Source organism: Cupressus sempervirens, chromosome 11 (assembly GCF_028749045.1).
Source record: "Cupressus sempervirens isolate cs-2001-9-10 chromosome 11, ASM2874904v1, whole genome shotgun sequence".
NCBI lineage: Eukaryota > Viridiplantae > Streptophyta > Pinopsida > Cupressales > Cupressaceae > Cupressus > Cupressus sempervirens.
The window spans coordinates 704,490,487-704,634,665 of record NC_143128.1 but is presented as its reverse complement, the minus strand read 5'-3'; the positions used below and the strand labels follow the sequence as shown (position 1 = coordinate 704,634,665).

The 144,179-nt window shown below is 34.3% G+C and overlaps 2 protein-coding genes across 4 annotated transcripts; one reads left to right on the top strand and one right to left on the bottom strand.

Annotated features, from left to right (window-relative positions):
- Positions 1 to 7,631: 7,631 nt before the first annotated feature.
- On the top strand, positions 7,632 to 14,292 carry LOC149531645 (uncharacterized). Of its 3 annotated transcripts, none has more exons than XM_089808884.1 (6): positions 7,632 to 7,871; positions 8,140 to 8,794; positions 9,129 to 9,406; positions 10,524 to 10,907; positions 11,799 to 13,455; positions 13,558 to 14,292. In XM_089808884.1, exons 3-6 carry the CDS (start codon positions 9,290 to 9,292, stop codon positions 14,106 to 14,108), a joined length of 2,709 nt encoding a protein of 902 aa, XP_089665010.1. In that variant the 5' UTR covers positions 7,632 to 7,871; positions 8,140 to 8,794; positions 9,129 to 9,289; the 3' UTR covers positions 14,109 to 14,292. The 3 variants fall into 3 exon arrangements, with proteins under 3 accessions (XP_089665010.1, XP_089665009.1, XP_089665008.1); XM_089808883.1 differs by having other exon boundaries at positions 8,140 to 8,817; XM_089808882.1 differs by having other exon boundaries at positions 7,710 to 7,871; positions 8,140 to 8,817; positions 9,129 to 9,424.
- A 14,705-nt stretch (positions 14,293 to 28,997) lies between these two features.
- Positions 28,998 to 104,743, bottom strand: LOC149531644 (vacuolar-sorting receptor 1-like; the record flags this gene model as incomplete). The annotated part of the gene is made up of 4 exons (XM_089808381.1): positions 28,998 to 29,273; positions 103,123 to 103,218; positions 103,538 to 103,708; positions 103,883 to 104,743. Coding segments are annotated over 4 exons (1,404 nt in total), but the record flags the coding sequence as incomplete, so codon positions are not given.
- Between the last annotated feature and the right edge of the window lie 39,436 nt (positions 104,744 to 144,179).

The following is a 144,179-nucleotide window of genomic DNA, read 5'->3' as shown; positions in this document are numbered from 1 at the left end:
AGAGCTATGCCCTTGGTGGTAGCCCTTGGGCAGAGTGTGATCAACTGAGATGTTAGGAGGCACTCTAGAAACCATAAAGGGAGCATTACCCCAATGATTGAGTAGCTCCTAGAGGTGGGCCACCTCTAGAGCCATCTTATTGGCCTAGACCTGAATCTGCATCATTACATTGTTACCAATGCAACTTTAGTGTACATAGCAGCATTTATGTCAAGAAAATTGTGAGTGAAAAGAACAACATTTCTATCTTTCCACAAAGTAAACAAAATCTCCATCCTAAAGGTATGCCAGATCTGGGTGAATTGCTTAGGGAATCTGTGAGAGCCACTCAACAAAATCATATACTAGGAAAAAGGTTTTGGCCTAAATGGCTTAAAGAAATCATGAATTCAATGCCAATAATTTTGGGCATGTCTACAAAACAAAAAAATATGCAAAAAAGACTCTGGCTACCCACAAAAAGGACCGAGGATCCAGAACCCCAATATGCTTGATTTGAGGCCCAAGAGGAAGACCTTGAAACATCAAGAACCAAGAAAAATGTGCAATTTTGGGCTTAGTAATGACACTCTACATGGTGTCGAAACACTTTCTCCACTGAGAAAGGGAAGACTATAGATGCCAGTGTTGGTTGAGGATATCCACCATCGAAAAATGGGGAGAAAGCCATTGATACCCCAAACTTGGTTTGTAACTGGTGAAGGGAGTGACAGGATACCACTTCCAATCTATCCACTAAGGTCGAACAGACTGAATACCCACCTTGTGAATTGAGTGATCTGGAATTGTAGAAAGCAATAGATCAAAAGTTTGTCAATTTGAATGGGTAAGACGAAACTAGACTTGCATATCTTCCCAAAATCTGATGCTCATAGAAACCTTGGAAAAGAGGTCCTTAGGTGTCTTGATGCCATGTTTGAAAAAACACAGAGGACTAGCACCTTGAGTCTTGGCCAGAGGAACACCCTAGATGGAAAATGTTGGAGACCACCAAATGTTCTATTGATTCAAAGAGTGCCCATCATGGAACCCATCACTAGACCAGTGAAGCCAAGGCTTCATAGCTTCCCAAGATTTCCATATGCTCTTGATAACAAAAGAGTCTTGTATGTGTATAGGTTCTCACATGATAATAAGGGTTTGAAGGCCAATCCCCTTCCATGTAGGCCTATTAATAGGAAACCCAAAAGAAATGCAATGTCAAACCAAAACATTCCAAGCTTCATCTCTAGTAATGGCACATATAATCCATTTGCACAAAGAGCGAGACCTTGCTTCTATGTGGAAAGAAGGCCAAGGGCTCTAGACTCTTTGGAGAGACAACAAAAATCCTAAGCCACTTTGTGAAAGCCATGATGGTCAGAACCAAAAGCCTAAAGAAAATCATAGAACAATCTCTCTAATTTCAAATAAGAGGCTTTGGAAAGAGCCCAATAGGAAGACTTGTTGGTGTAAATAAGTATTTACTTATTACACTTACTTAAGTTTACTTAGGTTAATGCAGTATATTAATATTTAAACATAAATGTTTCATAGTTATGCTTCATGGTCCATAAAAATGTGGTATCACTTAATGCATAATGGAGTTTCACAATATGTAGATGGTACTCTTCCTAAACCGAAAGGTGATAAAGTTTCAGATAGTGATATTTCAGCTTGAGTAACAATGGATAGGAAAGCTCTAGGTGATATATGTTTGAGGGTAGATGATAAGATCATGTATCAAATCAAGAAGTGTTCTACATCCATGGAAGCTTGGGATACCCTCAAAAGCCTTTATGGTAAAGTGTCTTAAGAGGATGTGTTCAAAATTGAAGATGAGCCTGTTTCCTTAGATCCTAAGTCATATGACTCAATACAAGATTTCATCATCAACATGAATGAATTAAGGATGAAGCTTATTGATTGAAGATTGATGAGTTGACCAACATCATGAAGAAACATAATGTTCCATTGCCTATCTGGAACTTTACAATGTGCTACAATTTTGAAGCATTACAAAGAAAAAAAGGTCATATTGCTGAAAGTGACACTTTTGTCCACACAACCCTACAATCTGATAGTAGATCTGGAAAGTAGACGAAAAATAACACACTTTCAAAAAAAATGAAACCTATTTTCGACTCCAAATGTGTCTGTTCAGAGCGTTTGAAGTTGTAAAATGTAGGATTATGTAGGTATAGTCACCAATCTTAGGTCAGAATTCACCCAAGAACTAAAGAACTCAACACAAGCACACAATAGACTAAAATAGATAGAGTATGATCAGAATGACGATATTCATTCAATATGCCAGCTTAAGAGTACACTAGGAGTGCCTGTATATAAAGGCATCTTAGGAAGCACCTAGAATGTCTCTAGAAACAACTAGGAGATAAGACAACTAAGCACCTTATCCAACATTCTAGATGAATGGATAAGAATGACAAAGTGTCATATGTGTGTAGAAGATGACTGTGTTGTAGACAACATGTTCTTAAAAGACATAGCAAGGCAAGGCAAGAGAATCCCTAAAGGAGATGTCCTAGCCCCCAACAATAACCACATAGTGGAAACACAACACGAGATAACAATAATGCAAGATTTGATACCAAATCATAACTTTTTATTTATAAAATAACCATTTACATGGAATATGCCTGGCTATAAGGCCTTTTGGGTTAGGGCCAAATACAATAACAATTCTATGAGATCCCACAAGATCCAACTCACAACACTAATCCCATCTAGTCGAGATCTACACTCTAGTAGAAACCTCCAAGGAAGATCTCAACTTGTGCTTACAAACCCACCAAGCAATCTCCTTGTTTTCCAAGCCATAGTTAATAACTCTTCAAAGTTCCCTCCACTTCATCTCCTTCTCCAAGTTGGATGATCATATCTAAAAACTCTGCAAGACTCCTTACTTATACCCTTCTAAGCCATAGATCGACCTAGCAATTACAAATTAAATAAAACCACTTGCATTAAATACATATTTAAGCCACAAGTCAGCTTAGAACAAACATTAAATATAAAATGTTAACCCATAGTTAACACACGATAATCGCATGAAAAAACTTAGGGCAAGCCCCAAGTTTACAACATAGATTTAATGTACATAGAAGAGATAACCAAGGCCGCTCATAGGTCCACACAAAATCTCAAATCGATCCACGTCACAATCACATGCTAAATGCACCAAGAACTCTAGTCGACACCAACACATTGTTGAGTGTCAGCAAACTTCCAAGCATTGTTGAGTAACCAACACATGCCAAGCACAACAATGAGTGTTGAGCAATAGTATCTGCCGAGCTCTTCAGTGATCGAGCCCCTTCAATGACCAAGTACCCCAGCTAACAATGCTTTTAACAACAACTAGGCACCACTCCTTTGATGACCGAGTCCACAACTTTAAAGCCAAATAACCCCAACATGCAGGATCACAAGAAAGTCTAGGATACTCCTGCATTACACATATAATCCATTTGGCACAAATAGTGAGGCCTTGCTTCTGTGTGGAAAGAAGGCCAAGGCCTCCAGACTCTTTGGGGAGACAAAAAAAATCCCAAGCTACTTTGCGAAAGCCATGATGGTCATAACTAGAAGCCCAAAGAAAATCATAGAGCAATCTCTCTAATTTTAGATAAGAGGCTTTAGAAGGAGCCCAACAAGAAGAATAATAAACATGCGTAGCCGCTAGGACCTTTGAACAGATCTAAAATTTCCCCGCCAGAGAAAGGGGTTTAGTAAACCAATAGTCAAGCTTCTTTTAATCTTGACAAGCACAATGTTCCACAACTCGACTAGCGAAACTTAAAAGGCAAAGGGAATGCCTAGAAAGTGAAAGATCTCCCTATGACCGACCCATTTCCATTCAAACTAATTAAGCTAGGGTAGAGTTGGAAGAAAAGATTTCCTATAACAGAGCATTTTGTGCCATTGAATAGTAGAATCAGAGGCTTGACAAAAGGTGTCTAGGCATTGCAAGGCATTAATGATGTTTTCCTCATCCTCCAAAAGAACAAGAAAGGAATCATCAGCAAAGTGACCATTACCTAACTGAGAAGAGGAATCTGGTAAGGAGATGCCACAAACCAAACCAGAAGAAATGAAGTGGGCTAGCAAATAACCAAACCCTTTAGTAGCAAGAACATATAAAGTTAGAGCTAGAGGGCAACCTTGCCAGATGGAGTGAAAAAGCCTAAAGGCTTCAGATTGAGAGCTATTGATAGTAATACAAGCATTAACATCTCCAAAAATCATCTCCACAGACTAAAGAAATTTGGGACTAAAACCAAGAGCTTGAAGCATAGCCAAGATGAAAGGCCATTCAATCTGATCATAAGCTTTAGCAAAATCAATTTTCAAAAACACAGACAGTTGATTGGAATTGTGAGCCCACTCCATGCCTTCCCAGACAGTAATGATGTTCTCAAGAATATACCTGGACTTAATAAAGCCATTTTTCTCTGGCCGCACAATTAAAGACAGGAGATGGCAAATTTTAAGAGATATTGCCTTAGCAATAATCTTATAAAACACATTAAGCAAGGTAATGGGCCGCTAGTTACAGATATCCTTAGGATTACCAGCTTTAGATATGAATTTGATATTTCCTTTGTTGATAATAGCTCCTAGACTCTTAGAATGATAGGCTTCAAGATAAACTCTGTGCAGGTCAGGATCAACATACTCCTAAAGGTGTTTGTAAAATTCATAGGGAAACCCATCACACCCAAGGGATTTGTCATCAACCATGGAAAAGATCGCCTCCTTGAGGTCTTAGATGGTGAGAAATTACTCATAGAAAGCACGTTACTCGATCACTAGGCAATTTGGAGTAGCAGAAATACACTTTCTAAGGGCTTTCTCCTGAGCAATCGAATTTCTTTGCGAAGCAAAAACATTTTCATAGTGGTGAACAAAAGCTTGCAAAATGTTAGGGAGACTAGAGAGAATAGAATTTCCCTATTTGATCTTTTTAATCCAAAATTGGTATGACAGGCTCCAAGAGCTTGGAAGAATTCTTTAGAAGCCTTATTGCCAACCTCTAACCAATGGAGGCAAGCTTTGATTTGGGCCCCTCGAGTAGCATAGTTATCCACAACTTGCTTGTCATAATGAAGCTTAGCAAGCTGAATTTGCAAATCAACATCAAAAGGGTTAAGGGTGAGAGCTTCAGAGGCTTTCTTGAGATTTGTGGTAGTGGATTCATAAAACCGTCATCTAAAAATCACCATCACCCATAGATGCGCAAAAATCTAGCAGTTTTCATAATAGCATCATTCCACCATTGAATCCAATCTATCCGAGAATGTGAAAGTGGCTCCAAATTCCAAACACATAGGATATGAGCAATAGTGGAAGCATGCGTCAACATCGACATATTGAGGAAAAACTGTGTCCAGACAACTCGTTGGATAACTGTGTGCCAATAAATGGAAAAGTAAATAGGACAATAGTTTGATAACATCACATCTAGCAGGGGAATGATAGGTAAATCTCAATCCTCAGAATAGGAGGAAAAAGATTGTGCACTAATCATGGCACGATCGAGACATTTTAAAATGTGGTCAAAGCTAGCTCGAAAGTTGGACCAAGTGTGCCAGACCCCACTATGTTAGCGATAGCTAGTATTGGGATAAAAAGGCCAAATTTATTGCACATGTAGTACTAGGCTTCCCTTTCCCCAATTGTCCAATGAAAAGGCAAAATGTCATTTTTGTCAGAGGGCAACTCAACCATATTAAAATCACCACACATAACCCAAGTAGCCGAAGGCAAGTTGTCAGCCATCTAGCCCCACAATTGAGATCTTTCCACAACATCATTGGAAGCATAAACATTAACTACTCCAAAGAAATGATTGTTGATAGAAAGCAAAAGCAAAATTATTTTGTGCATGGGATTAGAACCATGTGAAATAATAGCAAAATGAAGATGAGGTGACAGAAGAGAAACTACACCACCTCTACCAATTTCATGCTGAGAGGAAAATATAATGCCATTTGACTAAATGATGCGAAATGTAGATGAAAGCTTGAAACTAGAAATTCTAACCTCTTACATGCAAAGAAAATCTAAATTACCAAGTCTATGATGGGTGTCCCTGACATAGTACTTTCTGGAGAGGTCTGTAAGACCTTGCACGCTCCATGATAAAAAAATTCATGAAAAATCTTCCATATCTTCCTTGTCCTCGAGAGAGGAGTAACTATTTTGCAAGAAAGTTGAAACTTGGTTGAAGCCAGAAGGAAACTCCTTTGGACTGATAGCCCTCTTTTCTCCTCTGGTTTCTTAGCACGTCCCAAAGGATTGCGAGAATGCCACACATTCTGAGTCGTAATGGAGGATGTAGCAAGTGAAGTGTGAACCACAACATAAGTGGTAGCCTTGGCGGCCGCCTTGATCCCCTGTGAACTTCCAGGGTTTGAATCTAGAAAAATCGTTGTTGATCGTACAATGGCTGGGGTTTGCACTCCTATGGAAATAGGAGGATCCGAAATGACAACCCCATATGATTGTTTAGGAGCCGAGGGAGTCTTGCCCTTATGTCCAACAATAGTCCATTCTTCTTTTTATTTCCCTTCTGCTGGTTTGGCAAGGGCCTCCTTAGGCATAGGTTTAACCCTGGGCACAGCTAAAGGGCAATCCCTAATTTTGTGTTCCGTTGATTGACACCTATAATAGGTGTTGGGCACGTTCAAATAGAGCACCTTGTGAGAGAAAGTTTGAGAACCAATCTGAATCTCCATAGAATCCTTGAGATCATTAAAGATACCTCAATGCACATGCATTTCTGAGGATGAGCATTGAAAAACTTTTCATGTTCCTGGGAGCTCGACCCACATAGGAAACCTACGCTTTTTGTTGTCAAAGACAATGAAGTCTCTTGATCATCTTTGAAAAACTAGCAGGGAAGAACACATTGACCAAGGACCATTGTTAAAAATTGCGTTTGCTTGAGATGGGTTGGCAAAACGAAATAAAAAAAAACTTTTGGTAAGGTTTTGCAGAGTGTCAAGTCGAACTCTATGAGGAGTCCAACTCTTGTTTACCCATTCTTGGAGCATAGTTTCAGGAGGAGTCCTACCTACAAAATACATTATCAAGGTATGTTGTTCTAACCAATCACAAGCAACATCAAATTCTTGCAAATGAAGGATGATATCAGGATTACCTCGTGAAAGACCTTTAGGACAAATTTGTGAAGACGTTTGTTCAATGGAGGCGCCATGACTTTTCAAAGTAGCAGTGTGAACACCAGTATCAACAACTGGGTCACCATTGGCTAGGGCCATTATAAACTAGCCTGAAAAACTCTCGCACTAAATACGGCTTGACAAGTGGTAAACACAAAAGGAGAGCTCAGACAGAGCGCTGTACACAAGGAAATTCAAAAAATGCATATAACCCTAACAAAGCAAAAGAAACCAATACTAATAAATTTTAAAATGGATGATTCATATGATAAAAAACAAGACTGAAATAAATTTTGATAAAGATGAATACTTACACATTTTCAAATTGATTATTCATACAATTAAATTGGGACCGATACTAATTAAAACCTAAAATTTCTTTCCCTTCAACTCGTGCAGTTCAATGGATGCAAGGCTTAAGAGCATCCCCAACTGGGCCAACTCAAGATAAGCATTTCTATGTTAGGTCCCCACAATTTTGACAAGGGTGATCAGCGCAAAGATGACTGAAATTGTAAATTTGACGTTTCCTTGAATGCTACTGAATCGTACGATTGATTTTGCTTCCGTTAATCATACTCAACTGGATCACTTAAAAATACAGAGATAACAAACAGGGTAAGGCAGGGACGAGTGTACCTGAACTTTTCGCAGATTTATCAAAAGGAATATCATTTTTTGAAGGTACTCTTCTCAGTCCATCATTTTTCAACTTTTCATCATGTCGGTCGGTGGCGAAATTGGATTTTGCTTGTTCTTTACGGCATTTCCCTGTAGATTTTGGTGTGCTGTGGTTGAAACGCATTTGTAGCGCTTGATGACAATTTCTAGTTTACACTAGGATCTAGTCTTATTGGTTTTATCCACCAGGAGATTCTTTTCATAGGGTTTTTGTAGAAGATTTTTGTCGAAGTTGGACAAGTCGTTTTGATGTTTCTGCGTATAATGGCAGGAATTTGAAAGAGGCATACGGTGGAGGAAACAGAGAGGTGAATACACGAGGCTCTGATTAATGAGCAGAGATGTGTTTTACTTTTCTGGTCGGAAGGCTTGGTGTAGGGCAGTTAACACGTTGTAGAAAGAACCGGAAATGATACCTCCACGAGGGAATATGTTTTATTTAGCTGTGTAAACTATTGGACTTTTAACATTTGAAGAGCTGGGGTGATTCCTCCCATTATTAGGTTAAGTCCCCCGAACATGAGCTTGCCGGTTTTTGGAAGCTGATGCCTTCTGCATTATTATCAACAGTCAAGCTTTGAGCTCGGGGAGGCTAATTATCATCTTTCAATGTTTCAGGCTCGAGCCTGAGCATCTCAAAATATCCAGTTTGCAGAACTGTCTGAGCCACAGTATTTTGTTATACTGCTAATTTTTACTTATTAGCTCTAGCGTAGTTGCCACTTCATTGAAAGACTTGGGAAACTGACTTTGAATTGCTAGACGAGTGGAGGTTTTGAAGGATTTACTTGAATGGGTAGAATTTCATTACCTCACGGTTTCCGATTTCACCCAACTGATGAAGAGCTTGTTAGCTACTACTTGAAGAGAAAAGTGTGCGGAAAAAGACTACGGTTCGATGTGATCTCAGAGATCGATCTATACAAGTATGAGCCTTGGGATTTACCAGGCAAGACATTGATGTTTCATTGTAATTGAACTATAATTTGTAACCCAGGAAAACTTTTAACAGTTATTGTGTTTAAGAGACAATAATATCTTACTATTTGTATGCTGGTGATTGATAAGAATTGGTTGATTAAAGTTGAAAATGGAATTAACTATATATGCTGAAGTGCAGTTCAGAAATATATTTTCTCTGTTTGGACGTTATTTACTGAAAAATCTTATAGTCATTTTTCTTTCTGCGAGTTATTTGGACTTATAATAACCAGTTTAAACATTGTTGGCTTGGACTTACTCTTATAATGTTGGATGCAGGCAAGTCTTGCCTACAGAGTAGAGATTTGCAATGGTACTTTTTCAGCTCTAGGGATAAAAAATATCCCAATGGATCTCAAACAAATCGAGCCACAGAAGCTGGTTACTGGAAAGCCACTGGAAAGGAAAAGCCAGTATGTTCAGCATCTCGAACCGTTGGGATGAAAAAGACCTTAGTATATCATGCTGGACGAGCTCCCCGTGGAGAACGGACCAATTGGGTGATGCATGAATATAGACTCGAAGACAAGGAATTGAATGTCTCAAATAATGTCCAAGTAATTGGGATTAATGAGGTTTTAAATTTCGAAAATGGATGTGAAATTAGACCACAGCTTTTACTTTTCTGACCTTAATTGACTTCTAATTTTATGTGTTAGCTTTTATCTTCAAGCTAATGAGCTTTCATATCCTATTTGACCTCCTCATGTTGTTAGGGTCTGCTGAGCACACAATCAATAGCATCTTGCCTTTGACTTTTCTGATAAATCTTAATTTTGAGTCTGAGAAACATAATTCTTCTGTGTTTCCACTGGTGTCTAAGCAGCATAATCTGTTAAAAAAATTGTATCTTTCAAATATCATTAGCATATTTGCAACTTTGATCAACAACTTTGTGAGTCGTTCATCCAGGTCACGAGTCTAACCAGTATGGTTCTGTTCAGAATTTGGGGCATCAATATTGATAGCATCTAGGACCTATGTATGGTTGTTTATTGTTTGGTCAAGGATTAGGATTGCAATGCTGCCAAGATATTGATCTCTCTAAGATTGAAATAGATTGCAACTTTGTAAAGATGTTGGTGCCTGTGATACTTCTATGGTCAACCGTAAAGGATTTAAATAGAAATTTATAGAATTGAGATGAAAAAAGCTCAGAGTCTTTGCTGCAGTCATGCAGAGACTTCAAGGATGGCTGACCGAAGTATCACATGCAGTTAGAAGGTTGATAGGGATCTCAGAATCAGCCTCAACTAAAAAGTCCATGATGAAATATTCAGGGAAAATCTTTTGGTAGATTGGTTTGCCCCTCCCTTCTGCCACATCTTTGGTACTTCTTCCCAAAGTTTGTATTGTTTTAGTTTTCTGATTACCGATGGTTGCTACTTTTCCCCAGCTATCCATAAGGTCCCAGTTTTATATTCAATTGGATGCATGACGAAGAAATAGTCTCATCTCTCCATGCTCCGTATGGGAGCTGTAGTACATATTGTTAGCTGGCTGTGCATTGAGTTTCAAATGCTAAGCATTCATGCCCCAAAAGTGCATAATTTAACCCAGGAAACATGCAATTTTTCTATTGTGTATTGTCAATGCTGATGCTTCAATTTTGCCATCAAACAGTAGTGACTATATCAATTAAATAGCTAATTTTTACCCTTTTTATTGCTGTAGGATTCCTGTGTAATTTGCCGGGTCTTTCAAAAAAGTGGTCCTGGTCCCAAAAATGGGGAACACTATGGTGCTCCTTTTAAGGAAGAGGATTGGAACGAAGATGCCTCTGCAGAAGCCGGGGTACGATCTTCTTTAGAAAGAGTTGATACTCCACCTGATCCGAGCAATTCTACCTTGAGTAATGCCAATGGGGAGGTTATTGCACGCCCTAGAGCAGCTCTGGCATTGGACAATGTGGTTCTTACCCTAGATGAAGAATATGTTTCTTCAGAAGACGAACATGATGAAACAGATAGCTTCCGAACAGAAAACATTTGTTACCCATCTAATTTGGAGCCAAAGGCTGACAAAAAGGAAGTGCAGATGGGAGCCAATGATATGCAGGTAAATAAGTTACAAGGGAAGGTTGTGTCTTTGTTTGTATCTGTTTTAATTTTCTAGAACTGATGTTATGTGATTTGTATCCATGCCTAACTGACAATCTTATGCTAATCCATATAACACCTGAGAGATAAGTTTTGAATGAGTTGCAAGGGAAACAGTTTATTTGGAGTGTTCATGCGTTTTTGATAATTTTCTAGTTAGTCTTCAACTCATTTGCAAATCTCATTTTTTATCTGAATTCTTATGTTCCAACATATTGCTTGTGGGCCATTCTTTATAATTTTCATAGATGGTTGCACCATATTTTAAAAGCTAAACTTATTATTTTCCCACTACAAGCACCATCTCTATTAGTTTAGCATTTTAGAAGCTTGATAAAGGACAGTCATGGTAATTGAAATGACTGTTATAATGGCCACATTACCTACACGGCTGAATTCTTTTGGTTACATAAGTCTTGATATAGATGAGATTTTCTTTGAGGACTCGAGATTTTTCAGATTATTTTTTTCACTTTGTCAATAGTGTCATGTTCATGTTTTGAGTGATTTAGAATGCTGGACTGAGTTTTATCTGGTCTATACCAACTAACATAGCAAAAATGACTGAAATTGCATAACATCGATACAAATTGCTGTAAGAGTTAACGATTCGTGTCTTGTAACTTTTGATTGGAAATCTGATATAAATGTAGATCCACGGAGCAGATTTTTTTTAAAAACTAGCAGTGGTGGTGTTGTTTTATTAGGGCTTGAATTTAAAGATGACTGTAGTTTTGAGCTAGAGAAGAATTTAGGGATCAAATTATACTGTACATATTAATGAAAAATTGCAAATAGGCCTTTTTTTAGTATTCTGAGTTTGAGATAAAGTGTGTGGGTGGTTTTGCAGGTGCAGGCTCAGAGAAGTGAAGTAGCACAATCCCCTTTACCTCCAGCCATGCATCTAAGATACATGGGAGGTTGTCAGTATGGTGAGCAAAGACGACAAGGCATGGGTGGCCAGCGGGCCCAGACAGATTTTCATGCCTGTTCAGATGACAGGCTTGGTCATGTGAATCAGTTGGACTGGTTGGATGGTGTGTTGGCACAGTTGACTGATGAGGACAAGACCCACTTAGACCGCATAGGGTTGAACCGGGTTGCACAAATGCCATTTATCCAGCCTCATACTGAGGGCTTGCGGGATGTGCTGGGGCTGTGGAACCCATACAGCAACACCTTCTGGTTCAGGACTGGGGAGATGACCATTACCCTGGAGGATGTATATCGTATCCTTGGGGTTCCTGTAACTGGGGCCAGGATTGTAGCAGGTCAATATACGCGGGATGATAAACCATGCATAGCAGAGTATCTATCAGGTCAGAGATCATTTGAGGCCGGCAAGAATGGAGTAAGTCTTTCAGTTGTGGGCACATCAAGAATTCCATTATTGAGGAAGGCAGTGATTGGGATTTTGGCAAGTAAGGTTCTAGTAGACAAGGGGACTAATATCTTTCCCTTTTCTGAGGCACACCTAGTTCATGATGCAGTTGACAATTGCAAGAAGTTCAACTGGGGTCAGGAAGTCCTGAATCGTTTGTATCGTGATCTATATGTCTTGGGGTTGTCCGAAGGTGCACAGATTGGTCACATTGCATTGTTGCAGGTATGGATATGGGAGAGACTTATCCCATACCGCCCATATGGAGGTCCAGTGAATGTCACATCAGATTGCCCTCGGATTATGAGGTGGGCTGCAAGTAGACTACCGTTCCCTCAGGCCCGAGCGGAGGAGCGAGGTAGAAACACCTTGGTGGAGGTAGATGTGGTATGGGAGCCATATCGAGATCTCACGTGGCCTGGTGATGCACAACTTACAGAAGCGTTACAGGTTTCTGAGTTGCTAGGACGCCGGCCATCGTACACAGAGAGGCATCCCCTAGACAGAGTTCGACGTCAGTTTGGGCAGGAGCAGCCTTGTGTTTTAATGCCAAAACGGAGGTGGCGTGATGATAGAGAACGGTCAGCCTGCGTGCAGGGTTTGTCAAGACCTCCAAAATGGAGGCGACTTGAGGATGGTAGGTGGGATGTAGACTCTGGAGATGGGGAGATGGATGAGGATGTGAATATAGGGGTTAAAGATGAGGAGGATGAGAGCCCACAGGATGAGGGTATAGGTGGGAATGATTTCCCTGATGAGTTTGAGGGTAACAGAAGGCTTAGTCCTACCAGAAATCAGGTATATGCACAGACAGTGTCTAAAGTGAAACAGTTAGGATCAACTAAAAAGCAGAGGGTGTCTTCTACATCACAACATGATGAACCAAAGTCTTTGAGAGATCTGAAACCCCAAAAGGTTAGTGGAGGTGGTGATCAGGGAAAGGGGATAGGGGGTACATCCTCACTAGTGAGTACACTGGTGGAGGAAAAACGGACAGGGAGGAAGTTTAGGTCGGAGAGGTGTGGCAGTATTACTGCTGATCTAGGCACAGGAGATTTATCTGTTTGTAGTCTGGCCTTAGTCGGAGTTGTGCCAGTAGACCCCTCATGGGTGAGAGGAGATCCAGGTGTGACACAGATTAAGGTTTAGCATGTTTTCAGTTTAGGTGGAGGTATTTTAAGCTATTTTATGCTTAGGTTGCAAATGATTTTGTGTTTTGTGCATGCAGATACAGTGGATGGATGGAGGGATCTCATTTGTAGGGTACTACGTGATACTGTGGGTCCCTACCTAGGGAGGTCAGTGGATAATCTCAGGGATCCTGGATTACCCGAGTCTGCAGGGCGGCATAGTGATGTGTTTGCAGCAGCACACCATGCAGGCATACTTTTGCAGACACACCAGGCAGCAGCAAACTTGGCCCATATCAAGGCCACTTTGGAGTGGCAACAAGAGAGAATGGACGAGAGGGCTGCATGGCAGAAGGAGAGGGATGCTGAGCAGGAGGCATGGCGAAAGGAGCGAGAGGCATGGCAAAGGGAGAGGTCAGGACTTGAGAAAGCTCTGGCCAAGGTTGAGGGGGAAATCAAAGGTATGCAGTGGAGATCATCATGTTCTGCATATACTACCCAGGTGCATACTACAGGTAGCTATGCTACAGGCAGGCCTCATAGACCTAGCCAGTGGCAGCAGCAAGACACACCGAAACGAGAGGGAGCTGGAGAAACCTCAGAGAGACAGCGGGGCAATCCTACAGCAGGGCATCATGGAGAGGCATAGATGACTAAGGTCATGATGGATGCCTTTGTTGAGGTAGACTGGCTATAATTGGGCCCATCTTTGTTTTTCTCATGGTACCACTGGTCAAAAGCATCAAAGATGCATTTGTATGCACCATTATGGCTTTTGTTAAATGTTTTGACACTTAATTGGCTTAATGTATAAATGAATGATTTGCTTTTAATCTATGGCACATGATTAGATTTTTAAAGTATAATTATACATATCTTGAAGCATGCTGGTCAGACCATATCTTTCATATTTATATGATGACCTAATTATATCCTCCAGGATTCTCCAAGGTAATAAATTAATAATACCTGTGGAGCTTCCGAAAGTAACTGTCAAGCATACCAACCATCTAGTTCCTTTAAGTCGCTATTGATTTTTGTTAACCTTGCAATTCATCCTATATTTTATGATTAGTTCTTGTTAATATTCACAGCAGTCCATACATTTAATTCTTATTCCTGGGTGCAGGTCTTAAAATAAATTAGCTCAGAAACTAAAGCAATTTTAATGGGTTAGGTGCTCTGAGAAATAAGACTAGCATTTTGGAAGGGTAATCTTATGCTTTTCAACTTATCAATCTTCCCTGTTGTTTATTGTAGCTAGAGAGGGCTCAGCATAGTTGACATTTAGGTCAGCAGAAGATTGATGCTAACCTAGCTGTCTCTGTCTGAAGCTTTTCCATATGTCGTCTCTGCATTCATTTTCTCCACCTTTCTGTGACCAACTCTCCTCGTCACTTAATTGTATATTTTGAAAGAGATACTGCTAGCACTTAAATAGTTACATCTATCCTTCCTATTTTGGGTGGTTTCCATCAGACGTCAAGTGGGCTCCAGATCAACTGCTGTATAACAGTAATTGAGTCTTCTATTATAGAGTTAGAATAAGTTGAATGCTTCTCCTCCTAAATTTCAATTCTGCAGCAATTTGTTCTTTCCCAAGATGGAAGTGTCACATCCCTTATATTATGTCCACATACATGCTAGACATCATGTGCACAAAACAAAAACTATTAATATAAAAATAAATGACAAAAATTTAAAGTAAAGGGGCAAAAGCAAATCTAGCAAACCATCATTTTAGAGTTGTGTGAGATTGTTTGCAGAATACTGTGGAAGAGACAGAGAGGCAAGGCACACACACGGGTGTTCGGTAAAAGAGAAAGACAGTTCTGTCATTCACACCAATATTAAAAATTGGGATTCCTCCTCTCTTCATTTAATTGTTGCTTCCAGGAAGGAGGAAAAGAAGATGCACAGCTGAGAGAGTAAGGGCTTAACTAATTGCACCTGATCCATCTTTTGGACAACCAAGAGAGGAGGGATGGAATGAAAAGGTTAGCAGGAAGTTGATGGCCATTTTGGGACCGATTCCTTCTGTGTAAGAGTCATGGTTGCAGTGTGAGGTGTGCAGAATACCAGAAGAGGGACATGCAAAACAGAAGAGGACATTCCGTGTGAGTTGAGTGGGGTGAACTAGAGGAGTTTGATGCATTAAAGGTAGATGGGCATGAAAACTTCTGTAGTGACCTCATCACATGCTATTCTTACCGACCTGTAATACAGTTTAAGTTACACTATACTTCAATGATTAATGCATATTTGTTATGCATAATAACTATTAAGCTTTTGTTAGCATAGGAGTTGTCATTCCAAGCTTGCTCTGGAACATGTAGGGAGAGTTTAACCAAAGTCAACTTAACTATTAAAATTATTGCATTGCATCTCTAGTCACATGTACAGTAAAGATGTATGTTAAGCATGAAAGCCTAAGATGGTGAATGAGCTGTTTGACAAGATAAATAAAAAATGCGACGTTTAATTTTATCATTGTGTTTCTACCGTATACAGAATTATAATTAGTAATAATCAATGTAGAAAGTTTTTAGTTTTGACCTTATAAGCTCTAGTTTCAGGCTAAGAAGTGAAATCATCATTTTAAAATCTAAACTTTTAATATATTTCTATATAAGTATGTGTATGTGAACATGGTTACATAGGGGTGTGATACTTAAATAGACAAAGAAATGTAAGTCTCATGCATACAGAATTCATCCCCCCTTAATCATTGTTAACTGGAGTTGAATAATGAGTGATTATGCTCTCCAAAGGGAGACATTTTATTCAACAGTTCATGCCGAGTACATGCATTCATAAGTAGGTATTTGATTTTATCAAGCCTCCATATTATATTGTGTGGGCTGATGAACGATAATGTTGGAGACGTGATTTGCAAAATGGATTAGGGTTTCTAAGGTTTCTTATCTATTTGATCTGGTATTTATAGTCTTACTGGAAGTGATTATTCATCCTCCTATATATATTAAGGGTGTGATATTGAGTTGAATAACTTTGTAAGATTGGGTTGAATATGTTACCGTGTTAGCATTTCCATATAGGTCAGACAGAATGATATTTCAATTCTTGTATATGTGTAAGATATATAGGGCATTCAAAGTGGTAATATTAACAAAATAATATTCTAGTGGTTAACATCTTTAGGCAATGCAATTGACGTTCACATTTGTGGGAAGTTAGTGCCTTCTAGTGGATTATAATATTTTAATTGATTTCAGGGGAATCAATTAATTGTTTGATATTATTATGAATTTCTATCATCCCATGCACTCCAAGGATATTAATAGTGTGATGATGCCACACTGCATTGTTATAATCATATTATTATAAGGATCCCTTGGCAGATAGATGACTTCTTCGGGTGTATGGTGATGTAGATGAATATAGGGGCCTAGAAATACTACTACTGTTTTCTCATGTGTCTGTTGTTATGCTTGTGACCTTTCTGATGATGGCAACATATATTATGGGTCCATGGGATGCTCGTCTTCTTGTCACATCTTCCATTGATTGTGGAAAAGGATGGGGCCCTTTGACGTAGTTAAAAGCCTAAAGGTTTTGTATTAGTGAACTAGATAAAGGGGACAATCCTTCGTAAGGTTGCTTCCACTACCCTTTTTGTCGCTTAGCATTTTGTGTTTGTGTGGTTTATGCCTGAGGTGGTCACATTATTTTTAGGGGATGTATGCATGGTAGGTGATACTGTGTACATATATTCCATAATCGAGTGTGTCACTGTGCATGTATGTGATGTATGTATAAGTTGGACCCTATGTGGCTTGTGTTAATGAAGTGTTTTTATTTTGATATGTAAACTATGATACCTCTGATTGCACAAAGGGATACATAGGCAATATTGTACATTTGTGCTATAAATCTATCACCCTCACCATGGTCGAGTAAAGTGGTGAAACTACCTCTTCAAATTGGAAATATGATGCTTGTTTGATAAAGAGGATATTGAAGTTTAAATAAAATACAAAAACAAATAGTAATAACCAAGGACGGTTATCTGCAGTAAGATTGAAATGGAATGACTTTTTGATGCTGCTACAATGAATCCAGAGAAGCTGACATGCAATGATCCATAGCCTTTTTGAGAATAGAATTAACATTTGGGATATTCCTTGCACATAATTGTTGGTGTAAATAGGTATTTACTATTTACACTTTACTTAAGTTTACTTAGGTTAGTGCATTATTTTATTATTTCTCTTTATGAGACACTTAGGAGTTTGTGCATCTTCTACAGTTGTCATGTAGACAAGATAGAAGTACGCAACTCTAATTATGCACATGATGTCTACACCACAGGAGTTTGCATCATTCACTGAGTTGTCATGTAGACAACATAGTTTTTCGCACTCCTAATTTTGCACATGTTGTCTACAACACTGATGTGCGTGTTTCACCTTCGTAGGCTTATCCTCACATCATTGCACTTACTTTCGTGCATAATGGAGGATAACCCATATCTGGTGGACATGTGCCTGGTTCTTGGACTTATCATGATGCTGATTCCGAGGCATTCTAGATGCATCTCCGAGGCCTTTATATTGAGGCACTCCTACTGTACTTGTACATAGAATTGAATATTATACAGTTATTTTGATCATACTCTGGTCTAATTTGTGCTTGTGTTTTGAGTTCCTTGGTCTTGGGTAAATTCTGCCCTAAGGCAGATTCTTACAATAATTGTTCTGCTAATGTAACTGTACTGGGCAAAGGATATGACCACTTGGAGATGAGTCATCCATCCTGAATTGCATAGCCACCTCAAGCTTTTATAGTTGATATTTCCATTCTGTACCTTGCAATGCCTATTGAATGAGTTGTGATTTACTTAAATTGCATTTATGGAATCATTCAAGCCTGTGTTAGAAAGATTGAGGTGTAGCTTATTGTTTTGAGTAGTGGAGCAAGAACATTCGAAAGAGTGCTTAGACTTGCCTGGGATTGTTGGGAAGATTTATTTAGAGGTATCATGATTTTTTGATTCCTTTTTTATCCGAGGGTGATGAACTACTAGCATTTTGGAAAAAACATTCCAGAGAGAACTTTCACTGGTTTGTGTTTGCAGCCATTGCTTTAGATTCCTGAGAAGGATCAGTTTGTCTGCTTTTGAAGGTTTTGTTGAGGCTTGATTTGCCACTGCATTGGATAACTTCTTTGAAGTTACCCATTGATGTTTAAAGCTATTTGTTCAAACCTTTGAAGTAGCTACTTGCAATTGTTCAGGATCCCATCCAAATGATGATTGTTCTTCGTTTGGTTAAGATTTGTAGCAGTTGTCCATTTTTTGAGAAATACTGAATGGGAGCCAATACATGCCTATGAAAATATTGATATAAGAGGATTTGTTTCACAGCGATGGCTTTTGGATGTAAATGTTTCTTACTTCCCATTATTCAGTTAAATTTCATCTGAAGGGTTGGAAAACCTAAAGGTGAAGCTCTTGGTTGCATGTTTTTATTTCAGGTGTTTTCAGCTGCAATAGGCATGCAAACTAAATTAAGGTGAAATAGTTTTTCTAGATCCTTTTTGTCAAACAAAAAAGTTACTGGGTAAAAGTCTGACATGTCCGACTTTCCACAGGATTTTGAGAAATCCCATAATTTTTGTTGTAACAGGTGGCATGCCTCTGAATTCTCGTCATCATTCATGATTAGTTGAATTCTGGATCTCATCATAAATTTATATTTCCGGAATCATACTTTGATGTATTGCTTTTAGTTTTAGGCACCATGAATAATAGAAGGGAACATTTGGCATCACCAAGGTAAATATTGAAGCGAATGGGGCCACAGCAAAGTTATGTGATATTGGAATTTGTCAGCTTTTTATTACTCTTGTTTACAAGTTAGCTCTTTAACTCAATTCTAATTTATTGAAAGAATTCCCATTCCTTGCAAAAGACCTTAAAGCCAAGTTGTGGGAGTTAATCTGCTCATTAAGGTACGGCTGGGATTGATGACATTAATAATTTGGTCGCAACTTTAACAAGAAGCTTCAATATAGGAAAAGGTATAGAAGAAAGCTGTTGACATAACCTTTTTTGACATTAATATTAACCACATTCGAGAACAAGAAGCACCCAAACCAGCTCTATAGGAATATCTACGTAAGGAATTTATAGTTAGGCCACAATTTTCAAAATCACTATAAGGGGGCAGTATGACCCTTTCTCTCTGTCCAAATGTTGATATGATTAAAGCCATACAAAATGAGCAGGCTAGACTAGAGAACATTACTGCATTTTTCATTTGCATGGATTCAAAGTTTTTGTTGGTATGTTTGCCGTTGTGCCAAAAGATCGAGCTCTCAACAAACATCACAAACACTAGACTTACATAGATGTACGAGAGGCCGTTAAGCCATGTTGCGAACTCTAAAGAAGGTGCTGACCACCAAGTCAACAATCTCCTCGTCAGCACCGACGGAATGAAGGAGACCTCCCGAGATTCGAACCTGTGACCCAAGGCTTTGATATCAATTGTTGGTATGTTCGCTGTTGCACCAAAAGCTTGAGCTCTCAACAAACGTCACAAACACCGGACTTACCTAGATCTACGAGAGGTAGTTAAGCCATGTCGCGAACCCCAAAGGAGGTGTTGACCACCAAGTCAACAATTTTTGCTTGCTAGGAAATTTTTTGATGACTGAATTAATAATTCTTGGGGAAAAAAACTTGGCATCTTTGTGAAATTCAGTAGAATGATACATAAGGGTTTATTTGTTATATTTTTCAAAACTCTTGAAATGCAGGAAAAAGTTTTAAAGAAGGGGTTGTGGAATGTAGGTCAAACTCTTTTCAAAGCAACTGCTTGGTCTCCAAAAAATGACTCAGATAAATACCTAACCCTGGCTTCTCCTTTTTGGATAGAAATAAAAATCCTATAGCATGAATTTTGGCTCTTCATTTCCTAGATGTTAAGTCCCATAGAGTCGGTCCTGCAAGTTGAAGGACCCATAATCGCCTTGCAACACTTGAATGATTGTATTCTCATTTTGTTGAACCTTGATGTAATTCTACCAGAAGATATTTCTATTAGTTGTGAGGGCAAATCCTATAGACGAGGTATTGAGAAACTTGGTGATTTGGGTGCTTATTTCATTGTAAAGTTAATGACCATAATAGAAAAGAATGTTCGGCCCTAAAAGACTTCTTCAAAGTGTTTATCAATGAAAGCCCTAATCCAGATCCTGGCCTAGCTAACAATACTAGTAAAAGTAATCTTGAAAAGAAGGATAGTAATGAAGGAATTGAAAATGTGAATAGGTCTGAATGTAAGGATAATGAAACTATGGTGGGGACAAGGGATAACAAATTGTATAAATTTGTGTTTCTTACTATTCCTTTGTTTGAAGAGGAGTTTTGTGTTAAACATGCTAACCAAGATGAAAACAATACTAGTAATAACCCATTTGCTAATCAACCAATATATATCCAAGTTGAAAGAGACAAAGTGAATGAAGACAATGCCATTAGGTTAAATGCTCGACAAATAGTAGTTCAAAACCTTAATGAAAAAAGTCAAGCATTGAAAGCCAAGGAACAGCATACCAAAAAGCAGAATGTTACTAATAATGAAAACCACCTCCATATAGTTGAGAATCAATCAAAGGTTAAGATAACCCAAAATACTTCAAGTTGACAATGAAGGAAGAGAAGATGGGTTTACAAAAGTCATTGGTAAAAAGAAAAGGAAAAACTATGAAAGAACCAACAATGTCAAATTAAAAGAAAAGCAAAACAAGACTAAGACTTCATATTTGCCCCAACACACAAAATACCATTTCATCTCAATAATCATGATGAACATCCACAACTGGAATACTAGAGGACTAGAAATGCATGACAAAAAATACATTGTAAGGCAACGATACAATAAACTTTCAGAGAAAGATATTATTTGTCTTCAAGAGATTGAAGTTACAAATTGCCAAGCATTTAGTTGCCTTAAGTTTATCAAGGGAAAAGCCACATGTTTTTACTCTAGCCATACTAGGGGTGAAGGGAGAGTGGCTATGGTGATGGATACTCAATGGGTGGATCATATCATTAATAAGGGTATGTCTCCTTGTCAGAGGATTATTTGGGTGATCATCAAATTTCATGAGATTGATATGAGAATTTGCAATATCTATGCTCCTAATGACTCTATATATATATATATAGAGAGAGAGAGAGAGCCTCCTTGTAGGACTAGATCTCTACTAATCTTCCTAAAGCCTACTGGTCTTTTGTAGGGGATTTCAACATGATTAAAAATAGACAAGACAAATCAGGAGGTAATAAACATGAATGGAAGGGAAATGAGTTCTACTTTTAGAATAAATTAAAAAGAAAGCTTAATTTAAGAGATCCTCTTAAGGGATTTATAAAGAGTATGATAATATTTGGTACATTTGGTGCAATAACCAATCTAATAGGAGAAAAATTTATTACAGATTGGATAGGATTTATATAGATTCTTCTATGTTTAATCTTCACTACAACCTTGGTTGCAATCTAGTTAGTGTCTCCCTAGCAAGCATTTCTGATCATTCCCACATTCATGCTTGCATTAAACTGAAAAAATCCCCTGTATAGACCCATACTAGAAGATGAATGAATCTTTTCAAACTCAATATCTCCCTGCTTCATGTTGAAGATTCTAAAGAGGCAATTAAAACTACTTCTTGTCTTTCCAAATTCTCCATGTCAGGGAAATCTTAGAGAGCTATTTGGGATCATCTAGTGGGAGTTTGGAAGAATATGTTTTAAATTATTGGTACAAATGAAGCCTATAATAGAACAGAAGGAATTTTTTTATCAGAAAAAGCTATGTGAGATTGAGAATAAGTTGCAAGTTCAAAAATTTGATAACAAGCTTCAAACTGAGATGATTTTGTTATTTTTATAACCTGATAATCATCAAGTTTGAGAGTGCAGATTGCACTATCTCTAAAACTATCTACGAATGGCTTGGTATTTATATTCTCCTCTAGGCAGTGACTTTTAGATTTGTTAATGTTACAAAGAAACTAACGTATTTTATTAGTTATTATTTAATGTTAATTCATCTAGCAAATTGCTAGTTTTATGAGGAGATACAAAGCCGACCAAGTGAAGGGATATGCCCTTGAAGGGTGACATCCTTTGGTCTGATATTTAGAGGATTATGATGCAGTTTGAGGGACACACAAAAAATTTGTTAAGTTTGCTCCTTCAAGCATTTACATTCAGCAAATTATAAAGCAGAGATATTCTTATTCATTCGAGATCGAATATAGAGGATTGGACCTGCATTAAAGATAACTGATAACTTCTTCAAACAATCTGAATATTCATATTATTTAGAAGACCATTCTTAGCCATTCAAAATTGAACTTAAAGTCTAATTCAAAGAACACAAAAGTAGCAGAACTTTACATGGTATCAGAGCCAAGTTATCAGATCTAGGGCTCTGCAAAATTCAATTATCAAACTTCATATATATTTAGTAGTTTTCTCCTATCTTCAATGGCATACACAATCAGACCCAAGGATAGGTTCAATGGGAAAGAACACTTTGAAGCCTGAAAATTTAAAATCTTGATGATTCTTGAAGAGAACAATGTTAAACAATTTGTTGATGGAGCATCCAAACAACCCCTAGTTGAACCTCACAAATCTATATGGAGCAAAGGAAATAGAAGAGCTATTCAAATCATCTTGGATGGAGTTAAAAATGATATTATACCTATGCTTACAAAACATCAAACTACTTTTGATATGATGAATGCATTACAAAATGCATATGAAGTAAACAATGCAACCAAGGTTCTTGCATTAAAAAGGCAACTAAATCACATTCATATAAAGAAAGGAGAATCGATAAATTCTTATTTCCTAAGAGTTGCTAGTATTAGAGATGAACTATCAAGCATAAGGAACCATCATTAGTGACACAAAATTAACACTTATTGCTATAGATGGATTGCCAGATTCATGGGAGACATTTGGACAAGGAATAAGTGCCAGAGATCAGCTTCCAGACTTTAACAGACTCAAGAATGATTGTCTTCAAGAAGAACCCAAAAAACTAAAGAAAGGAGGGAAACCAAAAGTAGCAGATGAAGAACTTCATGTTCTTAATACAAACTCCTATAAGGGCAAGAAGAAGCACTTCAAGAAGAAAAAGGGAAATCAAAATAATGGAAAGCCCAAGAAAGATTTATCTAAGATAAAATGTTTCAAATGTGAAAAATTTGGACACTACAAATCTAATTGTCTTGAGAATTCTAAACAACAAACAAACTGTACTAATGTTACCAGAGAAGAAGATACATATGATCTTGAGAATTGAGTATTGTAATCATCACTATTGAATGAAATTTCAAGTAAAGCATGTGTAATTGCTAGTGGATCTTCTAGACATATAACATGATACAAAGAAACTCTAGATTCCTTATTAGAGAAGGTTAATGGTGAAGTTACCATTGGTGATAACTCAGCACACTCCGTTGAAGGAATTGGAAATTGTACTTTGAAACTAAAATTAGGAAATACTCTTCTTCTAAAAGGTGTACTCTATGTACCAAAGATTAAAAGAAACCTAATCTCAATTACAACACTTGAAGATGATGGACACAATGTTGCATTTGTGGATGACAAACTATTAACTTGGGCTAAGAACTCTTCCATCAAGAAAGCAAAGTTAATTGGTCAAAGAAAGGGATATTTGTATGAATTGAATACAAAATCTACTCGATCTATTCAAACCCTAGTTCACGAAGCTGAAGATTCAAATGAAATATGGCATAGAAGATTAGGGCATCTAAATTTTAAAACTTTATCAACTATGAAAAAGATGGTTACAGGATTACACAAATTAAATAAAGATCACCCTAGTATTTGCAAGGGGTGTGCTCTGGGTAAAAGCACTAGAAGTCCCTTTCATGATACTACTAGGAAAACAAATAATGTACTAGAATTAATTCACTCAGATTTACGTGGACCTATGTCCGTTCCTTCTCTTAGAGGATTCTGGTATTATATCTTGTTCATAGATGACTTCTCTAGGAAAACATGGATTTGTTTCTTAAAATGCAAGGAATGAGAAGAAATCCTTCAAAGATTTAAAGAATTCAAAGCGTTAACTAAAATTTTTTCAGCACATAAAATTAAAACCCTTAGAACAGATAACAGAGGAGAATATACCTCAAACTTGTTTAAAAGGTTTTGTAAAGAATCATGGATCAAGAGGGAGTACACCGTTCCTTATAACCCAAAACAAAACAAGGTAGCAGAAAGAAAGAATAAGACAATTATAGAAGTTGCTAGGGCTATGATTTTTGACCAAAATCTAGAATACTATCTTTGGGCATAAGCCTCTTGTACTGTTGTATATATTCAAAACCCCTGAAGAAGTATTTACTAAAGTAAAACCCAATATAAGTCATCTTAGAATTTTTGGATTTGTTGTGTATATTCATGTTCCAAAAGAAAAGAGAACAAAGTTAGAACCCTCTAGGAGGAAAGGTATCTTTGTAGGGTATAGTGAAACTTGTAAAGCATATAGAATTTTCATAACTGGATAGAAAACTATTGAACTTAGCAGAGATGTAATCTTTGAGGAAGATCTTGCATTCAAAAGAGCCATAAGTTCTAATGAACCTTCTCCTTTATCGAGTTCTAAAAGAAATAGTGAATCTGGATCCCAGAGGGAGAACTTAGAAGAGATTGAAGATGAAATTCAAAATATGAACCTTGAAGAAAATTCAAAGAAAATACCACTTTGGGCCATAAAAACCATTGAAGCAGCTCAAGACTTTGCTACACCTTCAGGAACAGTCAGAGAAAGTAAAAGACCTAAAAGATTCTCTGGTAATAGAACAAATATGAGTGATTTATCCAAAACAGAGCCAACCAATCCTTCTGATGCTATCAAACATTCAGCCTGAAAAGAAGCTATGATAGAAGAATATTAATCAATTATGAAAAATGATGTTTGGGAAATTGTTCCAAGACCTAAAGGAAAATCTATTGTTTCTTCCAAGTGGATATTTAAAATAAAGCATGTTGTTGACAGTAGTATTGAGAAATATAAAGCCAAATTTGTAGCCAGAGGATTTTTTCAGAAAGAAGGGATTGATTATGAAAAAACTTTTGCTTGTGTTGCCAAATACACCTCCGTACGAGCAGTTTTAGCAATTGTCGCATCAAAGGGATGGAAGGTACATCAGATGGATGTAAAAACAACATTCTTAAATTGAAAGATTTCAGAAGAAGTCTATCTGGAGCAATCATAAGGATTTGAAACCCATGATCCTAATGCATTTGTTTGCAGGCTCAAGAAAGCTCTCTATGGGCTTAAACAAGCTCCTAGGGCCTGGTATGAAATGATTGATAAATATCTCACTAGCTTAGGATTCTCCAAGAATGAAGCCAATCCAAACTTATATTATAAAAGAGATAAAGATGATATGGTAATTCTGATATTGTATGTTGATGATTTATTAATCATAGGTGATGATCATCTTATAGATTAGTGCAAGAAAGATCTAACTAGAGAATTTGAGATGAAAGACTTGGGGCTTCTCCATTACTTCCTGGGATTAAAAGTACGACATAATTCTGATAGTATCATACTTAATCAAGGAAAGTACATGTAGTGCCTGCTCTCGTTTACATCTTTCTAGATACATTGTTGCTATCATGGCCGAACTCTGTTAGACTAGTTTTATGTTGATGGTTAGTAGCATTGTTTTGAGACTATTAGATATTGTGCTAAGGATTCAGTTGATATGTGATGAGATTACTTAGACTCCACATTTCATGTATGCATGATGATTATTACATTATTCCTAGTTATTGATAATTAGTTAGACAGTTTATTATCACATGTGTTTTCTTATGGATACTTACCCCATACTTGCATGTGTATGGTGTGCGTGTTTGTTCTCTTTATGTATGACATTTCTGATGTGGTTAAGGAAGGGAGCCATAGTCACTTGCTAGTCGGAATCTACACGATGCACCACTTTCTGCCATTGCCTGTTTAGCTTAGCATATATATATATATATATATATATATATATATATATATATATATATATATATATTGTATGTACATGCATGGAATTTATGCAGGTTGCAGGTATTGGGTATCAACTTCTTTGAATTGCTAGGATGAGCGTACCTTATCGCACTATCTCAATGGTAAGAGAGGGGAGATAAATTCTCAAGTCCAAATCTTAAACCCTTAAACCATTTTTCCTAGAAGGTAGCACAAATATCCAAGATATTTTACCTTCCGAATGTGTCAGATGACATAATTTGTGATTTTTAACCCCTTAGACTGATTTTGTATGGATTGTTCTATGATGGGTTTTCATATTTTATCTTGGAGGTCTATGGTGAATTTTCTATTAATTAAGTCTAAAATTAAAATATTTAATTTATAATTTAATTATTTTTGGGGAAAATTAATATAATGTCATGATCTTTAGATATTTTGATTTTAATTAATTAAATGAGAATTAATTGAGAAAAAGAATTAAATAAAATAAATTAAAATTAATAATAAAAAATAAAAAATAATAATAATAATAAAAATAATAAAAGAATTAAAATAAAAGTTATAAGTCTACCTAGGAGTAAATGCACCTCTTGATTGCACATATGTCTACAACACAGGAGTTAGCACACAAATTAAGCACATGGTGTTTACAACCTTGTGACTCATCTAGAAGGTTGGAAAAAGCTCGTGCTTAGTTGTCAACGCTTATCTCATCTTCTGGTTGTTTTTAGAGGCATTCTAGGTGCTTCCTGAGAGTTCTTTATATTAGGCACTCCTAGAAGCTTGGGGAGCATGTTTGGGTGGATCCACGAGTGCTGGAGAAGGAAGGAGCTTGTAGAAGTTGTGAAAACCAACTTCATAGATTGCCAAGATCACCTGCATGCAAAAAACCTACTGAAGAGAAACTGAAAAAAGAAGGAAAAAGTGGAGCTTGAAAAAACTCAACAATATGAGAGAAACTATATTCCCAGATTGATTGAATGAATGGATGAAAAAAGAATTACAAGAGTTCAACCTTTAAAGGTGAATGAAAGCCCTAAAGCCTAAAAAAGATAGGTTGCACAATATAATTAATATAAAATATTAATTATATGCACCTAAAAGCAAGCTTAAGAACTAGAGTAATAAATCACTTAATCAACTAAATCAAGATAATCTAATTAATAAGTGAAACAAAATAATTACTCTAACACCCCCCCTTAAGTGAAGCTTGGGAGGAAGCTAACTTAGCAAAGCTATGAAAGCAGGAAAAGTGGGTCCCGGCAACAAGGCCTGATCAGGTACCCAATCACAACAAGGAAATCTCTGTAAACTGGAGACAAAGGAGAAAACTCAGTGGGAAAAACCCTTCTCCAAAAGGAGATAGCAAAGAATGTTCCAGAAGATAGAAACAAAGAGAAGATCATGAAGAAAACCACTGAAGCAGAAGAAGCCGCAAACTTTGTCAGAAAGAAACTGCTGATCTGAAGATCCTCTACGGAAATAGAAGGCATGAACCGAGAGTGTCTATATGGTAGGTGATCCATCTCACTGAAATGCATAGGTAGCCAGCCACTGCAATCGCCTAGTATGTAGGATCAGGTACTGAATACATAGCTCACACCAACGAACCATCAAACCAAGGAAGCATAGAACAACAATATAACCCCCTCTTAATGTAGACGGGGTGAGGTGACAGGCAACTAAAAAGATGGGCCAAAAATCTCCTACAACATAGGAACCAAACACATTAAGAGTGAGGTACAAACACCTATAAAGGCACGTGTCACCGACACTGCATGAGGCAAAAAGAGGAAGAGGGCACAAAACTGGCAAACAACTATCCCCCCCATGACACTTTATAAAATAGTGCGAGTACAACAAAACACAATGATGAAAAGGATCCCGAAACGCAAGAGTGACACTTTATCTCAGTGCGTTTGCAAAAATATGCTTACAATGAATATCAACAAGATCAAAAAGAGAAAAAAACTGATACAAAAGATAGTATAGCCCAAAAGAAGAGAGCCCATGCTAAAAAAATGATCCCCAAACCTAAAATACCCAAGATATCCATCATAGAGAAAAAATGCCAAAAATATGATAGAAAGAGCATGGGCCAGAATCTAGAAGAAATTACATCATTTCTAAAAAGTAGATAGAATTAGCTTTCTAAAAATATCACGTTTTCAAAAAACGGAGATGGGACGCACAAGAAATGCTTGTCGGAGTCAAAAATAAAATTTCAAAATTCAACTGCAAAAATAGGAAACTAAACTACATCAAAACTAGAAAAATCCTACACCACTGTCTCCGTCTCAAAACCAACTTTTCGGTGCTTCTTTCGAATCGGAAAAAGGCCTCCGTATGCTCAAGATATGGCCAAAAAATCGCGAGTAGGTCAAAAAGGACCTAGAAGGAGAGTGCAAGGAAGTGTGCTGATGTAGTACTGACATCAGCATTTCATGGCAAAAAATTTGACGGCCATGGGGCCGTCACAGCAAAAAAGAAGGCCACGTGGCCTGCCACATGGCATCCACGTGGTGGTGCTGATTGTACTTGCTAACGTGGCAGGGGCCATGTGGCAGATGCCAATGTGGCACCCATGCCACGTGTCTCCCAAAAATCACACCAACTACCACAAACTCCATGCTGGATGAGCTGAGATGGCGGAGCTGCAAGAGGGCAGTGGCCGCAGGTGCGGTGGGATCTAGAGCGTTGCTTGGAGGGTGGCGAGAGGGCGGCGCGGTGGGGCTGCGCGCGGGTGGCCGCTGGGCGGAGCAGGCCAAAACAATTTAAATTTTTTTTTTTTTTTGAAAAATCGCCATAAATGCATTTGTACGGCCTCCCGGGGGGCAAAAATTTTTTACCTGACGCTTACGGAAGCCAAAAAAGGAAAATTTTATATGTATCCTGACTATAAACAGCCTTCCGGATCCATTGGCAGCGTTCGTTTGGGCCTAAAGTGCTCTAAAAAATCGCTCTTCCTCCCGATTGAAGAAAAAAATCTCAAAAAAGCAGGGGTTTCTAACTCCGAATCGTGGCTTCAAAAATCATTCAACAGAGAAGTAGCAAGGAGTCTCTGATACCATGTAGAATTTGTGAAAACCAACTTCACAGATTGCCAAGATCACCTGCATGCAAATAACCTGCTAAAGAGAAATCGAAAAAAGAAGGAAAAAGCGGAGCTTGAAAAAACTCAACAATATGAGAGAAACTATATTCTTAGATTGATTGAATGAATGGATGAAAAAAGAATTACAAGAGTTCAACCTTTAAAGGTGAACAAAAGCCCTAAAGCCTAAAAAAGCTAGGTTGCACAATATAATTAATATAAAATATTAATTATATGCACCTAAAAGCAAGCTTAAGAACTAGAGTAATAAATCACTTAATCAACTAAATCAAGATGATCTAATTAATAAGTGAAACAAAATAATTACTCTAATAGAGCTTGCTCTGCAGATTCTGAGGAAAAGTGATTTAGCATCAGTGTCCAAGTAGACACTTGTGAATTTTGCATATGATATCTCGCTTCTTGCACTTCCTGTCTTCTTCGTGTCTTCTGATTGTTTTCTGAGGATTCCATCATTTAGCCATATTTAGTCTTGCTATGAGTATTAAATTTTCTATATGAGAAAACTGCACCATGCGTAGATCTGGGTAATTTAATGGACTAGATTTAAATGATGTGGGAATAAATAGTTAAAATAAGATAGACTGTATTTCTTCATCTGAATAAACTTTGTGCACAACATTTAGAATTATGCCTGAAAAAAAATTTAAAATTTTTTAAAAAAATAAAATAAAATATATATTTATTTATATATATATACATATATACATACGCAAATATATATATATATATATATATATATATATATATTTGTTTATATATATATACATATATACATACACACACATATATATATATATAAATGAAATTTTAATATTCAAGTTAATTAGATTTTAAATAAATAATATATAGTTTTAAATTAATCAATTTACTTAATTAGAATTTATTCTAATTAAGGTTAATGAGAATGTTATAAATGAAATATTTAAGTTATTATTTTGGGGTTCTCAAGAGAAGAAATTAAGTTATTTGAAAACAACAATTCATTACCAAAATAATGTACAACGTATAACCTATATTCCTAGAACATTGAATTCTAAGAGTTATAGGGGGAAACCTTTATCCATCAAAACAAATACATGGGTTTGAGAAAAATGTATAAACGTTTCCTCATTTGATATCTAAATCCGAAATGAAAAACTGGAACTTCATATTTCATTCAACTATGTAATTTTAGCAAACCAAAACATGTGTTTGCATTTTGTGTTTTCTCTATGCTTCTTGTTTTGGCTTTTTGGGTTGACTAGCTTGTTCACTAGTTATAGGACGTCTACCAGAGGCTCGAGGGTTATGATTGTGATGTCATGATGATGTCTTTTGATCTCGATCTTTTTAAACCCAACCATGGTTATTTGATGGCGTGCTCTATGGTGTGTGTGTGGTTAACTGATTCATATTGTTTTCAGTTTTCTTGTGCAAGCTGTGATATATGTAACTTTTTTATGAGTTATCGATCAGTTGTAATTGGATTACTTTCCAGTCACTTGAAGGAATTGAATTTTTTATCTGATCTTGATGATGCCATGTTGTGACATGTTTTGACTCGACCATTTTGGAGTATTCGATCAGTATTACTTTGAGATACTTTTTGGTCGCTTGTTGAGAACCAATAGATATTGTGATTATTAGTGATACCTTCAATTGCCAATAGAGAACTGTTGTGGTCATGATTATCTATGGATGCTTTTCAGTTGCTCATGGAGATTTGATGCTCTTATTTTGGATTATCTTTTGGTATTTTTCTAGTTGCTTGTAGATGACTGTGGTGATTTTGTGATTTATGATTCCATGAGCTTAGGGTAGGTTATCTACATATAGTGTCGGGAAGTAGCTTGCAATGAGGGCTGAGGCCCTAAGAGGCTGCTAGGGTAACTCATTGTAAGTTGTTTTAATAAGTGAAAACATTACACCTAATACTGACTTAAATGAACCTAATAAGACAATTGTTTGTTCTTGCCTATTCATTAAGTGCTAGTACAGACTAGGATGGGAGTAGAGAGAATGTTTAGTTGTGACCTTGCATTCCGTAGTATGCCTCGTCAGTACGAGAGGATACTAGTGACCACATAGGGATCACTAGGGGGTCGAGGTCTATTGAGAGACTACCAGGGTAGCTCTAGCATGATCCATGCGATGACACTTTCCCGCTTACATAGTAGTTTCCTACATGTCTTTGTGTGCCTCTAGGATTATATGTTAGTTTATGTTGGAACCTTTGAGTTAGTATACTTTTAGGATTCCTAGAATTAGAAAGTATTTGTGCTATGTGATTTGATAACCTGTTTGGGACTTGAGATTATCTCCTCAGCGCGGTGGGAGTGGACCATATAGGTTCCACGCGGTCGGGTGGTAGTGCTTTTTCACTCTTACCATTTGAGATCCGTCTAAGACACCGTGGCTGATGCATTCTTTGTTGGCATCTATCTTCATTCTGTTCATGGATTATGGTGGTGGACACGTATCCTTATATTGATGATTAGCATATGTTAGATGATGTTATCTTATGCTTTATTTTGCATGATTATATTTCTTATGCATATGTTGTAGTATGTTAGATTTCTTTCTGCATATGATGTATTATGTTTTAGGATTGACATTCCTACTATGATAATACCAATGATCTCTTTGGTGATTTGGAATGTTATGCATGGAGGGATGGCTAGGGCCCATGATGGTCTAATGATGCTATTTACGGTTGGGAGGAACTATGCACTTAGATAATTATGTTTGATGATATATGGTTATCTTTTATGATGGATGTTTATATTTTCTATGATGATGTTCATGTATTGTATTTGGTTTCATTTACTTTATTGCACTTGCATCATGTATTAAAATAGGATGATGTACTTTATTTAGTGCATGTATATTCTTTTAAGCCTTCATACCCTGTGACATGTATAGTGGATGATTGAGATTTCTGTAATGTAATTTACTAAAGGGACATTTGGAAACAAAGCATATTGTTTGAGAACGTTGGATTTATCATTATTATGAAGATGTGATGTTAGATGGAATTAATATTAGTTGATATAATTGTGATTCAACGTTAAGGGATCCTTTAAGAATGTAACCTGTTATGTATGTTTACTTTCAGTTGAATGTTGTTGTTGCTTCCGTTACTATGTGTATGTTGTGAATGGTTTAACTTTCATGTTTAAAAATAAAAATAAAAAAAATGCTACCAATCTTAGTGAAACTTTAGGTTAATTCTTTGGATCCCTTGGCAGGCCGTTACAATACATATCATATATCTTGAAGAGATTTGGAATGTGGAATTGCAAGTCTATGTATTCTCCAATGGAGACTAATTTACATAAACTTAAAGAAGAAGCTACAGAATCACCTTCCATATATTCTACTCTCTACAAACAGATGATTGGGTCCCTTATGTACTTATTAAATACAAGACCTGATATTTGCTATGCTGTTAATGTCTTAAATCAATTTATGTGTGAACCGAAGGAGATTCACCTAGTTGTTGTTAAACACGTTATGAGATACTTACAAGGAACTCTTAATTATGGACTCAAATATGAGAAAGTTGCTTTAGATTTGCATGGATTCACTGATTCAAATTGGGGTGGAAGTGTTAAAGATAGAAAAAACACTTTAGGATGCTATTTCAGTTTAGGATCAACTATGATATCATGGATATGCAGAAAGTAGTCTTCAATAGCTCAAAGCTCCACAGAAGCCGAATACATTGCAGCACCAATGGCCTCTCATGAAGTAGTTTGGCTGAGGAAGCTACTTGTAGGATTATCTAGGCAAGCCATGAATCCTACGATTATTCATTGTGATAATCAGAGTTCCATCAAGCTTTCAGCGAATCTAGTTTTCCATGACAGGTCCAAGCATATTGAAATTCCTTAGCATTATGTAAGAGATATGGTAGACATGAATTCTCTAAAATTGGAATACATTTGCACTACAGATCAGATAATAGACATACTCACCAAACCTCTATCTAGAGTGAAGATAGAATTTTTCAAGAGGAGACTTGGTATGGTTGAGTTGTAATCCTTTTGTACTCTCTTGATTATTAATAAAATAATTTATTTTGTTAGGCTATTGACTGTTATGGGCTCCACCATTTGTATTCATTATTTTAAGAGGTGACGATCTCTGAAAAATAATGAATACTTGTATGAAACATTATGAGAGGTGATGATCTCTTAGATACTGTGCTAAATAGTAGAGTTCTACTGTAAGATCTAGATGAGTTCAAGATCATATTGTGATGTTGACATTGCTATGTTCATGGGTCACAAATTAGATAAAGGAATAATTTTAGTATTCTCTGGGTTTATCTTGTATTCTGGTAGATCTTAAACTCAAGATCTTGTTGTGATATAGAAATACCAATTTCTATGAGTCACAACTTGGATAAATGAAGAAAGAAAAATTACTCTTCAGATTTGTCCTATAATTTATCACTAGTCAAAGTGATTTGTCATATCACAGATTGAGTAATATGACATTGTGTTATGTGTTCTATGATATCACATACTAAGAAAATTCAGATAGATATAGAGTATTAATTCTTGCTTATTCATTTGTATTGATGTTGCTAGATATGATATCTCTCTGTGTGATTATCAAGTTAAGAAGGAGTGTTAATTTTATAACTTGATAATCACCAGGTTTGAGAGTGTAGATTGCAGTATCTCTAAAACTATCTATGAATGGTTTGGTATTTATATTCTCCTCTAAGTAGCAACTTTTATATTTGTTAATGTTACAAAGAAACTAACACATTTTGTTAGTTATTATTTAATGTTAATTCATCTAGCAAATTGCCACTTTTATGAGGAGATACAAAGCCGACCAAGTGAAGGGATACACCCTTTAAGGGTGATGTCCTTTGGTATGATATTTAGAGGATTGTGATACAGTTTGAGGGACACAAATTTTTTTTTGTTAAGTCTACTCGTTCAAGAATTTACATTCAACAAATTATAAAGCAGAGATATTCTTATTCATTCAAGATCGAAAATAGAGGATTGGACCTACATTGAAGATAATTGATAACTTCTTCAAACAATCTAAGTATTTATATTATTTAGAAGGCCATTCTCAGCTATTCAAAAATGAACTAAAAGTCTGATTCAAAGAACACAAAACTAGCATAACTTTATCGATTTAAGTCAAAAACTAGTTGAGAAGAATTCAAAACATCAAGATTCAAGGCATAAAAGTTAGGTCCAAAGCTAAATGGATTAAAGAGGGGGAAACATGAACTGAATATTTCTTCAAACTAATCAAAGAAAAGTAGACCATAAAGGAAATTAGTGGTATTAGCGGCCAGATGGATATAGTACTAATAACTTTGAGATCATGTAGACCTTTGTTTTTAGATTAAGGTAAAAATAAGTTTTGAAGGGACCCGAAACCCTTAATAGAAAAAAAAAAGATATTCAAATAAGCACAACCAGGTTTTACAAGGACCTGAAACCTGTAGTATGAAAGTAGCAAAACTAGGTTTTGCAGGGACCTAAAACCACAAAAAAGAACTAGAAAATGAAACTAGGTTTTACAAGGACCTGGAACCTAGAGTTTAAACAAAAGGAAGAAAAACCAACCAAGAAACCTAAACTGGAGACCAGTTACCAAAACCACCACCAACAGCTATTGAGATCATGTAGACCTTTGTTAAATTCTATAAGAATTTTTTTACTACCAAAATAAAGGATAACAGCATCCATGCCATGGAACAATGTCTCAAAATGATCCCCAAAAAAGTTTCTAACGATTGATTCAGGGCTCTTCAAAAGAGCATAGCCATTGAAGAGATAGAGGGTGCTATTGGATCTCTAGCTAATGGAAGTCCCCTGGCATTGATGTGCTTCCAGTTGAATTCTATAAGCATAATAACAACTAGATAGTTGGAGAATTGATGGATATATATGATTTTTCTTATAAACTTGGGTCTTTAGGGGGAAATGTCAACATAGGGGTTATTAAATTGCTAACTAAAAATAGGGACAAGTCTCTTGTTCAAAATTGGAGGCTCATTACTCTTTTGAACATTTCTTGCAAGATCATAGCCAAAATTATAGCTACAAGGTTGTCAGACTGTCTCAGACACATTGTCACTCCTACTCAAATTGGCTTTTATCAGAGGTAGATATATTCTTGATAATCTCATAACTAGCTGGGAAGGCATGCGTTCAGCTAAAATAGGTGGGCAAAATGTGGCAATGATTTTGAAAAATCTTATGATTGAATTGAATGGAAATTTGTTATCAAAATTCTTCATGCACTTGGGTTTCCTCCTAATTTCTATAATTGGGTTAACATTTTGTTTAAAGGTTCTTCTATTGTTATTGAAATAAATGGTGAGCTTTCTGATCCAATCCCACTAGGTAGATCTATAAGACATAGATGCCTATTGGCTCTAGCTCTCTTTGTCCTAGCAATTGATGCTCTATCTTATAATCTCAAATGTTCATATATGAGGCCTCTAGTTAAAGGGATTACATTGTCTAATAATGATGAGCTTGTGATTGAACAATTTGTAGATGACACTTCTTTATTTGTGGAGTTAGATGAAGATAATTTCAATAATACTCTCAATAGACTCTAGGTGTTTGTTATGCCTCTAGGGCAAAAATTGCTCCTAGTAAGTCTACTGTGTTGAGATGGAATGAGAAGCCTCGTCAATGGCTTAGTGTATTGGATTGGAAATGGGTTGGGACTATTGTTAGATATTTGGGGATTCCTTTTGTTGTGAAGCCCTCTATCAAGGAAATGTGGTCTTGGATCTTCAAAAAATTTGAGAATAAACACACTAAGTGGCACTCCCATCTGCTTTCCATTGTTGGTAGAGCTCAAGTTGTGCAGAAGGTGTTATCCTCTCATGCTATCTACTATGCTTCAACCTGGATTTTTGCAAAATCCCATACAAACAAGATGGAAAATATCCTTAGGGGTTTTTGGTGGTCAGATGACATTGGCAACAAGAAAAGACATTATGTGAAGTGATAATGGTGCTGCCCCCCTAAGAGCCTTGGGGGTCTAGGGTTGAGAGACATGCACATACAAGGAATTTCTCTTGCCTCTAAATGGGTTATTAAGGCCTTGAAAGGGAATAGCCATGGAATTTTTTGATTAGGAACACAATACAAATTCTATCCCTAAGAAGGGAAAACGATGGGATAATATTCCTCTTGCTGATATAGTTTTTGGGGATTTTGATACTAAAATGTTTGGATATGATGTATTTTCTTCTATATAGAGGACTTGGTGTTAGGTCACTAGGTATGTTATAGAAAAAAATTCTTATTTCTATCTTGAGAACATATCTATCTAGTGGGCATTTACCTTAATAATAAATATCTTGCTCTTACTCAATGTTGGTATATAAAAAAAATGGAATAGAATTGCATCTCTCATTCATGATATGCTGGTTGATAAGAAAATGGGGTTCTAGAAGGCTACATGTAACAAGTATAATATCCCTATGTCCTAGAAGAAGACTTATACTTCGATCTCTAAAGTAATTGGCAAATTTTTCCTTGGTAAAAAGTTGATTTTGCTTCAAATGTTGGAATATATTATATGTGAAGATGGTAGAAATATGAATGAGTGCAAAAGTAAACACATCTATAACATGCTCAAACAAGATGTGTGAATCGTTGATCACATTAACAAGAACTAGAGATGTAACTGGCTAACTCTAGATGGCTCATTGTCTTTGAATTGTTTTGGCATCCACCCATCGAACTAGAAATTTTTTTTTTTTTTAAAGATTGTTCCTCTTGCTTAAGAAAATTACTGTGGGCTCCTTTTTCTCTAATGGCAGACATCAATCTATTGTCTGTTTGACCTGTAAATGCCAAGAGTCTTATGGAGGTTTTTTTTGTTTTTTTTTTGTTTTTCAATTTGCTAGAATGATTTCATCTTTATTTTTTGTTTAGTCCTTCACTTGGAATGCTAAAAACAATATTTCTTGGCATGGGATCCTTGCTGGTTTTATGGCTGAATTCGATGATAAGTTAAATAAATTCTTGTTTGTGCTCAGTGCTCACATTTTATGCTACATTTGGAAGAAGAGGAATGCAAAGCTTTTTCAAAATAGAAAGTGACACCTTACTGAGTTTAATTTTAAACTCACACATTTCTACATTGTGTCTCAGGTCATTGTCACCCTGGGAATATCAAGAGAAAGATTCAACTCATTGCTGAAGAATGGATACATGGTCATCTTGAACAAGGACATCCAATCCTATAAGGGGTTGGAGAGCTTTAAATATGACGATCTTTAGAGCTTGAGGATCAACTAGGAGAGCTTGAGGATGAATCAAGAGCTACCTATAAAAGGAGAGGAGCATACTGCAAATGAAGACAATAACAATTCCTTTGATGAACAATTTAGACCGAACTAGGATGATTTCATGGGGCATATATAAAGTGAAGGAAACAGTCAGTTTGAAGTCAATCATGAAGATTTAATGCTGGATGCTAATAGCTTAGGCATTAGCCTAGGCTTTAAGATAGCTTTTATCTTAATCTAATTTTGTTGTACCAGACTATATTTTCCAAGTTATTCTAAGCTATTATGTATATTCTATAGATATTTAGTTTAGGCATTAGTCTTGGTACTATAATGCTCTGTTGGTTGTGGGTAGAAATTTTTAAAGTACAGCTAAGCATTTTGTAATGGTGACTCAGTCTTCTCCTTTTGGGTTGTATGCTACTGACAAACTTTTTTAATAACTTAAATTTTACTATAAGTAGAATAGAAGCAATACAACAAATTTTAATAACTTAAATTTTACTATAAGTAGAATAGAAGAAATACAACAAATTTTTAATCACTGAAAGAGAATAAGTTAAATTAAAAATCTTCTAAAATTCTAAAGAAAAAGATGCATCGCTCAAGCATGAAATGTTATACTGCCCACCAAAATGCTTTGTTGAAACCTCTATTTGTGGAGAATAGGTGAAACTCTATATGGATCTCTTGTATGAATGTCGCCATAATTGGAATTCCCCGTAGAATATCCTTGTAGCCACAAAGAACCAAGGATCCAAAATTTGAGCTCCCAAATTCCATAGTCTCAAGGCTTGGTTTAATTTTGAGAATAGAAAAACTTTAAAAACAATGACTTCCCTATGTGTAACATTCTAATGATTTTTGGTATCCAATTTTGCAAAGAATATATATAATCTGGCATTTTTTTGTTTATTGGAGTATGAGGAACAATATGATCATATTGCATACATTCAAAAATGCTCAATAGAATTCTTTTTAGTGTTTTTCTTATGCATTTTCTCATATCACTGATATTGTTGACAACAACATCAAAAGATTGTTCTATTATCAGATGTTTTAAAGGGAATATTTGGGACCTTAGGTATGAACATGATATTATGGATATCCTTCTTGTAGAAGTTAACAAGTCCTCTTTTTCCTTCTATGTGTAGTGCTTTAATTTATATATCATTCAAAATTTGCACCCTCATTTTGTACCACATTATTGATCTCTAGCTCAAATTGGACCTTACCAAACCAAATACACCTAGCATCTATGGAACGAATTTTATATGTTGCCACACTTTAAAAAAATAGTATCATGATTATGATATCTTGACTCCTATATGCATGCTACATGGTATATTTTTTAGGTGGGCATTGTTGATGAGGGTTTTGTTCCACTACAACATGTATAATTGAATATTTAGTAATTTGAGATGAAAGAACAAACACCCAACTCTCTCTTGAATAAGAATTCTCATAGGTTAAACAATGTATATGGATTATGTGATCAAATGTGCCAACCTCAAGGTTCCTTCTAACTATCGACTTTCACTTATTTCTTTTAATGTGATATTCTAATATTTTGAGGAGACGTATACTACTCATTCAATGATTATCAATCATTTTAACTTCTTCCAATGACTTCCAACCAAACTAACTAAAGAGGAAAAAGAGTTAAAAAGCTAATCTACTCATAGAATGCAAAAAATGTGGATGTCTTTATGGCTCTACGAGACTTAGTTTAGCCATTGACATCAACCAAGCTACTGTAATCTCCTAAAATAAATCTAATATTTTATGCAATACCCTCTTATCTTAAAAAGCATTGGTAGAGTTTTGAAGATAGTATAAGTACACTTGGACTAGGTTGGGAGATATGGTTACTTTTGGTACTCCTTGATTTCACAACTTAAATAATTTATGCATAGGTAAAACTATAAGATAACATATCACATTCTTAACACAAAAGAATGGTACCTACCTACTCAGAAATTGATATCAACTAGGTTCTTATACTATAATATGTTTATACTTTAGTACACCATTTCTTGCTTATGGTGTTAGATATTTATTTTCATTAGGCACTTGATCATGTTCTATGTATTATCTTTGGAAGACTGGTATATAGTTGAATTGTATCATGCTCTATATGTTATTCTAAATTTACATTTATGATTGCAATACCTTGTTTATAATATTTTTATTATTAGTTATTCTTAATCTAACCCCCTAACCCATGATGCCTTATATATGTGTGTGTTTTCTTTGCTTGGTGTGTCTTTTTGATGAGGGGAGGTAATTGTAGTCACTTCCTTGGGAGATCTACATGATGTCATACTCCTCCTTCCTTATCTATCATTGTATGTGTTTGTGTACGTGCATGCACATGCATGTATTGTATCTTGTTGGTTGGTGATGTAGGTGTGTGCAAGCACCAGACAATGACTCCACCTAGCTACACAAGTTTGAATATACCTTAAAATCCTTGAACCAATTGTTGTTAAAAAGAGATAGAACTACATGTTGAAAATGAAGAGAGGGGAGGGGTGAATCATATACCACAAAAACAATTCCTTGTCCCTAGATGTCAAATCAAACTTGTCACTGATAATGTAATTCTTTATCCATCTCGATTAAAACTAAGTTCTTTCAGTAACTCAATTAACAAAGAAGTCTTATGAATACTAATCTATTTTAACCTTTAGTGACTTAGTTGTAGAAACATAAAACATAAAGAAAATAACATGAAAATAGATGACATCAAGATTTAACATGAAAATCCAATTTGAGAAAACCACTAGCAACTAGTTACAATATTTTTACTCTTCTGAAGTGCCCCTTAGTAGGAGCCAACACTGCTAAAGGTTATAATACATGCTGTTAGTATGACCTTGTTAGAGGATTTAGTTCACCCTATTAGGAGTGGCCTTCTTAGAGGTCTTCAAAAACTTCAATCTTGAAATGTCACCTTGTTAGAGGATTTACAATTTGATTATCAAATCAACTCTATTAGGAGATTTCTTTATTGCTACAATGATTAGAAGGTAACAATAATTTGACTTGATTTATGAAGTAACTTCTTTTGTAGATTTAGATCTCTATTTTGGCTTGACATCTGGATCCTTACTGATCAAAATATTCTTTGCTTCTTATCTTCCACACTTGCCTGCTCTTCCTTTTCCTTTAGTCATATATCCATCTTGTTTCATATATCTTCTACATTTCTTGATCTCTCTTATATACCATATGCTTTGTCAAGTTGTCTTGAATACCTTTTCAAATAACCATTAAACAATCAATTAGCCAGCCTCAATTAGCTAATTAATTGACAAGTATAATTTGCTAACACTCAGTCAATATTGGGATTAGTCACTTGGTTAACACTAAGATTCCTTTGATTCCTGATTACTTAGTTAAAGTTGAATAACCTTAATTACCCAACTGGTTGGTTGATACTGAATATTGAATGTCCTTTATTGCCCACATGTTCGGTTAATATTGTATGCTCTTCATTGCTCGATTGCTTAGTTAATACTAACATTTGTGTAACATCAATGACAACATATAACTTGATTTTTTTTTCCCAACTCTATGATCCATGTAGGACTCCTTATATCCTTAGAAATCTAATAGGAATTTAGTCACGTAGTATGTGGATTATGTTTTCATCATTTCTTTTTATGGTTTGATTGATGGATTCTAGTGTTTACAATTATGTGATCATGATCTAGACTTTTATATTTTCATGTATATTGTCTATGATATTTCTTTAGTATATTTATATAAGCATATATGGGTGCACACATGTATACCTATATAAATATATATTATTATATAGTTAGTGTATTTAAGTATCGATGTAGGTCATAAATTGTTTCTAAGTGATTTATTTATACACTTAGTTATAAAGAGAATTTTATTAGAATATAAAAATAAAGAAATTGAAAGGGATAAAATAAAAAGAACAAGTATTTAGAAGAGGAGTAATAATGTAAATTCAAGAGAAAAAGGTAATGGTTGTTAACTATGTGGAAGAATATGAGACCAAAACATAAATACAATTATGTGAATAAAAAATGGGTTACAAAGCACCAGAGAGGGTATTTACATATATTTGGACCATTTATTCATTATATACTCCTAAAATAGCCTTAATTTACCCCTAAAATTCCTAAACAACTTGTAAAATAGTAGTTAATTACATAAACTAAGGTGATTTTGGGTTTTGGAATTACTTTTATTTAAAGGTTGGTGTCTTTTTACCTAAAGGGTTATGAAAACTATTCAAGAGCATATATATGTAGTTTAGAATGTAAATATGAAGGGGGAGGAGGGTTGAAAGTTAGAAGAGACAATGGTTGTACTTTTTATGAATATTTTTATGGTGAAAAATTAATGATATGCGAGGGAGAGTCAATGAGTATAATTCTTTAAGAATTTAGAAGTTTCTTTTCTTTTTGGAAGGGAAATTTGTATATGAGAATTTAAAGGGTTGAGAGAGGGATTTATTACCATTTCATTTCTTTTTCTTTTATGGATATTTGTGAAAGTGGCAAGGGTTTGAATGATGCATCTCAAGTGGATTTATTTTACTATACTTGTGTCCTTGCTCCTATTTCTATTGAATATTTGTAGGACTTGAGGTAGGGATTGACCATAAATGAGTGGCTCACCATAGGTGTTGGGACTCGAAAGTGGTCATTGGAGGATCTTATGTAGTAGAGACCAGAGCCTTGAATATGCGGCTTCTATAGGTGAGTTTGTAATCAAGTGGAAACATTAATTAAATACATGGTTTATTGGGGGTTTGGGTTAACACATTAATCAAGATAAGTGATATTGATCCACACTTATCCTATTGGAGTACTGGGGCTATATGTCATCTTGAATAAGGCCTTGATGTGGTAGGGTGACAATGGTTTAGGAGGTTGATCCCAACATTAAGGAAAGTGTGATAAGGCCACATATGCTCTGTTGGAGTACTGTGACCATATGTCATTCTATATAAGGCACTGATGTGGAAGGATGACATTGGCTCCAAGAGGTTGATCTAAACATTTGATGGGTATGCGATGACACTCACCTAGATGTTGTTGAACCCCTAACTCTTCTTTTTCCTCTGGTTGTCCATTTGCTTTGTGATTCCATTTTGAGCATTGTTCTTTTGTGTGGCTTATATTACCTTTGTACTTTGATTTTTGGGTGTACGCCTTAGATTATCTTATAACCTATGTGGATCATGGTCTTATCTCCTAGCTTAGGGGAGTGGACCATATATGGCTCTACATGGTTGGGTGGTAAAATAATTTCAATGTATTGTTTGAGTGTTCATGAATGGATTTATATGGATCATTGTGGAGTATTGATTGAAGATTATTTCTTCAAGTCTATATGTTTTATTTCCTTGGAATAAATCCATGTAATATTGTAATGTAAAGCCTTGAAGAAAGTAAAAGTTCAAATAGGTAAGTATCATGATTTTAAAAGTTATGTAAAATGGTAAAGGGCATCTCTAGGAGAAATGAAGGGATATGTGATCATATTATATTATTTCAAAGATGAATGAAGTTATGATGATGCCATGACATTGTATATTTCCTTGCCTATATAAATGAATGCATAAAAGACCCATGTGCTTTTCATTATGTTGTCAAATGAACAATCTAAGCAATTAATGAAAATTGGATGTTTTGGTTTACATGTATGGTTAATAGTTTAAATCTATCTTATGCATCTTTATTGCATGGTAAGTAGATACAATTGATTATAAGGATTATGACATTAATTCCTAAATTGGAAATAGATATTAGGATGGATAATGTAATAAGATGAATATATGTGTTAACTTATAAGGTAAGGAAGAAATGTTGTAAAGGAAATTATGTAAGAAACAAATAAGGAATAATTGTTTGAGTTGATTATGTTAGTCATGGTTTTTGCCTTGTGATTTCCTAAACATTCTTTGATATGAATTCCTAGTTTTTATGTGCAAATTAGGGTTTGGTCATATTAAAATTGGTTTACCCTAAGAAAAATGCTAATTTGAATAAGTTTTATGCCCTAAAAAACCCTTTGTGTCATATGTTTCACCTTTGAAAATCAAGTAGGAAAATTATTTTGAAATAATATATATTTTTTGGGAACCTTTTTAAAGAATTTTTTATTTGGCTCTATAGTTCCCCCAAAAATTCTACAGCACCAAATCTCTTTGAAATCTATGGTAGGCACCAAGTTTTTATAATAATTCACATGGTTTTTAATACATGTGACAAGGTGATTAAGTGGAACCCAGTTAGTTCTTTAACATGGTTTCAAAGGTAAATTGCCTATGCTGTTGGATCTTCCAAGATCAATGGTGGTCACTATGTCACAACTGGTAAAATCAAGGTGTTCACTGATAAAGACATGACAACCTCCCACAAAAGTGAAACACGATAGGCCCAAAAGTGGATATGGTGCTAGGATTTTGTCTGTCAATAAATAAGCTTTTCCAACATGATGGGTTGTTAGATGTTGTCAAGCACAGTAAAGGAGGTACCAAAGAGAGGAAATGTGTTTTCTTTTCACGATGCTAGTTTTCTGCCGAATCACGGTGGTTGCTATGTCATGACTGAAAAACTCATGATTTTTACTGATAGCAACATAGTGCCTTCCTACAAAAGTAAAAATAGTGGGATTAACATGTAAGATGGGTGCCATAATTTTTTTCATCATTAGTGAGCCATGTGACCATTATGGAACATCAGGAGCATTAAATACAATAACAACAATGAGAATGTGCAAATTTCATGTTGAAAAATTCCTTTAAAGCATACAATGGTGTCTATGTCACGATTGAAAAACTCATGATTTTTGCCAGTAACGACATAGCACCTTCCCATGAAAAATAGACATAGTGGCACTTGAACTTAAAAAGCAACACCAAAGGTTAAATGTTATAACTACCTTGCTAGCATGTCAAAATGATGTCATGTCACATGCCATGTGGATTCACACTCAGAGGAAAGACACATGTTAGTTGGAGTCATCAGATCAAAAATGCATTGATGATAGGTGCCATGTCGCTATGAACACTTGCTTGATTTTTAGCACACATGACATGGTGACCAAAGGGAAAGCAGGAGGACCCACCAAAATTTTCATAAAGTGTACATCATCCAATCAGAAGTGCATCTATGATGGTTGATATGTTGCATGCAGGAGTTGCTCGATGTTTATGCATAGCGACATAGTGAGAGTGCGGCATGTGTTCACGAGCACCAATGGGTCCAATTCAAGTTGCAAATAGTAGAGAGAAGGGTTTATATGGAGAAACTCGATTGGGTTGACTATCAACTTAGCAAGTGGAAAGTGAGTCACTCATGATTTTGTTCCTAGATCGTCAATTTTTTGAAATCAATGGTGTGTTTTAAAAAATAGAAGGTGATGCCATCTTGTTTCTTCTTACAATTCATTTATGAAGATTGAAAGCTCCCCATGCAAACCAGAAACAGAGTATATTGCAAGGATTTTTCCATTTCTTTTTTATGCAAACAAATTTTAGACTTTCAGAGAGCTTAGAGCCATTGAAGGATTGTTCTTGGTGTGATTAGAGCACAAAAGAATTTCTAGTATTCACAATGTGTCACATAATTGTAGTGAAAGAGAAACATTTAGCCAAGTAAGTATTCAAATCCATTAGATAGTGAAGAATTTTGGTATTTTGTCTCAATAGTAAACATTCCTCCAAAGAAGGTTTTCTTAGGACAAGTAGATTATGCAAGTAGAAATATACATGATGATTTTCTTGAATTATTGCCTGAGTCTACAAATGATTCTACCCAGATGAAAAAGTTAATTTTTATAAACCCTAGGCTCAAGATTTTAGATGGTTTATATGATAGAGAGAATTGGATTAGGGATGCTATTGCATTTGGAATTTTGATTTGGGAAAACTAGTGGTCCCTGGTGTATTCATGGATGCTGACCTACTCATGGCCATTGCCCAAAACTATGACCTTGTAGCTAGGATAGTGAGAAGATTAGATGGGGATGGCCTGATAAGTATAAGTGCTAAATAAATTCAAAAGGTCTTTAGTTTGGAGGCATTTTCAGATTACCATATAACCATTGACCTGCCAGGACTAGAAAAGGAATACTTATCAAAGAAGGATAAGGTTAGGCAAGGTGCACTGAAGGCACATTTGGCCTCAATTGGGAATCTTCCATTGGTCACAACATCTACAAAAGAGCCTTTTAAGAAGGAATTTTTCACCTCTAGAGCCCTAGAAATATATATGATTCTATTTAGGGTTTTTGGTGAGGATGAACATAGTTTTATGCTAGTAAAATCTATGTATATGATGGCTCAAATTTCTTCTTTTGGTGTGGATATTATTTTTTATTCTGCATCCTATATAGTAGAAGAAATCCATATAGGGTTAGTTGGGATCGCCAAGAGCAAGGTAAAAAAGAATTTTGGCCACTACTCATTGTTGATGCAAATGTTCCTATTTAAAGGAGTTACATATTTTGAAAAGGAGATGGTTCTAAATAGAGAGCATGAAGGGGATGTTCTGCCAGTCTAGCTATGGAGTGTAGATACGACTAAAGATGCAGAAAAAGCTAGTTTTGTTAGGTTTGATTGATATTTTGCTTCTAGATATCATACCATATCCTATTTCAACAATTTTTAGGGTTTATGGATTCTAAGGGACCCCTCATGTATTGCTCTACCAAGTACCTTTGAAGGTGGGAATAGCTGAGATGTTGTGACAAATAGGGGGATTGGAGGATGTGTATTTGGCAAGAAGAAACAAAGTTTCGATTTTACCCACTTGCATTGTAGCACACCATTTTATAATTACAAAAGGTGGATGGTTATTTCTGTATAAATTCCTGGACCAGTACAAGATGGCTGTGTCTCATTTCCATTTTTGTGATACTAAGGGATTTTCTAATATGTTTAGACTAATGGCTAAAGTTGGCTCCAAAAAAGTATGAACCTTACTTCCCTGAGGATATAATAAGGAATGAGTTCTCTTTGCAAGAGCAAGAGATCAAGAAAGAGAAATGGAGAGTTTATTCTAGAGTTTTGGAATTCATCCATTGTTTTGATAATAATTACAAGCCTCTCATTGATACAAAATAGAGGTAGACAGGTTGAATAAGCTCATGACTACTTTTCCTAAAATCATGGAGGTCATGAATGAAAATAAATTATTCTTTATTAATTATTTTCTATACAAAGTTAGAGAGATCACGAGGAGATTGGAATTCACTCCTACAGTAGGATCAAGGTAGTTGGTTGTCTAGAAGAGACTTGGCTATAATGTGATCCAAAATAAAAGAGACATTATAGATAAAAGGAAACAGGTAATGGGATCAACTAGTGTTGTTCTTGAAGAAAGACCTGATGAGCCCTCACCCAAGAGGTAGAAAATAATAATATAACAAACACCTCACATTGAGGAATATTTACCTACACAATCCCCATTACAAATTGGAGATGAAAAACTCACCAGGGAGAAGATGGAGTAGTTGGGATCCCAAGGGGGAGTATTCATCACTCAAGCAGATTTTCTGAAGAACCTCCAATGCCAAGCCTTGAATTAACTATGGTAGATTACAGAGGAAGGGAATTGTTCCCTATGATGAAACATGCTTGCCATGACTTCATCTTTGATGATGATTTTGTTAAATCCATAGCCTTCTATCAATTTTCCTGGAGAAAAAAAATGGGAATGTTTGAAGAAAGATGCAGCAAACTGAGAACAAAACATCCAAAAATGGAGGAAGCAAATGCATAGAATCAAGTGAAAGAAGAAATGATGTAGGAATTTAAGAACCCGATCCCTGAAGAGGGGACACCAATGGTAAAAACATCCGGTGTTTTGTTGCTACCCAATTGGGATATAGAATATGCTTTGGTTTTTAATTTTGTTGTAGGTAGATTGAGTATAGAGGATTAGGAGAAGAAAGAAATAAAAGGTGCTAAATTTAGCAAATAATAGGCATCCTTGGTCATTTGGTCAATAAGGAAAGGATCTAGGACTGGTTCTTCCCAGCTTGATAGACAACCTAATTGTGAAAAGAGTGGAAGAAACTACTTGTGTATAAGCTATACATTTGGGTGTTGGATCAGCCCACTTTACCTTAGCTACAACCCTAAGAGATGAAAAAGAAAAGTCAAAATTATAGGATAAATATGAAAAGGTTGTTGCTGCATACAATAAAGAAGTTCAAAGAAAAATTGAACTTGAGAATAAAATGATGGGATGATCCACTAGGCAAAGAATCACCTACCCTTGCCCATCAGTGGAGCCTTCTAAATCTACTCCCTTTATTGAGATTCCTGATACTCCAAAAAGGCTAGAATTTTATATTTCTGAGGAGTCTGAGGAAGAAAAGAATAAGTTGTAGGCCTTGCAAGATGAGCTAATTTATAAGTATGGAGTAAAACTTAGAAAAGAAATCTTATATCTGGTAGATCAGATTGATTGACCAACATTCTATGAACAATTGGTGAACATATTGGATATATGGAGGGAAATAAAATGTGGTGAGGAGGTTTTGAAACCTATCTTAAGTAAATTAGATGGAAGAGATAAGGATATCACCCTCTTATGCATTTTAGTTATTAGCTTATCTTGTGAACATATAGATTTTTTTTTGATATAACTAGGGATCTATTTGATTTTGATAATAAGAGGGTGGTAGTGCAAAAAAGAATAATAATTTATCTCTCAAAATATTTAGGTGAGAAATTTGATCTCTTTCACTAGGCACTCAAAACGGTTGACATAATAAAAGAGAAAGAAGAGTAAGGAAAATAATTAAATGATTTATTGTGTCAAAGAATAAATGAAGTCATTAATGAAGAAGGACATTTGCGATGGGCTAGGAAAAATGAAGAGTTTGTTAAAGTGCAAGTATTTTATAATTTCCTCAGAGAGGGATTTGTTGAAATAAATAAATAAGGGGATTAGGTGGTTAAAAAGAAATGAGAAATTTTGAGCTTTGATTGACCTTATGATACAGTCTTCAACAAGTGGATGGATGATTTTGTCCATTCAAAGCAAATGGAAATAACAGAAGATGATGTGGACTAGGATGAGAACCAAATAGATGATACATCAATGCATGCTGAAGAAGACAAAGAAGAACAACTAGCTCAAATGGAAAGTACAATGGTCCCAACTGATGATGTGGTAGAAGAGGACTTATACATAATTGTTGTTTTAATAGTACATGATGATGCAAGTGGAGATCCTTGAAAACTAAAGTGAATTTGCATGAATCAAAGCTAGACAAATCATTAGCAAACCTGATAGCTACATATTCCAAGGAGTTAGAATAGTTAAAAATCCAATCATGAAATTTGTAGTATTTGAAAGTGTAACATAAAATAGGCCCACCAAAAAGAATGTTATGATGTAAAGCTTTTTGTTGCACAATTTTTTTGCCCTTTATGATAGTAACAAATGTAAACATCTTTTGTCTAGAGGACAGCTATTAGTTCTCTATGCCTAAGGCTTCTTGCATCTCACCCTATATAAGTGAGATTCCAGGGATAGAGAAAGGGTCCAGTTTATTGCATAATTTTAGTTTTTACTAAGTTTTGATCGGTCCAATTTCTTAGTGTAAACTTTATGGTGTGTTTCTATGCAAATATCTTATAATACATAAATCTTATAGGATCTTAATGTATTATCTAGAGTCATTATAAGTTTTGTTTCAATTATATACAATTTTCAAAGGAAATTAATACAAAGATGAATTGTCCCCATATCTGTTCTTGTTGAACCATATCTCCATTTTTATTACCTAGTCATTTTGAAGTTGTATGAGCAAAGCTTGTTCAATTGAATGCAATTAAATCAAGTTTTATGTCAATTCATTGTTGCCTTTAATTCAATGAATTAGGTAAATGCTTTAGTGAAGTTGATAGGGTTTCCATGGTAATAAGAAGGATGTCTGTAAGAATGATTTTCAGTGAGAATTGTTGATAGTGTTGATTGTAATGTAGTCAATTAGATCTAGAAATTGAATGGACTTTGAATCCCAAAGGATGAGGCATTGATCTATTAATTTAGTTTGTAGATGGAGAAATCATGAACAAGAATCAAGTAAAAATCAAAATCAATTTTACTTCATTGTTTAAAGAATGTCAAAGCTGGTTAGCACTTGTTTGAATTTAACCTATAGTCTTAGTTAGTTGCTATTGCCAGAAGTATTTGTAAATCTAAGAAGAATTGTGACCAAATCTACTTTAAGGGATGTGTATTGTTGCATAATGTCATGGAATGAATAAAATATGTATGTAGTATCAGATTGAAAATCTTCCATCCCTCAGGTATACCCACCTTGGTTCTACAGAGCCTAAACATTAGAAAATATATCTTGATTTTGTTGAAGATTGGGCCTAGATATGAAGCACATGTAATTGTTTATGGGACGTAGCTGATCCTTGGATTATTGCGATCTTTATTATCTTGGTATTAAGTATTTGGTTGCTTAATAGTTGAAAAACACCAACAAATTGAATAACAAAAGATAACTTTTGAATTTGGAAATTAAGTAATATTGTTTCATATTGACATTAGGGAACCTTATAGGACTTTTAAATTTGTGATTTAATGAACTTAGCAGAAAAAAGATGTTAAAAAAAATCACTCACCAAAATTAGTAACATTTAGACTCACCCTTTCAGGTTCCCTAAAGGGGAATTACATGTTCAAACTATCACTATTCCTTCAACAACATCTATTAATGCATATCAATGTGAAAACTGAAGTTCAAAAATGTATCATTGAACTGAGAAAATAAAACTTACAATCAATAATTAAGTAGTGGTTTGGTATTAGTGAGTTCACCAAAGATGCATCCAAAATATATTCCATTCAACTAAACACTTCTTCTAATTAGCTTGATATATAATCTAATATAAGTGAGGAAATGCAGAAACCATGCAATACTCCAAAGAAACACAAGTAATCCATCATGAAAATTAATAATGAACTAACAATTACTTCAATAACATTATGTTAACAATTTAAAGAAATCTTAGGGTCATTTGGACTTTGTTTGTATCTTCTCTTGTTAGAAAGTAAAGTCTGCCAAGTTGACTGACTGATATGTAATTAAATTGAAAGAACTTGTTCCCTTTTAACTAACTAAAATCCCTAAAGTCCCTTTATTTTTATCTGTGCACATGAAAAAATAAAATTTCCAATTTTTAAAATAAAAAGAAGAGCATTTATGTCTACACATGTGAGGGCACACTTTTCTATGTGAGAAATCTTTATTTTCAAAATAGCTTTAATTCTCCTCCACACATATTTTTCCTCTTAAACACCATCATTGATCTTGTTTAGTCAATACTCTTATGCACAATGTAAACTTGGGACTCATTCTCTACCCTTGATTTTTCCTCTTATTCAGTACCATCCATTTCTCTTTAAAAGTAGTCTCTCTCCTCACTCTCTAATATCTTACACTCTCATGCTATTGTTTTGCTTTAGGTTTCATCTTGCACATGCACTTGCTTACTTGCATTGTTAGTTTAGATTTCCTTTTATGCAATAGCTTAGCTCACCTAGTTTAATTAGGGGTTTGTAACTCTTTGTTAGCTTAATCTTGAATCTTTCATTTTATCTATAATATATTTCATCTTGCATTACATATTTAATTCTTTGATATTGGCACTCTTGCTTCTACTCCTTCAAATATCTTGTTCTATGGTGCACCTTGCAAGGGTTTCCTAACTAGGCTCGTTTGAGAGCCATCCCACAATCATTGCACTATTGCATGTCATAGATAGAGAGTTGTAGGATGCCTCTTGAGATACTCTTCATCATGGGTATTCTTAAGAATAAAGGTCTATAGAAGTGTGGCACTTTTTTACACACATTTTTTGGCACTCATCGTGGGGCTAGAACCAAGTTTTTAGCTCTAGTTCTTAATTTTTCCTGAGTTTGGTAGTTTAATATTCTTTCATTTTAGTTTCTTTTCTCATTTCTAGCATTTCATAGCCACTTATTAGATCTAATCAACTTGTTTTGTAACATTCTCACTTTAATTTTTAAGGCCAACCCTTGTGCAGATTGACTTGAAGGAAAAAACCTTGGGGTTTGAATGATTTGATCATATTTTCCAAATAGCTTGATATTCAGATCTAAATTTTTTTTCATAGCTTGGAGATGGATCAAAGATGACTTAGTCCAAAATTTAAACTTTTTTGATCTTATTTCTATTAGTTATTATTATTTCTTTGTTTTTCATAAAAACTTATTTCTAGTCACAAATCAATAGGTTTTTCAAAAAAAAAACATTTTTGGAAAGGTCAAAAAGTTATACAAGGGGTTACTTCTTTGTGTTTTTAATTTTGATGCAATATCATGACTCAATTGGCCAATTTATGAGAAAGTGTCTATTTTGAAAAAATGGGTCCCTAAGGTACAAATTAAGAGATATTTCTAAAAGTCTTACATTTTTGGAAATATCTTTGACTTTTATTGTAGTTTTCTTGTTTACATTTTCATATTTGAGGCCAAAATCATAACATACAAATCCAACCTTGTTGACTAGATCAAAAGAAAAAATGAAAAAGGGCATTTGGTGATTAGATTGCATTTTATTTGCACATAGTTCAATGTATGATATGAACTTTCATTTTGTATTGAATAAAATAAATCAATGTATTTTATTTGGATTATCATATTTCTTCATGATTTCATCCACTCAATTGAAGCAAGTTGGAGGTCAAAGGAGCAATAAAAGGAAAGCATGAAACCAAGGTGCACACATTCCAAACCTTCTTATTTTCATTGTAAATAATGATCATTTTCCTCTTTTTCATCATCAAATCATATCCTTATTTTTGTCAAATTGTTTGGTGTGTCTTCCCAACATTGAAAAAAGGCTTAAAATCAATCATTCACATTTGGATTTGGGATTAAAATAAAACCCTTTTTCTTTTAATCCCCAAGGTTTTCTTCTTTATGTTTTCTTCTTGCATACTTGTTAAGGAGTTTGAGGGGAACATAAATATGAGATCTTTCTTTTTATTTTTAGGGGGCCTTCCTAGAGAATTGATCACTCTAGGGGACAACCTCAACTCAATTGTTCCAACATAGTACGAATAGTAGGTCTTGAATGTAAAGATAGGCCTGTTGGAAGTAGCAATGTTATTAATCTTGACTAAGCCCCAAAGAACTTTATACCTTTGGGAAGTGAAGGTGGAGATTGGGTTACATTTTCCTCTCAATTATTTGATAGTATTCTCTTTCATCTATGAATTTGGCCCTCACATACCTTGTGTATATCAAGGACATCCCCTAGTTGATTTTGTGCATCCTTGTAGAAGCTTGAATAGGTTGTTGGTTTGTTTGTCATGATTGAATGCCTTAAAACTTCCTCAATTGTAATAAAAGGGGACACATCCATAAAATTGAGCCTTAATAATTTTCTATTTTGCATGATTTCATTATGTGTTTTGCATATTTTATTCAAAAGTCCAAAAAAAGTCATTAAACTTGAAAAATACAAAAAACACAAAAAATAACTCAAAAACATATTCCTCCAAGTTGAGATATCAAGTCTAAATATTTTTCTTATGTTTCTTGCTAGGGGAGTTTCATCATTTGAATTTTCTTTTCTATGTCTCTAGTGTTTGAATTTTCATAAAATGGATCTTTGGTCTTACCACTCTTGGTCTATGTCAGCATACTAGGATCTTTTTCTCTTTGAAATGTTACCTTGATTTCTTGACTACACTCTTTGGTTGGAAAAGTTTTTCACTTGTCTATCTATCTATAGCTTTGATACTATATCTCAACTCAAGTTGCAAGTGTCTTAAATTACTTGGATACTTTTCTTGACAAGTCACTTTAATCTTTCTCTACTATCTTGTAAAGTGAACACTCTACCTCTCTAGTTCTGACATCAAGTTATATTGTGTCAGCTTCTTGTGTCACCTTATTAGCTTCTTATGGTCTCCTTCATGCTTGGATTTCTATCTACCACTATGGATGTTGAGTCTTTTTCTTCTAAAACTCAATCAAGTCTAGATGATCACGAGATCCTATATGTCACCTAAGAATTTCAAGACATATATGCTCAATATAAAGAACCAGAAGAGACAGATGATTCTGCTTACCTTCACATCAATAAGTGCATAATAGAAATGCCCTCTGAGCCTAAAAAAATGGTAGAAGAGAGGACAAAACCATCACATGAATCTTTCTTAAGGCCTTTACATGTACATGAGTCATCTTCTTTAAGGTCATCCTCTTCTTCTAGGTCTACACACTCTGTCTCTCTAAGACATTGATTGTCTTCATCTATTGGATGTAAAGACCTCTCTAGAGAACAAGAAGGTGATACCTCCTTTTAGCCTATTACAAGATTTCATGATAAAAAATCTTATCAACCTTATTCATCCACTTTCCCATCTCAACCGATCATATCAGCCTTATTAGTCCACAAATATCAAATCTTTTGGAAGCAATTTGGATGTACAACATAGAAATACAAAAACCCATTGACAAATGAAGATCACCATGTCTAAGCTAATCGACATGTGAATGCAAAGAAAGAAAGAATATTCAAGAGAATACAAAGGTCTACTAGCCAAAGATTCAAATAAAATAAAATATGGGCTCCTAAATCCATCATCAAAGAAATGCATTCTAAGGCATCCTAAGGGAAGAAAAATCAAAAGCTATATGGATTTCGTAAGTCCCTCTTAAAAGACTTGAATATTGAAAATAAATCTATCATTCCCACTCAGGAATGCTTGGAACACAAGGATAAAATGTGCACTATTTTTTTATATAAATAGAAGTTACCTACTACAATGCATAGTAACCAAGGGCAATAAATTAGAATCAAAACAAGATAATAATCTCAAGGAACATATCATAACAACATGTTGAAAACATACCTGGAAGTCTTTCTAACACTTTAAAGAATTTCCAAGCCACTAACCAAGTACACAAAATGGAGAATAATTACATCCCCAATAATAATACAAGAGCATAGATAAACATCTACAATTCACAAGAGGGAGATACTGCACTATATAACCCAAGAAAGATGTTCTTTTTAAGCCCAAAGTAAATATTCCTAACATGGTTCAACATATAAGTTAATTTCCAACTATCCATAGCATAATCAAATTAAATAGAAAGAACCTCAAAAAGATCTTGAAAAATAAAAGAAATCATGGTATAAGTCCAAGAAAAACCACATTGAACATCAAAGCTGAAACTTGAAATCTGGCTAAGTTTGAAATATTCTTGAATCCTAAAATATGACTATGTCTAATGATTTTTAGAATCTAAATCTTTATCTTAACTCCTTGAGGGGTGGAACTGATCTCAAATGAATCATCGCATATATAAAAGATATCTTAAGTATAAGAAAAATGATATATTTTTATAAACAAAAAGGTCCTCAAATGGGTTTGGAAGACAACCTAAACACCCTAAGGACCAACTCAAGTAGCTTAGAACATTATTCATCATCTAACAAATGGAGACAAAAAAGGATGAGCACAAAATTTTTTTTTGTAGAGACACCAAATCACATACACCAAACTTCAGAGATGATAAATTGCAGACAAAAAATAAACTGGCAAACATACAAATGATATAGGCCAATGAAGCCAAAGAAGAAAAATTAGAGGTGTATATGCCAATTTGAATAGATGAAAAAATAAAGTTTCCAATCTACACAAACAACAAAACATAGATGTGAATTTGTTGAAATACATTTGAATTCTCAAGCTAGAGGCAATATAGATGACATTTTCTAAGAGAAAATGAGGGTAAAAGCACAAACCTATGCCACCCTTTTGTAAAGGAAAATGTTAACAAAAGAATAACTATTCACCTTCAATGAAATAAAATTGGTATTATTATTTTGAATTTGAAAATGAAGTAAACTAATGAAATGTGTAGAAATGAATGGAGTTTAGGATTATAGTTTTTAATATTTATTTGAAATAAGAATTGATATATTTTCCTAATTTTTATAGATAATTTTTTACCTTATACTATGTTATAGATAACATATATATGTAGAACAATCAAAAATAAAAATTAACTTTAGACCTATATTTTCTCTTTTATAATGATTGAAATTTTGACTCACTTGAAATTGATAGTTTTCATCTCCCACCACATTTTTTGAAACAAATCTATTCTAACTAGGAGAAAAATAATACATTCTAGAAGAGGGCTCTCTCCTCTAGAATGCCATATAATTTTTATATTTTTATGATATGATTTAATATTTTTTCTTTTACAAAACTAACATCTTTTCAAGCATTAAAATATGTGCTTCTAAATTTTTTAATAACAATATACTATATCTAATTAAAAGACTATAAAATCTATATTAGAATATTCTTGACTTTGAGCTCTATAAAATGGTGTTCATATGCTATTAAAAACTTATCATAAAAAATAGTAAGAGTTATTGAAATGCCACTTTTCTGAAATAATTTTATTTCTTTAGTAATTAGATACAAACTAGTATAAAACATGTATTTAATAGACATTTCTAATTGGAAAAGTGTGATACCATATATAACTTAGCTATAATGAATTTATCTTAGATCATATGTTTAAAAAAAATGATTTTTAGATAGAAATACTCAAATTTAGTTGTTCTGATAAGTCAGCCTAAAAGGTGACACAACTTTGTACTTTTACTCATGAAAAAACATAAACTTAAGGTACAAATGTAAGAAGTAAATGCTAAAACTAAGATAGAATCAAGGAATAACTAAATAATAATAGCATCCACACTAGGGAGTACAAGATATATACAAATAAAGGTAGTAATTTTTTAGAAAGGACAGGGTTGCCTTTGCACCAAAAGATCGACCTATTAATGCCTGATAAAACCAATAGTCTTATAGAACCACAAGAGGTAGTTAAGTCATGTTGCAAATCCTGTGAGGGACACTGGCCCACTACCAAAAATCCCCCTCTTAGTGTCACTCGCTGTGGCTGATAGGATTCAAACCTACAACCAAGCTCTAATACCAATTGTTAGAAAGGACAAGGTTGCCATTGCACCAAAATATTGACTTGTTAATGCCCAATACAACCAATAGTATTATAGAATCACAGGAGGTAGTTAAGCCATTTCGCAAATCCTGCAAGGGATGTTGGCCCACTGCCAACATAATTTACTCAAGATCATTAATAAGAAGAAAGAGAACCAAAATACCTAACATGTACATCATACTACTCTAATCCAAGAAAACCATCATTCTTAAAGAAACATGTACTTAAGCAAGATTGGAATGAAGGAAGAACACAAGAAAGGAAGCAACCAAAATAAAACTACCATTGTCATTTCTTTCTAACCATAATGACATCATGAGATCTCAAGGATCCTAACCACACCACTAAGCATCAATTCTCACTATGCCAACCAAATCATTGGTGTTACCATATGAGTTCCAACTTACCAATATTCAAATATATGTCATCAATGAAATATGAAACATCCAACATGCTAATCTATCAATCACCTCACTAATCCATAGTATTGGTAAGGAAAATCAGCAAAGCAATAATATCTAACATTATGATAAAGGAAAGAAATAACTAAACATGATAAGCAATCCATAAACTCAAGGGAGCACACCATTACTCAAAAAAATACATATAATTTCAAATAATAGAAAAACATAGGGAATAATCAACATGAGAACCAACAACCAAAGTGTACACCAAATAAACTCACAACACAAGAAAGTGAGTGCTAAATACTAATGAAGGTTGGGTGAAAAGATTGAGTAGGAGTATCATCACATGAAACATGATGGCCCATGTGGCTTCAAGAAATCCTTTTCTCATCAAGGAAACTTTACTAAGCTATAACAATATCTATATATGTTAGGAAAGGGCTCACCATATCCACATCCTCATATGACACCAAGGTAGTCTCATTAAATATTTTTAGCTAGTAGTAATCTCATTTTTAAATTAGTCCTCAATTATTAATAACTTTACCCCACTACACAACACCAACCAAGATCATCTCACTACAATAAGATGAATAACCAAAATAATGATACAAGACACAAATTGAGAAAGACTCAAAAGCCACAAAAAATGTAAAAGACATGGTAACTTAATTAGTCTCAATACCAAGAGCATAGGTAAATTGGACCTCAACATAGGAGCATAGCCAAAATTAATACCTAGATGTGCTCTCAACACCCTACATCCACACATCACATGGAAGGCCATCTCTAAACATGGAGCGTTGATGTAGGAGAATCTTGGGTTGCATTGCTATCCTACATGTTTTCTTGTTTCTTAGTTGTTGTTGAGTTCCTTTTTGCTATTGAGATCTTAGTTATTTCCAACTTCTATGTTACTACCAAGTTCTCTATTGCTGGTGAGTTTGTAGTTGATGTCGAGCTCATAGTTGATGCTGAGTTCATGTTTGATGCCAAGTTTGTAGTTGATACCAAGTTCATGATTGATGCCGAGTGCCTATTGGTGTCAAGTTCATGTTGTGCTGAGTCTTGTCAAGTGCCAGTGTTTGCCTTGGTCCTTCTTTTTCTGAGCTATCTGTGTCTAGCTCTAGTTTGAGTCAACCTTGCATATTAATTTTGTGATTTGTATTTAATATTTGTTGAAAGCTAGCTTGTGGCTTAGTTATGCACTTAACATAAGGGTTTATTTAGTTGGTAATTTGTAATAGGATGACTTGTGGTTGTGGAAGCATTTAAGGGGGTCTTTTGTAGAGTCTTAGGGAGGATGAAGGCAGTAGTTTGACCAAGAAGAGTAAGAAGGAGGTTTAGAATGCAAAGATCATCTTTGAAGATCAAAGTTTGAATTGTAATGTTGGTTGTAACCTAAAATGCCTTACTGATGGGCATCTATTCAATAATTTGATGAATCAATAAAGTTTTGTGCTCTTTGATCTCCTTTGATTGTTGTTCTCTATGCTATTTTTCCACTATGTTTACTCTTGTAGGTGACTTTGGTAGCTAGGTGTACCTTTGGCCCTAGTTATCCTTTATCCTCTGTATGTTAGGTGGTATCAGAGCTTGAGGTTCATCCTTGTGGAGATTAGATCTTTTAAAACCCTTTGGTTGTTGTTCTTTATGCTATTTTTTTGCTATGTTGTTGATCTCCTTTGGTTGTTGTTTTGTACGCTATTTTTCCACTATGTTTACTCTTGCAGGTGACTTTGGTAGGTAGGTGTACCTTTGGCCCTAGTTATCCTTTATCCTCCCTATGTTAGGTGGTATTAGAGTTTGAGGTTCATCCTTGTGGAGATTAGATTGTGTATTCAATAATTTGATGAATCAATAAAGTCTTGTTCTCTTTGATCTCCTTTGGTTGTTGTTCTCCATGCTATTTTTCCACTATGTTTACTCTTGCAAGTGACTTTGGTAGCTAGGTGTACCTTTGGCCCTAGTTATCTTTATCCTCCATATTTTAGGTGGTATTAGAGCTTGAGGTTTATCCTTTTGGAGATTAGATTGTGTAAAACCCAAGTGGATTTGGTTATAGGGTAGTAGACATGAAAATCTAACCTACAACTTGTGGAGAGTTATGATCTTGCAGGAACCTAATTATAAAGATGGTTTGAGGTAGAGGAAATGCTATCAATGCCATATTAGATACATTGAGAAAAATTATGTCTAGATTAGATGATGTAGAGACAACCCAGAGGAGAGGAGCACATCTTGATGATGTGAGTGATGATGAAGTAGTAACATTAAACCCTAATCCAAAACCTAAAGAAGATGAAGATGATGCAAGATTGTTGAGAGCATTATCTAGGGTACATTTAAAGCTTGCTATAGAAGTTATTCCTTATGATGGAAAATTGGACACCAATTTAATGTTGGATTAGATCTATGATATGGAGATGTTCTTTCAGTATGAAAACACTCATGATAAAGGGATGGTGAAAATTGTAGTTACTAGGTTGAAGGATCATGCCTCACTGTGGTGGGAGCATTTACAAACTAATAGAAAAAGGAGAGGAAAGGAGAAGACTAGGAAGATCAAAAATGGTGAAAAAGGTGATGAAAAAGTTCCTTCCTACTAATTACCAAATTATTTTTTTGAGAATGATGAAAAATTTGAGACAAAGAAACATGACTGTAAAGGAGTATATTAAGGAATTCTATAGACTAGACATCAAATCTAGACATGTGGATGATGATGTTAAGAAAATTGCAAGGTACATAAATGGATTGAGATATAGGATTCAAGATGAGATAAGTTTTGTGAAATTGGAAAGTGTGGAGGAAACATATCAATATGCCTTGAAAGATGACGAGATCTTGACAAAGAAACATGAATAAAGAAAAAGAGGTAGACGTAGATCTCATGGAGAAGGTGGAAGATGTGACAATTCTATGTAGGATAAGAAAAAATATGAATGGAAGAATGATGAAAAAGAAAAACCGAGTGGAAAGGTGGTGATTCGTACTGAGGAGGTACTAGTTCTTACCAAGGAAGAGGTAATTCTTATTCTAGAGGTAGTTTTCATTGTTAAATTTTTAGGTATGGTAAAGAAGGGCATAGATCCTTTGAGTGTAGATCCTCTAAAAATGGGAAAGGTAATAGAAATTTTTTGGTTCAAGGAGACATCGAGGGTTCACTAAGTGGGAATGAGGCTAGAGAAAATCTTATGGTGAGAAGAACCTTATGTAATAAGGGAAGTGATGAAGAACCTATCCTTAGGAGAAGTCTTTTCAAGACTAGGTGTAAGATGGCCAAAAAATGTTGCAAGGCGATCATTGATAGTGGAAGTTCTACAAATTTAGAATCTAAAGAGCTAGTTATAAATTTGTAGTTGTAGAGGCTAAAGTATCCTAAACCCTATAAAATTTCATGGATCAAAGATGAGCATGAGATATTGGTAAGTGAACAATGTATTGTGAAGTTCAAGATTGGACATTATTTTGATGAAGTTATGTGCAATATTATGCCTATGGATTATTGTCATATTTTTTTAGATAAACCATGGCAATATGATATATATGCTATACATGATGGAAGATTAGATCAATATACCCTTTGGGTGAATGGGAGAAAGCAAATATTGTTTCCTTTGATTGAAAGTCCACTTGAGGTTAATTGTACTACTACTATAATTTGCATGGTTAATAGAAAGCAATTTGAAAAAGAAATGAAGAAGAATCAAGCTTGTTTTTCTATAATTCCTAAGAGGATGAGTTGTACTAGTAGCAATCTAGCGATAGAAAAAAATGGTGACTAAGTAACAACTAGTGATAATTGAGCAATAGAAATTGGTAGAAGCCAAGTACTAGCACAAATTGAAAACTTACTAAATGAGTATAAAGATATTGTTGCAAAGGATATTCCTAATAGTTTACTGCCAGTAAGAAGTATAAGTCATTGTATGGATTTGATTCCTAAAGCTAGTTTTCCAAATAAAGCACCATATAGATTGAAACCTATAGAGAATGAAGAACTTAGTAGACAAGTGCATGAGTTGTTGCAAAAAGGTTTGATTAGAGAAATTTTGAGTCCATGTGTTGTACCTACTATATTAGCACCTAAGAAAAATGAAGAATGGAGAATATGTATGGATTCCAAAGCTATTAACAAGATAATAGTGAAACATAGGTTTCCTATTCCGAGGATGGATGACATAATGGAATGTTTGAGTGGAGAAAAATATTTTACGAAGATTTATTTGAAGAGTGGCTATCATCAGATCAAAATTAGATAAGGTGATGAGTGGAAGACTACTTTGAAGACAAAAGATGGTTTGTATGAATGGTTGGAAATGCCTTTTGGTTTGACTAATGTACCTAGTACTTTCATGAGGTTAATGAATGAAGTTCTAAAGATATTTTTGGGTAAGTTTGTGATTTTTTATTTGAATGATATTTTGATATTCAATAGGACTAAGGAATAACATATTAAGCATGCTAGAAAAGTATTGTAGAGATTGAAAGAGGAGAAGATGATGATTAACTTGAAAAAGTGTTCTTTTATGCAAGAGGAGATTGTGTATTTGGGATTTGCAATTTTAGATGATGGTTTGAGAATGAACCCTATGAAGGTTAAAGAAATTTTAGAATGGCCTACACCTGAGAATGTGGGCTAGGTAAGATAATTTCACTGTTTGGCTAGGTTTTATAGGAAGTTTATAAAGAATTTCAGTTCTATTTATAATTATATGATTGAGACAATGAGAGGAGATAAAAAGGATTTCAACTCAAAACATGGAGTTGATAATAATTTTGAGACCTTGAAATAAAAGGTTGCTGTGTTACATGTATTGACTTTGCCTGATTTCAATAAAGTATTTCAAGTTGAGGGTGATGGAAGTGGTAGTGAAATCAGAGCTATATTGAGTCAAGAAGGTAAACCAATTCCTTTCCTTAGTGAGAAGTTAAATGATGCTAGAAAAAAGTATTCTTTGTATGATTAGGAGTTTTATGAAATTGTGCAGACTTGAAGAAGTGGAGAAATATTTTGATTCCTAAGGAGTTTGTGTTGTCTACTGATCATAAGGCTTTATAATACTTCAGAAGCCAACATAAATTGAATTAGAGACATATGAAATGGGTTGATTACTTGTAGAGTTTCACATTTATGATTAAGAATAAGAGTGGAGTCACTAAATGAGTTGTTGATACATTGAGAAGAAGATGTTCTTTATTAACTGAGATGAAGGTTGAAGTTCTTGGTTTTGATGAAATGAAAGAGTTGTATGATACTAATCAGGTAATTTTTCTAAGGTATGGAGAGAGTGTAGAGCACCAAATATATCTAGTCACATGAGTAATTATGATGAGTATTTCATTCAAGAAGGTATGTTACATTCAAAGGAATTCAGTTGTGTATTCCTAGAAGTGATATGAGAGTTAATCCAATTAAAGAAAAATATAGTGGTGGATTGGCTAGACATTTTGGAATTGATAAGACATTGAGGTTGCTGAAGGATAAGTATATTGGCCACAAATGTATAAGGATGTTCAAAGGTTTTTAAAGAATTTTGGAGTTTGTCAATTTGCAAAAGGAGTAAGTCAAAATACTAGTTTGTATACACCTATTTTTGTTCCTGAGAAACCTTGGAGTGACATCAACATGGATTTTTTTATTTGATTACCTAAAATAGAAAAGGGGTATGATTCTATATTTTTTTGTTATAGATAGATTTTATAAAATGGATCATTTCATACTAGGTAAGAAGACATCAGATGTTGAGCATGTTGCTGAAATTTTATTCAAAGAAATTGATAGATTGCATGGATAACCAAGAAGTATTATTTTTGATAGAGATAGTAACTTTGTTGGTTACTTTTGGAAGACTTTTTGGAAGAAGATGGGTACTGAGTTGAAGTTTATTTCAACATTCCTTCAATAGATAGATGGATAGGAAGAGGTTGTTAATAAAAGATTGGGTAATTTTATAAGATGTTTAGTTTAGGATAAACCACATAATTGGGAGTTGGTGTTGACGCAAGCTAAGTTTGCATATTATAATTCTATGAATTTGAGTATAGGGGAAAAACCTTTTGATATTTTTACTAGAATGAAGCCTACAGGAAAATTTAAATTGAGGGATGTTTCTAGTGAAGAAAAGAGAAGTGTTATAGGGGTAGAATTTTTTGATTTAATGGGTTCTTTGCATACAGAAGTGAAGTTAAGGTTCGAACAAAGTAATCAAAAGTATAAGGAGAATGCTAATAAGTCTAGAAGACTCATGATTTTGAAGTTGGTCATGAGGTGATGGTTCATTTGTAGAAAGGAAGATTTGCAAGTGGAACATACATTAAGCTGAAGATGAAGAAGTTTGGATCTTGTAAGATCTTGAGGAAGTTTGATAGTGGTAATGTTTAAGAGTTGCATTACCTGATGACATGAATATATCTCCTATATTCAATATTTCTGATTTGTATAAGTATCATGAGTAAGATGATGAAGTTGTTGTATAAGATTATTATGATAAGAAGTAGATTGAAGAGGTTTAACATGTATTGAATTAGAGAGTTGGTAAAAGCACAAGAGGACAATATTACTATGAGTATTTGGTGAAGTGGAAGAACAAATACCTATTGAAGATACTACATGGATTTCTAATTTTGAGTTGGAATTAGCTTAGGTTGTAGTACTTACATGATTTAGGAGAATCATTTCTTTCAACCCCAATTGTTTGATGCAAGAGCATCCTGGGTTGCATTTCTATCTTGGATGTTTTCTTGTTTCTTAGTTGTTGCCAAGTTCCTTGTTTCTAACAAGATTTTAGTTATTGCCGAGTTGTCTATTGCTAACGAGTTCATAGTTGATATTGAGCTCATAGTTGATGCTGAATTCATGGTTGATGTCATGTTCATAGTTGATGCTAAGTTCATGGTTGATGTCAAGTGCTTGTTGGTGCCAAGTTCATGTATGTGCTGAGCATTGCCAAGTGCTAGTGTTTTCCTTGGTCCTTCTTTGGCTGAGCTATCTTTTTCTGGTTCTAGTTTGAGCCAAAATTGCATGTTAATTTCATGTTTATATTTAATATTCATTGAGAGCCAAATTGTAGCTTGGTTATATATTTAATATAAAGGTTTATTGAGGTGGTAGTTTCTAATAGGAAGACTTGTGGTCGTGCAAGTATTTAAGGGGGTCTTAGATAGAGCCTTAGGGAGGATGAAGGTAGTAGTTCGATTAGGTAGATTAAGAAGGAGGGTTAGAATGGAAAGATCATCATTGAAGATTAAAGTTTGAATTGTAATGTCAGCTGTAACATAGAAGACCTCACTGTTAGGCATGTATTTTGTAATTTAATGTATCAATACAATGTTTTTCTCTTCAATCTCCTTCAAGGTTACCATTCTTTGTGTTGTTTTTCCACTGTGTTTACCCTTGTAGGTGGCTTTGGTAGCTGGGCATACCTTTGGCCCTAGTCATGTTTTTTCCTCCTTGCATCAAGTATCCACATAGAGAAAAAAGATGAAGTAACAATTGAGAGAATATAGGAGGCTCAATAAGATTCTCAAAGAAACCATGCAAGAAGTCACTCAAATAGTTGCAAGATGAGAATATGCATATGTCAAGATCCCATCAATTATGAGTAACTTAACTCATCTCTAAGAATGTGGTCTTAAACCACACATCTAAAATCCAAAGAAAAATTAGGACATCCATAAAATAGACAAGAAATCAAAGAAAGATCATAAATCAAAACCAAGCTTTATTGGTCCCATCACTAAGAGTATGGATCCCAAGATGGCTCGACATAAACAAAAGGATACTAACATCCCTCAATGATCCAAGATAACATATAAATACTTAGAATCTAACAAATAACTCAAGATCATATAAATATGAATTTCTAGCAAAATCCAACAAGGGTTCAAAAATCAACAATTTAGCATGAAAGGGAACTTTCTTTTACAATATATATATATATATATATATATATATATATATATATATATATATATATATATATATATATATATATAGATAATGGCGGATGGGTGGTAAATTAGTCATCCTGAGGTACATATGTATCAATTTAACTTTTACTAACTTCAAAAAAATTAAACAATCTCATTAAATAACTCAATCCAAATAACATATTATCAACATCTTAACACTATGTTCAATACTTAACTCTTTGTTCAATATATGCTAATCAATAGTAAAATAAATAAAAAGTAAATAGAATGGACCACACATATAAAATTCACACATACATGACATCAAGTTTTAACATAGAAACCTAATTTAGAAAAAAACCACTAAGCAACATTCTACCACTTTTCTAGTCTTCTGAATTGAGATTAGTTAAGAGCCAACCCTATTAAAGGTTACAAAAAAAAATAGTTAGGTGTGACCTTATTGAAGAATTTAGTCACCTTGTTAGTGTTGATAAAAATTATTTAGTTCTATATTGTCATTGATGTTACACAATTGTAATACTCTAATTGAGCACTACAAGTTGGAATTGAGCTCTAAAGACTCCTATATTAGCCAAGAAGAAGACAAGCTTAGAAATCTAGTTGAAGCCAACCTACATTGATCACCAAAGGAGTTTAATTGTGACTGAGTTAGAAGCCAAGTGTAAACTGAGTCAAGTTGATTACCAAGGAACTTAGTGGTAACTAAGTGACCCAGTTTCAGTTCAAGGTGACCTGTATTAGAATAATTTTCTTTATTTATTTTGTTTGTGTAAAATGACTTAGTGGATGCTATTTTTTTAATTGTAAGGATATTCAAGCCAAATTGACATTGTATTTCATATATACGAAAGGTCAAGATGTGGATTGGATAGTGTGCAAGAGTTGTAGAAGATAAGATGCCAATAGAAAAAGATATTTGATTAAGGGAAGGATACCTAAGGAACTACAAATAATTATCTAATCAAGGAGGATCTAGAGGCTAAGCTAGAACAATGATCTGAATCTATAATCCAATTGCTTCATCAATTAGTTCAATCATTGTTACTCTCTAACAATTGTAGTAGTGAAGAAATCTCTTAACAAAGTTAACTTAACAGTCATTTTGTAAATCCTCTAACCAGGTGGCATTTCTCGATTGAAGTGTCTCAAGACCTCTAACAAGGCCACTCCTAATAGGATGATTTAAATCCTTTAAGAATGTCACACATAGCAATGTGTTTTTTAACATTTAATAGGGTTGGATCCTAACATGGCTTAATTAAGAAGAGTGAAAAGAAGTAACTAGTTACATTGGTGGTTTTCCCAAATTGGGTTTCCATAATAAATCTTTGTGTCTCATATGTATCATGCTATTTTATTATTGCTTTATCATTTTGTAACTAAGTTACTAAAGGTTAATGCAAATTAATATATCAGATTCCTTTGTTAATTAACCAAGTTATAGTAGATTTCTAGCTCTAATCGAGCTGTGTGTTTCAAGGAAGTTATTATTGAGATCTAAGGGATTTGGATTTGTTTTAGTGGTAACTCATTCACCCCTTCCCTCTTAGTTACTCTCTTATATTTCCAAAAATTGGTATCAGATCTTTTGGTACTTGCAGAAAGGGTTTCGAGGACCTAAGCTAAAGATCAAGATGTCTTACAAAAGAGAGATTCCTAAGTTGAACAAAGATAACTTCAAAGCATGATAGGATCTCATGTAGCTACATTTGGAAACCATTGGAGACATAGGCATAAAATTCCTAAATACCAAGTTTTTGTAACCTCTTGAGCCTTTGATTGTGCATTAAATGGTAGAAAGGAAGAATCATGATACAATGATGATTGAAATTTCTTATGCTCTCAATTATGCTAAATTTGATGAAGTCAAAGATTGTCTTACTGATCATGAAATCTAGAACAAGTTGAAAAAAACCCATCAAGGAGATGGAAATGTGAGGTGAGTCAAAGGAGAAAGTTTAAGAGGTCAATTGGATAAGATGAAAACATTGCAAAATACAATGATAGAATCAATGAATGTGTGAGTGCAATTAGAGCATAAGGAGGAAAAATAGAAGATGAAACTATAGTCAACAAGGTATTAAGGACTCTTCTTCCTATTTATGCAATCAAAGTTTTAGCTATTCAAGAGATGATATGTGATCCCAAAAATGATATAATTTTGGATGCACTAGTAGGAAAGTTAACATCATTTTAGTTGCATAACATTGATAACTATCATCTTGAATCTTAGGACATGGAATCATCTTTCAAAGAAAAACTAAACCTTGGCAAAATAGGAGGAAGCTCTAAAGAAAAAAAATTTGACAATGAAGAAGAAGATGAATTTGATGATGATCTTGAAGCCATTGAAAGAGCTACTTGCAAGGAGGTTACCAAAAGTTAAAGGTATTTTTTTTCTTGTGAATAAGTTGGTCACATTAGTGCAAGATGTCTAAAAAAGGAAAGTAAAGATGATAGAATATATAACAAGTTCAAAAATAAGAAAGATTTTAAAAGTTACAAAAACTACAAAGACAAAGGTAATAAATCTTGTTATATTGCTTAAGATTCAGATGATGATAATGAAGATGAAATGATGTATATTGCAACATGATAATGAAAAGATGTCACTTATTTCTCATGTAAGAAAGAATGGCACATGGATAATAGATAGTGGCTTTTCTCATCACATGACTGGTGATAAAATAAAGTTTGAATAGTTTGAGCACTATGATGGTGGAAGTGTCAAATTTGGAAACAATGAACCATGTTATGTGAAGGGAAAAGGATGCATTGTATTGATTGATGGAATCATATGTGATAATGCCTACTAGGTTAAATTAATAAGACCTAATCTTCTAAGTGTGGTACAACATAACAACATTGGATTCAAGGTATAATTCCTAAATGGGAAGGCCAAGCTTCTAGATGGTAAAGGAAGCCTAGTTGGAACTGGTAATCAGACACAAGGTAATCTATTGTGTCTTGATCTCTCTAATAGTTCATGCTTCTTGGAACATGTAGAGGAAAGTTTTAGCATGAATGCTAATGATACTATATTGGGGGAGTATCCTAAGAATTGAAAAATAATAATATGTTGCATTGATGACTGCATTTGTCATTGATGTCAACATAGCGATAATTTTATAAAGATTGGAAGAATAGAAATCAGTAAAATTATGATGCGCAAAAGCTAAGGAAGTTTTAGATGATGCATATAAGCTGTAGATGATTTAGATGATGTGTAGTAGAGGATATTTTCTTGGGGTTATCTTGATGATGTGGTTAATATTGATATATGATTGAAAAGATCATTTGAGTAGGTGCACGTTAAAAGAAGACTGTGTGTTTTCAAGCATTATTTTTTCACTGTTGTCAAACTTTCTATATGCTGGTAAGACAGTTGCTTATATGTTTCAAGCTCTATCACTTAGTTGATTGATGAGGAGGATTTGATCAACAAGATGTAACAAAAGTACCTAGAGGAAAGGTTGAGTTATGATTATGTATTGAAGTGTAAGAATTAGTTAAGACAATGATAACATAATGTATTGATGATCTACTTGTGGTTACAAAATAATTGGCTACAATTAGAAAGTTTAGAAGAATAAGGTTGAGCAAAGTTCATTTGCTAAGCTTGACCAAGTTCATAGAAGGTACTAAGGAAGGTTAGTACAAGCCAAGACAAAAGTTACTTGGAGCCGACTGAAAGCAAATTCTAGTGGATGCCGAGCAAGTTAGTAGGTGTCAAGCAAGATAGTTGAAGCCGAGTGATTTTTAGTTGATGCTAAGCACTAGTAAAATCTAGTTGATGCTGAGTGATTTTATAATAGATGTTGAGTAACACAGTATGTACCAAGAATTAGTAAGTTGATAATGTCGAGCTGTTGCATTATGAAACAGATCAAATATTTGCCAATTAAAAGCTAGCAAGTTTGTTTTCTTGGAACTTGTGAATTAGGAGGAAGATAAGATTGATGAGTTGGAGGAACAAAATCTTCTGTAAATTTTTTTGGAGGAAAATTCAAATGAATTCTAGGATAAGTTTATAGAAAAGACAAGATATGGGGTAGATACATTGTATCCTACCCAATCCATTGAAAACCCTAAATTTGGTGATGGATAATGAGCAGGAAATGAGTTCTGATTTCCTATATGTAGGGATATATAGTCATGAATAAAAGGGGTTAGAGAGTTTTGAATGCAAAAAGCTAACAAGGAGAAGAAAGAGGGTTTGCTTCATCAAGTGACCCAAGAGAAGAAGTCTACAATGGCGAACTAAGAAAGAAGGCTTAAAGAGGATGAATGCATGCATGGTTAAAAATGTTATATGGGTTCACTAAATTGTGAAAAGTTTTATTTTGTACATCTAGACCTTGAATAATTGATTCACCCCCCCTCTTAGTTTTTCTAAAAGAATCTCAATAATTGGTATTAGAGCCGTCTGCTTAAGAGGATTAGTTTTAAGATACTAGAAGCACAAAGATCAAGATGTCAAAAAGAGAGGTACCCAAGCTCAATAGAGATAACTTCTCTACATGCAAAATTTTGATGAAGCTACACCTTGGAGTACTTGGATATTATACACAATCTTGCATTTCAGTAGAGCATGTTTATCCAACAAGAGCCCTAATTAATGAAGATTTGAAGAAAAAGAAAGAACACAATTAGGCAATGTTGAAGATTGCCTCTGCCCTAAGCTATGCTAAGTTTGATGATATCAAAGACCTTAAAAGTAAAAAGAAGATGTGGGATGCCCTAGACACCATCTATGGTGGAGACAAAAATGTTTAAAGAGCCAAATCAAAGAGCCTTAGAGGTAAGTTTGATGATATGAGAATGGAAGAATATGAAAATATTGCTCAATATGTTTCTAGAATAAAAGAAGTTGTTAGTGCAATAAAAGGTGCTGCTAGTAAAATAGATGATGATACTTGCTAAGTAAAGTCTTGAGAACATTGTTTCCTATGTATGCCATTAGAGTATCTAAAATCTGAGAGTTAAGATGTATGCCAAGAAATGATCTAACCCTTGAAGGTTTGGTAGGAAGACTCACTACTTTTGAGTTATCTAATTTTGACAACTACAGACATGAGAGTATTGAATCAGCTTTCAAAGACAAATTGTTACTAAAGGATTTTGAGGAGGTAAAGCCAAAGAAGAAGAAAAGAAAGATAAAGTATGCATCCAATGATAGTAGTACATATGAGGAAGACATTGAACAATTGGAAGCATCATTGGCGAGAAGATTTCACAAAGGAAAAGGTAAATTCAAAGGTAAGCTACCTGTCATCTATTTTAATTGCAATGAAGTTGGCCATATTGTAGCAAGATGTACACAAAAATAGAAGAGAAGATGATGAAGAGACTATAGAGATAAAGGCATGAAGTCATGCTACATTACTGATGAACATGACTCTAATGAAAATGATGAAAAAGTGGTATATGTCGTAATGAAGGATGAATTAGATGAGAATGAGGCTACTACACTTATGAATTGTATGAACAAGAATGAAAAATGGATCATTGATAGTGGATGCTCACATCACATGACTAGAGAGAATCGTAAGCTCATTACCTCAACTTGTTATGATGGAAATAGTGTAAGATTTGGTAATGATGCACCATGTTTAATAAAAGGAAAAGGGTCCATAAAACTTATAGACAAGATTTTATGAAAATGCTTATTATGTTGAAGGATGGAATTATAAGTTGTTAAGTGTGTCACAATTGAACAATTTGGGATGCAAAGTTGAAAATAAATTAGTCAAGATATATGATACAAATGGAAACTTGATTAGTAAATGTGATCAAACTAGGAGTAATCTATTATATTTGGATGTAGAAGATGCTACTTGTCTTATTGCAAAATTTGATGATGTATGGCTTTGACACAAGAGATTATGTCATGTTAATTTTGATAATCTAATTAGTATCAGTAACATGAAAAGAGTTAGAGGTTTGCCTAAGTTAAAGAAACTAGAAAATATAATGTGCAAGCAATGTCAACTAGGAAAAATGACAGTCAAGCTTCAAAAGTAAAGCTTATACCTCTAAAGATATACTTGAAATTGTTCATATTGTGGACCCATTGAAGTGAAAAGCTATAAAGGATATAGGTGTATAATGTTGTTTTTTGATGATTACTCTAGAATAATGATAGTCATTTCTAAAACAAAAATTAGATGCTTTTCAAATGTTTAAATGGTACTTGGCAAGAGTTGAAAAGGAAACAGGTAAGAATTTGAAATGTTTGAGATCAGATAGAGGAGGTGAATTAACTTTACATGAGTTTGAGATGTTTTTTAATGACAAAGGAATCAAGAGATAGAAATCAACACTTAGGACCCCTCCACAAAATGGAATTGCTGAAAGAAGAAATAGGTCAATAATGGACTGTGCTAGAATGCTCATGATAGAGAAAAATATTGCTCTAAAATACTGGAGAGAAGTTGTAAGTACTATTGTATACACCTTGAATCATGTGCAAGTAAAGAAAGGTACTCACTCAACACCTTTTGAACTATGGTATGGTCATCCACCGAATGTGAAATATTTTAAGGTATTTGGAAGCAAATGCTATATTCTTAAAGATGTTAAGAGTGGAAAGTTTGATGGAAAGAGTGAAGAAGGTATATTCCTTGGTTACTCCACAAGAATTAAAGCTTATAAGTGTTCAATTAATAACACTCACAAAATTTTAGAAATGCAAATATGAATTTTGATGAGTTTATGGAAGCACATGAGGCTGAAATTACAAAAGAACCAGAAGATTACAAGACATTTGTATACTATTATGAAGGAATGCCTATTGGAGAAGATGCTACACATCATGAAGCAAGCAAATAACAAGTCTCAACAACTGTCGAGTCACATCCTATGAATGCCGAGTTGCATTTAGATGCCAAGTTGCAAAATGAGGAGAATGCATAATCAGACTCTTAGATTAGCACACATGAAAGAGATGTTGAAACACCTAATAGAGATGCACATAGTGATATTGAAGCTGAGAGATACAATGTAGCCACAAGAATTGAGCCCAGATTGTCCAAATATGTTAAAAAACACCATCCTATAGATCAAATAATTGGAGACAAAGATGCAAGGCCAATGAAAAGAAATAGGTTGAGAAGTGAATCATGTTTGTTAAGCATGAAGGAACCTAAAATAGTAAGAGATGCATTGAAAGATGATGATTGGTACATGCCTATGGAAGAGGAAATTCAATAGATAGAAAAGAACAAGACTTGGGGTCTAGTTCCTTGATCAGAAGCGAAGAATGTGATTGACACAAAATGGGTATTCAGAAACAAGCTAGATGATAATGGTGAAGTGACAATAAACAAAGCAAGACTAATCTATAAAGGGTATGCACAAGAAGAAGGAATTGACTACACTGAAACTTTTGCCCCTGTTACAAGAATGGAAGGAATAATAATTCTTCTTGATTATGCTGCTTATAAAAGTTTCAAAGTTTATTAGATGGATGTTAAGTTTGCATTTTTGAATGACATATTAGAAGAAGAGGTACACATAGAACAACTAGAAGGATTTGTGGATAAAAATAATAAGAACATAGTATGTAGACAGCACAAAGCCCTATATGGATTGAAACAAGCACCAAGAGCATGACATGAGAGACTTCATACTTATCTTATTAAGATTGGATTTGAAAGGATAGATGATAACAAAAATTTGTACACATGAGGAAAGATAAATAAAAAGGTATACTATGATCTAAAATATTTGTTGATGACATCATATTTGGAGGACAAGATGCCCTACATAAAGATTTTGCAAATCAAATGAAACAAGAGTGTGGAATGTCAATGTTTGATGAGATTAAATTCTTTGTAGGATTACAAGTCTATCAAGTGAAATTTGGTGTATATATCATGTTGGTCTGACTTTTTCTGCAGTAAAATTTTTTTCAGTTAAACCATAGAAAAGTCAGATGTTCTATGTCTAAGTGAAGTATAAGGTTTTGGATAAACCATCTATAAGAAATATTCGCCATACAAGCCTTATATTCATCCCTATTCATAAATGGTCAGGCGTGAAATTTTCAAATTTTAAAAGAAGCGAATATGCTTTCATATTCCTTATCCTTTCTCCCGGGTTACCTTTCTTCCTTTTTGTCCCAACCGTCAGATCCGATTAGATCTACCGCTGGCATTACCTCGCTTTTGAGAGTTGCATGCTCATTAAGTATAGCGAGATAGCGAGTGTTGAGTTTTCAAGCGGTGGGACCATGAAGTGAAGGTGCGGCGATCAGAGATGTGCTTATTAAATGCTTTATTGTGCAGGTACACTTTGCAATTCGCCATAAAAAGGAAGGAGAAGGACCCACTAGAATATCTGACATCAGAGCCGGAATGTTGATCTTTCCGAAAGTTCCGCCACCTCGCTATCGGAAAATTCAGGCACTTCACCGTTAGCGAAGTAGCGAGGCCACGTGAAAATCTAAAAATGATGACATTGCATCTTGCTTATATCATAATTACACCAGGTGGCATGACCAGTCATAAATATCGTTGTCAGAATCAGTTTTAATTAACAGAAGTAATTACTGGGTACCCCTTGCATTTTCCGGCACGGAATCCTTTAAAGTGTCGAAGCTCGCTACCTCGCTATCAAAAAATTTAGATGCTTCACCGTTAGCGAGTTAGCGAGGCCCCGTAAAATGGCAAAAGATCAGCAAGATCTTTGATGACGTGTAATGACAGATGACTGTGATAAATTTTGACATGTGCCAGCTATGCAGAGATCCGATTCTCATTAATACCTACCTGACTAAATGTACAAGAAATCTGGAACGTCAGCTTGAAGTGAATCAACGGAGCTCGCTACCTCGTTATGAAGAGTTGCAAGGAAGATAATTACAGCGACATAGCGAGATGGGCCCACCGCCTTCTTTCTTAAGAAGTCTTGTAGCGTATCTTTCGATCATTTCTTGATCCGATCAACGGTTGTCGCTGCCTCGTTATGGCAAGGTGCTTGTTCTTTATGCATAACGAAGTAGCGACATGCTGACACGTGTTCTCCGTCGTCAGTGGGTCTAAAGGTAAGCACCATCAAAAGAAAGAATTATGTACGTGGCAAGCTCTCATTGGGTAATATAACTGACATGGCAAGTATAACTCCTAGTTGTTCTCTTTGTACCGCATGATCGTAGGATCTTTGAAGATCAACGGCACAGTTTTAAATAAAAAATGTAGTGCCACTCTCTGTATTAATTAGACAAGAAAGCTTCATCCGTGAGAAAAAATAGAGTATAATACAGAGAGATTGCATCAGTTTCATTTCACGCGAGAAAAGATTTGAAGCCATTCTTGTGCAGAAGCTATTACTAAAAGAAAAGCATGCCAAGGTTGATAAAAAATTGTCAAGTTATCTGTTTGCTGAAATTTTGCAGGAATACAGAGGAGAATTGAGACAGAATTCAAGTAAGTAAAACTGCCATCATCTTTGTGAGCTTTTAAGTTTTAAAAAGGATAGCCCAAGATGCCTCCTAAGAAGGGATTTACAGGAGCAGTAAACTACCTGGATAGAAATGTGCATGATGATTTGCTTGAGTTACTTCCTGAGTCCACTGTAGAAACGGTGCAAGTTAAGAGGTTAACCTCACTCAACCCTAGGCTTAGGGTAGCTGATGGATTGTATGATAAGGGTAATTGGGTCCGGGATGCTCAAACTGCTCAAACTGGTTTGAGTTTATTCAAGAAATGGTTTGCAGAGAGAAAGTTATATGCCCCTCATGCCAACATTTGGAATTTTGATCTTGGGAAGCTTGTTGTCCCCAGCGTGTTTATGGATTTTGACCTGCTTGAAGCCATAGCAAAAAACTATGACCAAGCCACTAAGGTAGTGAGGAGAATAGATGGTGAGGCTTTAGTTACCATCAGTCCTGAGGAGATTAGGAAGGTTTTCAGTCTGGGACCCCTCACCATGTATCATGTGCCCATTAATCTGATAGATTTAGAAAAAGAATATATATCCAAGAGGGATGTAGTTAGACAGGGTGCACTGAAAGCCCACATAGGCTGAATTGGAGGCCTCCCAACCATAACATCATCTTCTAAAGAGCCCTTCAAGAAATCATGTTTTAATGCCAGGGCAGTGGAGATATATAGGACCCTGTGCAGAGTCTTCGGAGAGGGCGAAGAAGATTTTATTCCGGTGAGCTTCATGTATATGATCACCCAAATCTCTTCTTTTGGTGTGGAAATAATTTTTGATTTTGCATCTTACTTGGCAAATGAGATTCATCATGGATTGGTGGGGATTGCACAGGGTAAGGTGGAAAAGGTTTGGGGTCAGTATTCCTTACTGATGCATATGTTTCTTTTTAAAGGGGCCACTTATTTTGGTAAAGAAATGGTTTTAAATAGGGAACAAGAAGGGGAAGCACTACCAGTCCAATTATGGAGTGCAGACATGACCTGGGAAGCAGAAAATGCTAGCTTCGTTAGATTTGATAGGCACTTTGCCTCCAAACTAAGGTGCCTCTTATTGAGTGATAATCCCAGAATCCCTAAGCCATTAATGCACCTTGTCATGCCTATGGACAAAACCCATAATCTAAAAGTTTCACATAATTGGGGAGATATTATCCCATATTCAGTCTCAACGGTCATCAGGGTCTATGGTTTCAAAGGAACACCCCATGTGTTACCCTATCAGGTACCTTTGAAGGTAGGGATAGCTGAATTTTTGTGGTAGTTGGGAGGAGTGGAGGAGGCCTTTTTGCACAAAAGGGGGACAGGATCAATTTTTCCTACTTGTACTATAGCCCACCAGTTTGTGATAACTAAAGAAGGGTGGGTCTTTCTCCATAAATTTTTGGATCAATACAAAATGGCAGTGTCTCACTCTCATTTTTGTGATACAGAAGGTTTCTTTAACTCTGCTCTTAGTTTGAGAATCAAGCTTCGTCCAGTTCAGCATGAATTCTATTTTCCAGAAGATGTAATAAGAAATGAATATTCTCTCCATGAGCAAGAAATAAAGAAAGAAAAATGGAGAGTCTATTCAAAAGTTTTGGAATTCATTAATTGTTTTGATAAAAATTTCAGTCCTCTTAGTAATGCTGCAAACAATGCAGATAAAATACATAAGCTCATGAGTAATTTCTCTGAGATAATGGAGGTAATGAATGAGAAGAAACAACATTTTATTAATTCTTTTCCAGATAAAGCCAGAGAAATTATGAGAAAATTGGGTTTCACTCCCAACATTGGAATAGGTCCACTGGTGGTACGGAAGAAAACAGGATATACTATTGTCCGACAGCAGGTGCCCGTTGTGCATAAAGAAAAACAGATTGTTGGATCCTCCAGCACTGTCCTAGAAGAAAGACCCCCTGAACCTTCCCCCAAAAGAAGGAGAATAATAAGGGAGGAAGAATCCCCTGATGAAAGTGGCTCACCTTCTCAGACCCCAATAAGAATTGAGGAAGAACAGCTCACCAATGAGCAATTCGAACAAATGGGGTCACAAGGAGAAATTTTTGTTACATAAGCAGAGATTGATGAAGGGAACCCTCAGGAACCCCCTGTACCAAGTTTTGAATTAACTACAACAGATTTCAGAGGAAGGGAATTGGACCCTGTTTTGGAACAAGCCAGTCAGCATTTTTTGTCTGATAACAATTTTGTAAGATCTAGGGCTTTCCATCAGTTTGCGTGGAGAGTAAACATGCACATTTTTGAGCAAAGGTGCAATAATATGAGAGTAGAACATCTAGAAATGGATCAGACCTCCATTCAAAATCTAATAAAGGAACAAATGGTTCAAGAGTTCCAAAATATAACCCCTGATGAGGGAAGACAGATGGTAAAAAATGCTAATGTTTTATTATTGCCCAATTGGGACATTGCTGACGCATTAGTTTTTAATTCTGTTTCAAATAATTTAGGACTCCAGGATCCAAATAAAGAGGAATTCTTGGGTACAGCATTCAGCAATGATCAAGCTGCCCTTGTTATGTGGTCCCTGAGAAGAGGATCCAGAGTTACTTCATCACAGCCTGATGATTCAGGATTAACAGGGAATATCATTGTAAGAAGAGTTGCTGACACTTCAAATGTACAGGCAGCCCACATGAATGTGGATTATTCTAAATTTGCCTTGGCTACTGCGGAAAGAGAAGAGAGGGAAATGATTGATATGCATAATAAATATGAAGTAGTGGTGGAAGCCTATAATCAAGAGGTAAAAAGGAGAATTGAGTTAGAAAATAGGGTATCTCAATTAGAAAAGGTACTTGGAAAGAGAAAAGTGGGAGAATCTAGTACATTAAGAATTGCATATCCCCACAGTCATCTGTGGGATTAACCCCTATTATTGAGATACCTGACACCCCTGAAAGACCCCAATTCTATACTGCTGAGGAATTTGAAGCAGAAAAAACCAAATTGCATGAGTGGCAGATAGAATTTAGAAATCAGCAGGAAGAGAAATGGAGGCAGGGTGTGACATACTTGAGGGATAAAATACAATGGTCAAATTTTTATGACCAGTTGACAAAGATTGTAACCCTCATAGATGAGTTAAATAAAGAAAAGAATGGACTAGATTCTCTTGCACAGAAGTGGAGACAGAGGAATAATGATGTTACAATTATTTGTATATCTACAGTTCAAATGCCTTATCATCAGGTTGAGAGGATTTTTGATTTATTGAATCAATTAGATAATTTTGAAAATAAAAGAGATTCTTTACAGAGGAAATTGATACTCTGTTTTTCAAGATATCTTGCTAAAAAATTCACCCTATTTCCTTGTGCCTTAGAATCTGTTGATACAGTAAAGGAAAAAGACAAATGGAAAAAGGAAATGGATGAATTATTTGATAACAGAATAACAAACATCATCAGTGAGACTGGCTATTGGTTTTGGGCAAAGACAAATGAAGAGCTGGTAAAAATACAATTGTATTATGCTGATATAAGAAAAGAATTCGATGATTTAGAAGAAAATGCCAATTCTTTAATAAAGATACAAAGAGAAACCCTAAGTTTTGATTGGCCAGATGATGATACTTTCAATAGATGGAAATATCAGTTTAGTGAACAGATGTTAGGAGAAGATGATGAGGAAGATGTAAGAGTAATAGTTACTCTTGTAGTCAGCAATGATGACATAGAAAATCCCCAGGTTAAAGTGATTTTGCATGTAACAGAAGATGATACATCACTTGCAGACCTTATGGGTATGTACTCTGAAGATGAGGAATGATTGCGAGAGCAGATCATAACAACCAAGAAGCATAACAGAAAGGGACCCGCCAAGAAGTGCTGTTGTAATCAACCTTTCTGTTATTCTTGTTTTTTGTTTTTCAAAAGAAGGACACCTGTCACCTACTGTAGCCTGAAGCTTGTTGCATCTCACATTATTTAAGTGAGATCCCAAGGCTAAAGATGGGTCCGAATTTGGTTTTCACTAAGTATTATGCTTAGTTCTGTTTTTGGTCCAAACATTTTTGGGAAAGAAATTTATAGTATACTTTTTCTGTCAAAATTTCTGAGATATGGATGAATGTAGAAAGAACTGTGCTTCTTCTCTGAAGGTTTTTCTGGGTCTTTTGTAAAGGATATATCATTTTCAAAGGAAATGAATACAAATTATGAACTGTCCCCATATCTATTCTTCTCTGAATTTTGTCTCCTTTTTAATACTGAACTACCTTGATGTTGTGTGAGTAAAAGCTTATGCAATTGATTGCAATTTAGTAAGATTGTACATCCATTTGTTATTGCTGTTAATTCAATGGATTAAGTAAAGGCTTTGATGAATGTGATGAGGTTGCTCGGGTGTTAATAAGGATTTTTGAATGATAAATTCTGGTAAGAATTGCTGATGAAAATTCGTTGCAAGGCAACAAATTAGATCTAAGAATTTACTTGACTCTGAATTCCCAATGGATTAGGCACTGATCGAAAGTATTTCAGCCAAAAGAGAAGTATATTATAACTAGCTTTTTCAAAATACATCATAAAATCAATTTTCATTTATCTTTCCTGTAAGATTTTCAAAGTTGGCCAGCACTTGCCTGCCTGGATTGTTTTAGCTTCATTTAGCCATTGTTGTTGGAAACATCTGCAGAGCTATAGAAGATTTCTTGGCCATATCTGTTCAAGGGATGTGTTTATCAGTTATTTACCTATATGTCTGAGGATTTAGAGATGAGAATCAAAATGAAACTAAGGATAATTCTCATACAAGTATTCCATCTTTGAACCATCCCCGGGTGCACCCGCCCTGGTTTTACAGAGCCAAAAGAGTAGAAAACCGTCTAAGGTTTTGTTGAAGTTGGGCCCTAGTACTTTGCATATGCAAGTGATAATGAGAATTGGCTATTCTTTAGGTTGTGTATGTACTGATATCTAGGTACTAAGCCTTTTGTCGCCTAGTAGTTTTAGTACTGTTAACATCAAAATAAAACACCAACATATCACTCAGTCAAAATATGTCAAGGAGATACTGAAGACATTTGGACTTGAGGATTCAAAACAAGTAAGTACACCTATGGTAACAACACTCAAGCTAGCAAAGAATGATGATTCAGCTGAGGTCAATCAAACATTATACAAATCCATGATTGGAAAATTACAATATGTAGTACATAATAGACTTGATATTGCATTAGCTATGGGGATAGTTGCTAGGTTCTTTGCTAACCATAGAGAGAATCACTTGATGGCTGTGAAAAGAATAATGAGATTCTTGAAAGGAACAAAAAAGTATGGTTTATACTATAAGAAGAATGAAAAGTTTGAACTAAAAGCCTACACTGATGCTAATTGGGCTAGAAATATTGATGACAAAAAAAGCACCAGTGGAAGAGCATTCTTCTTAGGCAGAAGACTTGTTACATTTATAAGAAAGAAGCAGAGTTGTACTTCTAAATCTATTGCTGAAGTAGAGTATGTTGTTGCTACTATTAATTGCACAAACATTGTATGGTTCAAGCAACTACTAAAGGGAATGAAGCAAGAGATCATTGAACCAATGAAACTTTATTGTGATAATACAAGTGCTATAAATATATCAAATAATCCTATATTTTATACAAAGACAAAACACATTGCAATAAAGTATCATTATGTAAGGGAGTTGCTTCAAGACAAAGAGGTGAAGATGGAATATATTAACAGAAAGGAGCAAATTTTTGATAGCTTCACCAAAGAATTATCTAAGGATGGTTATGAGTATCTGAGAGGTAAACTAGGGGTGATACCACTATCAAAGGCTATGTAAAAGACAGAAGGAGTACCCTACATCAAACAAGTTGACATTCATTTCATATAATTGATGCAGTAGATCTTACTTTAGGAAATTGCCTAAAATAATTACAGAGCTAAAATTTCAAATTACTCACAAGCAAGGTGATAGGGGGAGAAAATTAAAGAGCCTACAAAAGCCTATGTTTGTATATACCAAAGATGCCATGTGTTGAGTATACCTCTTTGGCATTGTTTTCAAAGAGGGAGAAAGATGAAACTGATCAAGGGAGAATGTACATTAGAAGTTTAGTTTGGTAAGAAAGAAAGAAGGGGAAGTCGAAAGAACTTAGAGGAAGGATCATAACAAAAGAGGGAGTTTTATTTTGTAACCTAATTAGAAGAAGGAAGCTACTGATAGAGGGAAAAGTATTATTCACAAACTTTCTTTTTGGTATTGCCTTACTGATTTGACCTAGTTAGTTTTATAGAACAAAGTGTTCATCATTTGTTTGACGGGTTGATCAGTTTTTTTTTCCATCAATGCCAAAGAGGGAGATTGTTTGTATATGATTGAAAAGATCATTTGAGTAGGTGCATGTTAAAAGAAGACTGTGTGTTTTTAATCATTATTTTGTCACTGATGTCAAACCTACTATATGTTGGTAAGACAATTGCTTATATTTTTCAAGCACTATCACTTAGTTGATTGATGAGGAAGATTTGATCAATAAGATCTAACAAAAGAACCTAGAGGAAAGGTTGAGTTATGATTATGTATTGAAGTGTAAGAATTAGTTAAGATAGTGGTAAAATAATGTATTGATGATCTACTTGAGGTTACCAAATGATTAGCTATACTTAGAAAGTTTAGAAGAATAAGGTTGAACAAAGTTCATTTGCTAAGCTTGACCAAGTTGATAGAAGGTGTTGAGCAATGTTAGTGCAAGCCAAGCAAAAAGTCAGTTGGAGTCAGGTGAAAGAAAATTCTAGTGGATGGCGAGCAAGTTAGTAGGTGCTGAGCAAGATAGTTGAAGTTGAGTGATTTTTAGTTGATGCTGAGCACCACTAAAATCTGGTTGATACCAAGTGATTTTATAATAGACGTCGAGTAACATAGTATATTCTGAGCATTAGTAAGTTGATAATGCCAAGCTTTTGCGTTATGAAAAAGATCAAAGATTCACCAATTAAAAGTTGACAAGTTTGTTTTCTTGGAACTTGTGAATCAAGAGGAAGATAAGATTGATGAGTTGGAGGTACAAAATCTTATGTAAATCATTTTGGAGGAAAATTCAAATGGATTCTAGGAGAATTTTTAAAAAAAGACAAGATATGGGGTAGATACATTGTATCCTACCTAATCCATCAAAAACCCTAAATTTGGTGATGGATAATGAGCTGGGAAAGAGTTTTAATTTCCTATATGTAGGGATATCTGGTCATGAAAAAAATAGGTTAGAGTGTTTTGAATGTGAAAATTTGACAAGGAGAAGAAAGAGGGTTTGCTTCATCAAGTGACTCAAGAGAAGAAGTCTGCAATGGCAAACTAAGCAAGAAGGCTTAAAGAGGATGAATACATGCATGGTTAAGAATGTTATATGGGTTCATTGAATTTTGAAATGTTTTATTTTGTACATCTAGACCTTAAATAATTGATTCACCCCCCCACAAGTTATTCTAAAAGAATCCCAATAGTTAAGAGGACTAAGTCTGAGTCAATGGTGTACAAAAGTTACACTTAAATTTCTAGAAGTAGTGCAAAAATAGAGTATTGGAAAAATAGAGGTACGATGATCTATCACTATCTTTCATCTGATATGTAATGAAGACATGTGAAGTTAGACAATGATAAAAGAAAATTGCGTGTTGATGCCAGTATGTGCGCAAGACATGGTTTCACACGTGTGAATTTTGTGTAGACCGTGAGCTGACAGTGCTATTGTAATTGTGAATTAATAAATTATCTTATTTTAATTAATTGGAGAAGCCTCAAGGCCAAATCAAGGAATTATTATGAAGATACAATATAAAAGAAAGCTATTTTCCTTGCTTTTAAAGAAAACTTGGATTAGAGGATCAAGTAGAATGTGAAGTATTAGTGGACAGTGATGTTGGAAACATGAATGCTAATGATACTTCCATGGGGGAGTATTGTAGAAACATGATTAGATCACTATCATGATGATATGCTATATTCATGGCCATGTCTATCCTTGATGTGAACATAGCAATTCTCTATGGTATCTGACAAAAGAACAATGGAAAGACCAAGTTGGTATAGATTTGGGTAATTTTACTAAGAGAGGTTAAAGGGAGATACTATTGAGTATCTGGTTTATACAGCTAACCTCACAAGCACAAGATATTATGTATTGAAGAAGTTATTCAAGTTTCAATGAAGACTATTTTGAGATAGAGTTTATAGAGGTATGTTCTGGTAAATTTGTTATATCTCTTAGCAGAGTGTCATGCCCTAAATTTAACAAGCTAGAACACAAGCAACCATTTTTTTTTTGAAAGATAATATGTGTAGATCTAAACTTATTAGGAAAGTTCTATCAAACTATGGGGTGTCTGGACAATAATTCATGTTTCCTCGGGGATATTAGAAGTTACTAATTCAATCATTGAGTTTAGAGATGACAAAGTTATTTAGATAAAATAAATTTGTTTTCATTTGAAAACATGCACTTCAATTTTTTCCACTGGGTGCTGAATTATTTCCTAACAATTATCAAAAAACTAGGTTGTGATACAAAGGCTCGGTGATGTTATCATATCAAACACCACATCTTATCCTCGAAGTGAGGCATATATAAATAAGAATTAAAAATCTTGTGTCAATGTTGTTATAGTGGTTCCATAGTTGCTTTGGTGAAGATGCTTTATAATTGCCCTAGGTAAATGACTTTAACTCATTACATTCTATGTCCCATTTGATCCTAAATTATTATAGTAGGACTATTCTGATAGAAAATATTGCACTATGTCCTTAGGCAACTTCAACCAACTAGATGTCTCACAACTAGGTATTTTAATTTTTATTATCAGTTATTCATTTTCCAAAATTTATGGTGTATTACTATTTACCAATCCTTAATATTGTCAAGAAGTCATGCCATTGTTAGTTAATGAAATAATTAACAAAATATAGGTTCAATTAAGAATTTATGATTCTCACTCTTACATTACCAACTCTAGTAATCTATGTTTTTCTTTACTACACCCAAATGCCGACGACATTATTATTATTCATACCAACTACAAACATAGAACTCTACATTCCACTAATCCTTTTAATATAGACTTTCCCTAAATATCCTAATAATTTCATTAACTTTCCTACACCCCCTTTTTCTAAACATAAATTTGAAATAAGAATAATAAAAAAATAATTTAATACTATAATCATTCTAATTTCCTACTAACTTTCACCATTCTAATCTTAACTTACCATCTACACTTTTCATAAACCAATTAAGAATATACTTTTTCCTAAAACATTAACACTGTCCCCAAACATGTCTTAACTCCCCTTATCCTAACCACTAACACATGACTCAATTACAATCTAACCCCAAACATTTAAATAAATAAAAATAAATACATTATATAAAAACTACATTATTTTCTCTACTCATAACATGAAATAAACAATACAAATATAATCAATTACTTAAATGGCTTACTTTCCTACAAGAAATAAAAAATTATTAAGAAAAATACATCTTACTAAACATCCTACTTTCCCTTGACTTATCCTAATCCTAAAACATTTTCCATAATATATTTTTCCTACTTACTAACTACACCTACCCCACCAGACATTTCCACTACTTCCTAGGTGCTAGAGAACTTTTTGGGGAGGATTTGAAAGGCTAAAGTTTCCCCTAGTTTATGAAACAAAGTGGGTCCTTTTTACCCACGTATACTTTCAAAGGATTTGGGAAACCAAGGGGCTGACTTATGTCAGACTTGGACCAGCCCCTTCCTAGCATTTAACTCGCCTAAAGGAGCTTCAAAAAGGTAGCATCCCATCCCAAGGTGGCTTTATGTAATTTTTTTTGATAATTTTCCTCCCACTAATTTAGGTGTACATGCCTATCATAAGGAATTTTTACCATTTGCTTGAGGGCTGCCCATTATTGATATGAGGTGACTTATTGCTATTAATTTATTTCCCTCCTTTATTATTAATTTAGTGTGGACTGATTATTATATTAGACTATATTTGAGAATAGACTTTTTGTGCTTCCATACATTTTCTAGAATGATAAATATGCACCTACAGGCTGAATTTTTGTTGTTGTTGAGTTTAACTATTATTTACTACCTTCTTATTGAGACTAGTATTGCAATTCAGGATTGGTATGATATCTTGCCATTATCAAGTCCGTCTAAGTGTGTATTTAACTATGTATATGCTTAGAATAGACAACAACTAGTATTTGATTGACTGACTATAATGCTTTAAGACCAACTTTAAAACTATCCTCATCCATAATATCATGGTGTAGATGTTGGAACTCATTAAGAACTAATTGTATGACATATATAAATGTGTCAAGCATTTAAATTTGAACTTGTTATTGTATCCCATTACATGATTGCTATTCAATCTTAAACAATAGACACATTTGTACAATCATCTCCTATGCTTGTTTCAATTTGAATATAACTATACATCTATTATGCAAGGAAGTTGAAATAATAACAAGGTTCAATAAGAGTAATCTTCCTTCATTTAAAAATTCTACCATGATATTAATTTTATTTGGAAAATCTACATAAATATGGAAATTTAACAAAAACTTTTAAACATGAAATCTTGTCCTCTAGCACTAACACATACTTCCTACAACAACTCTCAAGATACACAAAAGGTGGTGAAATCACCATAACAGGGTTACACAAATGGGAACACCTCTACCATACATAGTTTTTCCTCAATCTCTCTATTATCAAATGAATATGAATAACACCAAGCTCCTAAAATCACAATAGAACACATATCATGATGGAGTTGTATCTCTATTATCAATCCAATTACAATGGTATTCGCTTACCTTATACAATGAAATCCTCATGACTTCCAAATATACAAGTGCATCCAAAAACCTGAAAAAATAAAAATAATATAGAACCATGGAAGCTCACCTCCCAACCTAGGCCTCAAGGAGACCATCCACCGCACTAGGGGAAACAGGGCTCAAACGGGATACATCCAAACACATCTCAAACAAGAACTAACATGAACACAATCATATTTGCAACACATATACAACCCCAACCTAGGATTTGAACAATGATTCACAAATGGAATCATAAACATTGGGTGAAGGTGGGATCTTCAAAGAGGAGAATGCCATATCCTTATACATAAAAAAATCTTGCAATTGCAATATGCCCAACAAGGCTTTTGAGAACACATGCGGTCCAAGGATATAAATCTTCATATGTCTCAACAAAATTATCCATACTTGCTCCGTTCACAAATTCTCACTTATACCTCCCCATAGGATAATAGAAAGGCAAATGGATTTCAATAGATCCCATACTCCATGAAATCTATCCTCTCTCCAAGAGAAGGATTTCTCAACTTCAATGTAAAGCTCAACTAACCCCTTCACCCCAAGGCTTCTCTTCCCTCCTAGGGGTGAGTGAAGCCTTCACACCCAACACAACATTCCATCCACCAAAACAATATCAAAAAACAAGGTCAAATGCAAGTAAATTCAACATGCTCATTTACATACACAACAACTACTACATACACCACATGCAACACATAAACCTTACAAGAAAACTCCTGCAATCTCCATTATTCAAATTTCAAGAGATAAGAAAATTCATGGCATGAAGCACTAACCTCCTTCCAAGCTAATGGCTATGAAGTGGTGATGAAGAGATTTCTTTTTTCCTTCCAAGTTTCTTCCTCCAACCCTAAGTGTCTCTACTATTAGAGAGTGGGTGAATAACCACTATGTTTGGCACAAGCTCCCTAAAAGGACCTCCACTTCCCTTCCCACCTACCCCTCTTACACCTTTGTACCTTCCTACTAATAGGAACTTAACCAAGTGGTGGGATGAGGAAAGAAGTCATGTGATACTCTGATTTTCGAATTGGCTTGAAAATGACTAGTTTAAAGGGTCTCCTAGGTCCCCTAGACCAACTTATGATTATATTTAGACCCCCAACCCATACTATTACCATGCGGGTGACTTATTTTCACAAAAATAACACTTGGGAATCACTTTCAGGCTCTCTAAAGTTCCTATCAAATTTTAATTTGAATTCCATCATGAAGATGACTCATCCTAACACTATCCAAGGTGGGTTAACTTAATTTCACAATGGGGATTAAATTTAGGTTAAGTGACTTCATGCCCAAAATCTTACATGACATGTCATTTTCACATAAACAACACAATTGTCAAATGACACACACACATTAAATACTTTACACATCACGATGACATACATCGCTAATTAATCATGATCTTTAAACTTACTACACCCATCCACAATCATGTCATGAAATAAACACATTAGAATGAGGTTTTGAATCTTCCAAAGATTCACCTTGGCTTTACCAAGTTCACATAGGTTTGAACCTTGTTTCCCTCAATAATTTCCATGGTTCAATTTTCCTACACACTCAACTTAAACATCAGTAGACCAAATAAAATAATATAAAAATACATAGACAAGTGTAGAATAATCCAATATCACATAAGTCACATTAACATATACAATTAACTTTCATCTAATCATTTCCATAAAATATTAAAAAACATTGAAATATCAAATATGTGTATCCACAATTATCTTTCTTAACATAACCAATTATCATTCTAAATATTATAACAACTCTTTCCAACATAACAATGAAACTCTAAGGTCCTCTTTACTAAATCATGAAAACATATAAAATGGATCTTAGAATATATGTCCTAAGTGAAAATCACTAATATGTAGACTTGTTAACTAGTATCCTTCCAAATCAAGTTAAACATAGCGACATTCCTGGAAATATCCCTTTATCACATTATGAGGGTTTTGTGTGTGAGTTTCTAGGGTTAATTCCTCAAACTATTAGAATGTTTCCATAATTATGTCATAATAATTTAAAACCAAATTTTGAAAGTAACCATATGTCTTATTGTCATTAAAACCTACATTGATTGTTGTTCTCACTAGAGTGAATGTTAATTTATCTTTCCTAATTTCCTTGTGGATCATAGCTTGAATTTTGTAACCAAGTTCTTAGCTGGAACATATTGAGTCTCATTTTCATGTGTTCTTATCTATTCAACCTAATGCTATTGAATGGGTATTAGATTTATAATAGCCAAAATTTGCATCAGTCTTTAATAGGATCTTACAAATCATTATTAATAACAAAAAATGTCAATCATGACCTAATTTAACTCCTAATCACATTCATTCCTTAAGATTTATAATAGGGTATGAGTGTGGGCCTTACAAAAAGTTGTTACTTAGTAAAGCCAAAGTTAAAGATGTGAAGAAGACATTATGGAGATGATGTAGCTAAAATCACTCATCATAATATTACATGTATGGAAAGTTACTCAAGTTACAAGGTGAAAGATTAATGTTATTGCTAAGTGTAATGTGTTCTTAATGAGGTCTTATAATAATTAATTGAGAAGGTGTAATAGCTGACTCAAGGAATTTTTTTATGGATTCAGTATAAAGGAAGGACATTTTCCTTTATCATGATATATGTGAATGAGATGTGAGGAGATGTACAGATGATTGAAAAGAGTGGAATGCGAAGATAAGAAGAGTAGAGTGAATGTGAAGGAAACTTCATTGCCAATGTTTTATTGCATGATCCAAAGTTTTATACTCAGATCTGAGGTTCATGACCTGGTCTACAAGGTTTGACAATGATTGGTCTGGTTGACAGGATAGAGGAAAGAAGTTAAAGTATAATACATACAATTATTCTATAAGAAATAGTTGAAAGAATAGTTGGAAAGTGAGTTTGGTGATCTTTCCCCAGAAGCTATTTGGATAGTGGCTCCTTCTATCTTCTATAACTCCTAACAAGGTTGGCACAACTCCTAACAGGGTTAGAATCTTCTAACATGAATTCAAAGTCTCCTAATAGGGACTCATATGTACTAAATATTGTAATAGACTCCTAACAAGGTCCATCCTTGAACAAGGAATATTTATATTAGTACATCATCTTTTTAGCATCATTCCCACTAGGGTTTTTCCTATGATCAATGGTTTCCCTAGTTGACATATCTGGTGTAATTGTGTATGTGTATCTTTGTATGGTTTCTATTTACTTTGGTTGAATGGTTAAGATTAATTAAGGTGGAAAAATGTTTTAATTATTGCATAAGTGATTCAAAAAGGATAGTCTAATGTTTGATAGAAAAAATTATGACAACTAGAAGGAAAATATGAAAAAACATCTATTGTGTATGGGTCCAAGATATTAGACCTCAAATAAATTAGAAAAGACTATCATTGTTAAGAAAGATTTGGAAACTTATATTGAGCAAGAAAGTGAAATTTTCATGTGCAACATGAGATCTAGAGAAACACTATTTTCTACACTTCCTGAAATTGAGTACAACTAGGTAAAGTCACTTATTTATTCTCATTAGATTTGGAAAGATTTCGAAAATAGTTTTCAAGGAAATGGACATTCTAAGAAATTGAGGTTACAAAATTGGATTTGTGCATTTCAAGATGCTAAGATGATGGAAGATAAATATATAGGAACATTTTTAGGTAGGATATTAGAAATTATTGTGGGTATTAGATCTCAAGGATGAAGCAAGCAAGATGATGAGGTGATATGGAAGATATTGAAGAGCTTAACACCACCATTTAAGTGAGTAGTTCAAATGATATAGTTGTTGATCTCTTGTACCAAAGATTTAACAAAGGAAATATTACTTTGGAGACTTGAAGTAGTTGAGAATGAGCTTAGAAATTCCAAAGAATTGATAAGAACTGAAGCAATTTTCAATGCCCTAAATATTTGACCTAGTTAATCAAGGAGCACAAGTAATAGAGGAGACTTTTCTAGTAGTAGTAGATCTAATGAGGACAAAAAGATAGAAGGAGTAGCCCTTCTGGTAAGAAGAGAAAAAGATGGTAAAAAATCTTTAAATGTTGGACTTGAAATGAATTTGGTCACTATGCATCTAAGTGTCCTAAAAGAGAGAAAAAGTATAGGGAAAATTTCAATCCTAGAAGAGATAGAGATTGTTTTTATGCAAATGAAGAAGATGATTCTAATGAGCAAGCAATAAGTGCTAGTGATGATGAAATAGGATTTGTAGCTATTAAATAAGAAAGTCCAAAGAAAATGGCCTTGGTATCATAGGTTGAAAAGAAATCTGTTTGGATAATTGATAGTGGATGTTCACATCATATGAATGGTGATATGAACAAGTTTGTTGACTTCAAAAGTCATGAACAATTTTGTTGACTTCAAAAGTCATGAACAATTTTGTTGTGTGTGTATCCCATTTGGGCTTTGTTTCCCCAACTCGGTGGATGGCCTCTTGGGAGGCCTAGGATGGGAGGTGAGCCACCATGGTTCCTAGTTTTGTGTTGTTTTTTAGGTTTTGTGAGAATGGATCCTATGAAGAGATTAGGGTTTCAGCCTTGGCATTTTTGAAGAATCAAGTGTTGTGAAGAAATCAAAATTTTCCATATTATCTCATAATGTGTTGTAATTTCAATCTTCCATTATTGTTCCTTGTAAAATGAGAAGGATTTGCCCCACATTTTATATTTTTGCAAATGTGTAAAGTAATATTTGATGCTACATATATAGTTGGCATTTTAAGGGAAAGAATTGAATCATTTCATAGTTGTATAGGAAGGAAAGGGGCAAATGTCATGTGGAAAAATAACCCATATTGTGAGCCTTGTGGAAGTTATGAAAATTAGTTACGCTCTCTTATCTATTCACACTTCAATCAATAGTTAAATCTTATAGATATCTCATGTGAAAGAATCATTGTAGGAGTTATTCAATGTAGACTTAAGTGATTTCTTTTCAAAATTCCCTGTTATATATTTGATAAAATGGAATCTAAGTTTCTTGTGTTGTAATAGTCATATGTATGCATGAAAACTTTTCATTATGTTTAAATAAGAAGCCATCTATGAGAACATTCATAATTTAGAAGACTATAATTTTTTTGGTGCAAACATTTTGTATGTGCTTACCTAATTTCACTTGTGAAACCTAGTTGTCCAATGATGTTTATAGCTTGCAAGGCATGATCTTAAAATTAACAATGAAATGTAATAGATTAGTCACATCAAGGCATCCATAAAAACATATATTTAGGAGCTACTAAAGAACATAGATGTAAAAGCATTAAACTCTTATAACACACAAAACTTGCTGTAGATGTATTCTTTTCCTCTTTGGAAATTGTATGGGGAAGAGAAATATTTCCCCTCTCAATTATAGTTGAATGTTTTAATCTAGAGAATATTCCATAAATTATTGAGATAAGATAAGAAAAAAATAAAATCAATGTATTTAGTAAGAGACTACTATTGGCACTCAAAATTGCGTTCTCATTTTGAGCATCTATTTCAATTTTGAGTCAAATCAAGCCCCATAAATGCATGTGTACCCAATTTTACCTTTGAGGCCTAAGAGGTGTTCAATACTTCTAGCACCTTCCATTTATCCCATCTAAGCATTCCATGAAGTTAAATCATCATTCTAAACCATTATGTGAAGTCTCGTTAAGAGCTAGCCAAAATCCACATTTTCAAGGGAGAAAAGAGCCAGCACAAATAATACTTCAGAGGTTGCACCCACGAATTCAAAACCAAGATGCCTCATACCAAGAACTCACACACCATTTCATGGTCAAAAGTCTACAAAGTTATAAAAAAGTCGCAACCTGGTCTTCTACAATAGTGCCCTCGAGTAGACAACACCATGAATTAGTTCCCCAAATCTACATATAGATCTCTTATTCTTGAATCCGATTGGTTCAAAACAATAAAAATTAGCTTGGATCTTTTGCTAAGGGTTCATGGGGACCTTGGAAGAAGACATAGAGAAAAATTTTGTAAGAAAGGGCATCCCATATGCAAAGGCAATTATCCCACATCGGTTGTGGGGTAGGGCACTTTAGTCTTTAAATATTAAAACACACACCATGCGTTGTGTCTAAATAAAGACACTTTTTAAAGATCTATGGTTATGTGTGGGTCCTAGTTGATAGTTGGAGGTGATGTCACCCAAATTTTAATCAGACAAGAAAACACGAAATTGATTATGTTAGCAAATTTAAGCTGCCAAAAAAGTTAGAAAATCTGACTAGTTGCTACCTCGCTAGCCGAAAAATCCAAGGATTTTTGGCTAGCGACATAGCGAATCGCCGCAAAATTCAAAAAATTGGTGAGAAATAAAAGGAGAACGTGGGTCCCACTAGAGTGATGTGGTAGCATCAACGAGCAGTTGAATGACAAGTGGCAGTCAACAGGATGATGAGAGTTGATCTGGAATTTGAGTGCTGAGATCATGACATGTGGCGGATCATGTGACCGTTATTAACTCACTATAGGAAAGTTGCAGGGAAGTTAATATAGTGACATAGCAAGTACCTAGCTGGAGGGGCTAGCTAGAAGTGAGGTGGCACTGACATGGCAAATGATGTGGATTAGGTCAACCAATCAGAGAGTGGCACATGGCATTTGGGTCAGAGAGTGGCAAAAATGAAGATATCCATGTGTGAAAGGTAGAGAGACCAACAATGGGAAGCACCAAGCAAGAAGAATAGGTTGTAGGTCAGAGATTAGAATATCAGAGAAGAACAAAGCAAACAACAATGTAAAGTGATATATCCCACATTGGGTGGGTAACAAAGTTTTAAGTTCTTTAAATAGAATATCACTCACTTTGTAAGTTGTCTAATAAGACATGACCATGTGGTAGGCCCAACCTGTAAAGGGGTCATGTAGAGCTGAAGTCAATCTATTTTGACTCACTAAAATCAAAGCAAAGCATGAAGTCGAGAAGGTAAGGATTGCACATGCCCAATGTTATGCTCAAGCATATAGGCAGAGGATGAGATGTTAAGTCTTCCTGATGCTCCAGTGGCTCAAGCTTTGTGTGAGGGTGTAGACCAAATTTTAAAGACCTCCGCTCATACACTAGCCCTCGTATGAATGTAAACAAATTTTAGAAAGGTTTCAAGGATACGCTCAGGTGTGAGAGCGTAAAGCCATTTGAAGCCCGTATGAACATAAAGGTAAAGCCTTGGGTATTATGGTGATATAAAAGTTGAAGGCCCCGTAGGCTCGGGAAGCGAGTTTTGAACATCTTCGGTGATATGAGAGGGCGTAAGAGCGTAAAGGATAAGCTTTGCGTATGAGCATAAATGGAAAAATGAAAGCCTCCGGTGCTATGAGGAGAAGATGGAGAAATTAATAAATATTAATTAATTAATATTTCAAAGGTCATAGTCAATCAGGATTTGACATATGGCAATGGAAAATTGGAGGGAGAGCACAAAGAGAGAGTAAAAATGAAGTTCAAATGAAAATTCAGAGAAGATCAATGCATAAAATGAAATATTTAAATAAATTTGAAGTTTTATATAGTTTTGACTATATAAATTTTAAATTTTTCATTTTTAAAGCTTTGCCATAGTCCAGGACCTAATTTTTTAAACTGCTAGCATAAGGGTATTTTTTGTCCAAATCAGGCATTCAATATACCGTTGGAACCGAGAGAAGTTGAATTTACCAGATTTAGGATAAGTTTTTGCACATCAATTCACCGATTCAATCTATAAGCAGTTTTGTATTTTCTGGGGCATTCTCAGTGGAATGAGCAGAATTCATCATGAAGCATTAGGATTAGATAAAAGGTAGATATGAAGGCTTTTTGAAGTCTGGATGTGAAGAAAATCAATTCTGAGATATTTTCTTGGCTTCTAAAGGGAAGTTAACTAATTTTGACTTTTTACCTTGTGTTCATTCTAACATCAAAAATTAGTTATGATGATGAATCAAATTTTTGATATTCTTTATGCCTTTAAGAGCCAGAATCAAGGGGATTTGATTTGCAGTTATAGAGAGAAGGTAGAGAGAGGCTTTTCATTTTCTTCAGAAGGAAATCTGAAAGGACACATGTCAGTTGCATAATGAATCTGGGAATTGCTTTCTCTCTATTTATGCTTTCTTCTTCTTTTTTGTAAGGGTTGGAAAATATTGGAAAGTCTCTGGAATGAAAAAACTTAGCAGAACTAGCTCTGGAATTGGTGAAATCTGAATGGAAAGATCTGGGATATGTTGGTTCTAGACCATGAAGCTTTTCTTTGGCTATCATACCCCCTTCCCATCTAATTAGTTTCTCATTCCCACCATTTTATCTCTTGTATGAAAACATATGTTATTGTATAGTCTAGTTTATTAGGTTCTTTGTGAGTTAATTTCATGCTTTGTTATGTATTATTTCAAGGAAATCAATACAAGGAACAACAAGTTTTTAGTTTGAGTTTAAATCTTGTCTCCTTTCTCAGTTGAGCTGTGATATTTTATGGTCTTTGAACAAAGAGCCTAGATCATAAGTGCAATCCCTTAAGGCTATATGTTGCTTCATTGTTGCTTGTAATTCAAGGAATTATGTAAATGCTTCACAGAATCATTACAGTTGCAGGTTTATTAAGGAGGATATCAGGTAAGAATGAGATTTAAGTTGAACATTGATGTCTGTTTACAAGGTGAATGGATAGATCATATATCTGAATATATGAATAAGTATCATATATCCAAAATGCATGAGGGAGATTCATGAATTTCCCAATGGATCAGGCACTGATCAGCTATAGGATCATTAGTTTGTTGTCTATACTTGGTTTTTATCCACTTTCCCCATCCACATAAAATTAAATCAAAATTCAAATCATCTTTACATTTTATGTTGAAGAACCTAAATGTGATGCCCTCACTTAGCTTGTGAATATCATAAAGTTGCAATTTTCTACTGTAGATCTATGTTATTACATGGGTTAATAGGAGAAATAAGGGTTTTATCTGCTTTATATTAGATTCAGTATATGCTTTGATAACTGGTACCATATAAAGAATCTATAGGTCCACCCACCTAGGTTTTGTAGAGCCTAAAGAAGAAGAAGGGTCTAGCCTTATAGTTGGCCCAAGACTGTAGTCAAGTGTATCCGTCATAGGAATTTACTAGCCTTAGATGCATCTGTTTGGTTTCTTGGTCATTTTCAAAACTGTTAAATTAGGAGCCAACAACTATGTTATAAAGTAATAACTTACATAAGGAATTTGTAACATGGACTTGATTAACATTATCAGATTTCCACAATCCATTTGTAAATAATTTGTCTTCTGGATTTGATTGTGTGCTCTTTTTTTACCATCAACATTTTAGATCATACTACATGATCCATCATCAGGATGAGAAAGTGTAGGAATAGAGACGTGGGCTTGATTAATAAGTCACATCAAATTTTAAAAGAAAAATAAAATAATAAAATAAAATAAGGGACAAATACAATGGTATACTTCATAAGTGTAGACCAGTGAGTTGAAAAGTACCGCTTCCAAAAAGAAGATAATTAACAATTAGTTATTATGGGGAGAGAAAAAAAAAGGGAAGTGCCAACCTTTGCACAACACCCTAGATCATGCCTGTCCCCACCTCGTACTCCACCATAGGCACTTCAAGGCCACCTAGACCCTTAACTTATCACATCACCCTTACATTTCAAGTGGATGTTTTTGGAAGTGCAAAAAATTTGGGGAGATGTCAAAATGAAAAAAACCCTCCCACACCTCCCAAAAGGCCACTACCTACATTGGCGAAGGGGCTCTTGGATGAGATGCCAAGCCTTCTTGCCACATGGGAAGAGTTTTAGGTTGTGTAACTAGAGCATAGTGTATAGTGGTAAGTAGGTAGTTAGGATATCTTACTAAGAAAAATAGTTAGAAAGTATTAAAATTTAAAAGGAAGCATAGTTAGAATTAAGTTAATCCAAGTTAGAGTAAGTAGTTAGTATAGCTAATAAAGTTGGTATTTAATTTATTTAATTTAAAATGTAAGAATGTTAGATTTTTAGTGGTTATGTAAGTGGTTGTAAGATTGTAGGATTTAATTCATTTAGTTAGTAATTAACTACTACATATATTAGTTAGTGGTTAAATAAGTAAATATATATTAGTTAATAATAAAAAATAGTTCTTAATTAGGTATTGTTTATTAGTTAGAATGTAAGTTTATTATTTGAAGGTATAAATTTTGAAACATGATTAAAGGTAATGGTTCATAGTCAATAATATAAGGTAGAAATAATTAACGATTAAGCCAATAACAAAATTAGTAGGGTATTAATATGGCATAATTAAATAAGGAATTGTAAGAATCTATTTAGATAGGAACTACTCGTACAAAATAAATAAATAGAAAGAATAGTGTTGGCATAGTAAAAGTATGAAGTAGGAGTGCTCTATAAAAGGAAAGATTTTAGATATATTATATGAACATCAAAATAATTAGAACATATGTGCATGTATGTTGGCAATATAACCAATCTGTCAAATAAGATGAGATATGTGGTTATCATTTATGGCAATATATATTTTACAGTATAGTTATGATTGTTTATGATATAAAATTGTCTAAGTATTGGACAATGTTACAGCAACACGATGAGGTTTATTGATAGTGGAATATTCCTTAAGAACATTGATGAGATTTATTGAATAGTAGATTTATTGACTACAAATGCATGACATCATCCTGATGATGTATACTAGTGTGCATGTCTATATGAACAACCAAGTTCAAGTTATGAAGGAAATATCGATATAGATACTTCACAATATAGAATAGAGCAAGTGAAGAAAATTGAATTATACAACTTAAAGAATTATCTTGATGAGATGACTCTAGGGATTATATGTGAGCCAACTAAGGAAGGATTTATTGACATGATTGATATAAGTAAAGAACTTCATTTGTGAAGTTGGATGAAATTAAGAAAAAGGTTATGTGATATGATAATGCGAGATATGATGCAAGTTGATATTGCATAGTTACTCCTTATTTATGACATTGAGAAAACTAGAGGGAAGACTATCTATAGTCTACTAAAGGCTTGTATGAAGAGTTGACAATTAGAAGAATTGTGAAGTACAACAAGTGATCAAGTATTGTATGTATATCTATTCTTTAAAGAACTTAATTGTATAGTTGCATGTTAGGGCACATTTGTATATGATCCACCAAATCCTAATAGGGTTGAAGCAACTCCTAATAGGGTTGAGGCTTCTAACAAGGCCTAGTCTCCTAATAGGGACTCGAGACACTATACATTCTTCATAGACTCCTAATAGGGTAAATATCCTTAACTAGATTCTTTATATAGTGAATAATCTTGTGGGTTTCATCCCCACTGAGGTTTTCCCTTGGCCAAGGTTTCCCTAGTTAACAAAATATGGTGTTATGAGCTCTCTTTATGTATGGTTGTTTATACTATTCAACATTATTGGTTTACTTTCTTATGCATGTGGCAAAGTAATTAGTAATATCTAGTTGTCGGCAAAAAGATTGAAAATACTGATTCACCCCCTCACACCCCCTCCAGTATTATCTATTTCTAACAATTGGTATCAGAGCTTAGTTATTTAGAAGAGGCTTAACAACTTGAATAAAATCCCTATGGATAAGGAATAGTTGAAGAAGAATCTTGAAGAAGCTCTTGAGAAAATTGATCTCCTTACAGATCAAAGAGATGGCCTAGCGGATATATATGAAGATGTAAAATCTTATATTGGTAAATTAAAGGACAAGATATATAACCTAAAGCAAAAATTACCTATTGAGTAGACTACTGAGGATGATATTGAAGATCTAAATGTTAGAATCTAATAAGATTAATAACCCATAAAACTAGTGCAAAGAATAAATATCTAAACTATGAATGCAAATGATACAAAATCAAAATAGCATCAGAGAGTTAGTCTCCAAGAGAGTAATGCAAATACTGCAAGAAAAATAGCATTAAGAGGATGCAAAAACAAGAGATGCAAATATAAGCCAGGTAGCATGCTTATATAGGCTAGGAAGAGGGAGGAGGTGGCAACACCAACCAACAAGGAGCAACCATCTATCAGACTAAAGATAGCAAAGTATCTTCCCAAGATAGCTAATGGATGCTCACATGTAGGAAGGTGACACCTCACAACCATTCACCTAATAAGACATGCTTTATTAACCTAAGCGAGATTATTAAAAGTGTAGGAAAAACCTAGCAAAATAGGAAAAATAAAAAACTACACTAACACCCTCCCATAAGCGAAGCTTAGGTGGATGTAGAAATGGGTCCCGACAAGTCAAGCCTGATGAGGTACCCATGTACATAAAATTCCCCCAAAAGAGAGAGAAAAGAGGCTCCCCAAAGAAAATTAGGACTCCAAGTGAGAGGAAGTGCCCCCCCCCAAAAGATGAAGCATCCTGTACCTCCAACAAAGCTTGCAAATTTTGTCTGGTAGATCCACTTACATCGAACAAGTTTTCTTCCCTTAGGAAAAGGGACAAGATCCCAAGTGTGGTTCCTCATCAAGGAACTATACTCTTCCTGCATAGCTATATCCCACTCAGAAATACCAGAAGCCTCATGAAAGGACTGTGGATTTGAGGTAGTAGCAATGAATATATGTAGAGCATCCTAGAATTGTGAACGAGTCTTCTTGGTGTCTGATGGATCCCCAACCCAATCACCTACAAACTGCAAGGTCTGTCTAGCCCAAAGTGGACCAGAAGATGGAGAATCTAGAGGAGAATCATCAACCTATAAACGATGACTAGGAGAGGAAGGAGGTGAGTCCTTTGAGTCACTCTCTACATAAGAAGTGGAGGTAGAAGACTGCTTAAGTGAATCTGACCCATTAGAAGATCTATCATGTATTCCAAGTGAATGAGTGAAATAGTCAAAGGAGGATCAGAAACAAAGTGAGAAAACATATAGAGTTGTGACTGATGATCTGCTCTCCCAACTGCAACTGTAGAATCATTGTGCACCTCACATATCTCCACTAAATTAGGAGTGAACTCAACCCACTTGCCAAAACCTGTGTGAGTGATCTGGTGTACCGATAGGAGATTAGTTGGCAATGAGGGTACACAAGGAACATCATGGAATGTTCCATCCCCCACATCAACAAACCCTCTCCCACACACCTCATCAAGAGTATTATCACCCATCAAAATAGAAGGCATAGTACACAACTCCAAGGATGCAAGTTCTTCCTTAGATGAAGCCATGTGGTGTGAAGCACCCGAATCAAGAACCCAAGTGGATGGTGAGGAAGCAACTACAAAAAGGGCCTTGCCCTTTCCTTTCCCCTTGCTGTTTTCTTTTTCCTTTTTGGACCCTTCATTAGAACTTTGTTTGATAGACTTAGGAACACTGATATTATTCTTCTCAAGAATGTATGTCAAGTGATCAAGTTGTTTCTGCAAACATTTATGTTCATCATGACCAGATCTTTTACAATAGGCACATTTGACCTTTTCTTTCTTAGGCTTATCACCCTTGGAAGATGGTGTATCAATAGTTGCTTTTGAAGAAATCAATATCTGATCCTTCTTCTCCTCGCTATTCTTTTGTTTCTTATCCTTACTATTGTTGTTACTACTTTGTCCTTGTTGTTCTTTTGTGCCTTGGTTGGCTGCTAAGGCATGTGACTTAGAGGATGTAAGAGTGCCCATCTAGATTAACTTGTCCTGTTCTCGAGTGAGATTGACAGCAAAATCATCTAAAGATGGCATGGTGAATTGAGTACCAAGTGCACCCTTAGTAGCATAGAAGGTAGAGACAAACACAAAATATTCTAAACTTAGCTTAGAGAGAATATTGAGAATCAGTTTTTCATCTTCCTTTTCAATTCCACATTATTTTAACTGCAACCTTAGTGATTTCAATTTGGTGAAGAAATCTTGGATTGTGTTGAAATTGCCTGGACTCAAACTAATTAATTCATTTTCCAACATATGACCCCTCATTGAATCTTGTGTGCCAAATAGTGTTTCTAGCTTTGTCCATACTTCATTTGGTGTATCCAGAGACTCAATGTGAAATAGCAAGTTAGGAGAAATAGAAAAACACAATGTTCCATATGCCTCATCACATTTGTTAAACCACTTAGGCTTATCTTCATCTTTAGCAGGTTCAGTTTCAAGTCCCATAGTAATCCTATTTAATCCAGCTTTCTTTAAGTGAATTCTCATGTGTGATTTCTACTCAAAGTAATTGTATGGAGTTAGGATGGGCATATTTTTTTGATCCATGATGAAGAAATGCAAAAAAATGCTAAAAAGAAGAGAACCCAGCCGCGACAATGCCCCCCCCCCCCCCCCCCCCCTTTTTTACGCAATCAAACCCCCCCCCCCCGAAAAAAAATGATTTGACACTTTATTTTAGTGCGTTTACAACTACCACTAGAAAGAAATACTTAGTGGCCTTGATTTTAATGCATTACAAACCCTCATGAAGAGCATATGCTAGAAGTGAAACTTGGGCACAATAATCAAGGAAACAAATAGCACCACTGCAATCTACCAAAAAATCATGCACTTTCAAAAAAAGAATCGCTTCGATATGAGGACGTATGAGAAAGTTATGATCCTCTGAAGTTTCCAAAACGAGAACTGTGCATAGTCACGACTGAGAATTTGCAATTTCTGAAGAATTCATGCATGAAAATCAAAAAACAACTCCACTAGTGGATAGAGAACCAAAAAAAAGCCAAGTTCATAATAAGAATCATCAAAATCGGAGTTTGTATGAGCAAGAATGAGACATTTGAAAACTGCATTCAAATCTGCGACTGCCAATGGAGAGGGGTATGGCTGTAGCTTTGCATGCTTGCTTCTGCAAAATATACAACTTTCATGAAAAATCTAAAAGATACCCAGATTGTTTTTTGGGGCTGCAAACAAAACCTAGAAAGTGTTTTTCTTTCTGATGTATAGAAGATGTTACTGTAGTGTAAATTAGATGCCTTTAACAGTAAAAAATGGCTCCAAAAATCAAAAAATGACCCCAGCAACCAGAATATGACATGCAAATGCTGGATCAGCTTCCTAAGTCCATCAATAGCATGCTAAAACCTGCAAAACTGATTGAAAACTCTAAATATGCAAGTTAGTTGTCAGATTTGAGATTGAAACCCCACAGAAAAATCATTTTTGTCAAAACTTTTCTAATTCTCAAGGTCATCCAAAGATGCAAGAGAAGAGCATACTTTGTTTTTCAAAAAATTATAATAAAGTTTATTATCCCCCCTCGAATCTCTCAAATAAAGAAACTAAAATCTACTCTTGCACATAGAAAAGCTCTGATACCATGTTAGAATCTGATAAGATTAATAACCCAGAAAACTAGTGCAAAGAATAAATATCTAAACTATGAATGCAAATGATACAAAATCAAAATAGCATCATAGAGTTGGTCTCCAAGAGAGTAATGCAAATGCTTGAAGCAAAATAGCATTAAGAGGATGCAAAAACAAGAGATGCAAATATAAGCCAGGTAGCATGCTTATATAGGCTAGGAAGAGGGAGGAGGTGGCAACACAAACCAATGAGGAGCAACCATCTATCGGACTAAAGATAGCAAAGTATCTTCCCAAGATAGCTAATGGATGCTCACATGTAGGAAGGTGACACCTCACAACCATTCACCTAATAAGACATGCTTTATTAACCTAAGCGAGATTATTAAAAGTGTAGAAAAAACCTAGCAAAATAGGAAAAATAAAAAACTACACTAATATTAAAGAAAGAAAATGAGATGTTGAAACATTAGTTTAAAATAGTAGAACTTAAGCTAAGTCTTAACAAAAATGGAGGAAAGAATGATTCTAAAATAAAAGCTAAAAATGTAGATCTAAGATCCTAGTTAAGCAAAGTAACATTTGAATTAGAATCTATCAAGTTGGAACATGCAAAATTAGAAAAATGTAATACTATTGTGAAAGATGAACTGGTGCAAACTAAACAACAACTTGAAAAGTTGTATACCAATAGTGAAAATATTGAAGACCAAATGTATGTACAAAGACCTAGTTATGATAAGACTAGACTTGGATTCTTTCTGTTGGTGTTTGAAAATGTTACCTATTTCCAATTACCCTGATGAGAACAAGATGCATCTAGGGGCAGCTAACTCCCATTATCAACACATCCATTCAGACACCAGGCCAACTATAAGGCTATACTCCTTCTGCACTTCAGGCTCTGCAAAACCTAGGCGGGTGGACCTATAGATTCTTTATATGGTACCAGTTGTCAAAGCATACACTGAATCTAATGCAAAGCAGATAGAAACCCTTATTTCTCCTAATAACTTATGAAATAACGTATATCTGCAGTAGCTAGATGCAAAACAATGAAATTCATAAGCTGAGTGAGGGCATTCTGTTTAGAGCTCTTCAACATGAAAGGGAAATTCATTTGATTAAAGATGTTGATTCAACAAAACTTCAAAAATGCAACAGTATAACCAGTGATCCTATAACTGATCAGTGCCTACTCCATTGGGCAATTCCATGAATTCAAAACATACATCTGTGACATCAGGGCGTATCTCATATACCCAGACATCAGATCCATCCAACCACCTTGTGATTCAGACATCAGTGTTCATTTAGGTCTCATTCTCACAAAATATCCTTCTCAAACAACCAGTAACCTTGTTTAAACATATTGAGCATTTACTTGGCCCTTTGGTCCAACAGCAAAATACATCAAACATACAACCTGAAAGGGATGCAAATGGGTCTCAAATCTTTGTTCCAAAACCACATAAGACTTACAGATTGCTGAGACAGGAGACAAGAACCAAAACAAAACTAGTGAAATTGTTGCTCATATGTATTCCTTTCCTTGAAACTATACATTCAGATGCATAAAATTAAAACATGAAACAACCTAATATCTCAGAACTATCTATATTATCTCTACAATGCTGTTCACATGAGAGTTCTGCTGAAGAAAATGGTGTCACAGTCATGGAAACATGTCAAAATACTAGAACCAATGGTCTCACAGTGCAAAAACTGGAATCCCCAATGGTATCACAGCAATGAACTTTTTCTTCCCAAAAACTGGAACCCTTACCAAGTATCAGAGAAAGAAAGATATAGACAAGAAAGAAATCCCGGATCTGATCTTTACTTGACAAGTGTCCACTTGAAAATCAATCTTCTAGCAACTGAAAACTTCTTCCTTCCTTCTCCCATCTTGATCTGATTTTGTTTCATCATTTTTTGCAACTGATTTGCAAATGTCTGTTTCTGAATGATGAAATTTGCTGAGTCACCAAAATATCTGATTTACCCATTGAAATGCTCGTGAAATTTTGTTTTTTACTGAATGAATTCGCTCAAATTCCAACCCAAACTACATTTCAACTATCTTTTTACTGATATTCAGGTCATTACCTTGACAAAAAATCAAACTGAACTTCCTGGTCTGAATATAGTTGCAATTCAAGTACCTGATAGAAAACCTTATGTAGCTCAAACTGACTGATACCTGTGCAAAAACTAACTCCAGAATCGGAAAATTCATCTTCTCACAATTCCGACGATATATGATAAGGCATATTTTGGTTACCGGAAGCGCCTGAAACTGCTATTTGAAAAATAGTCCTCTGGTAGAGACATCAGGTCTGCATATCTTTGAATTTAAAATCCAAAAAATTTATAATAATCTAATGTCTTAACATTAGAATTAAAAGCCTGCTTGATTTTTAAAAACTAACGTCAATTTTCAACAAAAATAATAATAAAATATTATTATTTTTAACTCTGCAGATTTTCCTGACCCTTTGAATCCGTGGTCAACCTTGGTTTGACCGGTGCCACATGTCACTTGCTGATTGGTCTGCCTGATTTGCCCCCATCCACCACATGTTGTCTTCTCGCTAACTTGCTATGTTAATTCTCACGCATCTTTTGCTTGGCAAGTTAGCGACGACCCTCCGATTTGGACATGTGTCGTCATCTCCTTGCATCCAAGTTTTGGGCGCCAACTCATCATTATTGCATGCTCGTTCAAAATATCTCCATTTGCGCACCAACTGGCAGTCCACGGCGGGCCCCTCCCCTCGAGCTCGTGCCTTCAAAAGGATCGTGCCTCAATTCACATCTTATTACGTGTGTTTGGGTATTTAAATACATAAAACATACCCACGTTTTATCAATGTGGGATAATTGATTTTATTGCTCATCACCTTTTGTTTGACTGTGGTTAGAAACGGCTTGCTGTTCTTTTAAAATTTATTGGAACCTACAACTCCTTTGTCAAGTTTTCCTCTGTATTGTATGTCATTAATAATAAGAGTGGGTAATATTGTGACATCACCACGAGATCCATGTCCAACTTGTTTATCTTGCTCAGCTTTCAAAATAGAGTTTTCAGTATCGGCAATGGGATCCCCCATGCACTTTTCTACCTTCTTCCTGTCCAGACCAAGAGATTCGATGACACTATCTGCACATTCTTTGTTATATTTTTTGTCCTTCATTGGACACATGATGCAGAAATCAGTAACGTAATCCCACCAAACCCATGGTCTGCTATCCTCTTTAGCAACAGTAAAAACACACAATTGTCTCAAATTTTCAGTCACCACATCTTTCCCATCATACCCCCGATTGAAGTCTTGTTCTGGATCAGGTGAATAGGATCTTCCGTTATTAATGCATTGAGCTTTGCATTGCTTGCTCACTACAAAGGCTTGAGGGCAGTACCACGTGATATAGTGAGGAGTAAATTGTGTGTACCCATTTTTCTTAAGAATTTGAGCAGCTCCTTTGAAATTCTTTAAAAACTCCATCTGCATATCACACTTCAATCCACATTCATCATTGCTATTTGTCCACAACTCATACTCCACACGTTCATCTGTGTGTGGAACAGACTCTCTCCAGTCCAAATTAATATTGACCATATTCCTCTTACTAATAGCATCTTTCAGTTTGTCACCTAAATTCTTCTCAATGAGTGCAGAGGGAATAGTGATATTCTGTTCATAAGCTGAACCACCTTCACCAGGCAAATCCATAGTTATCAAAGATTCATCCTTGTCATTAGCCACAAGGACAGCCGCTGCCCCAGCATTCTGAGCATTCCAGACTTTCAAAGAAAAATAGCAATTTTACCATGCTGCAAATTTTTAGCCCATGACGAATCTCCAGTCAAAATATTTTAATTGTCGAACATCCATACTTTAAAAATCCTGCAAGCAAACAATGTTAAAAAACATAAACTGGGCTCGGATTCGGCATCATAAACTAGGTTATTGATCACTTGGGCTTCTAAAAACTGGGATATAGGTTCTTTGTCATGAGGAGAATGGAATTCTATAGTTTGGGCTCTTGACGAATCACAGGGCACATTTGGCGAATTTCCGAAAACAGGCACTTGGAAATTTTGACTAAGAAATGTGTCAAAAAGTAATTTTTTGGCAAATGTGCGGACATATGAAACTATGCAAATGGATTTATCATGACTTGGGAACTGGCATACTTGAAGGATTTTTAGGAGACAACACAATGATATAATCCATTTAGGCTCACCAATCACGGGATGAGAGTTATAACGTGCCGAACAAGGATGTGAATCAATCTGGATGCCTTAGCCGTAACCAAACAATGCACATTGGGTTTTTGATCATGTTAGCAAACTGATCAAATGGATTCGACATGATCTCAAAATTTGAACATATGAAGTATCTGACCCCTAGAACATAGTGCAAAAAGAATTTCCTCATTTGGATCAACTGGGTCAAAGATATCATTGGTCGAACAGGGCTTCCCAGAACTGCGAACAACTACACAAATGTACAAAACAGTAACCGACCAACTTTGAGGGGTTCGAAACCTAGTCAAACGAATTTGAAAAGACTTGAAAGCTGAAACATAGGTTCTTTGTTATGGAAACTAAACACTCCCAAAGTGGAGGGTCATGACACATTCCTGGGTAAAATATATTCAAATGCAAATTGGGCCTCTGGTCGCTATTTGACACTTGGGCAGAATTGCAAATTTTGACACTAGCTTAAAATGGCACTTCACAGAATGATTCGAGATGGAAAAATAACATTGTGGATCACAGGCATATGTCAAATGAAAGGTGTTAAGCCACTCAAACACCATCTAGGCCTCAAACTGACAATTGGCTACATATGCATAAAAGGCACTTTAGGGCATGATTTTCTCAAAATTTTCTAAATGTGACTGAAAATAGACCATGCAATTTTCAGTCCCAACACTTTCTTGGACAATCTGCGAAGAAATCTATTGAGAGAAAAGAAACGGATCCTCTTGAAGTCAAGAAAGATCTAAACATGAGAAAATCTAATGATACATTCAAAGACAAAGAGAATGTTATTCACTCTAAGAAATCTAACTTGAATCTAATCAAGATGGGAAAGGTAGAGAAACAAAGGAATCTCATGTTAAATGCTTTACATGTGATGAACCTAAACATATTGGAGATGATTTCAAAGGCCAATCTTTTAAACCTATTTCAAATTTTTATTGTCATAATTGTCATGGATATGGACATTATGCAGTGGATTGTAAGAAACCTAAATTTGATAATGATAATGCAAATAGCAGAATGTTTAGGAACACTAACTGTGTAGGTAATAGAAGAAGATCTCATAGCAATGAAAGTGGAGAGACAAGACTAATTGTTTGTTACAGATGTAATAATCTTGAACACATTACAAGGAATTATAGAGCACCTAAAAACCAATATAATGAACAAAGAAGGAATGTACCTGTATGTCAGTTATGAAATAAATTTGGATAGACAACAAAGTTCTACAGAATGGATAGAAGAAACCTAAATAGGAATCAAAATTATAGAAGGACCAATAGAAGAAATGATGATAGTCTGAAGGAAGAAATAAAGGAGCAGACAAAAGAATTCAAGGAAACATTTGTAAAGGAAAAAGAACCTAGAAGTTCTCATATAGTTCTAGAAGAAGTTCATCCTAATATTCCTAATAAGATAGTAAAGTCACTTATTGTCTGTGACTCATCCTACTTGAATTAAGCATTCTCAATAAAATAGTGTATCAGTTAATGAAAACTAATGTTAGAGAGAATACCACAAGTTGTGTAGTTAGGAGTATATACAAGACATTGAGAGAAGTCTACAATAAAGTGTGCATTACTTGATATGATCAGTATAAGGTTATTTTATAGAAATAATCTTAATGTTACATAGAGATAGTATTTTAAATTTGTGGCAAATACACATTTAATGTCAAGTACAGATTGTAAAAGATTTAAAAGATGCAAATTGATTTATGAGCATCACTCACTTGTGTGAAATCTTAAGTGTAGAGTGATTTGATAGCTATTTAAAGTGCTGAAGAAGCTTATAGATACACATGATCATTGAAAACCCTAAAATTCAAAATTGAGGTATTTTTATAATTTGTTGAGCATATTTTCAGTAATGGAAACACAAGAATTATTTGATATTAGTGATGGACCTAGATATAACTTCAAGAAACACCCATTTATTTCTCTACTTGATGACCCCACTGGAGCATTTTTGCAAGTACTAGAATATGTTCTTCATGTTGATGTGAGGCCTCACCCCAATCCGACATAGCATGGCTATGTTATTACATTTTTTTATTTGAGACTTTAATATTTTGACAGTTATTGAGACTTAGATGGACAATGGATTTTCTTTATCTATTGATTTGATACTCTAGTAGTGTTTTACATTGATATATGTACTAAAAAAAAACTGTCATGGTGTAAGAAATGTTCGAACATATATGGATGCAACTTTATGACATAATATTAGCAGATTTTGATGCAATGCAAAATGTTAATTTTTTTTGAAGATTTTTAATGTATGGATGAATATTAATTTGATCATGATGTTTATGACATGCATATTTTGATATCTTAACATTTTGAGTGGAATAATTGAAAGATTAGGAAAGGATATCTAATTTGAATTATGTTAATATGGATATTATTATTATTCGCACTTATGTTATATATGCTTATTGACTCCTTGGACTACTGATGCTTGAGTTTGATGTACAGGAAGAGGAACCATGGAAATTTAATGGGGAAACGAGGTATAGACACATGTTTAAATGACTCTGCCAAGGTGAATCTTTGTAAGGTTTGTAAACCTCATTGTGATGTGCTTATTTCGTAAACGTGGATGTATGTGTGTGGTATGTGTAGATTTTTGAACATGTCACGTGTGATGTTTAGTGCTTTTTGTGTGTGTCACTTGGCACTTGTGCTCGTTATGTGAAATGATGTGTTCTTTGATGATGGATCATGTGGCCAGCTTATTCTGTGTTAAATGCCTTAATTGAGAAATTTGATTTATTGGCCTAAGTTAGTAAAAAGAACAAGGTTATCACCATGGGGAAAATTTGGAATTTGAATTACCTAGCTTTGGGAGTGTCATTAAGTAACTTAAAGGTAAGTTTGTGACAAAAATAAACCCTACCCATGTTAGTCCTATAGGTTAGGGGGCTAATAAAGACCTCTAGGGTGCCTAGTAGGCCTAGGAAACCTCATAAAAATTTCATTCTTTATTGAATCCTAAAATGTGAGGGATATATAGAGGCATGGCTAAATTGGGAACTCACTTGGCCACTCTCTATCTTTAGAGACAACTAGGGTTTGAAGAAAGAGGAAGGAGCTCTACTACAACTATTCATTGCCTTTGCTTGGAGGGAGGTTTGTACCCATTATCCTTGATGTTCCTCATTTTTCATTTAGAATAGATATGGCGTTCTTCATTTCATGATGAGATTTTGGTTTATTGTAGCGTGTTTGTGGGAAAAGATCTTGCTTGTGTGTTGCATGTGAGAAGTTTTGTGTGAATCTTTCTTTGATCTTGCTTTGTTTTCATGTTATGTGTTTTGTAAAATGGGTGTGAAGCATCACTCACCCTTGGGAGGGAAGAGATGCTTGGGTTAAGGGGGTAGTTGGGCTCACACATGTAGTTGAGGAATACTCCCATGTGTGGAGATGATTGTATATGTTCAATGAATTGTGTTTATCTTGCTACTTTCATTTTGGGAGGTATAAGGAGGTGTGTGGAAGGGAAGATATTGTGTGCCCCGATAGGGTATGTTGATAATGTGAAGATGTAAATATTATGAATCTTAGCTTTGGAAATCCTCCTCATGGTGAGAGCCCACCTTCACCCTATACTTGATTCATTTGTTGAATCTTTATGCAAGCCTTCAGAGAAGATGTGTTGTAATTGTATTGTGTTAAATCTTGCCATATTGTTGTTTATGCATGGCTTGTGAATGTATAGTATGCAACTATTTATGCCTTGTTTCCCCAAGCTCGGTGGGTCATCTCCTTGAAGCCTAGGTTGGGAGGTGAGCCTCCATGGTTCCCCATATTGTTTCTATTGTGTAGGTTCTCATTTGAAGAGCTTGGGAGGTTGATGTTATGAAGTTATTCCTTGTATAGGAGGAGACTCATTATTATTGTGTAGAAAATGGAGAGATAAACTCCACCTGTTATGTGAAACAATTTGTATTGTGAGAAGTGAAGTGATTGCCTCCAATTCATATTTTATGTGAAGAAAAATGTAATGTAAGAGTGTACTGATTGTCTCCTATTCATATGTCCATAGAAAGAGAAAGATTTGAGTAATGTACATGTTTCAAATGGTCTTTTCATTGTGTATAACTGGTTATGGTCATTCCACCACCTTTTTTCATGCTTGCTATTGTGATGGAAGTAAATTTGAAAGGAACATGTAGGAGAGAATTTTGTTGTGATGATGTTGTCATATCTATACTTAAATATTGGAATGTGCTAAAGGAAATAATCTTGTGTCATGATATACCATTAAGGATGAATTGAACAATTATCTCCTTGATATCATTATCTCCTATATTACATGAGAATAATTTAGTTGCTTGAAGTTTAGTATTGAAATTCAATTTAGTTGTAAGATATACAATTGATAGTGATAGATTTGTAGATAGCTTAAATTCATGGAGTTGGATGACATTAAGTATTTGATTATTTGATGCAATAAAATTCTAGAGTTCCATTTTGAAATATGATTTTATTAGCAATATGATGGTTTGATTCATGATAAATTGTTTATTAGAATAGAAAATGTTAATGCATAGTGCAATAATAGACCAACTCCAATTCAATTTTAACAACTATAGAGGATGTATGGAAGAAGCTAGTCAAATTAGCTAAGTTTAAATGAGACTTGTAGATGCATATTTGCATTCTGGAAAATGTATGAGAAAACAAAAAAAGAACTCATTCTATTATAGTCAATTAAAATAATAGACTTGGAATAAAATATTAGATTTGAATTGGCAAGCTAAAAGAAGAAATCAAATTTCAAACCTCCCTTAATAAATAAATGTCAGACCTAGTTTAGGTTCATGATATGACCCTATGGAAAATAATATAATAACCAAAAAAAAAAAAAAAAAAAAAATGTTTTCTATCTCCTAATTGACCTAACATAATAAATGAAAATATATATTTTATCCTAACTATTCCCTCATACCCAAGCTTGAAGTTAATGCAAGTATTAATAATTTTTTTTAATAAAAGCAAGGAAAGCACCTAGAAAAGCTTTCTACCTACCTGGCCGACCACCCCAAGTACTTACCACCTAGGCGATACATGCTTTGGAAGATTTTAAGGAATCCTAGCAAGTTCATGACAAAACAAATTTGACATGTGTCAGATATATCCTACCCTTTTCTAGGCACCTTGATGATTAAACAAAACACTCAATACCCCTTTTCCCATGCAATTATGCCTAAATAGGGTCAAGCTACTAGAAACATCATTCATGTTGAAATTTGACTTAGTTTTTCTTGTTTAAGAAGAAATAATTTTCTTAGTCCTCAGTAAGTACATGATTTGAAATCATCATGCTTATCAACTAAACCCACCTCCTTTGTACACACATAACCAAGCAAGGCGAAGTATGAATGGTAGAGTGGGCAGACTTGTTTGCAATAATAGGAATGTAAGAAGACTTTATAACGTTTTAAGTCTTGTCACCACCCACTTTCCTCTTAGGTGCTTAGCATGAGCTAGGAATATAAAAAGCATATCTTGTAGATCTCTTCACCCACGCCTAGTCTATGTGTATAGGAATTAAGATAGCATTTACTAGGGTTTAGATTAAATTTTAGTATCGGATTACTAGGGATAGGATATTGTAGTTATAATAATTGTGATATAAAATGTGTAGTAAATGTGCTATTAGGACATAGAAGGTAAGGAGTACTTTGTTTATCATTTCTTTATATATGATGGTTAATGTTTCTTAGGGTTACTTTATGGTGATTAGTTTTGAATATTAGGATAGCAAGATAGGAGTAGGAGGAAATATGATATAGTTATTAAATAATTTTTGGGTTTAAATCTAATAAGTATAATATTTTAAAAGATAATTTGATTATGGTATATATTGATCATAGATATTGAGGAGGTAATGGGCATATTTAAACTATAATACTTAGAGATTATTTGTTTTTAAGGATGGACATTTAACTTTTAGTTGTTAGGATAGATAATTGTTTGGTTATTATTAATATTAGCTATATTTGATGAAGATTGGACTTGGAGTAAAGTTAGACAATAATTTGATAGGTTGTGGCATGCACAAAACTTTCAATTATAGTAGTCCTAATTTAATATTTAAAGTCGATAATGTTAGCAATTGAGATTAAAGAAAACAAAATAATAGTATGGAAGATATAGGTGTTGAAAATAATATTTATAATAATAATTAAATAATAATAATAATAATTATATTTATATAAAAGGTAAATCTAATATTAATAGAAATGAAATGTTTTGATAAGTACCTTCTCAACACAATCCCTAGCAATTCAATGTAGTTTTGCATACAGTAGCTAAGAACCGTGTGTCCCCTCAAGGAAACTTAAAACTAGATTCTGAGTATGAAAGATTCTTTTCTTTCTCTTACTTCATTAATTCTAGGTTATAAGTAGACTAAGTCTTTTTCTTACCTTCAGATATCTATCAATTTTTTTTTTTTAAATTGTTGTGTTTTGCCTTGCAAAATTGTGGCATGACAGTTGATGATATGAGAAGTTATATTCATTGTAAGATAGAAAGAATAGGAGATACTAAGATCCATAAAGAATTGGAGAAAATGTGCAACAATGATTTATCATTGAAACAATAATATGCATACCTAGAAAAAATTAACCTAGTTAAGTACATGTTCTATATGAACTTTGAAAACCATGAATGGACAAGAATTATTTTGAGAAGAGTTCATTTTGACCTTCTATGGTTAGGAGATTCACTTATATGAATTGATAATGACCTAATTCACAAGTTCACTAGTTTGATCAATGAATGATGGAATCTCATGAACATAAAGAATGTGTGCAAAATAGTTGAAACAAATTTCAACACAAGATTTGATGATAGAAACATGAAGATTAACACCATTCAAGATGATGGAGTAAGACTCCTTAGTAAAACTTAAGGTAATAAGTTCAACCATGGATCTAGGATAGATTCAGTCATAACTAGATTTCTTCACACAACTTATGTGATGGCAGTAAAGGGTGAAAAGGTTAATCTATGCGATATTATCCAAACTCAATAATTGGATAACATATTAAAGATCAAGAAGTCTAAGAGCATAGTCTTTAGGTTTGAATAACTATTGACTCATATATTCTTCTATGCAACAAAGAAGTTTCCTAGTATTTCAAATTGGGATGGAAGCGAGTTCACAATGCAAACTATTACTTGAGTTTACATATCTAAATAAAAATTAGTCAAGGAAAATAATATTGATAGAATGATGAAATCATTCCAAGCTAAAATGAAGTAGAGGTACAGGATACCACCTATGATAATAGAGAAATATAAGGATGAACTGAATTTCATGGTAGAAATAGATTTCACATGCATAGAGGCAATAGTTCCTTGAGTAACGCTCATTGAACCTATGGGTTATGAAATGAGTGCTGAACTAATTGAAGGCTATGCATAGATAATTCTACACTCTAAAGTAGATTTTGCATGCTGTAGATGGGGTATATAATTAATAGATGAAAGAGGTTCAAAAAAATCTAATGGACAAGGACATCAAGAAGAGAGTAGAAAAAGTAATTGATTCTATCTTAAAAGAATTAGGGATTTTATGAAAAGAATTTGAAGAGGTGAAAGGGATAGCCTTGGAGATGAAGGATAGTGGTAAAACTAAACTAATAACTCCTACACCTATTGCAATGGCCTGACCTACTATAGAGGTCACAGTTGCATAGACAAGTGCACAAGCACCTATAGTGCCATATGCAGTAGTTGCATAGCAATAACCCTCAAGGAACCAAAAGAAAATAGAGGAAGCATCAATGCCAAGAAAGTCTACAAGGTTTGAGAAAAAAAAAACCATACAGATCCCCTCTCTTGAGAAGAGAATTAAGGAAACAAGTGGAATAGGTAAGAGGAGGCCAAGAAAGTCTACAAGGTTTGAGAAAAAAAAAACCATACAGATCCCCTCTCTTGAGAAGAGAATTAAGGAAACAAGTAGACTAGGTAAGAGGAGGAAAACCTTGTAGATTAATTCCTCAGAATCTAAAAAGAGATTGGTGATAGACCAGTAGAGCTTGTAGATCAAGAAGTAAAGACTTCGACAAGAAGGAAAGCATGGAACCCAAAGGTAAAAAAATTTAATATGCAAATTATTAATGACAACAATTTTGTGCAATTGAATAAGTATTATGACTTGTACAATAATATGGATAGGGGACAACTAGAGAATGCTGTAGTTAGAAACATGATTATGAAAGATAAAAGGTTTGATAGCATAAAATGTCAAATCACTAAAGATTGGTATAATAGACTAAGAAACAGAAAGAGTAGAGTAATTGAGGAAGATAAACAAATAAGGATGAATCTGGTGAAAAAGCTATGTATAGTAAACAATGAGAAGATTTAAAGGAAATTTTGAAAGGTATATTACCTTTGCTGAGGAATAAGAAGAGATCCATTCTTCTTATGGGAGGAAATTATGAAGAAGTAAATATGGAAACTCAAAAGGAAATAGTCACATACATGTCTACTAAGCCTAAGGAGACTAAGAAGAATGCACAATTAGGGGAGACAAGCCCTATTGTGGTAGTAGTTAGTCATTCTCATAGTTCTGAGCAACTAGCTAAAGCTTTAATTTCAAGTGATTCACCACACATTAGTATTGATAGTGGATCCATGCAACTAGATAATGCTAATGTAATAGTAGATAGAACTGAAGATCCATTCAAAGATTTTGGCTCTGACATTTTTGGCAATATTGTTGACTACAACAACTCTACTGATGAAAAGGAAGAGTAGGAGCAAAAGAAAGAAGATGTATCTTTTGAGAAGAAATTTGAAACTATGTCAACTAGCACTGAGGCAACTACTACAAGTGCACCCATAGCCAGAGTAATAGTAAAACCTTCTACACCACCTACACAAGTAGCAATGGTCACCACAATAGTATAGATAGATGATGAAGATGAAGCACAAACCTTATATCTTGTTTGAGTAAATTCCTTGACAAGAAGAAATTAGTTAAGTCAATTGAGAACACTTTAACTTTAGTTTTTGATAGATTAGAGAAGTTAGTAAGTTCTGTAGATACATCTACAAAAATTCAATAGAGAGAAGTAATTGTGTGCAAAACTTTTGACAATGAGTTTACAACACTTACCAATGTTGCTACAATGCAAGCATAGACTAAGAATGATGCTAATATTCTTAATACTTTGTGTACAAATATAAGGAATGATATAGAAACATTAAATATATGCATTAAGGTATTCAGGCAGAGTATGGATGAAGGGAAGTAGATATATGCTAAGTGCAACTTGGCATACCTTCACCTTCATAGTTTTGATTAAAAAATCAAAGGAAAGATAATTCAGGTATGGACACTCACTAACAACTTTCTAAAAAAAGATTAGAAGTTAGAGAACTTTGAGCATATAATGGAAGCAATTCATGATAGCATCCAAGATATACAAGAAGAAAAATAGAAAGCCCTAAAAGGATTTACTATTTTGAGAGACCATTTATCCCCATAGATTACATTGTTACAGAATTAGTTGGAGGAATGTTTGGTAGCAAAAACTTCATATGATAAGTTTGTGCCTAAAAACTTGAATGTAGTAGAGTTAGCCAGATATGCTGTATGTGCACTAATGAGTGTATCTAATGCATTGAAAGATAGTTGGAAGAAACATCTTGCGCAGTTGAAGACTAACTTTAATGATTGTTTCACTAGATCTTCATGCAATTTTCAAATTGTGATATGATTTTTCCTTTATTTAGACTTTTTTCATTGATGTCAAAGAGGGAGAAATAAGGAAAATTGTAATTGTAAGTTATATTGTTGTATTTTGAAGTATAGTAGTAAGCTTTGCTTTAAGAAAGCTTTGTAATCAAAGTTATAAGGGATGTAATCTTTTTGATATAAGCTAAGATATACTGTGTTGTGTTGTGTATGTTTATTTATTTAGATTGGTATGACAATATTTTTTTTTGGAACTTAGCTAATTTTTCCAAAATATTTCCATCAATGCCAAAGGGTGAGATTGTTGGCAATGTGACCAATTGGTCAAATAAGATAAGATATGTGGTTGTCATTTATGGCAACATATGTTTTACAATATAGTTATGATTGTTTGTGATGGAAAATTTTCTAAGTATTGGACAATGTTACAACAACACGATGAGATTTAATGATAGTAGAATATTTCTTAAGAATATTATCTTGCATAGTTAACTAAAAATGCATGACATCATCCTAATGATGTATACCCATGTGCATGTCCATAGAAACAACCAAGTTCAAGTTATGAAGGAAATATCGATACAGATACTTCACAGTACAAAATGGAGCAAGTCAAGAAAATTGAGTTGTATGACTTAAAGAATTATCTTGATTATTAAGTCTTGATGAGCTAACTAAGGAAGGATTTATTAATATGATTAATATAATTAAAGAACTTCATTTGCAAAGTTGGATGAAATGAAGAATTTTTTTATGTGATATGATAATGTGAGATATGATGCAAGTTAATATATGCATAGTTACTCCTTGATTATGACATTGAGCAAACTAGAGGGAAGACTACCTATAATCTACTAAAGACTTGTATGAAGAGTTGATAATCAAAAGAATTGTGAAGTACAACAATTGATCCAATATTGTATCTATATCTATTCTTTGAAGAACTTAATTGTATAGTTGCATGTTAGGGCACATTTTTATATGATCCACCAACTTATAATAGGGTTGAGGCTTCTAACAAGGCCTAGTATCCTAATAGGGACTCGAGAGACAATAATTTTTTCATATATTCCTAATAGGCTCAATATCTTTAACTAGATTCTTTATATAGTGAATCATCTTGTGAGTTTCATCCCCACCAGGGTTTTCCATTGGCCAAGGTTTCCCTAGTTAACAAAATATGGTGTTATGAGCTCTCTTTATGTATGGCTACTTATATTGTTTAGCATTATTGGTTTACTTTCTTATGCATGTGGCAAAGTAATTAATAATATCTAGTTGTGGGAAAAAGGATTGAAAATACGTATTCACCCCCCCTCAATATTATCTATTTCTAACTTGTATACATGTTCCCTATTCCCAAATAGATAGGCCTATATTGGAAAGAGATTTGGTATATCACACAATGTTGGTCTTTTAAGTTAGAATATGAAACTTAAAACTTGTCTCATAAAACATACAGTCGAATGTTTTTACTTGAACTTTAACAAAGGTAGCATTGTGAAAACTAATTAATTGTCATTGAACTTGAGGACTAGGGTTCTAAACATAATGAACCCTCTTACATCAACTAAGTTTATTTACCCCCAAACCCCATACTATCATTCTACCCATGATACCTAAGACTAGATTGGAATATTAATGTTCCTAGAAGTCATTACATTATTTTTCTTCCATGCCACCAATCAACCTAAAAGAACATCTCTAACTCAATAATCTAAGAATGTATCACTTGAATATAACTACACCACAACACAAAAAAATAAAAGTAGATTTAATGTCAAGCGATGAATAATTTTGTAGAGTGTTTGCAAAAAACATAGATTTTATGTGCTTCTCTATGGTTACCTTCAAAAAAAAAATTGGTTCTATTTTTCTTGGCAAAATTTGGGCATGACACATTTCACAACCATCATGTGATTTTTTCTAGGATTATTAGCAAATCTAAAAACAACACCAAATACTAATGTAATGTCAAGTCTTCTATGTACAACAAGATATTTCCAATCATTGACCTATATAATGTTTGATTCACCTCACCTGAATCATCACTCTTTGATAGTCAATGACTAGTTACCATAGGTGTTCAATTCATCTCGAGTCCTATATTGCAAAAGTCTTCAATATATCCTTGATATACTTTGATGGGTAATGTGAATAACCTTCTTCATTTGATAAACTTGTAATCCAACAAAGAACTTGATCTTTCCAAACATTGACATTTAAAATTCCTTTTTTATTTCATTAGAGAAGGATTTATACAACATACCATTTCCTCCAAATATGATATCAACAACAATAATTTTAGTTAGAAATATCTTGTTCTTATATTTACTTTTAAGGTATAGATTTCTATTGTTATTAGTTCTTACAAAACTGATTTTCACTAAATAATTGTGTAACCTTTCATAACATGCTCTAGGGGATTGCTTCAAACCATAAAAACCCATGTGTAACTTACAAAGCATATTCCTCTACATGGATCAAAAAATCCTTTAGGTTGATCAATGTAGACTTCTTCTAAGATTCCATAAAAAGATATAGATTTAGAATCCATTTGGCATACCTTCAATCACCTGTAAGAAATATATGCAAGAAATATTCTCACTCCTTCCAATCTTACATTTGGGGAAAATGTCTCATCATAATCAATTCCTTCCTCTTGTGCATATCCCTTACAAACTATTATTTTCTTATTCCTTGTGACTTCACTTTTCTCATTCAACTTATTTTTGAATACGCACTTTGCTCCAATCACATTACTATCCTTTGGTCTAGTACTAATTTCCATGTCTTGGCTTTCTCAATTTGATCAATTTCCTCATTCATTTCCTTAATCCAATCTTCATTCTCCAAAGCATCTTTAAATGATTTATGTACAACTTCACATAGTAAACATGTATCATTCCTCAACTTACTTCTTGTCATGACTCCAAAATCTTTTCTTCCAATTATTTTCTCTCGTGTATGATTCCTCCTCACATAATCTGCTAAGATAGGTTCAAACCTTCTTTCCTATTCATTTAGTTCACTTGGTTATGATTTCTCTTCTACTTTAGGTATCTTTAACTATAACTTGACTTGGTGTGGCTAGTGTTTGATTTCTACTCTTTTATGTTCAATTTTTTTAATCTATAACTCAACTCCTATAGCATAATGCTCGATAGTCTGTTGATGCTTAGCAAAGCTCTTCTACTAAAACTCAATAATGCATGGTTACTGATGCTTGACAACCTTTGTCTGTGGTAAGGTTCTAGGTCTGCCTTCATATATGTAGACATAATTTCTCTAATATGTAGGTTCTTTCTTGTATTCCTCTTTATTATTTTATACAAATTCACAAACTCTAAAATTCCCACTTCCCATAATTTTGTTAGTGTTACAATTCAAAAACTTATAGGCCTTTCTCTTATTGGAATATCCTAGAAATATGCGTTCATGATGTAGGGGCATATGAGGTTCCTAAAGATTCTGGCATTTTTATTGAAAGATGGAGGTTCTCGGTGACCTCTATGGTGTTTCTTGGTTGGAGGCTTGACCAAATGGGCTTGGTGGATAAGATTGGTGTTTGGTCAAAGAAGAAGGAATGGTGATCGATCACTATTGGGTATAGTTATGGCTAAGGAGCTTTGTCTTTGAAGGGGCTCAATCATTGTTGGAGCTTGACATCTTCTATTTGTTGACACTTGTTGTACTTGATAGGTATTGGTAAGTCAACATGTATGGTTTGCTTGACATGTATGGGTTTCTTAACATGTATTGGTTTCTCTACATGTATTGGCTTCTTGGTAGTGTGTTGGTGCCAACTGGAGCTCTTGCTTATTTTCATGACTAAGTTAAAGCATTTAATGGATGTAGAATGTGATCATGATGTGGAGTGATTTAGGAGCTTGTGTGGACCTCTTTGGGTCTTGGTTGTCTTTCCTATGTGCATTAAATTTGTGTTGTAAGCCTTTGAAGGAATTTTGGAATTTAATATCTATTAAAGGCCAACTTGTGGTTTGACATATATTTAATGTTAGGATTTAATTTATTGTTTAATGAGCTAGGCCAACTTGTGGCTTATTTGGGTATAAGTAGGGGGTCTTGTGGAGTCTTTAAGAATTCAATCATTTAGAGGGAGTGGATCCTTAGTTCAATGTGGAGTATTTGAAGGGAAAAATTTCTTGAGTCTATAGACAAAGTACTGAATGTGAGGCAGTTTACAAAAGGATTATAGTGCAGTTGTGAGTTTGTGAGTAGGACTAATAGCTAAGGCTTGAGAACTAGAGGATTTTTTGGTAGAACTGAGGATACAAGTGTAGATTATTCTTGGCATTCTTATCTAATTATGGATATGGAATAGCTAGGGTTTGGATTGGATCTCCAAGGATCTTGTAGAACTATTACTTTCTTTATATTTGGCCATAACTAGGAAAGCCTTACAACTTGACACATTGCATGTAATTAGTTATTTTATGAATAAATTGTTGTGATTGGTATTAGATCTTACTTTTTTTTTGTTTTTCTACTATGTGGTTATTTGTTGGGGGCTAGGATATCTCCTTTAAAGATTCTACTGCCTTGTACTCCATCACTTTATCACTTTTTTCATCAATTTTTCCTTTTGGTGTTTCCTTCAATATGTAACACTTGCCTCAAAAATATTGAAATAATTGGCATTAGGTGCATAGCCATACCAAAGTTCAAAAGATGTTTTGTTTGTGACTTTCTTTAGTTAAACTTAGTTTAGTGTATAGACTACAATACTTACAGCTTCTCTCAAGTACTTCTATGAAACATTATTTTCCATCACCAACATCCTTGCACAATCCATGATTGATCTATTCCTTCTTTTATCCATTTCATTATGTGGTGTAGTTCTAGGTGCAATCATTTGTCTCTTTATTCCTTTGTCATTGTAGAATATGTTGAACTTATCTAATATGAATTCACCTCCTTTATCTAATCTCAAGCATCTCATACTCTTTCCTATTTAGTTCTCAACTCTATCTAGATACCACTTAAACACATGAAATGCATCATATTTTCCTTTTAAAATATCATAGTCATCAATATATAGAATAAAATATTTGTCACCATAATAGCTTTACACTCCAATAGAACCACATAAATCAGTATAAACCAATTCCAAAATATCATAAGAGCTATAGTTCTTACTCCTAAAACTAGAATTTATCAATTTTCCCATTTGACATTGTTTGCACATAGGTTTTCTTAATCTTGGTAATCCTCTTTTATTTTCATTTTACTAATGCTGACCAAATTATTAAAGTTTACATGACATAGCCTCTTATGTCATAACCAAATATCTTCAAATTGTGCAAATAGACAAGTATCTTTATATAGGGCTAGATAGAATTATTTACCTCTTGTTTGATCACCACTTCCAATTAGTTCACCAATCCTTCCCATTTAGAAATTTAACTCGGTAGCCTAAACTAATCAACTATGCCACACTCAACAAGTTATATTTTAAAGCATCAATCCAATAATCATTATGACATTTGATCTTATCATTCAATATAGTTGATCCTTTACCTTTCACATAGCATGGTGCATAATTTTTAAATTTTAACACTACTATTATAATGTTCTAACTTTTCAAAATTACTTGCATCACTAGTTATATGATGTGAGCAATCACCATCAATTATCCATCATTCTTGTTCACATGTGGAATCAATGTAGTTTTCTCACCTTCATTAGATTCATCTATCATTTCAATATAATAAATTTATTCATAATTTTAATTAGTATCACTATCAAAACCATCTTCTTCAAAAATATATCAAGATTTCTTACATTTTCCTTTGTAGTCAATTTTACCTTAACTTCTTTCTCTATATTTTATATCCTTCATTTCTTCCTTTTCATCCCTGTTAGGACATCTTGCATCAATATGACCAACTTTATTACTTGTAAAGAATATAATAGGGAGTTTACCTTTGTATTTTTCTTTTCCTCTTAGTAGCCTTCTTGCCACTAATGCTTCAAGATCATCATATGATCCACCATCACTATCGACATGCTTTCTTTTATTCTTTTTCTTATATCTATCAAGGGTTAGTTGAGAATTGAAAGAACATTCAATACTAGTGGGGGAGAAATTATTAAAATTTGATAACTCAAATGTAGTGACTCTAACAAATAGACTATCCAATGTTAGATCATTACTAGGTGTATGTTAGCTCAAAGAATAAATTTGACAACTGAGTGTCAATACACTTAACCAAGATCAAGAGTAGGTGCCGAGTGTTAACAAGTGCCGAACACAACATGTACCAAGTAATATAGTTTTGTTCATGTGCCGAGCTATCCAGGAAACAACATGTGCCAAGTATCAAAAATACTTCAGGAGCCGAGTAACTCAGTAGATCAGCATAAAAGTTTGAAATTCCACAAACTATGATGCAAATAGTTTCTCGCAGCCGACAGAAGGTAAACTTTGAAGGACTTAAAGATAAAATTGAATCTTTTATTTTTCCCATGCAATTCACATGCAACCAATAAGAAAAATGATAAAGGCATGCAACCAATCAAAAAAAGATAAGTATTGAGTGGAAAATTGAGAATCAATATGGATCGTAGATCCAAATCAAACCCTAAGTCTTTGAAGTCTTTATAAGGAAGACACAATTTCACTGTAAAAGAGAGAGAGATGAGATATATGGAAGGACATACAAGGGTGCATACGAAAATCTATTTTTAGAAGCAAGAGTTATCAGATCGCAAAGGATCAAGATCAGGAGAAGGCGAAAAAGGAGCCTGTATTTAGCAATCAAGGATTGTAATCTATCAAGTTTATTGCATCTAATACTCTTTAGCAATTGTATTAGAATGAAAATCCTATGGTGATAGGTTAGCTTTACAACTATTTTTTAAGAACCTTTTGATTAGGTGATTAAAATCCTTTAATCGGGTGACACTTCATGTTGAGTGTTTGAAAATCCTCTAACCAGGTCACTATTAACACAGTGTAAAGCCTTTAATAGGGCAAACCATCAGAAGTGGTTGAACAATATTGCTGCAGTAATTTTTGTGGGTATCATCCCCACCCCAGTTTTACCTTCTTATTCCTGGAGGGTTTTTGGGTTACCAAATTCCAGTGTTATGAGTGATTGATGCATGAGCTTTGTTACATGTTTACTTGATGTATTTACATGCATGCAATTTACTTTAAGTTAGAAGTTTTATTGACTAAAGTGTGATACTTATGATTCACCCCCCCCTCTCATAAGTACTCTTTCCATATTTGAATATTCCAACAGTGTACATCTCAATTCTTTAATTGTAGGTACTCTAATTGAATGTATGGGAAGTAAAGTCCTCAGTGCCTAACTTATCACAATCTCATTAGATATGATACTTCTAGCTCCTCTAATAGCATTCAAAACCTTCTTGATTCAACCACAATATCAAGCAATAGTTTCAACTTCTTTCATTCTCATGACATCAAATTTACCTCTCAAATTTTCTTCTTTAGGTCTCAACACATTTTTGTCTCTTCCATGGATTTTTCCCAACTTGTCCAACATTTTCTTTGTAGTAGTACATTCCTTCACACCATCAAATTTAGCATAACTTAGTGAAGATGCTAGATCTATTAACATTTGATTATGCTCTTTCTTCTCTTTCATTTGTTCAACAATCATGGGTCTAGGAACTTCAATGTATTAATTTTCTGGGTAATATAATAAAGAATTTCCAACTCTAGATAGATAAAATTTCATCAATAATTTCCATGTTGGGAAGTTCTCCTTGTTTAAATTAGTTTCCTCTCTATTGTACATCTTGATCTTTATCTTAGGTCCTTCAAAATTTTCTTACAAGCACCAAATTCTTTGATACCAATTGTTAGAATATTTAGAATAACTAAGAAGGAAAGGGGTGGGGGTGAATCAACTATCCTTAGATCCATATTTACCAATTCAACTTTACTAACTTCAAACAACTGAAATAATCTCATTAAACAAATTAGTCCAAATAGCATATTATTAGCAACTTAACATTCTACTTAATACTTAACTCTCAGTTAAGTATATGTCAACTAATAGTAAAATAAATAGCAGTAAATAACATGCATCACACATATACCATTCATACATATATGACATCAAGATTTAATGGAATAAACCACCAAGTAGCATGCTACCACTTTTCACTCTTCTAAAGTGACATTGGTTAAGAGCCAACCTTGTGAAAGGTTACAAAAACACTATTAGGTGTGACCCATTTAAAAGATTTAATCACCATGTTAGGAGTGGCCTTGTTAGAGGATTTTGGATTATTCTATTAGAATGTCACCTTGATTAAAGAATTTACAAAATGACTATTTGATCATTTTTGATAAAAGGATTTTGACTACCACAATTGTGAGAAAGTAACAAAAGGTTTGATTTATAAGATACAACTTACTTTACAAATTGAGATCTCCATTTGAATCATTAGCTAGTTAATTGACTACACTTCATTAACATCTCCATCTGTTATCTACTCGACAACCCTTCAAGAAATCACACTTCACCAATCTCTTCACTTCTCCTCTACTATACTATTCTTCACATGTTCTCCTTAATTTCCAATAAACAATGAACCACACATAGAAAATATCTCTTACGCCTCGTTAAATAAGAAATCTTAATCTTTTTCCACTTAAAGGTCACCATAAATCTTAGGGTTAGGTTAGATCCATTGAATCTATCCATTAATTTTTTCCTTCTACCACTTTCTTGATACTTCTAAAAATTTATTAAATCCTTTCCTATGATCGCATAAAAAACTCAATTCATGCATTAAATATTCCACCTCATCAATCCTTATCATCCACACATTTTGACTAATCTAAAAATTCAACTATGTCAGCCTCAAACTCAATTCTTCCACAAACTATAACTTTTGCAAATACTCAACCATCACTATGCAACTCAATCAATATTGTCTTGTCTTACTCAGCTTCCCTTGGCTCACTTGGTCATCACTACATTTAGTCATTACTATAATTTTTGATTTCAACTTTCTTGGCCATAACTATCGCTTAGCTAATACTATTTTCTCATCATTACTTTGATAACTTCTTAAGTTCTTTAATCTCCTGCTTTAGATATTTCATTGACCAACCACATTTTGATAGGCTTTTCTTGTGTTTAAATCAACACATCTATACTTCATAGGATGATTGAATAAAAAATCATGTTGTGAAAGACTAACTAATCAAGTGCCCATTGTAATTCCATCATACTTTCTCCTTTTCAGATAAAAAATTTACTAGTTTATCTAGGTATCTCTCTTTTCAAATCCTCTTCATCAATCAATAAATGACACTCTACACTATTAGTAAATGTCTCTCTAGAAGGTTTGACATCAATAACAACATAACAATTGTTCCAATTATAGTTTCCAAAAATTTCAACCCAAGATATAATATACTTAGAATATCCTATGACCATCTTGACTTAAATAAAATACTCGTTGCAGCAAAGACTATCAACCTCAAAATCTAAGTCATGCCAAAATTGGAAAATGACAAAACTAGTAGGGCACATGAAATGATGTGGTTTAAAAAAGTCAAAAGTAAAACTTCAAATTTTTCTATGAAGATAAAACCCATTGGTCTAAATTTACCTAACAACACACTTATGAAATAAAATTCCACTTTCATTCACTTCACAAAATTCCAGTAGCATAATGATATAAAAGCTTGCATTTTAAAACATGAAATTCATACAAACCCAATTGGGTATGGGAGAAACTCAAATAAGTGGAGAAAAATTATATATACATTCCACATAGCAATAGAAATGAATTAATTGTAATAAAAAAAAAATGAGAGAGGAATGAAGAGCCCTACCTCTCAAATAGAGATAAATATGAAATGAAGATAAATAAATGAAATCACTAGCAAATCAATTGACACATTCATCAAAGGGAAGAAATATTAACACAAATCCAATGAGTCACTCCACAAAAGAATCCAACAATAGAATGAAAACCAATAAGAAAAACTCCAAATTGCTCACAAGAGGGTTAGAGAAATGTTTTCTCTCTAAAATGAAAAGTGAGAGAAATGCAATCTAATTTCTCATTAAAAGACACGTTTTCCCCCAAAACAAAAAAGATAAAATAAAACCACTTGAGATGATTAAATTAAAACCCCCAAAATCAGCAAAAAATAAACTTGGGCTAATTTAATCAATTCCAAATAAATGGAGTAACTCAAGGACAAAATTGTCTGAAAATATAAAATAACTATCAAATAGTTAAATTCATAATATAAATTAAAATCCTCTTCCACGATAACAACGAGAACTCTAATGCACAAAAAAACAAATGATCTTTGAAAAATGCACAATGAATCAAGATCTACCAACCATATACTAGAGGGATAGTGTAATAATTAATTATGGGTACATCATCCATACATAGATGATATTGGCTTAGTATGAAAGGTCAAAACTATTATCACCTGTGCCCTTTTCTAGGGTTATAGTGTTAATCGTAGATTGATTTTGACATATGAGTGACAATACACTTAAGTCATTTACTTACTTCATGCCAAACAAGTAATGTATGTTCAACATAATTTTTCAGATAGCATATGCCAAGTGAGATATAAAGTATGTGCCAAGTAACTAGTAAGTGTTGAGTCACTCAAGTGTCGAGTAGATAGTTGATGCTAAGAGATCAATGAATGCAGAGTCATTCAAAGGCTAAGTTACAACATTGAAGATATAGTGGATGCCGAGAGTCAAACAATTCAAGTGCCAAATAAATAGTTTTGGACATAGTTGTTTGTAATGACACAAACTTCTATGTAAACCATTTTTTATCCAACTTAAGGATTTTTTTACGATTCTACATGATAAGGACAAATCTATATTAAGAATCCATATGTAGTACATGCAACCAATCAGTTAAAGGGATGTTTTAAGTGACAAAATGTGTGAATCACAATCATTGATTCATACCTACCCCTAAGTCACCTAAGTCTTCATAAGGAGAAAAAACCCTAAAAGTGTTGGAGTTGATGAAATCGAAATCTGAAGATGCCCAAGATCACCTGCATGCAAAAACCTATCAAAGAGAAGCCAAGGAAGGAAGAGCATGGATCAAGGGAAAAACCCTAAATGGAAATGAGAGAGAAAATATGCAAACACAAGAAAAAATGTATTTATAATGAGAATGAGTTGATGTTGTACAATGAGGGAGCTCAAATATAAAGGGGTGAAAGCACAAACCTGTGTCACCATTTGTGATATTTGGAGGCATTACGATCGAAATAGTTTAGGCCGTAATGGTTATGGACGAACAAGTTTTGGCCGTACATATGTGGGAAATTTTTTCGTCGACGTGGCATGCATAGTTACAGCCGAAACACTTTCGGCCAAAATAGTTTCGGCCGTAACACCCATGTTTCAAATGACTCAAAATATCATAAAAATAGCCAAAAAGTGATTGACGATAATTTTATACACTAGGGGGTTACGGTCAAAACCCTTTTGGTTGAAACTGTTATGGCTGAAACAGTTTCGGCCGGAACTGCCTATGTGGCATCCTAGGTGGCAGCCACACAAGCAAAAATAAGAACTTCTACAAACTTCTAAATTTGAAGGCCAATTTGACTTACTAAATTGAAGTTTTTTTTAAAACTAAAAATATAGTTTTGTAGGTCTCGGAGTCAAGATTATGATTACATAATTTTAAAAAATTTTTGATTAAGGATAATATGTTATAATTTGAAAATAGTACAAGTAGGTATTTTAAGATTCAAGAAGATGTCTATTCAAAAATAAGAAAAAAATAGTAAATCTTATTCAAAAATTATTATTTTTTAATGCTGCACTAGAGGAGAGAGTCTTCTTCAATAATATGTAATTTGTTTTTAAAAATATGTAGATTTGATTGAAAAAGTTTGACGGGAGAAAAAAACTATCAATTTCTGATAACTTTGACTTTGACTAGTTATAACTTAAAAAATGTTAGCTAAATTTCAATTTTTTTTTTTGGTGCACTAGGTATACATGTTTCCTCTAACATATTCCAAAATCAGACCAAAATATGAACATTTTCATATATTTGTTTGACAGGAACAAAACTCTATATTTTCAGCATTTAAAAAAATTAAAAAATAGACTTTAAAAATTAAAAAATAGATAAAATTTTCACTCAATTTTTTTCAAAAAAATTACAGACATAAACTTCATCTAATTTTACACATTTCATTAGTTTACATCATCTTCAAATTCTAAGCACAAATGCCACTTTTATGTCATCAAAGTTGAAGACTTTAAATTCTGATATCACTTCTCCTTTATAAACGGTGACACAGGTTTGTGCTTTTACCCAAAGAGCTCCATGAATCTCCTAGAACAAACTAGAAGATGCTAGGAGATAAGTGTGACAACTAAGCATACATCCACTTGAGGTGGAAAGTCCTCGAACAATGTAAGAGGATAAGTATATCTTAGGAGAGAACAAACTTGCGTATTGTCAAAAACTTATAACAAACTCCTAGACTACAACTAATAAATAAATAAATTTACCTAATTAAGCTTAAGTAAATAGAATAAATAATTAGTAAATTAATTATTTACTCTAACAACCCCTCCTAAGGGAAACTAAGGGAGATGCCTTAAACTCACAAAACTAAGAAATGCAAAATGGGTCCTGGCAACGAGGCCATGTTAGGTACCCATGTAAAATGCAACAAAATGCAACCTCTATAAAATTGGGAAAGAGAGAAAACCACATGGGAAAAACCCTCCCCCAAAAAGAGGTAAGAACCTAGTGAAGAACTGAAGAAGCCTCCAACTAGGGAAATGTCCCCTAAAATAGGAACAAGGAGTAATCATGAAGAAGCATCAATGAAGCTTGAAGAAGCCACAAATCTGCCAAACTGCTGATTTGAAGTACCATCAAGGAAGAAGAAGGCACAAACTAAGCATGTCTATATGGTAGATGATCCATCTCACCAGAATGCATAGGTAGCCAACCACTGCAATCGCCTTGTATATAGGATCATCCACTAAATACATAGCTCACACTAATGAACCATTGAAATAAAGATGCATTAGAAATTCAAAATAACCCCCCCTAATATAGATGGGGTGTGATGAAAAGCAACTAAGAAGGTGGGCAAAAGTCTCCTACAAACAAACCAAGAATGATGAGAGAGGAAGAGGTATAGACACCTATAAAGACACGATCAAACTGATGCTACATGGGGCTAATGTCATGGAAGGGACACTCACTTGACAAAGGGAGAATGCCTAAAATAGCAAACAACTATCCCCCCCATGGTGCTTTATAAAAATAGTGCACGTACAACTGACTCAAAAACAACGTTCATGAACTTGAAATGCAAAAGTGACACTTTATCTTAGTGTGATACAAAAAAGTTCTTCAAAATAATAGCTACAATGATTAGAACAAGAAAAAATCTAACACTCAAGATATCCACCATATTGAAAAAATGCCAAAAATATGATAGAAAGAGCATGGGCCAAAATCTAAGAAAAAGGACTACATTGCTGAAAAGGTGACAGAACCAGCTTTCAAAAAATATGAAGTTTTCAAAAAATTGACATGTGATGCAAAAGATATGCATGCCAAAGTGAAAAAAACAACTTCAAACTTCAACTAAAAAAATGGGCAATAAAATGCATCAAAACCTAAAAAACCTACACCAATTTCTCCATCTCCAAACCAACTTTCTAGCACTTCTTTCAGATCGGAAAAATACCTCAGTATGCTCAAGTTATGGCCAAAAAATTGAAGGTAGGTCCAAAATGACCTAGGAGAAGAAGTGCAAGCAAGGATGATGATGCAATGTTGATGTCATGCTGATGTCAGCAATCCACTCAATTAAATTTGACGGCCTACGACCCGTCAATGCAAAAAAGAAGGTGCCATGTGGCAGCCACATGGCAATTGGTTGATGTGAGTAGATTATGCCATTAAAATTGACGGCTTGGAGGTTGTCGGTGCAAAAATAGGTGCCATGTGGCATGCCACATGCCAACCACATGGAAAAGCAGATGATGTGGTAGGGTCCATGTGGTAATGTGGCACATGGTATACCTACCATGTGTTAGGCACTGGTTGACTGCAAAATCTTATGTAGGCTTCTACGTGGGCACTATGCTGTCACTAGGAGTCCTTGCTGGAGCTGACATGTACTCAAGCTACGTAGAAGCTAAGGAGCAGTGTTGGAGGTGGAAGAACCTGGGTGGAGTGATGAGATCTGTAGAGATTGAGGAGGAGCTAGGCATAGAGGGGGTGTCACCTGGAAGAGGTGGTGGGCAGGTGGCGGCCAGGCCATAGTTCTACTACGGCGACGCGGTTGGCTGTGGCTACTCCTGGGCTATGCACAGGCAAGGCTGTGGTAGGGCGGTGGTGGCCATCGGGCGGTGCACTAGCGGAGTGCCCACAATTTTTTTTTAAATTTTTTTTTGACAAAATCTTTTGTATAGTCCATATGGAAGCCCTGGAATGAATTTTTTTTGCCTCCCGGAGCTCTGTCTCCTAAATCAACAAGTTTTATATGAATCCTGACTACAAATGGCCTTCCAAATCTAATGGAAGTGTCTATTTGGGTTGAAAGTTCTCCAAAAAATTTCTATTCCCTTAATTTGAAGAAAAAATGCACAAACAAACTAGAGTTTGTGACTTCAAATCATGGTTTCAAAAATCCTTCAACAAAGTAGCAGCAGGGAGGCTCTGCTACCATGTTGGAGTTGATGAAATCAAACTCTCAAGATGCCCAAGATCACTTGCATGCGAAAACTTGTCAAAGAGAAGCCAAGGAAGAAAGAGTGTGGAGCAAGGGAAAATCCCTAAACGGACATGAGAGAGAAAATATGCAAACACAAGAAAAAATGTATTTACAATGAGAATGAGTTGATGTTGTAATGAGGGAGCAAAAATATAAAGAGCTCCATGAATCTCCTAGAATAAGCTAGAAGACACTAGGAGATAAGTGTGACAACTAAGCATACATGCACTTGAGGTGGAAAGTCCTCAAACAATGTGAGAGGATAAGTATGACTTAGGAGAGAACAAACTCCCGTATTGTCAACAACTTATAACAAACTCATAGACTAAAACTAATAAATAAATACATTTACCTAAGTAAGCTTAAGTAAATAGAATAAATAATTAGTAAATTAATTATTTACTCTAACAAAAAGAAAGATAGTGTCAAAGGAATGGAGAGAGAAGTTTTCATGTGCAAACATAACATTCATGGTGGATAAGGAGTTGTGAATTGAGATACATTGTAGAATTAGTTAGAGGAGAACAAAGGAAAGGAGTTAGAGGATAGAAGTGATACATTTGATCAGAGAGGATCAAGTACACATTAGGAAAGAGGATCATTGCTAAGACACTCTTACAGGTGAATCAGTTAAATGTCTTAACAAAGTAGTCCTAATAGGATTTTGTAAATTATTTAATAGGGTTCTTACTTAATTATAAGTTTAAGTCCTTTAATAAGGCACACCTATAATAGGGTTTTGAAATAGTTTATGATCAAACATTGTAGCCTTCATTGGATAAATTTTATTACTGTAGTGGTGAAGATTTGTGGATGTCACCCCCACCCTAGTTTTACCTTCTCATTAGAAATTTTTTGGGTAACCAAATATCTTGTATCATATATATGTTGAATTATATTTGCCTTCATGCTATGAATGAATATGTTTAGCTAGCTATTTCAGTTTACATGGAAATTGTGAGATGCATGTATGGTGAATGATTTTATGGTTAAATTTTTGAAGGACTGATTCACCCCCCCTCTCAAAGTTTACTTTCCCTATTGTATTTTCAATAATTGGTATTAGAGCTTTTTTCTTTGGAGAGGAAAGCTTTGCAGCTTTGAGGAAAGATCTTGAAGATGGAAGTCTACATGCTAGGAAAGACTATTGAGAATTATAATATTGAAATGAAACTTGTCCTATATCAATTGAATGAAGCAAGAGATGAGTTTAAGTGTTCATTAAAGAGAAGGAAAGAGATAGCTACTGAAGAGAATGACACACATTACCAAGAGATTGAAACTACTGAATTGTTTGTAGATGGAAACTCCAGTGAATTTGATGCTGCAGTTATAGATCTAATGAAAAAGAATGGAGCTCTAATTGAAGTGGTTAGAAATCTTAAGAAAGAACAAGAAGTCTAGCCAAATTTTTTTTTTATCGATAACACTATTGGTATTATATTGATAATTAAAGAGAGTAACAATATAGTGGTATGGAAAGATACCTTGCCACCTTAACTACCCCTTTTTTGGCCATACCTATGCCATTACACAAAAATTCAAAGTATGAACACTCTATAAAAGACAAGACCACCAACCCCATATACAAAAGGTAAACACAAAAAAATAAATAGGGTATCTACTTGCATTCACCAAAGTCACCATCATTTGGTATTGTTACTCCTTGAACCAACATTTTGCTTCCTCATGAGTAAAGGTTGGTGTTGATCAATCATCCATCACTGAAATCCCATGCCTCCCCTGACAACACTTTCCACTACCTATCCTCTCTTCTTTGAGTAATGAGGCATCCACTGAAACTTAGTTTGATGTGGATGCACCCCCTTCTATTTGGTTCTTCTTCACTATTTTGTGGCATAACTATTTCCCTAAAGTGAGCTTGCCCTTTCTTGGCATGGCTTTTATGAAGCCTCATTTATTCTTTGCCGACACCCATTTGTTTAGTTAGGAACTCCACTATCTTTTTCCATCCCTGTTTAGCTTTGGGGATATGGAAATCTCATAGATTTGAGAAGGTCCACACAATTAGTGGCTAAACCAAAGAGTCCTCTCCACCAATTAGCCTCCAAGGCTCTAGACCCATCTCAATGCCTATGCCTAGGATAAATCTCTCAATTATGTCTTCTAGTCCTAGTAGCCATTTCCTATCGACACATGTTACAACAACATGACATACCTCCTCCAATTCCCTCATCATCAATACAAGTGCAACAAATAGAGAGACTACATCTAGATTTGATCTCCTCTTCCAAAATACCTTTAGGTATTCTAGCACAAAAATCTATTGCACTCCCTATAGGAAAGCTAGGTTGTCAAACACAAATATGTGTTTGAGATGCCATGTGGTAATCTTGCCTTTGTAGTTTGCATCCAATAATTAGAGCCTAGAGTGAAATTTTCCTCTATTTCTATCATAGTATGGAACAAATAAGTTTGGACTTCCTTCTATCTAGATTTAACTTCCTTGGAACTCTCTAGATCTAAAGTCCCAAGGAAAGACAACACTCAAGATGGTACGCATAGAGGATTGGGTATCTCTACATGCCATGATATGATTTAATGCTATCAAAAGAAGGATTCATGATGCCTTCCCCATAAAATGTCATAGGAAAAAAACTTTTATATGCAATTTATTGTGTCTAATGGCCAAATAATAATACTTTCTTTAATCTACAGCAAGGTATCATAGGTCCTCAAAAATTTCATTTTGGGAACCCATTGCTAGATTAACACCCATGTTGGCTAACATTTTTGGCACCCTATTCACTTCTTGGAATGAATGAAAAATTTTAAAGTCATCAAATTATAGAAACAAGTCCTTAATCTACTGGATAAATTTATCAAGGTTCCATGGCTCCATCTTCCCTCTATTAATGCCATATATGATGATCTCTAAATTCCTTTCCAAATATACTCTTTTAAAGCCTAATTTTTCTCCTAAGACTAGAGCCTCTCTAGCTACATAACATTTCACAATATTATTCATTCCATTCTACAAGCATTTGGCTAGAAAAGTGAGAATATTTCCCTTATGGTCTCTTGCTACACAACCACACCTCGATACCCCTGAGTTTCCCCTAGCTGCCCCATCAAAGTTAATCTTGAACCATCCATCATTAAAGGCATCTAATACACCATTTCCCTCTTAATAGTTGGTTTAGCCAAAAAAATCCCATGAATAGGCTAAGAAGTCCAATTAGTATTGCCATGTCAGGTGATCAAGAAGAAAAAGAAAGTTGAAGAAGACAAAGTCATGATTGAAGATGACAAAAGGATATTGACCAATAGACTAGAAGATAAGACATGAAAGGTGAATAGGATTTCTCACATGAAACTAGAAATATTGAATCAAATGATGATTGCCAATCATGAATTAAATGGAAAGGATATTGAGATCACAAAACTGAAGTTGTAGAATGAACAAATGAGAAATGATCTGAAAAGAGAAACAAAATTTTCTAAAAAATTTAACAAACCTAGTGAAGTCATTAAGTACTTTGAGCAATTAATGAGATCTCCTAGATCTAACAATGATAGTAATAGATTGGGTTACACCAACACTGAAGAAGGAGAATCATCTAAAAGTGGTAAACAAAGAAGCAATAAAGGTAAGAATTACAAACCTACTTGTCATAATTGTGGAAAGATAGGTCATACAACAATTTTTTGTAAAAGCAATGATGCAAATTAAAACCCTAAGAAGAAATTCATGTGTAACTATCACAAGTACAACAATAAAGGACATCAAACACATGAATGCAAGACCAAGACATCAAGTACACAAATATTTGAAGGTTACTACTACAACTATAAGAAGTATTGACACAGAGCATATGAGTGCAAATCAAAGCCGAATTGGTCATCAAACAAGTAAGCCAAAGTAAACCATACTATCGGATCCTACAATTGGGATTACAATACAAGGTATAGCTGTCACTATTGTTAAGAGTATGAACATATTTCTGAAAATTTTATTAGAACACATTTTAGAAGTGACTACAATAGAGGGTTGAGTCAAACTACATGTTTTAGCTATTTGAAGACTGATCACATTAGCAAAAATTGTCCAACAAGGTCAAAAGCACCTACCAATAAATTCAATAAAGGAAAAGGAAAGGTTCATGTTAAAGAAGTCAATGTGTAGATGAAGAAGACATGGAAGAAAAAGGAAGATTACAATACATCAATTTTAGATGGGATCACTTCATCCAATGGATCAGGTGATCACACCACCCCCAACTAGGCAATTGAGAGATATGTGTGGGATTTGATATTTCAAAGGTAAAATATACATCAGTTCTAAGGATTCTATTCTAAAAAATTATATATGCATAAAGTAAGATGCAAAGTATTGGTTAGAACTTAGAAGAAATCTATAAGTTTTCATGTTACTATTGAGCATGAAAAGTTTCACTTCTATTGCTTACTAAAAGTTTAGTTGTTTCAAGCTATAAAAGATGATAGTTTTGGCCAAGGTCACTATAGTTTCTGAGTGTGGTAGGAATTACAAGGAAGCTAAATGAGTCAAAATTGCTATTGGAGCCAAGATTAAAGCTATGTAAGCATTGAGAATTTATTGCAAAGTTTCAAGGGCTATATGGTCATTTTTCAACTCATTTACAATTATTCGAGATTGGAGAGAGAATGAAGAGCTTAAGGTGAATTGGAGAGATCAATTCAAGAATTTTTATATTGAATCTAGTTACTATTCGACACTAGACATTAGATTTTTTAAGTTATTCATCTTGTACCAAGCTACACTATTTCAATTTATGCAAATCTTAGTTAGTTGTTATAACATCTAGCTCTTCTACTGCTGTGGTTAAGGATGGAAAGGAAGTTTTAAATGTTCAATTAATAATAAATGATTTTCAAACAACTAGTTTTTAGAGCTATTCCTAATATTCCTTATAAAGGAGACCCATCTAGTGTGTTATTTATGATACCACCACAAGTTTTAATGATACAAGATGTAAGGTGTTGTTACACTTGTAAGGTAGGAAGCATTTGAGACATGGAAATAAGAGACTTGTATGGAAAATTGTGTGAGAATGGAGTATTGAAAGAGGAAAATAAGGTTGTAGTGAGTAAAGGGTTAAATCATGCCCTATATTTTTCTAACATATTCAAGATAGAGTGGATTATGATTGTGCTTAGTAGAATACATGACAACTCTGTATGGTTGGAGGATGGCCCTATATAAATCACAAACATGATTATTCATAGAGTGATAAGGCATCCAACCCTAGATAGACCAAAGACTATAAGGAGTGATGCAAAAGAGGCAATTGGGAAGAATATAGGGGCACTATGGAACAAGTGAGGGATGACCATAGACACAATTACCAATCCCTTAATTACATTTTTAGTGAGAGTTGTTGCACATAAATTCTTTTAATCCATCAGGTTCAATAGTGTACCATGTATGGATATGGATTTAAGTTACAAATAGGAAAGAAATACCATTCTTATGACCTTGCCAAGTTACAAATCCAGTAGTTACTAGAAAACTAAGAAAGAAAAAAGTGCACAATGTAGATTCAGTTAAATACTTGTTTGTAGATTTTTCTATGTACATTACACTTTTCCCACATTTGGGAAAGTAGTTTGGAAGACTAATAAGTCAGTTGTAGTGTAGATTGGTGAATTCATTAAGAAACTTGGAGATACTTTTGAGACTATAATGACTAGTTATTTTGAAGACTTTAAGAATTCAATGAAACAAAGATTGAGAATTCTAGTGTCACTAGTAGGGAAGCATTTCAATGATGTTTGTTTTCTATTTGATGGTAATTTAACTTATGTCCAAGCTTCTATTCCAAGGGTTAGATGGCTTAGGCCATTTCCTTATGAGATTAATGTGGATGAGGCATCTACAATCATCACTACTTTACTAGTAGAGGAAGTAGTTAAAAATGCTACTCTATTTGGAAATTATGTTGTAGCAAAGTTAAAGATCACAATGGATTTGAAGACAACTTCTGTGTTGAGAAAGAAGAAAAATATTGTGAAAAAGCTCAAGGAAAAATTTGGTGAAGAGGGAGGAAGGAGATGATGAAGAAGAGGATAATGAAGATGATGAAGAAGATACACCTACCCAAGCACCACTGGATCTTACACAGGGTCAAGGAGAGGACCAATGAGAAGAAGAAGCATAATTTGATGAAGGTGTCGAGGGAGAAGAAGCAAATAATGCACCTATTTTCATAGAAGAAAAGATGAGGAAAGAAAAGAAGCCAAAAATAAGAAAACCAAAAAAGGTTTTGAAATCTTCACAAAAAATGCTATAATTCTTGTTACTGGGGCTAGCACAAGAGCTACTGCTAAGAAAACTCAAGGAGTTCAGAAGCCTAAAGGTAAGAGAACAAGCACAACTACAAAAGAATATGAATCTAACCAAAAATAAAGAATGGAATATATTGCCCCAGCTAAATCAGATGAGGAGAGGACTAAGTCAGTTGATAACAACCAATTCAAAGAGGTAAATCATAGTCCCTCTTCTGATTTGGAAAACTTGTGTGAAAATATCAAGAATAATGCATATTTAAGTGGATTTACACATGTTGAGTCTGATAAACTTGGGAAGATAGAAATAAATAAAGTAGAAGAATTTTTATATGCCATAATGGAAACTTTTAAGAAGACTCCAATTAAGATTGCCAACTCTTTATCGAAGGGCCTATATGATAGAGTTGAGAAAAGGTGGCAATATCGTCTCATAGATGAGAGAAATATTAGAGAGACTATACTTACAAGAGTGATCCTAGAATTGGACAAGTCTAAAATGATAAAGGATATTAAAAAGTATAAGGAGAGATTTTCTCCAAAATATCAGGCCTTTAATATTTTATAGAACAATATTGAAGATGTTGTGCAAGAGGCCACCTAACTATGGAAAGTGATATATGGGGTAACAATAGTTGACTCAAACAAATAAACACCTAAGGAAGTAGGTGAAGAAAAATAAGAACACGAGTTTTTTGAAGTAACAAATGATGAATTACTAAGGGAAGTACATGGGTAAGGCACTATAGAGACAACCATTGAGGAAGAGAAAAGAAAAGACTAGAATGTACTAGAAGTACATATGCTAAGTGCTAATCCACTCGAAGAAATAGTAAAGATTAAGGATGCCTCTAACAACACTAAATTAAAAATATCATTCTCCTAATAGAGGATGATATGTAGAAGATATTGAATAATTCTACCACCAAAACACAACTATGTAGCCATCCTATTTTGGTTAGTGTGGATGAGATTGAGAAGGCAGAATTGGCATCTACAAGGGAGAAAACACAAGCATTATCCATTGCCCCCTCCAAATCTATAGAAGTGCAACCTATAATGTCTATTGTAGTATACCAAAGGAAGGACACTATGACTTTACATGTTACCACTATGGTATAGAATGTCTCTGTGCCAATAGTTATAATAATTGAGCAAGAAGGGATACCCATCTAAATAGGTTAGGAAGCCAGTCCTACACCTACACCACAAGCACAAGGTGGAGAAAAACCTAAAGAAAAGGATAAGGTTAGGACTAAATATTTAGTCTTAACTACAAAACCAAAGGAAGTGATAGCAATTTAGACATTGGTTACCTTACTATACACTGCTACTCCTATTCTTAGTTGAGAAATTCATAGACCAAGTACAAAAAGCTACACCATTGCAAGCATCAAGGCCCAATCATAGCACATCTAAGGTTGATGGGGTGACATTCTATGGTGATATCAATTTAGATGAGGTAATTGAATTAAATTTTTTTAATCTTGCATCAATCAAAATAGAGAAAATGAGCATATTGCAAGATGCTCTAGCTAGGAAGAAACATTAAGAATTGCTCAGAAGGGAGCATAGGTAGAAACAATAACTTCATGACATCAATGACATATTTATTGATGTATTTAGCCTACCTGCACTTGATGAAGCCAAGCCAATAACTGAGAAGTTGAAAAATATTGTATAGAAGATCAGTGATGAAGACTTGGATACTAATGTAAAATTACTAAAATGATCCGAGAAGAAATTTTAAAAAAAGGGTGAATGAATAGATATCTAGTGGCATTGCACCACACTAGGTTGAGTTAGTAACTAGAATTGATGGTGTGAAGAAGATATTGAAGAACATTTTCTCTCTTTATACTAAGTTGTGTGATGTTCCCTTACTCATACAAGAAGTGCAGAGACACATTGACTACCTGGAGGGAGATTTGAATAAAATAGGTACCATCCTACAACAACCTCCTAGTCAAAGTTAGTCTCATTTAAGAAATGTTATATTAGAACAAGGTCAGTTAGCATCTTTACAAGATCAAAATGAAAATATTAGGGCTACACTAATCAAAATCTAGTCCATGTTAACCCCTCACATGGAGGTGTTACATAAGAAAGTAGCCTATGTAGAGATGATGCTAAAGAAAGATCCCCATCTTTCTACTCATGAAGGCCTAGTCACCCTTGCTTCTAAGTTGGACATTCAGATCAAGTATTTGGAGGTAGCATGTGACAAAAGGGACACAACATTGAAGATTATGATGGAGGTCCATAAATCATTCTTGGACAAACACACAATTTGTGTACCACCCATGACATAAGTGTCAAAACGGGGAGAACGAGGAAAGGGGGAGAATGAACACAAGGAGAGAATACATTTTTGGGAAAAGAAAACAATGTATGAAACTACAAAAATAGAGTTAGCACAATATATATACTCAGCCAGAGTATTTAGTTTCAGATTCAAAATAGAACAATTACAAAATTTTGAGGTATGACTGATAAGTCATAAGTTTTACAAAATTTTGAAGTTTAGAGATTCTGTATGTAGGCCAAGTACTAAATGGAAATTATTTGAGTTATGCTCAAGAGCTAAAGTTATTCATGCATGACCAAGTGTTTTTTTCCACTCATGTCAAAGGGGGAGATTGTTATTTTTAGATTGGTTTTGACATATGAGTGATAATACACTTAAGTTATTTACTTAGTTCATGCCAAAAAAGTAATCTGTGCTAAGCATAGGTTGTCAGATAGTATATGAAGAGCGAGATATATAGTATGTGTTGAGTAACTAGTAAGTGCTGAGTCACTCAAGTGCCGATATGACAGTCAATGCTGAGTGATGAATGGATTCTAAGTCATTCAGAGGTTGAGTTACAATATTGAAGATATAGTGGATGATGAGCATCAAATAGTTCAAGTTATGAGTAACCATTTTTGGACATAGTTTTTTGTAATGGCACAAAATTCTATGTAATTTTTTTTGGATCTAACTTAAGGATTGTTTTGTGATTCTAGATGATAAGGAAAAATTTATATTGAGAATCCCTATGCAATACATGCAGCCAATCAATTAAAGGGATGTCTTAAGAAAAAAAAAGGGTGAACCACAATCATTGACTCATACCTAACCCTAAGTCACCTAAGTCTTCATAATAGAAAACAAATAAAAACAACAAATGTAAGAATAAAATATGGACTTCTTCTTTGCACTGCAATTGTGGAATTATAGAATTCAAAAGTGTAATATGCTAACTCACATAGGTGCCTTCATTATAATAATTTGCATGACAAGATGCAATTATCAACCAGAGTTGTCCTAGATAATGTTCAGGACCTTCTTAAATAGGTAATTTTATGCCATCTAGGAAGGTTCTAGAGAATGAAACTTAATACCTAGGGCTGATAGACCCTAACAATACATATAGATTCAGTCAAATACATCTTTGACAATTGTTTTAGATATTTTGGGTAGTCCAACTTCGAGAGGCCATAACTCTCAAACCATTACTCTAACTGGCTATTATAACCGCTTTTCAAAAATGCTAGCTCTTGATCTACAAGTGCTGAATGGCATAAGTGCCCTTCTCTTGAGTTTTTGAACCTCATCTAGGCAATCTGAGGCCTCCAATGGTGAGCCTAAAAGATTTTTCTATAATTTTTTCCATCAAAAATCCACAATAACTTCTTTGATACTTAAGCTAGAGCAATGAGATTTTTATGGTAGGCTTATAACTCTAAAATGAACCTTCCTATATAAAATGAGAACATTTTGAGCTCATGTGAAAAACCTAATAAAAATAGAAAGTTCCTATAAATAGTAACCACCCTATCTACTATTCCTTATTAAAATAGAAAATATTGAAAATAAAATATTTTTGGGTGATGCAAGATTGCTCTTATACCCAGGATGCTCTTACATTAGTTAGTGTGGAAAGAGTGAAGAGAGAAGTTTGAATGCACAAATAGAGAATTCATGGTGGCTATTGAGTTTTGAATTGAGATACATTGTAGAATCAGTTAAAGGATAATAGAGGAACGAAGTTAGAGGAAAAAAGTGATACATTTGTTCAAAGAGGATCAAGTACACATCAGGAAAGAGGTGATATGTTAGCTAGCAATAGAGTGCTAATTGTAGGATCATTTTTGAGACATTCTAATAGTTGAATTAGTTAAATATCTTAATAGAGTAGTCCTAATAGACTATTGTAAATCTTTTAATAGTGTACTTACTTCATTGTAAGTTTAAGTCCTTTAATTAGGCACACTTCTAATAGGGTGTTGATATCCTTTAATAGGGTAAGATCTTACAATCTTGTAAGCCTTTAACAGGGTAGACCTCTCATACCGTAGATCATATTTTATGATCAAACATTGCAACCTTTATTGGATAGACTTTATTATTGTAGTAGTGAAGATTTGTGGGTGTGATCCCCATCCCAGTTTTACCTTCTCATGGGAGGGTTTCTGGGTAACCAAAAATCTTGTATCATATATATGTTGAATGATATTTTCTTTCATGCTATGAATTAATATTTTTATCCAGCTATTTTAGTTTACATGCAAAATGTGAGATGGATGTGTGGTGAATGATTTTATGGTTAAAGTTTTGAAGGACTGATCCACTCCCCCTCTCAGAGTTTACTTTTCCTATTGCATTTCCAACATATAGGTAAACACCCAATTCCTAAAACATAGGATGGATATACCTTAAACCTATTTAGTAAATATGTAATCACTAAGACAAAATGCTTATAATATATAATAGTTGAATCACATATAACATAGATAATCACAATGAAAGTGAAGTAGACACCATATATATCCCACAAGTAAGTGACTACAACTCTATCTCACTTCATGCTATAACCCACATGCAATCCATGCATAGTAGGGGCATATCACATATTAACAACATATAATCACCTTAACATTGCATTCTAATTAAATACATTTAAATAAATTATTTCCAATAGTATGAGCATATTATGTTAATTTAAATATCTACAAAATTTCCATTAACATATAAGGCACAATGTCTAGGAATTATTGACAACCATCCTAATAATTTAACCTAATCTTATTGAGTGAAAAACATCTCATTTTTTATCTTAAGGGATCATCATGAGAGTATGCTCTATCTGGTAGGTAACCACATAATTATGTTGAGATAATGGGTGTTGCACACATTGCATAATATTGTTATATTGTATTATTTTATTTTATTATGTAATGTTAGACCTAGATGGACATGCAACATGTAATGATTCCCATGGGATATGATGAGTTGTATTGTAACATTGTGATAATATTTCATCTAATCATGTAATTATTTAATATTTGGAAAAAGAATTAAATTCCTAATATTGAATGTGGGGTCAATGGGTTAGGTAGAACTTGGTTTTAGCACATGGTTTATGTAATACCACTTGGTGGTTTTGTGAGACTTGCTACTATATAAGCAGCCACAAGGGTAGTTGTTGTAGTAGGAAAAGGAAGAAGGGAAAAATGAAAGGGTCAAGTAGGACAAGGCTTGACAGGTTAGCCAAGGGGGCATTTATGAAGGTTGGAAGCATGGCATGGGATGTGTGGTATCATGCTTGTTCATATAGATTGCTTAGTGGTGGCTATGGCTTTGAAGACTTCCATGGTTGTATTGCAATGGTGTTTTTCGCTGAATAATACATGGTTATGGATGCTTTTGGAGGCTTGATTTTTCCCTTAATGAAGGTTTCCAATGGTATATCTTGTGTCATAATTTTGTGGGTATGTTGTATATTCTCTTGCATGTGAATTTTAATTGCATATTTATTTTAGATGTATTATGGGTTATGTGGAAACTATTATATTTTCTTTGTTGCAAGTTTTCTTACAAGTGGTATTAGAGCTACGGTTTTATTATTGTAACCCTAGATTGAATCCATGGGAATGCATGAGAGGATAAAAGAAAGAGCAAGATATATGAGTTTTTTATTGCAGATCTGAGAGTTTTCAATTTGTTATTATGATGGGATATTGCTAGATTTTGGGCATGTGAAATTGTTGGAAAAATAGCTTTTTTTGCATGTTTCATTTGAATGAGGGTTTTAGGGGGATCTTGCAGAAATGACTCTTGGATAAAAAAAAACCTCACCATTGGATCCAAGTTGATGTTTTCATAAATTTTGATATATAATATGCCCTAGTTTGGCAATTTTCAGAAGAAATGAAAGATTATTTTAGTTTTAGACTGTGATGGCCGTCAAATTTAATCCTATTGAAACTTTCGTCACAAAAAAAATCGTGTTGGAAATGATAAAAAAAATTGTCTTAGTAAAACAACCATAACTTTCTCTACGGATATCATATTTCAAACTTCTTATAAGCATTTGAAAGCTAATTAAGAGAACTACAACTTGGTGTAGGTTTGGTTATATGATTTTGATATTTTATCAGGTTTTAAGAGCCCTAAAGTTAGATATTACTTATTTTGAGCACAAATTAGGGCATAACTTGGCCATACGAAGTCAGATTTTAGACTTCAAGTAGTTAATGAAAAGCTCTTATAGAGATCTACACACTGGTTTAGATTTGGTGTAGGTTTGACATAATTTATTCAGTGATATATTGATTTGAATAGTTTATGATATATATTGACTATGATAAAATTGTGAGTTTATGACATTGTATATTTTGGAGATTCAAGATTTGATGTCATTATATATACTTAGATTATATTTTAGATTGGTGTCATGATAATATGGGTATCAATGTTTGGTTTGGATATGTATGATGACTTATTGGGTCTACAAGTTGTGCAGTGTTGTAAGCAGTCTATACTTACAAGTTGTATTCATAGTTTGGTTATAGGCTATCTTAGCCCATTAATCTTTAATTATTGATGCAAATTCAGGTTGGTGGCTTGGATTTGGGTTGTCTATTCCCTAAGTCCTATGATTTGCTAATTTTTCTTCATGTAGAAGGGATGAGATGTTGTTACTAGGTATAGTCATGGTAGAAGATTGTGGTTGACTATTTATGCTAACAGGTTGGACATAATGAGTGTTAGATGCTTAGTTCATGGATGTGATCATGGTGCCATAAATTTTGGGATCACATGATTGGATATACAAGTACATTCTTGATGTTCATTGGTTTGGATTCCTGATTTGGTTATGGTAGAATATCTTCTTAGTTGAGGATCATGGTTATTTGGTTTCTTTTAAGGAGCTCATGATGTGCACTTTGAGTTCTTTCATGATTTGATGCCTTGGTTGATTCTTATGGTTAGAGGATATTTTTTCATCATGATGTCATGGATAGCTTGGATATGCAATTTAGTGGGAGCTTGTGATAGTGATGAGGTGACAGTGTAGGATTAGTTCCTAGTTTGGTTTGTATCTTCTTGGTTTGGAGATCTCTAGTTCATTTAGTACTAACACTTTGGTTGTGTAAGTGTAGACCCGGAGGATCTTCATGTAGGAGATAGATTTTATAATGACATATGTGACTTTGTACCACAGTTGAGTGGGATTTTTTGGCATTAATATATATATTAAGTGTTTACAAATGTTAGAGGTTTGTCTTAGATCCTATTGCTACAAAAGTGTCTTTAAGATTTGCATGGTGCACTTTTTATCTTCATGGTGTGTCAATATGGTTAGATTTTGAGGACTCATGGGGTTCTTGGTTATCTTCATGGTTTGTGGAGATGGTTCTTCATGGTATGCAGAGATGATTTTTCTTCATAGCGTGTGGAGATGGTTGCATCTTGAGAACTCATGGGGTTCTTGGTAAAGGTGTGGTTTACAATTTCATTTTACAAGTTATCCTTGGTGTTAGAATGGTTTCATTTTTTATGTCATGATATACTCTTGATACACATTTAGAGTTTTTTTATGTTATCATATGTTCATTGGAGGATGCCATCTATTTTGAGATGGTAAGATAATATTGTCATGTTTATGTTCCTGAGGCCATGGTTGGGACTTTGAAAATGATCTTGGTTTAGTTTCTTGGTATTGAGTACATTGATCATAAGCTAGATACTTTATGATAGTGCTATGTTGCATTTGGAGTTGTCATGGATTGATTGGTTATAGGTACTCATGTGTATTTAGAGATGGTGGTGATGCTAATTTCTCTTGGATTAGAGAATTATTTGTTAGGATAGTTGATGGTTTCAGTAGGAAGTCCAAGGGGCATTCACCTAATATGGAATTAAGAGGAG

Coding starts and splice junctions, on each gene's coding strand:
- LOC149531645 (XM_089808882.1), top strand. CDS start 8,661: ATGGGTAGAATTTCATTACCTCACGGTTTCCGATTTCACCCAACTGAT. Junction 8,818..9,128: donor TGAGCCTTGGGATTTACCAG/GCAAGACATTGA, acceptor TGTTGGATGCAG/GCAAGTCTTGCCTACAGAGT. Junction 10,908..11,798: donor TGGGAGCCAATGATATGCAG/GTAAATAAGTTA, acceptor GTGGTTTTGCAG/GTGCAGGCTCAGAGAAGTGA.